Raw genomic sequence first — 118384 nt, 5'->3', positions numbered from 1 at the left:
CCATAATATTTATTCATCATTTAAATATTTGGTGCGATAATTTTCTATATGTTTGTTCTATATTTTGAAAATATTTATTGTATAATTAAAATATTTATTGTATAGATCTACTGAAAAATATTTATTCGATAATTTGAATCATGGGATAGAACACTTAGCCTATAAAGTAAGCACGATTAAACTAGACTATAGTGTAGTGGAAATAATCAGCGTCCCTTGTAAATAGTGCATATGCTTAATCCTCCTTATAAATGTATATGTAAAAATGGAAATAGATTTTAAAGTCTTCGTATAATAATGGTTTTTCATATGCCTAATAATTTAACCACGGTATGAACCTATGTGAGGATATCATGAAAGATGCATTTACATAAAAATACATGGAACATAAATCGGAATACATTTTGTATATCCCTTATATGAAACGAAAAATACCACCAAGAAGATATATTATATATAATTATATCGTCGCTTGAAAAACGTTTTGTTCTAAGTGCCATTTTGTTGTTTTTGAGAAAAAAGCATGTAAAGATTTAGAATTGCATATTTTTTTTTAATTTATTGTCGGATTTTGAAAATTTAAAATCTACTAAACGTGGTGTCGGGAGAACAACTCAATATCGTTAAAGATATGTGGATTTTAATATTTCCTTGCTTAAAAACCTAAGAAAACATTTGGAGAAAGAACAGTCTTTGTAACTTTTTTTTCAAAAATTGTTAAAAGCAAAGTGTTCAATGTGACTTAGAACATTTTGTCTTTTAAGTTGAATTGATTTATGTCACATAAAACACTATGCTTTATCTTTAAAAGTATGCCAAAAAATGTTCTAGGCTAATTATCCTTGATTTAGTAGTCTTTGTCGTAGACCATATACATCTATGACAGCAGCAAACGGCCATATTTTATCCACCGCTTCTGCGACGAATTCTCCATCTCGACCGATTCTGCAAAAGCTATGGCCATTGTGATAATACAGTTTGTAATTGCATTAATATTTATTTTTTTAAATTCCTTAGTAAGAGTTGATTACACAGTCCCGTAGCTACTGTCGAACATAGTTTATAATGTCCGCAGTCAATAGCCTGTCACTTTTCAACGTCGCTCTCGGCAATTGACGTCACCAACGTCCTTGAAAATTTCTTCTTTCTGCCTCTCCCTCATTTTTCTCTTTTTTTTTTTTTTTTTTCAATTTTCTCAATTACCCTTTTTTAATCGGTTATTTTGATAAAAACTGTGCTGTGGCTACCTTAACCTTTTCATTTTTCCATTATCCCTTTTTATGTTTTAGACAGTTTCTCGACGTACTATTGACACAATTGCTTATTGATCGAATTTCGTGACGTTCCGACGGCATAATTTTAACGTGAGTTTTTCTTTTACAAGTGACATATGAATTGTGATTGCACATATAAATGTGATATAAATGAAGTCATTTTTCTGACAACGTCAAATATGGCTCATGACGTTTCGGCGTATTTTGAAATCTAATTGTGTTAATTGTAAAAATATACGCTTCATAAAGCGCCTATTATTTTTCCAACATAGTCACTTTAAAGGAACAAATGATAATAAATGCAACATAAATGTTTAACTTATTTTATTTATGGTTGGCATAAAATTTCCGTCATGACTGGTCATTAAGTAACATAAAGTTAATAGAGTTTGAACCTTATATATAAAATAGAATACCGGTATTATAAAATAGGTTTTGCCTCGTCATCGATTGCAAAAACCTGTAATTTTATGTTAGATTTTCGCCAAAAGGGTAGCTTCCGCCAACAGCGGGCTAACATAAACCAAAATTAATGACTCAGTCATGACGATTTAATTGCACATACTGGTGTGTTTAATCTTACACCACGAGCGAAATTTAATTAACGTAGTATCGTGACCAGACAGGAGTTAATGGCACCATCGTACTCAAAAAGATTACGGGGTTTTAAGACTTTATCAACAATTCCTATTTCTAATAACATAGATACTTTTTTGTATGTCACTATTGATACGTTCCGCCAAAAAAGAACAACAGCCATATATCTATAAGAATGTCGCAAACAAACCTGAGACTAAATTAATTAAGTGCTTGGAATGATGTTGCACAATTGTAGGAAATTGATTTTTATCTAGGCTTAGAAGAAAGTTTCTTCTTCATTAGCAGTTGCTGACGAAGAAGAACCCATTTTAATCCCACCGTAATGTTCAAGCAAATATGCAGGTAGATTCAAATAATAAGATACTAAATTGTAGGCTCTATGAAATGAAATGCACAGGTCACACAAAAACTTCACATACAAGAGCAAATGTCACACAAAACGAAAAATAATGAAAAGTGACTTTATAAGGGATGAGCCAACTTACCATGCAAGGAATTGGATCACCGGAAAACCTAAATTTTAACACATGTTAACGAATTTGTTCTTCACAACGATACAAATTTATTACATCTTATTTATTTATATTTTTTACGTGAATTACCTGCAATGAAAAAGTGCAAAATTCACCCATAAATGAACGAAATTACATTATTTTATCTGGGAAAATGCAACTTTAAATGTTCAAAATTTCATATCTTTGGGTACTTTGCACCCATATATGTTCAATATTACGGAAATATAACTGAGTAAATTGCACCAATAACAGAAATAAATCTGGGTAAACTGCGCCCATAATAAAAAATATATCTGGGTAAACTGCACCCATAATTGAAATAAGTCTGGGTAAACTGCAACCATGTTCAATCTGATAGAAATATATCTGGGTATACTACACCCATAATAGAAATATATCTGGGTATACTGCACCCATATGATAATAGAAATAAATCTGGGTAAACTACACCCATAATAAAAAATATATCTTGGTAACTGCACCCATAATAAAAATATATCTGGGTAATACTGCTACCCATGTTTAATCAGATAGAAATATATATGGGTATACTACACCCATTATGAAAACTTTTTTTCCCAGGGTGATATATTAATTATTAAGTAAAGTTAAATTACTGCATTGTAATCCGTCGACGGTATCACAAATACAGTTAAATGTGGGTAAACTGCACCCATAATTATATTTATTATAGACACTGCAAACTTAAACCCAAAGGCGGACTGCCGGCCCAATATATCTTTACGGGCAATTGGCAGAATCTTTTGGTTCTCTTTATAACTTTGAAAGCAGTGTCTTCCTTAGTTAAAAACACTCTGTTATCAAATTCACATAAAATACTACTATAAACATATATTGTACAAGAATCATACGAGTTGAACGAATATTTGACGGCTATCTACCTTTTACTTAACTACATGTACAACAAGGTTACTCAAACTGGATACAAACCCTATTCTAAATGAGTTGGATTTAATATTATTAAAAACATATGCTTATAAAATTAATGCATTTTACAATAAAGCTGTGTAGGAGCACATTTGTCTCGGAACACGTAAGACCGATGCGTTCGCATTTGTCCCACGTGAGACAAATGGGACCTCAAATGTCTACAACAAAACACTCATTTGTGTGACAAATGTGCTCCGATCAATTTTTTCAAGGGAACAAAAAGCACATTTGTCTCATGTTTTATAAGGGACAAGAAAGCACATTTGTCTCATGTCATTTGTTATGAATTATTTGTCACATATTTTCCCACGGTAGATTTTGTTTTAGAATCGAGGTTCGCCGTTTTACTTCATCATAAATAGGTTTGCAAATGTTTTAATATAAAATCTTAAACCTAAAACCTACAGTGGAACTATATATACAATGTATTTTAATACCTCTAATTCAAGAAATTAAATTGGCTAAACCTGAAGCACGACATTCCTTGGTACAATGGTTAAAGTGCGATGGCACGATGGTACGATGATGAAAACGCGATGGTACGATGGAGAAAACACGATGATACGAACGTGAAACAACGATTGTATGATGGTGAAACAACAATGGTACGATGGTAAAACGTGATGGTACGATGGTGTAAACACGATGCTACGATGTTGAAAATACGTTAGTAAGATGATGAAACTGCAATGACATTATGATGAAAACGCGATATTATTTTCACCATCAAGTCAACGAATCATCGTATTTTCACCATCCTGCCATCGTTGTTTCATCATAGTACCGTGGTGTTTTCATCATCGCACCATCGCGTTTTCAAAATTGTACCCTCGTGCATAGTGGATCAGAGAGACAAAAGTTGTTGCTTATGTCCAAACGAAACAACGTAATCAGGCTATGTTTAAACGATACAATATCGTGACTCGTTTCGCATCTCGCTGGAATCTCGCCCTCGCTTTGCATCTCGTACTTCGACGTGAGACAAGAAAATCCTTCGAGGCCAAATACCGCTAAATAGTATTCCCTTTATAATCTATATAAAACGGACGTTTTTCGAAGATCTACAAAACATAGCTAGACTCATTTTAAAGAACAAATCATGAGTTATGATAAAACTGATAAAAGTAGGAGTCATGCATCTCTTAAGAAAATGTCTAGCGTCACATTTGTTAACATAAAATCACTTACATAATCTGCTATGACGTGGAAGAACCTCCAATATTAAAATTGAAATTCACTTTATCAAGTACAATTTTACCAAAATGTCAAAAAGATATCAATGATGAAATTTAAACAGAAAATAGCTTAAATTTAGACGTCTTTGGCCATGCTAAGAGAAAAAAATGGTGTCCATTACGACAAGGCCAGATGGCTCCGCGCTGGTTCCTTTACCATAGTCAAACCTTTGAGAAGCACAGACACGAAGCGATGCGCGATATTTTACCGAGAGACACGACATGAAGAGCGAAAGTTCGACAAAACATGACGTGAGGCACGATATTCTACTTTGACATCTCGTGGTACGGGATACTTCGACATTGCGAGATCTCGTGTTACAATATCGTGCATCGATTCGTGTCTCGTCGGAATTTCCCGTCTCGTCCGATTATGCGAGGCCGATATTCCATAATTATTGCATTACCCGGATTATTTTAGGGACTCATACACGTTGTAAGAGCTTTTTCAATGGCGGATCTGTAGGAAAATGGCGATATTTTATCTGACAAAAACAAAATATGTATGGGATGATTTTCTCATTTTCTTCCTGAGATCATGAAGTGGCCTCCGTGTCCGAGTGATTTCAAAAAACCACTTCCCCCTAACCGCTGTAGGTTCGACACTCCTTTGGGGCGTCTAATATTCATGCGAGGAAGCCCAAATGCGGAATATGTACTTATCCTCGTGCACACGCAATAATTATCCCTTTAGAAAGTAATAGCTATCGCTGCGCACGTAATAGTATTAGTATCGGATGGCCAAGTAATAGCTATCGCTTGCGCACGTAATAAATAAGAAAATACTATGTCCCGTTTATGCAACCGTAGATTGCTTAGACTATTTTTAAATCATTTATAAAGCTTAAAGCATCCACAATCAATAACGATAAGAAAGGACACTCTGTAAATGTGTTTGGGCTCTGGATACTGTACTGGAAGAAATTTTCATTGTGACATACAGAACAGGGATATTCTTTAAGTTAATATGTGACTCCTATGCAGAGGCAGGAAGTGTTTGATTGACCGGAAGTGACCTAAAAACGGTATTATAAATACAGAAAACACAGGACAATTGCTGATAGCCGGTATATGGACGAGCATAATTATTACCTTTTTATAATTTTATGAAAGACTGTGAGACAAATGTGCTTTGAGTGTCCTTTCTATTGCTGGTCGAACACATCTGTCTCATTTCCAATTTGTCGTAAACATGAATGTTTACGAGCACATCGGTCACACATCGTGAGACAAATGTGTTCCGAGACAAATGTGCTCCTACAAAGCTGCACGCCTCCAGATGAAATCAAAATATTTCAAGAAAATCAAACAAGAGAAAAGTACTTTGATTTATAACAACAATTAAAGATTCAAAACTTAAGTAATATCTTTATATGCAAATATGTTTTGCAGTATTTTCCACCATATTTCTACTGCGTTACTAACGCAATGAGGGTTATTTTTGCATATTTTGACCTCTTTTATTTTGCTGATTTACATGGGCTGTAAGTGCTGTATCCAACGTGAAAATTATTTTCTTTGTTCACTCGACAATATTTTACTTTTTTTAAAAAAATCAAAATTTTTATGAAAATTTACATGCTGCTTTAAATTAAATGACATGAAAATGCCTTATCGTTTGTATTGGGATATCTATTAAAGATACAGTTGTATATTGTTGTAGTTTTAGCAAGGCACCTGGTTAAGGTTTGATTTAATGATTGAGTTTGTATGAGAATTGAGACCTCATTTGTTGTCATTATTTATTACTATAAATCTGTTGGGGCTAGACTGTGTACCAGTCTGGGAGATTTTAGTTTGGTATCTCTGTCAACGGGTACCTGCATAAATTATGGACAAGAGGCCTGCAATTGTTGTGTTTAGGGAACTCAATCATTGGTTACCATCATAAATATTCCAGGAATCAGTCTGTTTGTTTCTGGTACAGTTACTTGATCAACACTTGTCGTCATAAATATAGAAGGCTTAGATTTGTCAATTAACACTAAGGTAACCTCCAAATATGGAAAGTCAAAGTATTTCATATAAATACTGAGACAAGATTTTCTGGGGGGAGTCAATATTCAAGTTTCTAGATTGAAGAGTCAAGATTTAGGATTCGAGATTGAAGTTTCAAGAATGAGATTTTAAGAGTTAGAAATAAAATTCTCAGTGACTTATCAACCATGTGTGAGGAAGAAAAACTCTGTAACTTTAAATATTAATTGTAGATTAGAAATTTAGGACACTTTCAAATAAATAAATGGTGAAATGAAATGGAAAACAGTTATTGTTTATTTTATGCAAATATGTGAAATTATGGAACTAGTAGAAATTATAAATTACGAGAGAGAAGAATTTATAACACTGGTGGCAGCGAACGGGATTTTTGGACTTTAACACGTTTAGAAAAGATTTTAAAGTGGTTATCTGAAGAGACATTTATTTGAACTGTACATTATAAAATTACTAAAATGACACCAAAGAAACAAACCGGTGCAGCTTCAATTATTGTGGAAGAACAATTTGGTGATAATGTTTTATCAAAAACTCAGTTATTACATGAAAAACTGAAAATAGCAGAAGAAGAAAACAGAAAATTAGAAGTAGCTATTAGAAAAACAGAGCAAGAAGCCATGTTACAGAGAGATAAAATTGTGAATCATTATCTACAGAGGATTAATGACATAGATGGATTATTAATTATAGTTGGTCAGTGTAAATTTTTGTCAGACTGTTAAGTAAACTGTTTTCATTGCACATATTCATAAAGATAGATTAATAGGATCATAAGACTTTAAATGAAAAATATTTCTTAAGTTATTGCTCGATTGTAATTAAATGAGGATTAATGAAAAAAGAAATTGTGGAGAAGGTTCCATTAAAATTTGTGAAAATTATAACATGGTCAAAGGTATCAGTTCAAGTAAATTCAAACATTGTTAAACCTGGTAAGGCAATAAATCTTGGAACAATTAACTCATCATTAGGCATCTCCTGCATTTCGGAAAATAAATAGCCATCAGATAAAGTGTTTATGGGAAGTGTGCTAGTATCCCATGGGGAAGTTCGAGGCAATTCAATTCCCATTAGATTAGTTAACTTTTGATAGAAATGTAAAATTGACCAAGGGGTCATTATTTGGATAAAGCGAAAATTGATGACTGCAAATTAACTAGTAAAACATATGATAATATTAAATATGATTTCACTAAATGGAGCAGTAAGTTATAAGGGTTATATCATAGATCATCAGGAAGCGGAATTTAAGTTAATGTTGTGAAGCCTTTTACGTTTGCAATTAAGTCTTTTATCAAACTCAAAGACTGTACTGTGCAACTGGGAGAGAACTTTTGGATGTTGTTACTTTTATCACTCAGTATAGACCCTACCTTTTAGAAAGAGAATTTCTTTTAAGGACATATTGTTCAAGTCTGCGATGTTAAATGTTGTTCAAGTCGCCGACAGGTCAAATGGCTCGCTGTTTAGAAGTTTTGTCACAGTTAAATTTTAGGATTGAACATAGAAGTGGGAGAAAACAAGCAAATCTTGACAGTCTCTCTAGAATGTCATGTGAACAAGAAGAGTGTAGTTGTTATGATGGAAAAACAATTTTGGAAGAATTACCTTGCAAAGGATGTGTAACCTGTATGAAGAAACATGAGTCTTGGTCAGATTTTGCCGAATTTGATAATGTTGTTCCCTTGTTCGATGAGAACATAGGTAAAGGGAAAAGTATCAAACCTGTTGTGTTAGGAGTGAAACCTCAAAATGACTGGGCATTTTGGAGTGATGTTTTCTTGTTAATGCAGCTGCAAGTTATGAGATTATTGAGTTGTTTAAGATCACTTTTCCATGGAATGAATAGGACAAGGAAGTATTTTCGATATCACATTGGTCGACTTCATTTCTGTGAAAGTCTACATTCGCATGGTCGAAGAAGTGGAAGCAATCTCAACATCAGTGAAATTAATAAAGAAGTGGTTGACAAAGACGTAAATTCCATACTAGGTGGCGAAGTTGTTTCATCAGAAAATGAAGCTCAGGCATCTAACTTGGGTTGTCTTAAGCAGTTCAACACTATTAATTATTCACCAGTTAGAATGGCAAAATTACAGAGAGCAGACCTTGATTTAGGTGTTGGGACATCATGGGTTACTGGAAGCAAACAAGTGGTTGACAAGGACGTAAATTCCATACTAGGTGGCGAAGTTGTTTCATCAGTAAATGAAGCTCAGGCATCTAACTTGGGTTGTCTTATGCAGTTCAACACTAGTTGTTATTCACCTGTCAGAATTGCAAAACTACAGAGAGCAGACCCAGATTTAGAAGTTGTTATAACATGGGTTATTGAAAACAAACGACCCTCCAGGGACAAGGTAGCTAGATATTCTCCAAATATAAGGAACTACTGGTTTAACTATGACTTGCTAGTGATGAAAGATGGAGTGCTGTTTACAAAATGTAACAGTATTCTCAACACAAGAGGGGAGGCTTTGCTTCTCATTGTTCCAAAGGTTTTACAAAAAGAGATTTTGGTATCTACACATGACTCAGTTACAGGCGCTCATTTGGGAATTACAAAAACTTTGTCAAAAATAAAATGCAAGTTTTATTGGTTTAAGCTAAGATACAGTGTTGAAATTCATATAAAGCAATGCAAGAAGTGTTCATTTCTAAAACGATCATCAAAATGCACTGTTGGTCACAGTATGGGCAGGGTTAGCACTGATAACAAGGAGAGATAATGGCCATGTGGAAATCATGCATCATGATAGTTTGAAACATTATCGTGGAAATTATATGACAAATTGGCAATCAAACATGGCAAGGATCAACAAGAATAACAATAAATTACAAATCAAAGAAACTAAGACAATGCAGAAGATGGCATCTGAATAAGATTTTCAACAAGTAATAAGAGGTAAAAGGAATAGGACTCAACACATACCATACCAGCACAGAACATAAAGATCATAAAGAATCATCATGTAAAATATCTTTCAATAAGTTTTGATTTCAAAGGAGTACATGTTGGGTATATAAGGGTACTCTGAGATTTTGCAGTCATTTCGGAGTTTTCGACTATCCAGAATTGTGTAGGTTATTAATATTGGAATAATATTAAAGTATAAAGAAAATAGTGAAAAAAAGAGGAATTTAAAACGGTGTTCTTACAAAAATATATATTGGATATAAAACGCAATCGGAATTAATTTGTGATTCGTTCAAATTGGAATATTAATTTGTTATTCATTTCGAAATTGGAATATTAATTTGTGATTCATTCTGAATTGGAATATTAACTTGTGATTCTTTTCAATTTGGAATATTAATTTGTGATTCTTTTCAATTGGAATATTATTGTGTGATTCAGGTTCAAATTGGATTTTAAAGTGTTTTATTTTCAGTTTAACAATCAGTGCCATTTTCTAATTTCAATTTTGTTATATATAGATATTAAGTTTAATATTTTGGCGCATAGGACTCTTTGGTAGAGACGACTACCAGACAATCTTATATTCAGTTTGTGCCTTTTAAGAATTCTTACACATTTGTTAAAATTTATTAAGAAATAAATAGGCACCAGGACTTTGTGTGCAAGAAATAGACAATGTGTGAAAGATTGAATTAAGATATTGTGAAATAGAAAAGAAAAGGGACAACAGAACAACTATATTATATAATTGAGTGACAAAAAAGGTTTTATTTTGATATTAAAACACGGTGTTAAAAGTTGAACAACTGTTTGAGAACTTTAATTAGTTTGTTTTGAGTATTCAATGTATAATTGTAGTCAGAAAAAAAATTGTCGTTAACAGAAGTAACATTTCTGTAGATTTAGTATTTTCTTAGAATTTCGTATTTGAATAATGCTTATTTTAGTTAATGCAGTGTTTATATGTTAATTGAGAATGTTTTATTGTTAAACTTCTCTTCATTTTGGGAGTAAGATTGGTTGAATAGTCACTAATTTTTGTTTCATTTCTATATTTTTGTTTGGTGTTGTTAACTTAATTGGGACAATTAAGCTTTTTAAGGTTGGGGGAGTGTTGTAGTTTTAGCAAGGCACCTGGTTAATGTTTGATTTAATGATTGAGTTTGTATGAGAATTGAGACCTCATTTGTTGTCATTATTTATTACTATAAATCTGTTGGGGCTAGACTGTGTATCAGTCTGGGAGATTTTAGTTTGGTAACTCTGTCAACGGGTACCTGCATAAATTATGGACAGGAGGCCTGCAATTGTTGTGTTTAGGGAACTCAATCATTGGTTATCATCATAAATATTCCAGGAATCAGTCTGTTTGTTTCTGGTACAGTTACTTGATCAACACTTGTCGTCATAAATATAGAAGTCTTAAATTTGTCAATTAACACTAAGGTAACCTCCATATATGGAGAGACTAGGTATTTCATATAAATACTGGGGCAAGATTTTCTAGGGGCATTCTAGATTGAAGGTTGAAGAATAAGATTCAAAATGCAAGAGTGAGATTGTAAGAGCTAGAGTCGGGATAGGGATTTTGAGAGTTAATTCTCAGTGACTTATCAACCATGTGTGAGGAAGAAAAACTCTGTTACTTTAAATATTAATTGTAGAGTAGAAATTTAGAACATTTTATAACAAATAAACAGTGAAATGAAATTAAGAACAGTTATTGTGTATATTTTATGTGGAATTATGGAAGTAGTAGAAATTATAAATTACAAGAGAGAACAATTTATAACAATATTATCAATACGTTTCCTTTTCTATTTTGTCGTTTAAGCTACCAATACACTCTAGATCATGTGTGTGCGGTAAAAAAACGGACATTTTGCCTATAGTTAATTAATAAATATATCATTGTAGCCAAACATGTACTTTTTAGTAAGTTGTTATAAGATGGAAACTTGGATATTGTCAGTAACGCGTGACGAAAAATAGAGAATTTCTTCAAACTGAAGGTATAAATATTTCGTAAGTAATTTGTTAATTTTTCTACGTAAGTTAACGTTGAATCTCTAGTCCCAACTAGTACTCTTCAACCTCGATATGCTTCTGTCACACAATGAATTGCTCCGTATTATAAACAAGGCTATATAGTTTTCATTAGGTAATTGAGGCAATGCAACAACGTTAGTGACGTGCGTATTGTTGCAAAAGCAGGTAGCCATTTATAAATGGGTGGCTATATTAAAACTTAACAGAACCGAAAATTAACACATCACTCAATTCCAATTTTCTGTACTATGCCGAGGGTGACGAACTAATTGATAATTAACTACTCTTTCTACTTCCGGTTGAATATCTGAAGAAATGCTTAATGGTATTACGGAGGGAAGCCTAGATGCCTATTGTGGTTAGTCGTTCATTACACGTTCATTTATTCTTCATGGATCCATATATTTTGTCTATTTGAAAAATTTTTATTTCTCAGCAGTATTAATCATACTATTATTTTTATTTCCTAACAGACATATGCATGCAACAATTCCATTTGGTACGAATTCTGAAAAGAAAATTTCTCAAGAAATGCTATTCTCCCCATTAGGCATGCCGTTAATTACCAATGATCACCTTTAATGTAAAATTCAAAACCTTAACCTAAACTTATTAACATTGAGACGACAAAACCGTTCAGCAATCGAATCCATACCATTGCATCATCATTGTTATTCTTCTTATTATTAATATCATAATTATTTTATTACTTATTTTCTCTTCTTTTTTTTTCTTTTGCATTTAGTAAGAAAACTCAAAACTGATGCTCACACTAAAGACCATGAATTTGTGCAAATTATGCTGAGGAATTCGGATGGTTTAGTTTTCGGCATCGATTTCAATCACTTAATATGTAAATACTTAAATTAAACGTCACATGTTATAATGTAAGAAAATCAAAATCCTAACCTAATAACAGAAAGTCATAGGTTTAAACTACTGCGATTTGAACGATATCTATAATTTTTTTAGAAATTATTGTTTGACGTTGAAAATGAAAATAGTGCAACCCGATCCTTTAAAATGGCAAATGTTTATTTATTCATTAATTCAAGCAATTAATGTTCCTGCAAAGGATGAATGCAGATTTAATATCCAAATAGGCATATTCCCTAGATTTTGATCTTAACCTATTAAATGACTTGTTAGGAGGAGGAGCCAAATATACAGGTCATTGCAAAAATACTGTGACGTATAGCGTAAAAATAAAGAGTTTAAACTCTTGTGCGTTGCCATGCTTTTTTAAATCGCTGTTACGTACAAGCTATTTGCGTTATCAAATTAGATATGGTATATAGTTTTCCGATTCATTGTGATATATAACAATAAGTGATAGTTTGAAAATTCTTCAATTGACAGCCCCAGTCCGGTTTATTTTTGATCATCCCTCACATGTCCTGAAGACTTTAAAATATTTTTCCATTTTTAGACATACATATATATTTATAAGGAGGATTAAGCATATGCACTATCTACATTGACATTCACAGGGACACTGATCATTCCCACTACACTATAGTCAATCAGGATGATAACGCTTTATCAGACATTCGTGCTTACTTTATAGGCGGAGCTTAATATGCTAAGTGTTCTATCCTATGATTCAAATTATCAATTAGCAACAAAAAAAGGTCTTCAAATCAATGAAATTACTTAAACCGAATTCTGATAGCGACCATATCATAATACCTTAAGATGTTGCCAATCAGGGTTATAAATGAAAAAGGGAGACAAAAGAAAAATACTTATCTATTGAGAATTGAATTTCAATTGTATCTTTCTAGAATAAGCTTTCTAGCGTCAAGATTACATTACTAGTATATAGCAGCTCAAAACCTCGATATTTAGGTTCATTAAAACAAAGATACTTTTTGTTAAATGGCAATTACAGTAAAAAAATAACTATGAGAGCGTTAAAAAGTAAAATAATACTATTTTTAATCATGATTTTAACATGAATTTACATCTTGCGACATTTAACGGCAGTGTTGCGACATTTAACGGTATGGGAAATTCTTGCGACATTTAACGTTAACATTGCGACATTTAGCGGCAAATGATTTTGGGACAATTATCGGCGGTTGCGACATTTAGCGGCAAGGGTGCGACATTTAGCGGTAAGTGCGACATTTAGCGGCGTGCGACATATAACGGCGCCACAACGTCATATACCTTTATGTATAAGTTACCTTTCTTCATGCTCTATACAAACCATTTACGGTTTAGTTTTTTTTTTTTGTATTACTTTTATGTAGAAGTCATTTAAAATAGACTATTTTTTTCCCTGATGGATTCGCTTATATCCATTAGTAAAGTAGTAAAGGATTATGCAACATAATTTTATATATGTATACAGTCTAATAGAAAAAATATGCTCGTAAACAGTTATTCAATGGGGCAGTTATACGTACAGTGGCGGATTCAGGCCCTGGCTTAAGGGCTTCACCTACCCCCAAATATACGTTCATGAGCTAGGATAGAATATATACGTGTCAGTTTCATGCAATAGTCTTCTTAGTGTACTCCCTTACCAAAACATATTATGCTGTCATCCAGTTGTTAAGCACCGGCCTAGGTACTGCGAAGGTCTTTATCTAATGACTTGGACATTAAAAAGCAAAAATTATTGGCCTTTTAACTTAATAAAGTCTCAGAGTCACTAATAGTGGCGAATAGGTATGTAACACATTTAAAATATACATGTATAATAAGGAAAGAAGGAAGTTGTTTATTTTTGTTACATGTGCATAGTCAATTACAAATGAGCCGCGTCATGACAAAACCAACATAATGCGTTTGCGACCAGCATGGATCCAGACCAGCCTGCGCGTCCGCGTGGTCTGATCAGGATCCATGCTGTTCGCTATCAGTTTCTCTACTTGTAAAGAGTTGGAAAACGAACATCATGGATCCTGATCAATCTGCGCGGACGCACAGGCTGGTCTGGATCCATGCTGGTCGCAAACCCATTATGTTGGTTTTGTCGTGACGCGGCTCAAATGTTGGGCATGTGTGGATGATTATAGATCAGACATCCCGCACACACCACCACATTCACATACATTTGTGCTTAATGATATACTATGCACATCTTTCAGTAAGATATTTTTATCACAGAAATTTATTGAAATTTCTTACTAAATATGTTTTATTTAAATAAAAACACATACACATAATGTATAGGAATCTGCTTTTCTTATTACGGGTCAAGTAAAGTTGTGCCTGTCTTTAAAAGAAACTTCCATATTTTTGTTTGTAATAACACTATACATGTATATTCATACTGCCCACTTACAGTGTAAAGGATTTAAAGCACACATATTTGTGTGAAGCTAAATTATATTTGAGGCGCGACGCGAGAAAACCGGTCTTAATGACATTTTTTTCGAAATTTGTTTTTTCACTTATTATTGTAGAGAATTTCTTTCTGAATATGACGGTGAAAACTGTTTTAAAATCAAAGGGTTAGTTATTGAGATATACTTATTTAAAGAACGTCACATGTTTGATCACTTTGTAAATAAATGACGTCGAAAAATTAAATTGACGTTTAACGTTGTTAATTGGAAAATTTTAAACGGCAATTATATTTGAATCTTAACTTCACTCCATTAGTATGTTTAAGCTGTAAAAAAGTTAGTAATGAAGTTATGTAAACTATAGACTTCCCGCTTATTGCGAGTTTTAGCGTTGCTTAGCAACGTTATAACAACTTCCATAACCGAGTCATACATGGCGCAAATAATTGTTGTTTTTTTTTCAACCGTTACCACACTATATACCTTTAATTTGGACAAAATTATTCATCATCTTTACGGGAAATTTTCAGACTATATACTGCTTGAAAAACAAATATTGCAGACCACGGTCAGAAGACACAGGTGTGTTGGTGGGTTTTTAGTATGCACGGGTGGCATACATTGAAATCAGACAATTTTTTAGGTATATACCCAAAGTAATAAATCAACAACAGTATACAAGTCTACTTATAAAAAACATAGACAGTTAAATAATAAGTTCTTTTTTTCTTTATAACAGAAACAATGGCCGTGTTTTAACAACAAACAACAACAGTTCTTGATATTTAATTTTGCATTAAGCTGTTGTAACAGTGCACTGATAATATGATTAACTGTCTTGACTGACGAACGCACGCACACTTCGCGACACTGCTGACATTCCTACGGGCGTAATAACGCTTGGACGGACACATGAACCGAACCGGAATCCGTGTTCTTTCAAGATTTGAATGTAATATTCCTCGCTTTCAGGTGTTACTTTTGCCATAACCACACCGGTGTGTTCGACTGGAACCGGAAGTGCAGGAATTTTCTATCTATAGAAAAATGATAAATGTCTGCAATGAAAAATGCAGCAAACTTATTTCCTAATATGCTTTAATAAATAAAAAAAACATTATTCTGAGCACATTTACAACTCAGAGAGTTAAAAGAATGGAAGAGCTTGGACAGTTTTTAGAGCATGACAGTAAACTTGGTCACATGACTAATTTTCTGTAAATGTAAAATAAGACCATCCGTACATATAAACCTAATTCAACCAGAAACAAATGTTAGAGAATTTATCTCTTATTAAAATGTATTAGCTGGATATATGTTGTGAATTCCGTCTGCATAATATTTTGTTCCGGAATATTTTATGCTGATCACGAAGAAGAATATACATGTGGAGACATTCTATGTAACAACAATTTCTATTAATATGTGATTACATAACCATTTCCTTATGTTTTTTTTTTTTTTTTTTTTGCTTTTTTTAATTTAAAATAATAAATAAAGTATTTAAATAATAAAGTATTTTAACAGATAACTCTTTAAGGACCATTTATACAGTATCTACATTTTCTTCAAAATATAAAGTTAATCAAAGAAGAAAATAAAGCTACTTGTAAACGATTAAAGAAACAATTAACCCTTAAATTTCATGTTTAAGATATTTTCTGAGTTACAACATTTACATTTAAATGAGATAAACATAGGTTACCTTTTACCAATAATTGGTTTGAAAAATCCCTCAAGAACGGGTTTCCATTGCCGCCATGACCGCTTGGGTAACATACCGGCTGTTTTGTTGTAGATACTTCTCTGTAACATCGGCCAGCTGTTGAAGTGTTTCTAAATCATGCCTTTAGATGTGCGAATCCCGCATCAACTTAACACAGCACATGTCTTTAAAAGAAAATTTAAATTATTTTGTAATATTGAAAAGCATTAATTACCTGCTGCGATTTTGAAGTGCTTTTTAACAATACTACAGTGTTCATATTTTGTCTTTGGGAAAACAGATAAGAGTGTCAAAATCAGTTCAGATTGCCGAGTAACTAGCAGTAAGTAAAATCTTAGTAATGAAGATTTCTTGAATCAGTACCTGGTACTTGCATATGGTACTCGATCTTTCATTCTGTCCTATCTTATTGCCCAACATAAAAAAAATAACCAACGTAACCAGTGTAACGGTTTTTATTTTGTCCTAAAATATAACGTGTACAGACTTGGTAAAATGATAGTAAAATCCCTAAAATGTTAAAGCACTGGTATTTATTTGCTTCCAAACCAAACATACTGGTGCAGCAGTACTGGTATTTGTACTGATACTATATGAGTTGACAAGTAGTGGTTGTAATATTTTAGTAGTATATCCCTAAGACTGATGTATGTCTGATTGTGTAAGATGGTAGTTTTGAGTATATATTAAACCTCTTGTCCCTTATATCATTGTAAATATTTTGCTTCAAACTGAAAAAAAATTACCTTTTGTGCGAGAAGTACGTAGTCCCGCAGTGCCGTCGTTGCTAGTGTCACATTTTTCCACTTCTGAATAATCATAGTCAGTATCTCTCGAAATATCTGTTTTGTGACTTGATAAGTGTTCTCCAAAAAAATAATCCGAGCACAGGGATTTCAGATCCTATGAATGACAAAAAATGAATAAAAAAAACGGAAAAAAAAAATTGGCATTAGTCAGGATACGAACTCGATTTGTTTGAGTGTGAGGCCACAGCACAATCCACTGAGCTATACTCTCAGCAATAATTTAGCGTGGTAATTAATCAATAAAACACAATATTAAATCTAAAAAAACGTTTTTATTCCATGATGACGTAGCATATTTTGGACATATATTATTTTATTGCTTACATGTTCTAAATGAATTATAGAAACATATTGTAAATTAATTATGAAAGAGAGTATTAATTTAACTTGCGACTGATTAGATTATTCTTAAATTAACCTTAATTTAGATCTGCCTATAAAATTATATGAGATCGATAATTGGTAAACCCCTTCAATAGACTTTGATTTAATTAAGATCAAAACAACGTAAATTTATTCTGTATATAGGCACCGATGCATGTTGCCGATTAAGTTATTCTTCTGTATTTCAAAGCATACTTAAAGTGTAGATTTTATACAGTACTGTAAACATCAGTAAATATTTATCAATTCGATGCTCTGATAAATAAACATGCATGATATATTTTTGTTGTTGTTTTTCATAAATTATACATTATACATTATAGACACTTACTTCTTACTCCTCCTCCATCATATAAACTTTCCTCTGAATTCTAACGATAATACACTTAAAAAACAATAACACACGATAAAAAGCATTTCCGTGTTTACATGTGTATACGCAATAAGAGTGACGTCATTTAAATCGCTGTAGTGCACATTTATTGTTGGTAGGGTGACAATCAGGACCTAGAAAATGATGAACCTGGACACTCATTGCAACAATTAATGTTATATACCAAAATGTTCATTAAAGTCTGTAGTATATGAAACCACCGGCATAAATTGGCAAAAATGATGGCGATCAAAGAAATCCAAGATGGCCGCCAAGATGGCCGCCATCATGGAAAAATTTCAAGAAATATTCTTTAAGCTATACTTTTATTGTAAATTTTGAAATTTAACAAATGGCATCAGCCCTTTACATCATTTTAAGGGAGCTTGTATAATTCAAAACTTATTTTGCTAGTTTTCTGAATCAAGGCAGTGTCAAATTTATGGATAAAGTGAAAAATAATAGAAGATACAGATAAAAAAATGTATAAATTAACACCAATTTCATTTAATATTTTAATGAAAAGAGATGCTTTACTATGACTTTTTTATATTCGTTTTGAATGAATCTTTATCTTATTTCAAAACCTATAAAAAACATTATGAAAGTTCAAACATGTACATGCATAGAGGAGTGTAGAAACAAGCAGTAACATTATTTGTTAACTAAGTTCTTTTACGTGTATGTTGTACATAAACATGTTTATAAAAATGTAAAATTCAGCAAAACAAAAACAAAAAACAGTTGTTCAATATGATAAAATTTAAGGGGTTTTCAATGTTATTCTCTACAGTAACTTTCTATACTTCTATGACACAGTGATTTAAAGAAAATATTGTAATTATTGTCAAACCACAGTCATTATAACACTTAGCCTTTTTTTTTTCATTTCACTATGGACAACCATCATCACGATTATCATTTGTCTCAACATTTGCCAACGATGGCAAATGGATTTGCCCTAGTAAAACCCCTTTGGAAGAACAGGCCATTATGGTACACGGCTATTCATTGCCCAAACAAACACGATCATCACTGAAAAGGTTAGAACAAGTATATACATGGTCACTCAAAAGTTCAGGTACGACTGAAGGTTGTGTCATAAGCTGTGGACTATATCCAAAGTTGATGAAGTGGAGGAATTATTGTTTTCAAAGATGAACGCCATACGAATAACTGAAGTATACAGTAAATAAAGAATACAAAAGCTATCATTTGTTGGAGGTCATTTCCTTGATATCCAGTTTTTTGCAAAGAACCCGGGATGATCAAAGAACATTGAGGGAGGTGCAATGATGTCTATACCAGAGACCAACACAGTTAAATACAGCAGTGTTAGCATTAACTGGAAGTACAAGATCTTTCCTTAGGCCAGTTAGATTTTTAAGATCATTAACAGCCTTACACATTATCTGAAAAGCCTTCCTCTTTCCTATGCTACGGAATGATGAACATGAATTTCACAACCTTTAAGATAATACACAGAAAGTATGATACTTCACTGCTGTGAAGGCAGGACACTGAAATTTTTACTGTATGTACTGGCATATTTTCTTGTCAGGTCTCTGTGCCATACCTTTTCTACCAGTTGTTCATCTAATCCTCCTGCTGTATAATTAGTGATTTTTCATCAGGACAAGAAAACTCATGACAGTTTTCAGCGAGATATCTAGTAAAGAACTTTGTAGGTGCTTTTTTGTCCCCCGCCTTTTCGTGTCCGGTCCATTAACTTTGTCATTTATCAAAGGAATTTGAAATAGTTACGAGTATGCACAAATAATTTTTATTAAATAAGACGATGTGTCATGTGAAAGAACCAGACCCCTACCTCTAGGTCAATGTCACCCTTACTCATTCAAGGTCAACATTGTCTTTTTTGAAGGTATATGTCGTGCCCGGTCCATAACTTTCTTATGTTGAAGCGGATTTTGTAAATACTTGCCACAATTATTCATAATAATGAGACGATGTGTTATGCGCAAAAAAACCCACCAACCTCCAAGGTCATTATTAGGTCAGGTCACACTTAGAGGTAAAAAATTAAGAGAGTCTGTTATATGGTATATTTTGTGTTCCCGTCCATAACTTCTTCATTGATCAAGGGATTTAAAAACATTTTGCTCTAATAGTCACAATGTAGGTGATAAGATGATTGTCATTCGTAACACCTGTGTCAGGCGCGAAACATGGGTCCCTACTCTCCCAGGTCACACTTAGAGGTCAAAGATTAGCATGGTCTGTATAGGTATATTTTGGGTCCGCATCTATAACTTCTTCATAAGTTCAAGGGATTTTAAAAAATACTTGGCACAAATAGTGACAATAATAAGACAATATGTCATACTTAATCATCTGCATCCCTACCTCCAAGCGTCAAGGTTTCACACTTAGAGGTCAAAAGCTTAGTCCTGAGATCCATACCTCAATATTTTTAAATAGCACAATTTTATGCTTCATATAAAACTTCCCTGAGGCGGGGAAAAACTTAAAAGCTGTTTTGAAAAAAAAATCATATTATAATAGTCGGTGAAATATGATTTTCTTTTTCAGAACAGCTCTAATTACGTTTTTGTTTTACATGTGACAAGAATATGCGCTGGGATTGACAACTATACAATTCTTTTTTTAATTTTTTAACGCATTTTGAGCTCAACACTTCAAAGTCTCTTGCAACAAACTGTCTCACACTAAAACTAACAATATTTTGTTTTTTAGACAATTTAGTAGGTTCCTTTCTACTTTTAATGGGAAGTTTCAACACCACTTGCAATGTTTAAAAGTTGAGAAGGTGGATAAAGATAAAGAAAATGGATCGATAATGGTGTTCACTTTCGAATACACTCAACATTCTTTTTGACTTTGTATGGAAGAAAGTGAATCTGTGTGATGTTTGTTTTGAGCAAGAATTATTGTCAGACGTGTAAGCCATGGCATACTTAGCAATTAATGGCCTTGCAAGAAAAGAAGTGAGAGAGCGCACAGTCATTCTGGGTTAGACCTATAATGCCTCAAGAGGATATCCAGTGCTTATTTTTCTTCAAGGATATACTCAAACTAAACATAATAAAAAACATCCAGTACTTAGTTTTAGCCAACAAACTTGCCATCTTAACTCAATTTGTAAATCTGTAATTCTCTAACAGCAAATAGGCCTGAATCTTGAATATATCTTTCTAATGGAAGAAACAAGAAGGGGGCCAAAAGTATTGATGTTGCATTACTGATTTGCTAGCCACTAACCCATGCATTGAAGATGCCAAATAATGTTAAATGGTAAGGAAAACCCTTTGATCATCAGTAATCTAAGACAGTTATTTAAAACTGACTCCTTACATTAAACAATTTATTCAGAACATTGATAAAAAATATTATTTCCCAAATTTAACATATTAAAGACTATATAATACGTTTTAGTGTACCCATGATTAGCCTATACTCCATTTAATAGGGGTGGGGGGGGGAGGCACAAGTACACATGCAATAAAACTGCTAAAAATATTAGAAAAGGGGGTCAAGAAATAGAAAAGAGTGGATAAACTTTACATTTCTTTTCATAAAAAATGCATTCTAAAATGATCCAAAAGAATTCATATCTTTGGAAATTAAATAAACTTTTCTTTATTTAACTGAAAAAATATTTGCCTTGAAAATACCAACGTGCGTTTTTCATATTCTATCATGTTCCACGAAAGAAAAAACCAACGTTAAATGTCGATTATAACAATGAATATCCAAAGGTGAGCTTCAATTCATATCCAAAATTTTCAATTTGGTAGGATAACATGAAATTCCTGCAGAAATTTTTATTTGTTAACCCATGCACTGCTTAAAGCAAACTTTCTTTCAAACTTCTTTTTTATCAACAAATTTTTATAAGTAAATACAAATCATGCATGTAAATTTGTTTTAAATGATATGTTTAACTTCTACATTCACTACAGTGACTTTGAATATGTGATAAATATTAAAAATGTATCCCGATAATATGCAAAATTTTAGCCATGTAAAGTTAGGAGTGAAGTTCAGTATCAAAAGCGGCCATCTTGGCCCGGCCATCTTTTGATTTCTTAATGCCTCATTTATTGGGCCAAATTTATTGCCCGGTAGGTTTAAAAAACTGCCCAAACTTTTACAACATTTTGGTATTTAAACATTGTTTGTTGCAATGATGTCCCACCTACCCTATTTTTATCAGGGACTTTTCAAGTCAATAGTCCTCTTTTCCATTGGTAGGTGTTCATTTGAAGACCCCTTTTTCTCGCGTCGTGCGTCATTTATTCTAAAAAAAAAAATTGAAGTTTACCTGTATAAGTCGTGGCCACGATTACTTATTTTTGGGAACAACGATACTATATTCGTGCCACGAGAACTTATTGTCACGGAAACCACGAGCTACTAAGCTTTTAAGTTGTGGGAACGAGATAACTAAGTCGTGGCAGACTAGATTAAAATTAAATCAATTTAGAAAATTTATTTTTTAAACTTAGAAAATTTACTGTTAAAGATTTACGCAGAACATTAATCTTTTGAAAATACAAAAAGTGTTCACTTTGAACTTTGATACATGTCTTTAGGATCAAAGGCCATAAATCAACATTAATTTTGACTGGTTATTAGCCCTTTGTCATTGGTCATTTTAGTAAACAACGGCCGTCAACATTTATACCATAACTTGAGAGGACTTAGTCCTGTTTATTTTTATTGGGGTAGGGACATTGCCCACCGGACAGTAGATTCCTATAACGATGTTTGAGGTTCACGGGCAGATAAACATGACACTTAATATAAATTCCTTGTCTGATGAATGATTTGAAAGAAATAAGCCGTAGTTTATATAACCTCAAAGAAGATCAGTAGATGACACCTAATAATTTTTTAGGCAATTTGGTCCAGAAATCAGCGTCACAAATGACGCTAAATCTTTGGACCAATCAATAACTTTTATTAAATGGCACTTTTACGGGACAGGAGAAAGTAGGGGCATCCTTGTTAGGAAAATTCATATAAATTTGTAATTTGATGGTTATTTATCTCGTTTCGCAACGACTTACCTTTTCTCGTGGCCACGACTAAACTTTTCTCGTGGCCACGACATAGTAACTTATTTTTAACCGACTTTATTTATTCTCGTGGCACGACTTAGTAACTCGTGGCCACGACTTAGTCATTCTCGTTTTCCCACTTATGACTTAAATTATCTCGTGGCCACAACATAGTATCTCGTTTCCCATGACTTAACTATCTCGTGGCCACGACTTAGTAACCCGTGGCCACGACTTAGTAATCTCGTGCGCACGAGAATAAATAAAAACACACCACATGTCACCTTTGTGCCAACCCGTAAGTTTGAGCATAGTTATATCTTAAAATTCCAATTCACTTATTGCTCATACGACTATCACACACGCTCAAAAAGAAGTGTTAACAATTTTATAAGAGGTGAGTTGCCACTTGTTTGAGGATGAGTTATTAGAGACATCTATAACATTTTTTCCACATGCTGTTCGAATCTCAAAAACACGCACTTTTCGTCTGTCGCAATCGTGTTCTCTTGTTTTTCAGTAAAGTTTCCCTTTACATGTCAGTCCCCAAATAACACTGTCTGTTTATACGCCCTGTATAAAGGGGTAACTTTGTTTTACTCACACGTGCCAAAATACGGGATCATCCGGAAAATACGGTATTACCGACAAACGACACCTGCTGTCATAATATGAACACAAATTATTGCAACTCGCATTATGCTTAACTGCCAAACTGCTTAGTGACGTACTGTCACATGCGGACTATAATATCCACTATCGTTGTCATCTTCGTTGTCGATGCGCAGTGATCATTGTATTGCATTATATTTGTAATCAGTGAATATATTGAAGCATATGAATGGCTAAGACACATCAATTCGCCAATTATTGATCAAAATTAATAATTATTGTGACATAAATGTTCGACAAATAAATGGCAGATTTATAGCAAATTAAAGGTACTGACAGAAACTTACCATGTTTACATATAGTTATATCAAGAACAAGGCAAAGAATGTTAACTTAAACACCAAACATAATACGTGTGTCTTTAATAAAAGATGCAATTAAATTTTTTTATAGCATATTAAAATTATGTGAGCTTGATGGTTTTAGTAACGGAACACATAAAGGTTGCAAATTTACATGAAAGTGCATTCAGTAATCACAAGGCATGATTGAATCAGCAAAACGCAGGTTTTTATTGTCATAAAGAAGTATAGAAAGCAAGCATTATGTAAGTCCCGGATATCATAAAGCAAGATGAAATAAATGCACTAATCTCTGTCCATAGAAAGGTTCACCTTTTGGGTAGTTATCTCAAGAACAGACCTCATCAAACTTGAGTGTTACAATTACACATTTTTTAATTCCGTTTTTATTTCTAGAGGATTCTAAACTTTGATTGTGAATATTTAGTTCTCCCATGCTGGGAATGTCCATGCTAGGTCAAAGTCATCAATTGATAATGGAAATCTTTAAAGAAAAAAAAAAAAATTTAAAAAATGGCTTATTTAATTTCCCGGGAAGAATAACATTTTTTAACACTTGTATAATTTAGCTGCCATAAAGGGAAAACAAATACCGTTTAGATTTAAGGTTTTAAAGTTTAGTTTTTTCCTCTTTATTCGAAATTTTTTTTCTTAATCCTAATAAGAAAATTTTCTTCTTTTTACCTCATTTGAAGTTCCATTTGGTTTTTAAATTTTTGTTTACTCTCCTTGTAGTATTATGTATTTCTTATTATTTCTTTTTCTTTGACCTTTACTGTGTTGATACGACGGACAAAACAACAAATAATGCTCGTATAGGTCACTTCTAAAATAATATTATGATCTATATCCTGTACAAGTTAATTACATGGGGATTAAATTACTGTAGGAGATGCTGAACTTATAATAAATACAATCAATTGTTTAAGCAGCACATACTCATTTTCATGTAAATTAAAGCAGATTCATGTCTTTCAAATATTTACGTTTACTTAACATAATTTATTGACAGGAATTGGAGTGATGTCATAAAATATGGAACATGCTGTAAGCGTTATGAGTAAAAGAACTTGCTAAATTCTTATAAAGGAAAAAATGTAGCCAAAAATCAAAGGAGGGCTGGATATAGCCGTTATAAATGAAAGGGTCCTGTGGCCGTTAAAAGAGAAATAACATGCCAATACTGTTAGAAGTTAAAAGAAATGCTTTAGTCGGAATACATGAAAAGAACATGCTTAAAAAGTCATTCATAAAAAACCTATATAGAAATAGTAAATGGAAAAGACCGTTACAGAAAGAAAGAAAAATAATGCTTGATTGAAATGAAAGGATCATTTTACAATTTTATCTAATTTTTGTCATTTAGTTAGTTGAACCTGCAATTACTTTTTTTAATTATATCGAAGTAAATCGTTCGTTGTATTTTTAAATATTTTCATTTATGCAAAAGAAATTGTCAGAACATTGTTAAACAGTTCATTTACAGCGTAGTTGTATATATACACAATATTTAAATGTTATCTTATTTGATACTATTTTCCAGAATAAAATTTTTTTTAATTTCTTCCATTTCATTCTTGGTGTTGTTCGTTTAGAATTTGTAATCTGGTAACTGATTGGGGAATAAAATTACACTTAATGAGTAAAATTTTTTGAACAATTAAGTTCATCGTTCATTTGTAATAGGTTAAATAGTTGCTTTCCCATATTATAGTCACAGTTTTTCTATTCTAGTCAAACAGGAAAAATAGCCCATGTTTTACATTTCGAATCTATGATCTTTTTATTTATATTACAAATGAAAAGTTTCGCAACATGATTTTTTTCTAACTATTGTTCATCAATATAAAGTCTTATTTTTTTACATTTTTAGGGGTTATCTTTCAACATGTTTGCATGATACAATGACTGATGCAGCATCATAACTTCTATTTACGTATATTTACTATTATTTCATAAAACACGTATTTATGTTTATTTCATAAAAACATGTATTTATGTTATGCTTTTGAATTGATGAATGTTTTATAAATAAAAAGGAAAAATAACTGAAAATTTCATAGTTAAAATTATCAAAATATGATATCACACTTTCCTATAAAATCATTTATGCCGATTGCTAAATAAAGATTGATTGATTGATTGATTGATTGATTGATTGATTGATTGTGAAAAGACCTTTTTATTTTTTCCCATATTTTTGCTTACAAATAACATAATTATAAATTCAGACATTATTCAGACCTATTTTGCTACACAGCAAAACAACCCAGAAATTGAATTGTGTAAACCATCGTTATCAAGAAGTTCAATATTACAAGAACATACCTGAAGTTCAAATAAAGTTAAAATTTCAACTTGATCGCCAAATATCGTGTATATTGGTTGCTGCTGTCTTTTGTTGTTGTTGTTTGTTTGTTGTTGTTTTTTCTTTTTTGTCAAGGGATGTAAAATTTTATCTTGCACTAAAACAAGTACTATTAGTTAACTAGTCTAGTTGATTTTCCTATTTCTAAATAACAGATCTAATGTTTGAATTGAAACAATCGCCAAACACTTTTTACAATTTCATATCAACATGTTATTATATACTACGCAAACTTTAGAAGAATGAATAATTAGCGTGAGAAATGAATATGAAAGAACAGTTGTAAAGATATCAACACGGATGTATGCGTTGGAGATCTTCATCATGTCCGTATAAGGCTATAAGATCATTATAAACACTATCTTGAAATATGTAAACGGTGGCTTGGTGGGCGTTACTGCAGATGGAATAATATGTTCGAACTTAATACATAGAAGAAAAAATGTCTTATATAAAATAAAAATTTTGGTTTGCTACAAAAGAATTTAATCAATGAAGAAATGAATTTAAAGATAATATATTTCTTTGTAGTCCTCAATGTTTGTGCCGCTTACGCAACCACCGCTGAAAAAGGTTTGTTTATATTTGTTGACACTGTTTCTAATATTTTTATTATCTCTTTTGCTTTACTTCTTTAGCTTAAGTTACAATTATAATAATAATAATAATAATAATAATAATAATAATAATAATAATAATAATAATAATAATAATTATAATAATAACAATAATAATAATAATAATAATAATAGACTATTTTTGTGCATTGGCTTAATGTTATATATGATTTTATTACGCTATTGTTGGGTTTTTATTGTTTTTTTTTTTGGTTTTTTTTTTGTTGTTTTTTTTTCAAGAAATTGTAAACAATTTACAAAATACTGATAACTTTAGGTGTTTAGGTGAAATGTACATCTGTTAAAGTAGGCATGAATAAGAAATTATGTAAAATCTAAATAAATACATAGAGTAGATATAGTTAAATATAGCTAGATTGATTTTAAGTACATTTTTCAATCACAAGTAAATGTACGAAAACAGTATATAAAGTTGATTCAAATAAATTAAAACAAACTGTAACATATCATGATACATATACATGTATATGTGATATTCATCTTTTATAGATCAGATACCGATTGAAAATTCTACAACTACAATGTGGAATGATAAAGATTGTGATGGAAACTCATCCGGTAAATGTCAGGCCTGCCCAGACGGCTATTTTGGTAACAAGTGTGAAATTAGCTGTACTAACAAATGCCTTAAATGCTTTGCTTCAACCTTCAATACAAGCAAGCCAGAATGCACATTGTGTGAGGAAGGATATTTTCTTTTCATGAACAGTTGTGTACAGTGTTCGAAAGAATGTAGATCATGTAATAATTTTGATAGTTGCATAAAATGTAAACCAGGATTTTATGGTCCGGTTTGTACTAAGTGTCATGATAGTTGCTTGGAATGTACTTCTAAAGACAGTTGTACAAAATGTAAACCAAACTTTTATGCGGTCAATAACTGCCGATGTAGTAAGAATTGTGCACTGGTTAAGGACACGAACTCTTTATGTTATGCCAACGGTACGTGTACACGCGGCTGTGTTGACGGGAAAATGGGAGAAAAGTGTTCTTTAGATTGTCCAGGTAAAGACAAGTGTTTGGCATGTGATCGAAAGGACGGTCGTTGTACAAAATGTGTGGCTGGGTTTTATAATACACTAAAATTCTGCAGTGATAAGTGCGGTCGATGTGTTCCTGACAGTAATGGAAACACTACGTGTAGTAATAATACAAATGGTTATTGTTACGGGGAATGTTCGGACGGATACTTTGGTAAAAAATGTGATGAGAACTGCAGTAAAAATTGTCGACGAAATAACGAAGATATACCAACATGCTATCAAAAGACAGGGAATTGTATGAATTGTCCACCAGGTTATTACGGGAGCTTTTGTCAATATAAGTGCAACGAAAATTGTATTGAGTCAGATGACGGCATAAACATTTGTAACGAAAACATGGGCGAATGCCAAAGCTGTAAAAGAGGATATTTTGGAACATTTTGCACATATAATTGCTCTGATAACTGTTTCGACACCTGTGATATCGTAACAGGTAAATGTCATCAATGCGAAGAGAACTTTTATGGCCATTTCTGTGAGAAAAGGTGCTTTCAAAACTGTGACACGTGTGATCAGTATACAGGTGTCTGTAATATTTGTAAGAGTAACTTTTACGGGGAAAGCTGCAACTTAACATGCCCAGGGAACTGCTCAGCAGAAAAATACAAAATGACAAACAAAACAGTATGCCAGAGGGAGACGGGCGAATGTTTAACTTGTAAAACTGGCTTTTATGGGAAAACATGCGACAAAAAGTGTCCAAAAAATTGTGCGAAATATTTTTCAGAAATAACCAGTCCAAAATGTATTAAATCAAATGGGCGATGTATAAATTGTGAAATCGGTTATTATGGAATGTTCTGTGAACGAAAATGTAGGAAAACGTGTCAACAATTAAATAATTCCGGAAAAAGGCCGTGTGTTCAAACCACCGGAAGGTGTAGCCTTGGTTGCATCAATGGATGGCACGGAGGAATGTGTCGACTCATTTGTAACGCTACATGCGAAAATCGTGCATGCGATTTATTGACTGGACAATGTTCAAAAGGATGCATCATTGGTTACGAGGGATACTTCTGTGAAAAAAGTAGGTATGAGAGGGATACTGCAGTAGAATTATGATTTTCAACGTAAGTCACATTTACTTACATGAAATATTTCAAGGAGACTGTGTAAGATCTGTTTCAATAAAATACTCCCAAGTAGTAACTGTCCGCGTCGTAAAAATGTCTAAAAATGCTTTATTTTGACTTTGATTTTTCTAGGCTTTACCTTACCCATGTCATAGTTATACATGTATACTTTAAATCATGCAGGACTTGTTTTCAGAGCAGATTTTCTTCGAACCAAACCTAACAGAGGACGCTCTTACGGTCAATGAAGGTACTGTTATTACAGATATCAACTGCAGGTCAAGATGTAATCCTGTTTGTTCCATTCAATGGACTCGAGAACAGGATGGATTAAGTGTCAGCAAGAATGGTACACTTCAGTTAGGCACGGTATCCCGAGAAACAACAGGTGTTTATACGTGTATGGTGATAGATTCATGGTTAGCTAAAACTTTCCACAAAAGCATATCTGTCTATATTAAATGTAAGTCGAACCCTTATCATTATCATGTACATGTATATGCCGATATGCTACTTTTCATACCTTATGTGACTTTTAGGGTATATACAGCCATGTTGGCATACTTATTATGATTATGGCCAATTATGCCTTAGAACTGATTTTAATTTTATTTCTCAGTCTTTTATATTTAGTGGCCTGTTACAACTTCATTGTGCCATTATCTTAACCATCTTTCGCTTCTGTTGCTTTTCGGTAATCAGTAATGTTATAGTTGTTTAGTTTTCTGTATGGAAGTCAAAATACTACTTTGTTAACATTTGCTACTTTTATAAGAAAAAATTAATCTACATTCAGAGCGACTTTTTTCAGGCGACATGCATGTGACATGCTCTAAAACCAATATTTAAACTTTAAAGACTTCAGAGAAGGAAAACTTTATTCGTTTCTGAAGTATAATTACCTAACATAAATTATAACTGGTTCTTAAATGTCACTTATTAAGTATAACTTGTTCTCTTTTCTAAAGACGGACCAGACCATCTTCACATAATTCCTCATGAAAACTATTTGACAATTACGAGAGGCGAGCAAGCTCCTTTAGTAAAATGTATGGCCGAATGCTACCCGCCGTGTAAGTTCCAGTGGACAAAGAAAAATGACAGTTCGGTGTGGATTGTAAACGATACCCTTCAGCTTGGCGTTGTTACATGGCAACACAGTGGGATATATACGTGCACAGTAACTAACACAGATAAAGAATATCCAAAGTCGTATAGTTTGAGTCTTGAAATAGAAGTAACAGGTAAGATTTGTTTGGAATAATGTTAAAAGCAAGATTGCATTAGAATACTAGACGTATTAATTACTCTTAATGAAAATAGTGACTTATTTGTACAATTTCGTACGAGCCGGTAAAAGAAAGATCCAACACATAGTAAATGAAGGTCCTTGAGTCAAGTAATCATTATTGCAGTGTCTTCGATATTTTGCCTTTTGCTTCGAAAACACTCATACGAAAAATTCAACTACCTATATTATCATTTAATATTGAAGTAGAATGGAATCATTCTTTAAATAGTGCAGCTTCTCATATATAAAATAATATCCATATTGGACAAAAAATAACAGATTCACAGTTTGTTTATTTATTAATGGGTTATGGGGAATGGTACATTTGCAGAAGCCTTTTCAATATTTTGATTATGTAGAATTGCTTTGGCCTTGATAAACGTCAAGCATAGTAAGGTTATTTCCACATTCGAGCATAGCTCATAAGTCCCCCCCCCCCCCCCCCCCCAGTCTTTTGTGAATAGGTCCGAGGTCATTTGAATTATGAATATAGTGCAGAATTATTTGTAAATATAGTCCTATATCATGTTAATATTTACCTACTAAAATAGGAAAGAATTAACTGATTATTAAAAATGCCTTGATTAATGATAAGACACCTAATTAAGAGCACTGTTGCTTTTTCTCATGTTTATAAGTCATTTACAATGTTGTAAAATGTCTACAATTTTTGAATTGTGAATTTCTTTTAAATAATAGTGAAAGAAGATACTGTTTTGGCTTTGTGCATTGGGCACTATTTCGGCACCAAAACTACGCGAAATAGAAACACTGGTCCTGCGTTATAATATTCCTGAATTTTCATTTCACTATTTATTTAAGTTTAAACATGTTAAAACTCATCATTAAAATCAGTCCTACTGATGCTTAATTTCGGGATGGGGTTGGGGGATAGGCATCTTTTTAATGTTGCATTCAAACTGTCCAAATAAAAAAATAAATGATAAATATTCAAATTATACCGAACCATACATTTCATCCTTCTTTTCAATGTACATGTTGTTATTGCTCTTTCAATAATCATGTTTTATGTTTAATATGTTCTAGTTATATATGTTTTCAGTTGACGTTTTCTGTTATCTTTTACAAAATAAAAATCAGATTGTTAGTAACCCTATTGCTAAAATGTCTTTGTTGATTTTTTTAAGGAAATGAAGGACACAAATCAAACAGCTTACGTATGTTGGTGTTAGTTATTGGTGCTTGTGCGGTAGCAGCAGCTGTTGTCATCGTAACAGTTCTTGGTGTAGCTCTGACATTGAAACGCACAACTAATAGAGGTTATTTTATGTTTTTCCAACTTCTCAGTTCTATCACACAATGACATGGTATCCAACCGTCAAAATATAAATGGCAATAGCTTTATAAGGGTTTGAAATATCAATGCCGGAAGTAGGTCGAAGAAATACCGAGTAACACGAGTAACGGTGATCGAACTGAAAATCTTATTATTTAAACACTAACCTGGTCTTTTTAGCCTTGCACAATAAAGCTATTGTGTAAGTATATAAATATCCGTAATTTCATTACTGCGTTATAAGATATATTCACCTATGAAGTTTCAAGTTTATATCTGTATATATACATGTATATATACTTTTGAAGGTGCGCTCCGAACATATAATTAAGCATAAAACAGCAAAGGAAATAACTAAAAATAAATATGAAAGGACGAGTTATCATATGTACTTCTCTCCTCTAAATGAGATCTATCCATCTATGAAGTTTCCAGCCGATACCTCAAATTCCTTTCGATGTCTGGACAATATTGAGAAATTAAATGAAACCATCACTATAAGCGATAAATACACCCCCTCCCCCGCAAATAGCTTTTATTCCTAAATCAAGAACCATTGCAAAGAGAGGTTAGCCTGGTTAAATGCAATAACACTGAAAGAGGCCTTTATGAGTATAGACCTGTAAATGGTCGGTCACTTTTGAATAACAATATTTGACAGTTTGGTCCTCAATTCTGTTTCTTGAAATATGATTACGAAACATCCATTTATAACAAAGCTATAGCCAATTAGTCAATTTCAGTAAAAGTTAAAAGAGAAGCGCTCACAGACGTCTAGACAACCATACGGCCATACTAACGGGCAACGTTAAACCATTAACAACCCCTCCCATACATCTTTTGTTATGCGGGGGGGGGGCGGTATAAAATAACAAATGGCAATAACTCCAAACTTATGAAGATTAGTGTTGTCACCCTTAATGCAATTCGTCTACCTATAGATGAAGTTACAAGATGGTATCTGTCACGCTCCGTACGAAAATGTAGGCCGCAAGGACATACTGAAGGACGGACAAAGACTGTTACTATTTGCCAGGGGATAATAAAACATAGATCTATATATATATTTTATAGGACGTTTTATATTTCAAACTGTTTATTTTTACAGATCAAGAGAGCTACGACTTAGGCGAGTATCCTTTAAGACTTCAAGACAGGCAAATTTACTTTTATATACCTTAGCATTCATTTTCTGAATCTCTAATAATTAAATAATTAGTAGTTCATCGTTTTTTTTAATTATAAACAACTTTTCGTTTAAGATCGCTCTTTATTAAACAAAACTGTCGTATTTTTGTGATTTTTGTTCGATATATCGTCGCGGATGAGCAGTGTTCATAAATTAGACGTTAGTTGATTTTGTTACGTATATGTTTATACAGTACTTTTTTAAAGGTCAGCTCAACCGTTTGTTATCATCTCTTTTCAGGGGTTCTGTGACATCAGACATGTCGGAAGAACACTTTTACCAAAACTTGAACTTACATGTATATTAAAGAAACAAACAAGAAATCTAAATCTATAACCAACTTGAGCTATAAGAGACTTCATTTTCACACTCACTTTCAATAACATAATGTTTAATTTCTGATAATGGCTACTGAATAGCCATCAATAAATATACTAGAACCTAGCTCACTTTGTTTCGTGTGTTTCACATCCTTTATTATTTTTATCAATTTGTTTATTTTGCATATCTAATCATACCGTTTTACGAAAGTTATTGTAATCAGGTTCGACCTGATTTAAAGCTGGGACTAAAAATGTAACTGTATCTTTCTGTCCCAGTTTAAAGTGAGAAACGGACAATATTTTAGATTTTCTAGGAAATCATATGCGCACACAAATGTATTGTATGTATGTATGCACCTACGTACATACATACATGCATACAAATAACATACATACAGGTGTGTGCGCATATTTCTAGAAAATGCAAGGGAAGGAAGTAGAGTAAAATGCATTTAATTAAAGCTTGTAAGAGTAGTGTATCCTGTTCTTTTGCATCTGTACTTTGTTTACTATGTTGACAAATTTATTGTTGACGAGTGCCAATAAATTACACCATTCGTAAAGCATAAAATTGAAACACCATTAATAAAGCATAAAATTGGAACACCATTCATAAAGAATAAAATTGGAACACCATTCATAAAGCATAAAATTGGAACACCATTCATAAAGTATAAAATTGAAACACCATTCATAAAGTATAAAATTGGAACACCATTCATAAAGTATAAAATTGGAACACCATTAATAAAGCATAAAATTGAAACACCATTAATAAAGCATAAAATTGGAACACCATTCATAAAGCATAAAATTGGAACACCATTCATAAAGCATAAAATTGGAACACCATTCATAAAGTATAAAATTGAAACACCATTAATAAAGCATAAAATTGGAACACCATTCATAAAGTATAAAATTGGAACACCATTCATAAAGTTTAAAATTGGAACATAGAGAAGTATTTAGAAATTTAAAACAAGATTGCATTTGAGAAAATGCTATGCCACCACATTAATACAACACTAAGTAGAAGTGTAGGAACAAATACTGTTGAAGAACGGGTCTTTTATTAACCTTGTATATTATTGTCTGGATGAGCCGGTACCAATGCAAAACCAACGTATTACTATAAACTGCTAGCATTCCCTTGCAGAAAGATAAGCAGACGACAGCCTAAATTTCATGACTACATCAAAGGACAACACAGTAAGACACTTTGTCAAAATCTAGGTCAGCTGATATCAAAGTTCACTTTACATCTTAATCTGTGCACATGGTTCAAATTTCATAGCTGTACATCAAAGGACAAGAAAGTAGGTCACATAATCAAAATCTAGGTCACTTGATATAAAAGTTCAATTTTACAACTAAAACTGTGCACATGGTCAAAATTTCATTGCTGTACATCAAAGGACAAGAAAGTAGGTCACTGTCCCTGTGGGCAAGGCAAAATTTTGACCCAAGGATTTAATTCAAAACAATCTTGATACAGGTCCACTAAACAACATTTCAAGTCAAATATCTAAGCTGTAGCTTTCTCCCATTCAGAAAACATTTGTTTTATTTTCTGTTTTTATTATGTGTTCTTAATGAAAATCACTGCCCCCAGGCAGGGCCGATTTTGACACCAGGGGAAAAATTTGAACAACTTTGGTAGAGGACCTACAGATGATATTATATAGCAAACATCAAAGCTCTATGCCTTGTACCTTCAGACAAAAATAGCTTTTATTTCATTTTTTTTTTACTATATGTACATTATGAAAATCAAGGGAACCCGGGGCGGACCCAATTTTGACCCCAGGGCTATAATTTGAACAATCTTAGTAGAGGTTCACTTCCCAAAGTCTCATGCCATAAATTTAACCTCTAGCCTTTGTCAATTCAGAGAAGAAGGTTTTTCAAGTTTTTACTTTATACATATAAGGAAAACTATCGCCTCTAGGGCAGGGCAATTTTTTCACTAGGGGCATAATTAAAACAACTTTAGTAGAGGACCCATAGATGATATTATATACCAAATATCAAAGCTCTAAGCCTTGTACCTTCAGACAAGAAGATTTTTTAATTTTTTACTATATGTACATAGTGAAAATCAACGACCCCTGGGGGTGGGGCCAATTTTGACCCCAGGATATATTTACAGGATTTTCAAGCTTTTGAGTAGGGGCGGATACAGAACATGGTTTCCTGGGGGGGGGGGGGGGCTGTCATATGGGTGGAAGATTTTGACAAAAATAATGCAACAGGCAAAATTGTGCATGTTTGAAAATAGGGCCAATATCTTGTTCATGTGACAAAAATTGTAATTTATGTGTTTTATAGCTCATCTTATGAGTGGCAATGTCCTTTCGCTTATATATGTGTATACTAATATTTTCGCAAATATTTAGATGATATGGAATTAAGGAAAATATATGTAATTGGGGTGGGCCTGGGAGGGGTGTCCCCTCCCATAGACTGAGAAAATTTTGAAATATGAGGTTGAAATTGGTGTTATTTCCTTGACTTTCTAGTGTTGTTCATGACACCTTTTGGATGGTTTTACAGGTAAGTGTTTGCAGGGTATTTCAAATAGAATTCCCCTGGTGTTTAGTACGTATTATGCATTTACAAAACAACAGCACACTAACCAATGTTTGCGCGACTGTTGATAAAAATAATTTTTAAACACTTTATCAATGTACTCCTCTGAATAATAGACGTTTTTCCAAAGTAAAGTGATATTAAAGTACTGTCTTTCAATTGTAAAAAAAATCAAACAAATATATTCAATAAGAATTTTTTCCATCAATAAATCCATTTTAGATACTAAAGAGGTCAGTACAATTTAAATTTTATTTAAAAAAAATATAACTGCAATTAAAAAGTTATTAAAAGCAAAATTTATAACCAATCAGTTCATCTGAAAAAAAATCTTAGAAAAACTTATTATTTAAAACGCAATTCATTTAGTATAATCTTGATAAAACTTGTCACCCTTTTAATTTACAAATAATAGTTTTCAATTTCTTAATAATAGGGCTTTCGCAAAAACAAAGATAGTAAAATATGGTGTGCAATATAACACATCTACAGTGTATTTGCCACTATCTGTGACTATTAATTTCATAAGACCTTTGGAAAGTAATAAAACCAATCAATTATGCAGTTTAAACATTGAAGTCATTCAAGCAAGTTGATAGATAAAGATCTCTGCCAAGCCCCCAGGCAGGAGATTAACAACTGGATGACAGCAATTAATGTTTTGATAAGGGAGTACACTACAGCAACTGATAAAAATATTTTCCAGCCAAGCTGGTAAACGTATCTTTGGGCCAAGCTGGGTGGGCTGCAGCCCTGAAGCCCGGGCCTGAATCCGCCACTGTGACAGACATCTACACCATCTACAATATCACTTATAACAAATCGGAACAAAATTTTGAACAACTCTTTTCTAGGAGTGATATAGTATGAAAATTTATTAAGTCAATAAATCAGTGATGTCTTTCAACAAATAGGAAGGTTTCTAAAGAATATAATGTTATAAGACTCGAAAAAAAATTTTTACAACGTCTGTTTTATAGAAATTTAGATTGCTTTAAAAAAAACAAGATTGCATTTGAGAAAAATGCTATGCCACCGCATGGTTCAAATTTCATAGCTGTACATCAAAGGACAAGAAAGTAGGTCACATCATCAAAATCTAGGTCAAAGTTCAATTTAACAACTAAAACTGTGCACATGGTCAAAATGTCATTGCTGTACATCAAAGGACAAGAAAGTAGGTCACTGTCCCCTTGGGCAAGGCATAATTTTGACCCCAAGGGTTTAATAACAATCTTGATACAGGTCCACCAAACAACATTTCAAATCAAATATCAAAGCTATAGCTTTCTCCCATTCAGAAAACATTTGTTTTATTTTCTGGTTTTACTACGTGTACACAATGAGAATCACTGCCCCCGGGCAGGGCCAATTTTTGACATTTAAACAACTTTGGTAGAGGACCTATAGATGATATTATATATCAAACATTTAAGCTCTATGCCTTGAACCTTCAGACAAAAATTTTTTTTTTTCACTATATGTACATAATGAAAATCAATGACCCCCGGGGCTGAATCAATTTTGACCCCAGGGCTATAATTTGGACAATCTTGCTAGAGGTTCACTACACAATGTTTCATGCAAAATATCTTATCTCTATCCTTTGTAAATTTAGAGAAGATGATTTTTTAAGTTTTAACTATATACATATAAGATAAACCTATGGCTCCCAGGGGCGGGGCTAATTTTGACACAAGAGGCAAAATTTGAACAACTTTGGTAGAGTACCTTTAGATGATGTTATTTAACAAATATTAAAGCTCTAAGCCTTGTACCTTCAGACAATAAGATTTTTTTATTTTTTACTATATGTATATATTGAAATCAATGACCCCAGGGCGGGGGCAATTTTGACCCCAGGGCTATAATTTGAACAATCTTGCTAGAGGTTTACAACACAATGTTTCATGCAAAATATCTAACCTCTAGCATTTGTCAATTGCTAGAAGATTTTTTTTTTAAGTTTTTACTATATACATATAAGGAAAACCAATGACCCCCTGGGTGGGGCCGATTTTGACCCCAGGGCTATAATTTGAACAATCTGGGTAGAGGTCTACCAGACAATGCCTTATGCAAAATATCTAAGCTCTAGGCCTTTTGGGTCTTTACAAGAAGGTGTTTTAAGTTTTTACTATATGTACATATAGCGAAAATCAATGACCCCGGGGCGGGTCCGATTTTGACCCAAGGGCTATAATTTGAACAATCTTGGTAAGGGTCTACCAGATGATGCCTTATGCAAAATATTTAAGCTCTAGGCCATTTGGGTTTAAAGTATTTTAGGTTTTTACTATCTGTACATAGTGAAAATCAATGACCCCCGGGGCGGGGCCAATTTTGACCCGAGGGCTATAATTTGAACAATCTTGTTAGAGGTCTACCAGACAATGCCTTATGCAAAATATCTAAGCTCTAGGCCTTTTGGGTCTTTACAAGAAGATTTTTAAAATTTATTCTTATAATTCCTTTTGGTTGCCATGGCAACCGGATTTCTGCATGGAATGAAATTCTTTGAACAACTTTGGAAGCCCTTCACCCAAGGAACAATCCTGCCAAGTTTGGTTGAAATTGGACTAGTGGTTTTTCACAAGAAGATTTTTTAAGTTCACTATATAATCTATATAACACACACACAAACACACACACAAACACACACACACACAGGTGAATCGCTATATGCCACCGCATCGCAGATGCTGCGGTGGCATAATTAGTTTGCAGGGTACAAATTAAGTCAAAAGAACAACTTCAAAATGCTTTTATTCATGGTAACAGATATTCTACCAACAACGTTAATTATAGAGATTCATTAAAATGTCACCACTTTCCATTCATCCTTTTTTAAACAGTCTATGCTTAATATCCTCTGTAAAAGTCAATAATACCTTATTGACCTTTATTCTGTTGGATCATATAATTTATATTAGCAGCCCAATACTGGCCACAGTCAAAGATCTGTTTGAAGTTCTTGTCCAGTTAATGAATGGGACCATTAATTGTTTTGCATTTTAAGAATGAAAACAGAGAATGATCTACTCTTACACAGATATTCTTCAGTTGTGTGATATCACCATATTTGTTGTGAATCCCTACAATGATCCAGACTGTTCACTACTATCAACTAATCCATTACTATTCTCTTTATCCTCCTGTCCATCATCTCCACTCATTACACTATCTTCTATAAGCATACTGACTCCTGATTGGCTAGTGTCCTGAGAGCTACAAGCTGATTGGCTTATGTCATTATTACTGGCAGCTGATTGGTCGATTTCACTTTGAGAAGTGATGTCACCCCCATCCACTTCATCCTCATCATCTTCATCATCATCTGCATCCATGAGAAAAATACGAACTCTTCGTCGAGATGAAAATAACTGAAACAGAATACCACAACAGTGTTTTCATGATAATCACATTATTTTCAATTTGGGATAGAAATAAAAAGGCACTTATTTGTATACAAATGAATTCATAACATTGAAGAAGCTAAAAAAAATTCTTTTGCATGAAATTACATGAAACATCTGCTACAACACTGATGTTTTTTTTTCTTTTTTTAAATTTGTTAAACATTTCTTACAACACCACATGGTTATAAAGTCAATTTTCCTTAGATAACCATAATGCTTTTATATCTGTGTTATTCAGCTGCTGCAAATTTGTGAATTATTTGAATTTATGTAAGCAGCTGGTAAAATTGGTTATGAAGACTATTGACAGTTTATATGACCAAGTATAGACAGTTCACAGCAATATAACCCATACTTATTGGCTTTGGTCATATATGCCTACAAATGTACTTTTGGGTCATATAACCTGTAAAGTTCATTGAGTGTTGGTGGCCAAACGTAACATTTCAGACTAGTTATCTAAGGATTGTTGGCCCCCTAGGTTCAAACCCTGTCAGGGGCAAGCTGTTGTTTCTGTGAGCAAGAAACTTTACACTCATTGCTAAGTACTGGTTGGTTTCAGAAACGGATTCAAGTGTGTTTCAATAAGCTTATAGATTCCAACTAAAAATAAATTAGTATAAAATAAAACTAAAATTCTTATAACTTAACAATATTAATGTATTGTATTATACAAAATATAGTTACTGTTGTCAAATATTTGAAAAACTGCAATTAAAAAGTGATTCAGATTAATTTTTAAGACCTCAATATTTTCTTAACTTAATATCTTTGCTCTTAACACTCCTAATTTTAGTCAATACATATACTGATGTCAATATATAAACATACAACAGTTGCAGCATGTCTTGTTCCACTAACAGCAAATGAATGAGCTTTCATATTCTGTAGCCAGCGATATTGTAAACTGTCTGTCTGTCCTGTAACTTCTATAACAGGTCTGTAATTTGGGAAAAAGCATTTATACAATAAATCATCATCAACATTAGATCTTTTTTATAATCTTAAATTCCTGAAATTCAATTTTAGAGTGAAATACCACACAGCAATTATGGTGTATAAATCTTTAAACAATCTAGTACTGTTATATATGAGTGAAATTTTTAGTTTCTCTCACAACAAATTACATAATTTACGCTCAATCGCTCATAAGGATCTTGTTCTGAAAAGTAAACCTCAAACTAATTATTTAAAGGATTCTTTTTCTTATTTCAGTATTGACGTTTGGAATAAATTACCCATTACTATCAAACAATGTTCGACTTAACAATCTTTCAAAAACAACTGTAAAATTTATTTTTTTAAGTTTACAGTTAGATACATGATGAAAATTGACCACTTTATATTTTAATAGTTGTAAATAATGATATCATCCTTTATTTCTCCTTTTTTTATAAATCATTACAAGTTTACATCTATAATAACTATAATAAATATGAGTGTCAGTCGGATAAATGAATGAAAATATCTAACTTTTACATTTCAGAATATAGAAAAAGATTTTTTTGTTTATACAAAAAGATTTAAATTTTGTATAAATCTACATTGTTTTTTCTTTGTTATTGTTAAAACAGAAGGTCATACTGAAAGTAAGTATACTTTCTTACAGTGTAAACTTTGTATGATACCTTCTATAAATCAAGATTTTATTATTATTATTATTATTACAAGATCATTCAGAAGATTGTCCTTTATTAAAACACCAACATACATTTTATATTGACCTTTACAATGCAAAATATTTTACAAAGACGTGTGTGATATTTCAACCCATTCCTTTTAGTAGTTTTGGAGGAACCAACTTGCAGGAAAAACTTGAAGTGTGACACTGACAATGGGGTATCCAGTAAGTATGATACCACTCCCTATCCTTTGATTAGTCTAGCATAAAATGTCTAAAAGTTAAGACATATTCTATATTAACTTACATGTCTGATCGAGTATTGACTCCAGCAATTCCTGACACTGATATAAAATATTCATCAGTGAGAAGTTCTAGAGGAAACTGCATCAAGACGGGAACATAATCCATTGTCTCCTCTGTCAGCAACACTGATAGTTGTTTATCATCGTAACATGCTACATCCAACACACTAAGGTTCCCACTACTGCAACAAACAGACAAGATGTTCTTTAAATAACAATTCTTACACAATTTTCACATTATTAAGGTCAAATAATGTGATCCAGATTTATGTTTACAATTAGAACTCAAGTGCCCCTTTCTTTACAGCAAGAACAAACATCTCAAGAGGAGCCTTCAGCCTTCTGTTAGTTAGCTGAACACACTTGATACTCTGCACTGTTGAGATATTGTAAATTACTCTTGGATGGGCATTACGTCTTTTTAAATAGACTTGTCTAGGCAATATTTTCAGAAAAGTTCATTATCAACTTTGGGGATATCATATTGGAAAATGAAAAGTTAGTTAACCAACAACATAGAGCCTCATCAAGCTGCTCATGCGGGACACTCACGTGGCTTTATACTGGTGGCAAAGACTGTTGATTTTCAGCCCAAACATCTTAAGGCTAAATGCTGATAATGCAATCAAAACCTTGCCACTTGTCTAAATCAAAATGAAACTTTTAATGTAAATATATGTTACCTGGACTGTACAGAATCAGCGCTGGCACTACTACTGTTTGGATCTGGTCTAGACAAAGATGAAAACTTTACAGATGTTAATCTCATATTTTCTGACACACTGGAAATAAAAAAACATGCTAAGTATACTTGCAAGACACCTGTTTTAGACATATATGTATGCCAATTTGATATGGTATGATACAATTTGATACAATACAATTTAATATAATATAATACTATACAATTATTGACTAGTGAGACATTGAATATGATATGGTATTCACCAGTAAATATCATATTTTTATATGACATATGCCGATGAATATCAAATCATATTCAATGAATCATTCGTCAATAACTGTTTTTATTATTATATGACCAGTCTACGGTAAAATATACAATTAAAGAGTAAAACAAACCTGTAACTGTTTGTAGGTTGAGTAAGAATATATAATTTATCACAAGGTAAATATTCTGCTGTAAAAGCTGTATATAACATTGATGGCTGACCAGCAGTGAACCTGAAATATTAAATGTATATATTTATTTATTGTTATCTCATATACATGTTTGTATTTTGTTGTGATTAGTCATGAAATTCTTTCTATGGTTATTCCCACTGTACCTCTGCTCTGGCATGTACAGAAGTTATCAGTTCCTAGCCATAGTAAAAGCAACTAGTACTGGTAAATTGTTTGATAGCCTGCCCAGGAACAATGTTGTGGCTGAACTGTGATCTGGTAAATTCAATGTGCCTTACTGTCATGATACCATGGGTAAATTACCACCACCGCCACCCTCACTATTGTTCTTATGAATGACCACCAACATCAAATTAAAAATTTAAAAAATATCAACATCTTCATACTTACTTACACAGAATTTAAAAACAAAATATCATATCAAGAAACTTACTGAGCAACTCTTGGAACAAAACTTTTTCCATTTTCCCTGAAAAATAGAATGCTAAAGTACAGAATATTTCTTGTTGGTGTTGGGTATTTCATATGGAGATTTTTTTCCACATTTAACTTTTTTTATGGATTTTACAGAAAGAATTTTTACACTTATATTATACACAATTTAAATATTATACACAATTTAAACACTTTAACATGTTCACACTACTTGAAAGGGGGTGGTAGGGAAGTGTTTGGGGCCCAAAAAAATGTGTCAAGAACTAATTTGCAGTATATCTCTTCAAGAATCTGCTTATGATTTATAGTGGTATATAGGCGACTTAGATCTATAGAAATCTAAGCCAGTGCCCCCAATCATATCTATTCTATTCATACTGGCATTATCCCATCATTAACTTAAACCAAAATCAGCCAAAGACAAGAAATCTGAGGATTGCTTGATTGTGTGGGTTCAAACCCTATAAGGGGCAAAAAATTGTTTCTTTAAGCGAAAATTTATTACTCCAATTGCTTAGTACTGGTTGCTTCAAGGTGCAGATTTGAGAGTATGTCTATAAGCTCTTCGCTTCTTACACTATCAAACTGATATAAACAAAACATGTTTGTAAAACATGTATGCCCCCTATCAGCAGCCAATTAGTCATGTGGCCTGGTTATTGTGACTGACTTTTGACCAAGTGACCAAAAAGTCAATAGGGGTTATCTATTGGTCATGACTAGTCACTGGGCTATTGTGACCGTAAAGGTTGTGTGCAGCAATTTTATGACAAAGTTATCACAAATTTTACCAAATAATACATGTATATGCATAAATTTTATGAATCATGTTGGCCACTTTAATGACAATCCAATTTCTTACATTTCAATAGACTTGAAATGTGCATACTAAAAGCATTTTAGTTTAATAAAAAATATCAACCAAGGCAACTTGAGTTGTTGAGTTATTAGTCAGATACCTTTTTACATACAAGGTCAATGTGACTATGACCTTTGACTCTTAAATCAAAGGGGGTAATATACAGTCCAAGACCAATGCACCTGTGAAGTTTGAAGGTAAAGGGCCCATGAGTTGTTGAGATATTGATCAGGAACTGTTTTTAACTCTAAGGTCAATGTGATCTTGACCTCTGACCCCTTGACCCAAAAAAATCACGGAGGTTATCTTCTGACCAAAAACAATGCATTTGTGAAGTTTAAAGGTCAATGATCTATGGGCTGTAGAGTTATTAATAGGAAAATGTTTTGACATGCAAGGTCAATGTGACCTTAACCTTTGACCACTGGACCCCAAAATCATTGACATAATGACCCAAAAATCATTAGAGGTCATCTACTTTCCATGAAAGACCTCCCTACCAAGTATGAAGACTGCATACACAAAAGTTATCAAGATATTGAGAGGAAATCATTGTAGCTTACCGACAGACATGTCAGATGGACAAGCGCCATACTATAATATAACCAATGTTATCTTTGTGTACACTTACTTTGCCTGAACTGAGAACAAAAGCAATGTTGATACACACTGCAGACTCTGTCCTACTGTCACCTTTAATATAACAAGATAATATTATATTACATACTAGTAATTGCTTACATGTAGTTTTCACAAATCTGTTGTCTGTTTTGTTCAGTTTAATACCTTAAATCATCAGAAACAGTTAACTGCATCTTTCTCTACATTTCAAATTATGCATCAATAAAGATTGGTACTTGGTTTATATAACTCTTAAAAATATTTTTTGACATCAGCTTTATCAGAAGTTTGGAATATATCATTACTAACAGAAGGTAAATAAGTCATACATTTGATCTTAATGTTAAATGTGGGATACATATTTATATCACTATAACTTACCGCCGGATTATGAAGTGTGTGATATATATCATCATTATTCACTACAGGTTTACATAGTGTGTGATACATAATTTATCATCATTTCTCACACCAGGTTTATGTAGTGTGTGATATATATCATTATAACTTACAGCAGGTTTATGTATTTATGTAGTGTGTGATATATATATATATATATATGAAATATTTTATCCTGAAGTTTTAAAGAATATCCTTCTATTAAATAATCACAGAGGCCACACCTCTGTTCGTTGCATTTTTTAACACAGGGCATTATATAAGGATATTCTTTAAAACTTCAGGATAAAATATTTCATATAAAAGAAAATATGGACTGTACTGTTGAAAATGTTTTATATGTTTTAGTTTGCAACGGCTGCAAAGAATTTTACATAGGCCAAACAGGTGACAAACTCAGAAACAGAAAAACTGTTCATGCCCAGCAGATAAGAGACCCATCAACCAGACAATTACCTTTAAGTGAGCATTTAGATAAATGCTCTAAAAAAGACCCGAAATTTTGTATTTTCCCATTTTATAAATTTCACAGTAAAAACGTTTCAGCTAGGTTATCTAAAGAACGCTATTTTATTGATGTTTTTAATCCAAAACTTAATACTATATAAATGACGTTACTATTTTTAGATTATGCGTACACATGTGTACACAAAAACGTCGTCGTTACTATGCGACGACGTCACATTTGCCCTGATGATCATAAGAGAAACCGGTTGGGCAAATAATTAAATAAGTTAACTCATGGACTGTGTTTTTTGTTTTAATTTATATGTGACTTTTTTTCCGGCACTTGTTTTCATTTTTGTATATATATATATATATATATATATCATTATGACTTACAGCAGGTTTATGAAGTGTGTGATATATATCATTATAACTTACAGCAGGTTTATGTAGTGTGTGATATATATATCATTATGACTCACTGCAGGTTTATGTAGTGTGTCATATATATCATTATAACTTACAGCAGGTTTATGTAGTGTGTGATATATATATATCAATATGACTTAACACAGGTTTATGTAGTGTGTGATATATATCATTATACCTTACAGCAGGTTTATGTAGTGTGTGATATATATCATTATACCTTACAGCAAGTTTATGTAGTGTGTGATATATATATATATATATATATATTATATATATATATATATATATATATATATCATTATGACTTACCGCAGGTTTATGTAGTGTGTTGATATATATCATTATACCTTACACCAGGTTCATGTAGTGTGTGATATATATCATTATAACTTACAGCAGGTTTATGTAGTGTGTGATATATATATATATATATATATATATATATATATATATATATATATATATATATATCATTATGACTTACCGCAGGTTTATGTAGTGTGTGATATATATCATCATTATTCACTACAGGTTTACATAGTGTGTGATACATAATTTATCATCATTTCTCACACCAGGTTTATGTAGTGTGTGATATATATCATTATAACTTACAGCAGGTTTTATGTAGTGTGATATTTATATATATCATTATGACTTACCGCAGGTTTATGTAGTGTGTGATATATATCATTATAACCTACAGCAGGTTTTATGTAGTGTGTGATATATATCATTATACCTTACAGCAAGTTTATGTAGTGTGTGATATATATATATATATATATATAATATATATATATATATATATATATATATATATATCATTATGACTTACCGCAGGTTTATGTAGTGTGTGATATATATCATTATACCTTACACCAGGTTCATGTAGTGTGTGATATATATCATTATAACTTACAGCAGGTTTATGTAGTGTGTGATATATATATATATATATATATAATATATATATATATATATATATATATATATATATATATATATATATATATATATATATCATTATGACTTACCGCAGGTTTATGTAGTGTGTGATATATATCATCATTATTCACTACAGGTTTACATAGTGTGTGATACATAATTTATCATCATTTCTCACACCAGGTTTATGTAGTGTGTGATATATATCATTGTAACTTACAGCAGGTTTATGTAGTGTGATATTTATATATATCATTATGACTTACCGCAGGTTTATGTAGTGTGTGATATATATCATTATAACCTACAGCAGGTTTATGTAGTGTGTGATATATATCATTATACCTTACAGCAGGTTTATGTAATGTGTGATATATATCATTATACCTTACAGCAGGTTTATGTAGTGTGTGATATATATCATTATAACTTACAACAGGTTTATGTAGTGTGTGATATATATCATTATACCTTACAGCAGGTTTATGTAGTGTGTGATATATATCATTATACCTTACAGCAGGTTTATGTAATGTGTGATATATATCATTATACCTTACAGCAGGTTTATGTAGTGTGTGATATATATCATTATGACTTACCGCAGGTTTATGTAGTGTGTGATATATATCATTATAACCTACAGCAGGTTTATGTAGTGTGTGATATATATCATTATACCTTACAGCAGGTTTATGTAATGTGTGATATATATCATTATACCTTACAGCAGGTTTATGTAGTGTGTGATATATATATCATTATAACTTACAGCAGGTTTATGTAGTGTGTGATATATATCATTATACCTTACAGCAGGTTTATGTAGTGTGTGATATATATCATTATACCTTACAGCAGGTTTATGTAGTGTGTGATATATATTATTATACCTTACAGCAGGTTTATGTAGTGTGTGATATATATTATTATACCTTACAGCAGGTTTATGTAGTGTGTGATATATATCATTATACCTTACAGCAGGTTTATGTAGTGTGACATGTAGTGACATGTTGTTGGTAATATATATATCCTCATTAATTACCAAAGGTTTATGTTGTGTGATCTATATCATCATAGCTCACTGCAAGTTTCTGCACATGTTCTTGGTAATATATATATCATCATAACTTACAGCAGGTTTATGTAGTGTATGATATATACCATCACTCCTTACAAAAGGTTAACATAGTGTATGATATATATCATCACTCCTTACAAAAGGTTAACATAGTGTATGATATATATCATCACTCCTTACAAAAGGTTAACATAGTGGGAGATATATATCATCATTGCTTACAGTAGGTTTATGTAAAGGGTAATATATATATCATCATCATTACTCACCACATGTTTATGAAGTGTGTGATATATATCATCATTTCTCACGCCAGGTTTATGTAAAGTGTAATATATATCATCCTTGCTCACCACATGTTTATGTAGTGTGTGATATATATCATCATTTCTCACAACAGGTTTATGTAAAGTGCAACATATATCATCATTACTCACCGCATGTTTATGTAGTGTGTGATATATATCATCATTTCTCACACCAGGTTTATGTAAAGTGTAATATATATATATCATCATTACTCACCACATGTTTATGTAGTGTGTGATATATATAATTATTTCTTACACCAGGTTTATGTAGTGCGTGATATATATATATATCATCATTACTCACCACATGTTTATGTAGTGTGTGATATATATCATTATTTCTCACACCAGGTTTATGTAAAGTGTAATATATATCATCATTACTCACCGCAGGTTTATGAAGTGTGTGATATATATCATGTTCCAGAGTTTCCTGAAGTTGTATCAAAGATTTGTTTGTCTCAACAGGGTATAAAATCTTACTATCTGGAAGTAAAACATCAATACATTTAAATGAAGAGAAGAGTTTACTGAAAAACATACATTAATATTATAATTATTAATTTATTATTATTATTACATGCATATATTTACATAACTTGTACTTCGTGGAAGAATAAATTACTAATTAAGTTTATAAACTGAAAGAGAATTGCAAATCAGTAACAGAGACAGTACTGTACCTTTGAGACTGTAATTTGCTCTACAGAACTGTATCCATGGATTATTAGATATATCTGCAGGGTAACTAAGGTTTTCCTTCTTTAAATACTGAAAGAAATACACAAATTTCATTAAATTGCACATTTGAAAAGGAAAATTCTTGTACATTTATTTTAATACAAAATTCTAGGTTGAATGTAAAATGTAAAAACTAATTAAGAAAAAATGAATATTGTACTTTTGTTCTATTCTTGCCCTAAGTTAAGGTTAAAGCTTTGCAAGGCTTTTCAATTTGGGGGTGATTTTTTCAGAATTATATAAATGATTCTGGAAAAACAGAGTGCACAAATGATCTGAAATTTTGCATATATGTCCAAACCTATATCAATTGAAATATTAATCTTGACAAATTATTGCTGGTCCTGTCATCTCAAAATGCCTCAGTGGAGTCCCTTTAACATGCAAGTTATTTGCTGAGTATCCCTATATATACATGTAGTGTACATGTATTTATCTATATTTAATTTGTTAAAGATTAATTTTCACTTTTAAGTGCCTTTGAAAGATTTTAAGCAATAATTCTATTCTTTTTAGCAAAAGTTGAGGGAATGATTATAGTAAGGGAAGGATGGGGGAACATTTGAACAGGGGTCAACTTTTATTTTCGAATAGATATCTGTATTGAGTATATAGTATAAAGTCATGACCATGAACTTACCTGACCAACTTTCTCCAGTTTAAAGCCAGATTTCTTATCTGTAGGTGAAACAGCCCTCAAATCTTCAATAGATTCTTCCTCTTCTCTCTATAAGTATACATAAATCATATATATCACAATATCAAATATCATACATGGACAATATAGTGACAAATAATTGCAAAAAGTAACCACTGAATGTAATTTATTATTACTTGTCTATATTTATAACTTCATGTAAAACCTGTACACTTTCTTAGTCAACGTTATGCAATTATTGACTAGTGTGCCATTGAATATAATGTGATATATTGACCGTGGCCATAGCAAAAGCTGTGCATACAAAAGTAATTCAAGTTTATACTCATCGATGCGGTGTAACCTTTAACTATAATAGTAAAGTAATGATATCTTAATCACGAAATATGACACAAAGAACAAAACGCAACAATTAAAATTAATTTTAATTATGTTGACTTGTAATAAACAGTCTACGATGTATGGTCATTAAATATGAGTCTTAATCTATTTTTAGACTGGGAAAATCCAATTCAGTCAGTGAATATGATACTACACCCAGTGAATATGATTTTATAAAAATTTCTGTTGACTAATGATTGGACCAATGACATTGCAGCTATATTTAGATCCTATAATAAACTTTATTATGGAACAAGGAACTTCAAATACAATCTAAGTACATGCATATTGTACAAGAATAATTGATGTAAAATCTGTACATAAATGATGAAAAGTTTAATACATACTGGAGTGAACTGGGCGAAATTATCTGTAAGGAAATCTGCTACAAAATTAACATCATGCTGGGTCATCTGAAAAATTGTAACAAATTATGATCATTTAAATACTTGTTTTTGTTTATTTCTCAATACAGTCAAACCTGGAAACAAAGGTCATCCAAACGAGAGATTAAACTTATTATGTATTTGTAGACAAGTGGTCTTTATTTGCATGATTTTCTGTTCTATTTAATTAATGTAAGGAGTTATAGAGTTGTTTTTATTTACAGGGCGATTTTTGTAATGAGATGGTCTTAAACTCATGTATAAATATTTTAGCAATTAAAAATAAAATACGAAACTTTAATTAAATTTTACTGAAAAGTACCTACATAGATACATTGTAATCAAAGTACTAAATGTATAAATATCGATTTTGACCATGTTTGTGAACAGAAATCATAAAGTAGACTACTGTAATAGTTTAGTACAGTTGCCATAAGGTCAAAATGAAGGCCAAACAACTGTCTCAAATGCTTTTTGGGCTGCCTCAAAACCTAGATAACACTCTCTGTTGTAAGTGATAAAACTAAAACTGACCACTTCTTATTGAAAACTGACTGTCTCAGAAAACTTTTACTAACAACCTAGAGTTGAAACTTGAAACATATGATACATGTTATATTGCTGTATGTCAAATAACATTAACTTACTGACCTTCTCAAATAAAATACATTGTAGTTTGATGGTCCTCTAGTTAGATATAAGCTTTCCCTACTTTTACTTCCAGTATATCACCAGTTTGTAATAATATTTCAGCTTCATATCACTCTACATTTCCTGAATATTTTTTTCAGCAAAAACTTACTTCTCCACTTTAAACAAGAGTTTTTAGAAGGACAGCATGCTCAACTATTCTCAGTGCTTGATAGTAATAAAAGAGCTTGGATAATATAGAATTTTCAAAAATATTTCTGTCAATATCCACATAAGAGTTATGGGCCTTGAACATTGACCTCCCATTAAGTGTGTAAAATGTCCAGCAGTTTTAGGTATACCAACTTACATGCAAAAACTTAACCAAGGTATGATGGTGACACTGATGCCTGAAATACGCACAATAGCTTTATTCCGCAAATAGTCAAGCTTAAAAGCTTCAAATCAACGGATGATAGCCAAAACTTGGCAAATGAGGGTTTTTTCAAAGCTATACCTGAGGTACAAACTTTTATCATTATAGCTTTACCATGCACTACCCTTCACAATAGATTAGTCAATCTGTTTCACTCAAGACTGTATTATAAGTTTATTGCTGAGAAAATCCAATATTCTAAATTCAAGAATAAGTCTATTGAATTTTTTTAATGGATGATGTAATTTCAAACATTATGTCATTAAAAAAAGTATACATATGTAATGGAAAAAAAAGACTTGAACACTTAAATGAAAAGCAAGTACAATACTTTACCATATTTTTTTCATCAATATTACCTTGTTGAAACTTCAAACAATACACTTACCTTACTTAGCTCAGGAGGTGGTTTTTCATCTGATAATCTTAAGATAACTGTAAAAAAACATGAAATGCTTAATATTGTAAAGATGAAATCCGTAATTCCATTTTATATGCTCTGCTACCCTTTAACTTGTTTCAAAAAGTGCCAATGTGCATAAAATGGAAAAGCTATTAGTTTCTTAAACTAGCTTTAATGATGTAGGATTCTGAATAAAAATAACTGTGATAAAGTAAAGACAGAAGATTTTAAAAACAAATAACACAAAATAACAGAAAGAAGTTCTCTGTCTTTTATGCCCTACCATCACAGGTCATTTGAAAAACTCCATATGCCCCTCCTAACATTAATTTTTGCAAAATAGGCATCTGTCTACAACTACCAGCAACTACAAGATAGCTGGATAATTTGTTCTCAGATTATTGACTAAATCAAAGATTCTAAAAATGTGTAAATAGAATAAGCTAACACAAGTGTAACAAGAAATATCCCCATCTAAGATAATGTTTCACCTTTGGAATTAACTTACCTACATAAAGCCATCTGAAGAAAGCTTTAAAATTCTTTATACTTCCATCAATAACCCTGAAATTGTGAAAAATTCAATAAAATAATACATGTATATTTCACATTGAGAAACATTTATGAGAAAGCATACTGCCAATTTACTAAAGGATAGCAGCAGTGGTCAACTGGTTAAGCTGTCTACCTCTCAATCAAGGGATCGAGCATTAAAGCCCTACTGGCCATGTTTCCTCATCGGACACCAGTACTGGCTAGTCCCAGTAACAAGACTTGTGAGTGGTTCAATTAACTACAAGCAAGCATAGTTAAATGTTTAAAATAAAACATTTTTAAAAGAACCATAAGGTTTAGCCAGCCGTTTGACCTAATTGAACAAGGAAGACAAAAACTAGATCTCCAACTGCTGTGGCATTTACCGTATAAGTACTTATTTCTGCAGGCTTAATATTCTGCGATTTTTGTTAAAATAAGGGGTTTTAAATTTCTGCGTTTTCTATTTCTGCGGTGTTATCATTCTCGCATTGATGAGTTTCATATCTGCGTTTTAACTAAGATATTTGTACAAAATTAACTGATAAAAAGACAACATTTCAAGATTTCATGATGTTACATTACTTCCACGACTGATAATGTGTTTCGTCGTTATCAATTAGTATCGGTATATGCACGTTAAAAACAAACAAGAAAATAACATGCAATGACAAATTTTAATACTGTAATTGTATAAATATGAAGTGTGAAAATAAACAATGGCAAAATCGCACATGGACTTAATATATTGTACAAATGCATATGTTTATAGCAGGTTTTAATGAAAATAACAAACAAGGGTAATTTTTGCATCACCTGTCAAACTATAATTATAGTTGTTTTTTAAGCTATTCACAAAAAAGACCCATCAAGCTTGGGGTGAGTGAAAATCATACAGACATGATAATTATTTATTTCAACAAAAAGAACAAGCAAAGTAATTTATTTTTAACTATTTTATTCATGACGGATACATAAAGAAGACAATCCTATCTACAAAAGCGGATAACTACACATGTTATTGTATTTATACTATCCCGGTAGTTTAAATATTTTGTCATAAACAAAAGGAAAGGCTTAATTTTCTGCGGTTTTTAAATCTGCGGTGACGTTATGAACCGCAGAAATAGCAGAAATAAAGTTCCAGCAGAAAAAAGTACTTATACGGTATTAGAATTAATAATATCAATTTACAAACTAATTTAATGTTACTGTTAAGATGAGAACAGAAATTTATATCAAAGTGTGCAAAATTTCCTTGCAAAAGAGTGGAAATAAGAATCTCTAAAGCACTTCCAAACCGGCAAATTGAAAATATTACAGGTTTGGTTTGACTGACAGTACTGGAAAGTGCAAACTACCATCCATGGCCCCCTTAGCGCAGACTTAAGCAGAAATCAACAGTTTAGTAGAAATGGTAAAAAATGTTATCAAGAAACATCCCCAGATATGTTCATTCAGCAGTTCTTATCGCACGCTCTATGAAAAGCAATGTATTGTTCCCAAGTAAAAAAATGTTTATTTATTGTTTGTTTTCAGCATATAACCTGCAACAAATACTTGAACAGGAAAGTAAAACTGAAAGTCCTTGGTATACCCCATTCCAAAGACAAAGATATGCCCGTATTTTTTTTTTTTTTGGGGGGGGGGGGGGGAACTTGCTCAATTATTTTTATAATTCTGATAATAAATTATTCTTACTGTTGAAGTTCACTAGTTTTTAGCACAAATGATCCTGCTGCCATCTCAGCCTTGTGTATACTTTTGTCATCTACACCAAGAACACCAAACTTCTCATAACATTTAGACATACCTTTTAGTTCACTTAGATGATACACTATAGCTTGACTTACACTGGAAAAAAACAATGTGAACCAATATCATGGCTATAACATTCCAATACAATATATTTTTTGACAAATATAACAAAACTTCAAAAATTTCATTGGCAAAAAAAGTTCACAGGAATAAAGTTTGATTGACAAATGAAATTTACAGGGGAAAAGTTTCAATGACAGATGAAGTTTACAGATTTCAAGTTCCATTGAAAAAAGTAAGTTTACAGGAATAAAGTTTCAATGACAAATGAAGTGTGCTTGAAAAATGAAGTTGATTACTTTCTAAGAGTTAAAGCAATATGTGTTTACATCTCCAAATAACATAATGGAAAATAAATGTGGTATCCAACATCAAACAAACCACTGTTGCTTCTACTTATTTTTCTGAATTATTTAAAAAGCATCATATACCCTTACAAACCCCCGAAATGAAATGAGCTTTAAAGGAGTCAATAGGTGTAACAAGATGTTGAATGTATCCACAGAACACTGATGTATCCACAGGACACTGATGTATCCACAGGACACTGGTGCTCTCTCATTCAAGTGTTTTGTCAGTCTATAGACAGTGTGATAGCAGAATAGCATGAGAGAACAGTTTAATTGGACTATAAGTGGGGGCATAAAAAAGTGCATTATCTGTCAGTGAATTTATTTTTGAAATATCATATTTAATATATCATTATTTGTCATATTTAATTATAATTTACGACATCATATTTTATTTTGACTTTAGATGTCATATTTTATTATCATTTCAGACATCACATTTTATTATAATTTAAGATGTCATATTTCATAATCATTTAAGATGTTGTACATTGTATTTCATTATCATTTAAAACTTTGTATTTCATTATCATTTGTGCATTATCATTTAAGACGTTGTATTATCATTTCATTATCATTTAAGACATCATATCTAATTATCATTTAAGATGTTCTACTTCATTATCATTTAAGATGTTGTATATCATTATCATTTAAGATGTTCTACTTCATTATCATTTAAGGTGTTGTATATCATTATCATTTAAGATGTTCTACTTCATTATCATTTAAGGTGTTGTATATCATTATCATTTAAGATGTTCTACTTCATTATCATTTAAGGTGTTGTATATCATTATCATTTAAGATGTTCTACTTCATTATCATTTAAGATGTTGTATATCATTATCATTTAAGATGTTCTACTTCATTATCATTTAAGATGTTGTATATCATTCTTACGTTTGTAGATGTTTCACGACAAGTTTCTGTATATTGGAGTATGACGTCTCAATTGAATGACCTAATTTCTTTAAACCCTGTAATAGAAAACATATACCTCATCAACGTCAATATCATCCTTGTAATGAAAAATATAATATCATAATATATCATAATTTTTCTAAACTTAAAATTCAGATATAAATAATATCAAAAGGGAAATAACTGTTAATATGTTGTCCAAGCCAAACTTGCCAATGATATGCACAGCTACATGTCGACTAGGAAATAATCATTATTTTAAAATTAAATCCATTTCAGGCAAGGGTATTGGAGAGATGGTGCCATCTAGTTTGCTTATATCAAAAGTTTTTCCATCAGTATTTAAGTCTATCTATGGTTACCAATTCAAATGAAGACAGCATTATACATAAGACATGTCTATAGATGCATTTTTATGTTCAGATATGATCAAACAATTGTGGTATACAAACCGTATTGTAACAAGACAAAAAATTTCTAACACTTCAAAATTAATGTTAAACAGGAGAAACTTTGGTCCTTTACTACAAAGGAAGATTGTGCTTATTATCATACCTTACCTTATCTGTAAGTTCATGAGATAGGAATGTCTTGAGTTCAGAACTGAAACAAAGAGAAAATGAGCCGCGTCACAACAAAACCAACATAATGCGTTTGCGACCAGCATGAATCCAGACCAGCCTGCGCATCCGCGCAGTCTGATCAGGATCCATGCTGTTCGCTAACATACTCTATAACAAGTAGAGAAACTGATAGCGGACAGCATGGATCCTGATTAGACTGCGCGGATCGCAAACGCATTATGTTGGTTTTGTCATGACGTGGCTAAAATATAACTTCACACCACTGATACCTGAAGATTCACATTCTACAAATTGTATGAAGATAATAAGATAATACAAAACAAGAGCTGTTAATAGGATGGCATCTTGATTAGCCAGTGACCTATTATGCTGCTATATAAGTGTGTAAAGTTTTAACCCATGTCCTTCAGTAGATACAAACTTGTAGGCAAAAAATTGAAAGCGAGGGTGACACAGAGGCCTGCATGAGTACAATAGCCCTCCCTATTCTTTGAAAAGTCAAGCTAAATTTTAAGAAAAAAATGCTCACTTTCAATAATAGTATATGACAGTTCATTAACAATTTTCTGCTCAAAGAACAATATTACCTGATGCTCCATCAATATCTTATCATCATACAATGTATATAAGAATGTAAAAATATGAAACACAAACCTGGGTGTACCAAACAATAGTAACTCTAGGAAGTCATTGCTAACTGTACCAGCCCCAGCTGCCTGAAATACAGACATTTATAAATGTTACAAGGTCGTACTTGTGTGGAAAAGTTTGTGAATCCTGAATCCTCATTTTTCTTCAATAAAATTTACACTTACCCCTGCAATATATTCAAAATGGTTAACTCACTACTACAGTTGAATTCACTGTTTGCTCAATGATCTTGAAACAGAATGACATCATTTTTGTTAATATTTGTTTTTGACACATGAGCAAATATCATGTTGCAATACAAACTAAGTAGGTAAAGTAATGTATATATATATAATCTTTATAGTCTCATCCATACATAACATTTACAACATTTCAATTACAAATTGTAAAACATAAAATCATAAAATTGCCTGTATGGTCATTTTGAGAGACTAATACATAGTTACAGGGGAGACAACTCCTCAGTCCATATTGCAAATACTTCCTATATGTACTGAAGAGTTACCTATCTGTTCATCTGAATAAATCCAAATATAACTACATGTATATGAGATTTACTTGAATACACCACTTTGTAAATATCAACAGTTAAACTTGCTAGTCTGTTACTAAAATCTAGATAAACAAATCTTATAAAACCTTGACAACTCAATACTATGACAAAATCTCCTGTTATCTGAAAGATAGATTAAAATATGGGTCTCACTTTAATCAGAGTAAACTAAAATTAATTAACCCTTTCGCTGCCAGAGGGTTATTTATTTATTGATCACCTATTTGCCAGAAGGTTTTCTAAGAAATTACTATATTATTAATTAATAGAACTATTATTATTTGTTATTACTATTATAATAATTATACATGCTAGAATAATAATAATTATTGTTTATGGTATAATTATCTATATTTTTTATTATTATTATTCTTATAATTATTATTATTATAATAATTACAATCATAATCATTATTATTACTATTATAGAAACGGCAAAAGCCGTCCATATGTTGGCAAATACGCCGAAAATAATAGGGACGGCATATGCCGTCCCTATGGCAGTAAAAGGGTTAACAAATGTACTTTAGTCTGCAATAAAAGTAAGTTAACTAAAACATAAAAAAGTTATTATAAGTTACACATAAAATAACATCAAGTAAGTAAAAGAAGAAGTATTACTAAAATTACAAATAATACTGTTATAAAAAAATTTATTTATTTAACAAATTAATTCTTTCTTTTAAAATAGCGCAACAGGTTTTGGCAGTTTCCCTTACAATATCCTTGTTGTTGAGAACAAAAATAAGTTTTTCCTGCTTATTGAGATTAACAAAGTTATTATCTATTTCCATGGATTTAGAAATTAACATCTGTCCTAGATCATGGTAGGCAAAGCATTCGAACAGAACATGAATCTCATTTTCAATTGAGAGTGTATGATAATATACAAGTATTTGTTTGACATGAACTTAACTTTTTATACTTCAAAAATGCAAGAGATTTTTCCAGAAAAAACACATTTTACAAATAAGAATTATACTTTTTACCTGTTTCTCTTCAGCAAAATTGTACAATTTTGAGTCCATCTCTAAAAGGATATCTTCCCAAGCCTCCTGCATTTGTTGAATTGTCATTTGCAAATACTGAAAATATATGATTGTACATAATTATACATAAATTCTGAAGAAAGTTAACAGCCACTATGGATCACAACTTCTGTTAAAATCAAGATATCTACATACAAATGGATCTATCACAAAAAGATCACCATTAAATTAAAATGTTCAATTTGGATTTCTCAATACATTTGTGTATTGATCAAAAGGTTATCAATTTGAAGAGAAATTAACAAAAGCCACCTTGACTGTTACGTTAAAGTTTTTGAATTTTGCTTAAATTGCTATAACTTTGTTCTTAATGGACTGATTTGATTCATAATGACAAAAACACTGAATAATTAAAGAAGTATGATCTGTATATGACCTAGATTGCCAAAGTTAAATATGAAATATATTACATTCTGTAGAAAAAAAATAATGAAATTATGTTTTCTTTGAAATATCACTCACTACCATGTCCCTTTTTGTTTGCATTATGATTAAGAAATGAGAATAAATAAGTTTTCAGAAACTAAGAGCACTGGAAAAGGCAATTTCGAACAACACCAGGACTTTAGCAATACCTCAATTTTTTATTTGAAAATGTCAACCAAATTTAAATGTGTAAAGAAAAGCCTTTTAAATGAAAATGTCTGTTACACACATTGTTTAGTGGTATAATTCTAAAATCTAAATTTCAGAGCAGCAAGCTTAATAGCTTTTTTGTTTTTTTATGACGAAAGCTAGCTCTTTTTCAGTTTATAATTCCTGCATGTCATACTTGTTTAGTAGTTTAAATGTACAAACATTACTAAGTTTGTTCTACTACCTGAATCAATGTTGCTATCTGACCATATTTCAAAGCTAGAAGATGAAGTTCTTTATCATGTGATGCCAGTAAACTTGTATCAAACTGTAAAAGAACAAGGCCTGTTGTTAGAAACAGACAAAATGGCCCCTAACCAGTAGCCTGTTGAAAACGCATAACCTTTTATTTACAACAAAGGCATGGTTACTATAAACAAGAGCTGTCGGTAGGACAGCAACGCTTGACTTTTCTTAGTGCTTGATAGTAAAAACAAAATGCTTGATACAGTTACCTCCTCCAGTTTACAGGTTGGGATGCTGATGGTGAACAAGTGTGCAAAGTTTCAAAGCCATATGTCTATGGACTTTGAAAATATTTGAGGTATTACAGAAACTTTAAGGTAAATTCTAAGTCGAAAAAGGGGCATAATTCTGTCAAAGTGCTTGATAGAGTTACCTCCTCCTGTCTACAGGTTGGGGTCATGATGGTGAACAAGTGTGCAAAGTTTCAAAGCCATATATCAATGGACTTTGAAAATATTTGAGGTATTACAACAAGAGCTGTCGGTAGGACAGCAACGCTCGACTATTCTTAGTGCTTGATAGTAAAAAAAAATGCTTGATACAATTACCTCCTCCTGTTTACAGGTTGGGGTAATGATGGTGAACAAGTGTGCAAAGTTTCAAAGCCATATGTCAATGGACTTTGAAAATATTTGAACTATTACAAAAACTTTAACGTAAATTCTTAGTCGAAAAAGGGGCATAATTCTGTCAAAATGCTTGATACAGTTACCTCCTCCTGTTTACAGGTTGGGGTCATGATGGTGAACAAGTGTGCAAAGTTTCAAAGCCATATGTCAATGGACTTTGAAAATATTTGAACTATTACAAAAACTTTAACGTAAATTCTAAGTCGAAAAAGGGGCATAATTCTGTCAAATGCTTCATAGAGTTACCTACTCCTGTCTACAGGTTAGGGTCATGATTGTGAACATTAGTGTGCAAAGTTTAAGCCATATGTCAATGGACTTTGTAAATATTTGAGGTGTTACAAAAACTTAAACGTAAATTCTAAGTCCAAAAAGGGGCATAGTTCTGTCAAAATGCTTGATACAGTTACCTCCTCCTGTCTACAGGTTAGGGTCATGATGGTGAACAAGTGTGCAGTTTCAAAGCCATATGTCAATGAACTTTGAAAATATTTGGGGTATTACAAAAACTTGAATTGTAAACTCTAAGTTGAAAAAGAGGCATAATTCTGTCAAAATGCTTGATACAGTTACCTCCTCCTGTCTACAGATTAGGGACATGATGTAGAAGAAGTGTGCATAGTTTCAAAGCCATATGTCAATGGACTTTGAAAATATTTTAGGTATTACAAAAACTTTAACACAAGTGTTTTCGCCGACGCTCGGGTGACTACAATAGCTCTACTTATTCTTATCGAATAGTCGAGCTAAAAACTTTAACGTAAATTCTAAGTCGAAAAAGGGGCATAATTCTGTCAAAATGCTTGATAGAGTTACCTCCTCCTGTTTACAGGTTGGGGTCATGATGGTGAACAAGTGTGCAAAGTTTCAAAGCCATATGTCAATGGACTTTGAAAATATTTGAACTATTACAAAAACTTTAACATAAGTGGTTACGCCGACGCCGACGCTTGGGTGACTGCAATAGCTCTACTTACTCTTATCGAATAGTCGAGCTAAAAAGAACAACTATCCATGATTTTTTTGACATCCTTGTACAACCTTCACTTTTCTGTCAACATGGAGGGCATTTCATTGTCATAATGTTCAACACATTGATTCATAGTAATTTTTAAAATCCATCCAGGAATAACAGAATTGTGGACTGGACACAAACATCAATGCACTTTATTAAAAATTCATATTATGACTCTGGATCTTTCAGTGTGACCTTGGCCTTGAGCAAAAGACCTAATTCATGTTATGACACATCGTGATAATGTTCAACACATTTATGTATAATGATTTTTAAATCTATCAAGGAATGATGAACAATGGACAAAAACAAAAGAGCATTTCCTTTGAAGTCAAAGTCTGACCTTGACCTTGACCTAGATCTTGCAAAAGACACAATGTTTCAATGTGCTACACATTTAATCTATGGCCTTGACATGGTCGGGACAGAACAGCAGAAAGTCAGATAGTTGCTGCAAAAACTCTATGCCTCGTCATTTTTCAAAGAAACATTGACCTCTATATAATTTGTTGCTGTTTGATGCAACATATTGAATAGGGCAAACTGTATATGAAAGTTACATATGTGTATAAATATTTTGCTGGTACCAATTCTGCCAGGCAAATTGCAACATTCTAGCATTGCCAGTGGAGGAAAACCTCAGGTCAAACACCAGATAAATTTCAGATAAACAATGTATATAGGCATATCTATTGAACCATTTTTCTTATGAACGTTAACTGAATAGCTAAAATTAAAGAATTTAAACAAACATGGACAAGTGATTGATGCGTCCAACTAGTAACCTTAGTATTGCCGGTCATATGGGTTAAAACCCAATCAGAGGCAAGCCATCATTTTAATAGGCAACAAATTTAACAGCTTATAGCTTTCAACACAATCAAACTAAAATTATACTGTATGACCTAATACTAAATAAGTGGTCTGTTTGTTTTTCCAAAAGATAAAATTTCATTGAATCTTGAATGTGTGGAATAACCTATCCACAAAAACCACGAAAATTAGTGCCCCACTATAAAAAATGATTTTGCAGTATACATTATACAGGAAAGACTTTCAGTAAATACATACAGTATGAAGTGTATACTCCAGATCTTCCTCATGCTCTTGCTGTAAAACAACTGCTAAACTGTTCAAATCCTCAGATAACATGGCTGACACCATCTCTATTTTCTGAAATGCAACATATAATATTTAGTATGTACAATATATGTTGGTGGATTTTTTTAATTTACCCTCCGGATCATGGCAGTAAGATGCACCAGAGTTCAGGCTCCCCATCATACCTGGGCAGGCTCTCTAGCAGCTCACAAGTACTAGTTGCCATCGTTATTGCAAAGAACTAATAACTTTTGTACATGCCAGAGCAGAGGGACAGTGCGAATGACTTGTAGAAAAGACTTCATAATCAACCACAACAAAAGTGACCAGCACCATCTGGGAATCCAACCAAGTCACCTGATTCTCAGTCCAATGCTCTACCGATTGAGCTAACTGGACAGATTAAGTATATTTGTGATCACTTATTCGATATCATTTCATTAAAACCAAAGCATAAATCCTTAAAGTAAAAGGGTATACAGCTACATCTATTGAAATATTTCTATAATTTTCTGGTCCATTCTCTAAAGAATTATAACATAGAATGACTCTGTTATTTAAACACAATATTGTATGAAACAGAATGAGATGCTTGCAAACAAAATATCATGCTGCTATTTGAGTCACGTCACGACAAAACGTAATGCGTTTGCGACCAGCATGGATCCAGACCAGCATGCGCATCCGCGCAGTCTGATCAGGATTCATGCTGTTCGTTATCAGTTTTGCTACTTGTAATAGGGTTGGTAAGCGAAAAGCATGGATCCTGATCAGACTGCGCAATGCGAAAACTGGTCTGGATCCATGCTGGTCGCAAACACATTATGTTGGTTTTGTTGTGACGCGGCTCATTTTAAGAAGAGTTGTAAGTGTTGTGCAATGAATTTGTGTATGCAGTATGTATACAAACATATTTCTTCCAAACACGATTTTTGGAAGTATTCTTTTTTAGAATTTAAACACTATTTTTTTTTTTTAATGAAACTCTTTAAAGAAATTCTATTTCAGAAACTGTAATTGTATTCTTTTTTAGAATTTAAATACTATTTTTTTTTTTAATGAAACTCTTTAAAGAAATTCTATTTCAGAAACTGTAACAGAGCACAAAAACAAAACATTTTTTTTTTCTTTTTTTGTCTACATTGAAAGATCTTCTAGTCTTAGATATTAAGCAGACAGTAATCTGTAACTCTTTAACAAAATTCTTTTTCAGAAACAGTAACAGGGCACAAAAACATAAAGCTTTCAAAAATTAAAAATAATAGCAATTTTGAGGTGTTTTCTTTTTTGTCTAGATTGAAAGATCTTCTAGTCTAAAATATTAAGCATGGTAAAAATGACATAAATGTACATAAAACATAAATGGCATATGATCAAAGCAATGCTGAGAGGGACAGAATGAAAATGGCATCACCATTGATGAGAATGAAAATAAAATGAGCAAACAGCTAAACTGAGAATATTATTCAAAATAAATTTTACCTCTGATCCTGAAATGTCCCCAACTGATATCTTGGCAATAGGAAAAACACCATATATGTATAATTGTAGCTCATGTGACTTACTGCCAATGATTAAAATATTTAACCTGAAAAAAAGAACAAATAATATTATATAGATAGAATTAAAGTGTTTTTTTATATTCTTTATACAATCTGGTTGCTTCCATTATTCAATTACTTCCTTTATTTACTTTTTTTCTTTCAGAAAAAAATCATTTCACAGTATACAACTGTTCAGTTATAAGGGGAGGCAGCCTGTTAGTTAAGTGGGTGGTGCCAAAGTAAAGTATTCTAAGGGTCCCTAGTTTTAGTTTCAGTCAGGCTGCACAAATTCCCTCTTAATTGCTGAAACCTATACAGTACTAATTTGAGTCTATTTGACTAGAAATTAATAGAACTTTTTTAGTCAAAGACATTATGCATTACGAGTTCAAAACCTGCTTTGGTTACCACAATATATCCTCATATAACACTTAGTCCCTGGAAGCAAACTTGAAAGTGGCAGAAATATGCTTTAAAGCTGCATGCCTCCAGATGAGCCAAATATGTCAAGAAAATCAAACTTCAGAAAAATGTACTAGAATTTTAAGAAAAGTAAAAAGATTCAAGATTCAAGTAATAATTTACATGTTATGTTCCATTAACGACTGATTATGCAGCATTTATCACCATATTTCTACAGCGTGACTAACAAAGTAAGGGTTATAATTCATTTTTGCAGATTGTAACCTCAATTGTATTGTAAGGGCCGCTTGCAATTCACTTCCCACTATTTTATTTTTAAATACATTTTTCAAATATTCATGAAAATAAGTATTCTATACAACCAAACTTAAAGAAATAATGTTTAAACTAAAATATACAGGTACTGTTTATGCCTAAATGGATTAACTGGGTGAAAATAAAAATCAAAGTATCACTAAAATTTGTGGTTCAAAGGTAAAAAATATCTCTTGTAAATGTAAAAGTGATACAACAGCTGTTACAGGATATTACTTCATTGCAGTATCAATTTTCATTTTGTAAATCAGAAAGTTTACTTTTAAGCACATACTCTTTCTGTCCTTTTAATTTCTTTTTATCCTCTACATTTTCTTCAATATTCCCTTTAGATAAATTTCCATAACTTTTTGTTAGTGGTTGTAGTTTTGGCAGATATAGTTCCGTGCTATCGTCTGAATATGGTTCACATGACCAAGTCCCGCCTACAGGGAGGACCTGACACACCCATGATAAACATGTGATCTCCTTTTCTAACTCTATTGTATGAAGAACTTCAGCATTTTCTATGTAGCACAGATTGACCTGTCCTGATGTGTAGCCAACAGCCAGAACTGTAAACAAAAATTGTATATTTGTAAGAACCCTTTCATTTTTCACTGAAATGTTAAAGTCTAAAATAAATGCTGATTGCTGAATAGCTCTAAATTTAAGACAGACAAAGTCAAAGGTGCATTTTACAAATTTCATAAAAACAAAAATATTTTCATTTTGTTACTACATACTACAATGGGTTTCATATCGACCCTCATTCTTATTTTGGTGTCCAGAAAGCCAAAATGAGTATTATGTACATAAAATGTCTCCAGCCTCCTTATGACGAAATCTGTTTGCATAAAATACTTTGCATTTGGATCATACAGACATCAACAGAAAATCAACAAGCAAATTCGTTTAATTTTTATCCCCCGCCGAGTACTGGTTATTATTAACACAACAACAGAAGACATAAGGCTTTATTTATATATTAATCATGGCATAAACAGAAATGTTCTTTGAACTTGATAAATATTCAGGGCAATAACAGAGCCATAACTTTGTGATAAATAGTAAAATCTGGAAATGCCAATGAGATGTATGCACACTACATAACTAATCAAGGGCCATAAATCTGAGTTATAAGTATCTGACTGGAACAAGGCGACTATATGCACATCTCCTCTTAGTATCCCATAAAGTTTCATTGAATTCCAGCCGGTAGTAGCAGAGAAGTAGCGAGGAAACAAATATTTTTCTATATGGATACTGCATAACTAATCAAGGGCCATAACTCTGAGTTAAAGTGTCTGACCCGAACAAGCCGGCAATATGCGCATCTCCTCTTGGTATTGAAGGTTCCCATAAAGTTTCGTTGAATTCCAGCCAGTAGTTGCAGAGAAGTAGTGCAGAAATGATTTTTACTGTATATGCATACTACATAACTAATCAAGGGCCATAACTCTGAGTTAAAGGGTCTGACCGGAACAAGCCGACGATATGCGGATCTCCTCTTGATATTGATGATTTCCATAAAGTTTCGTTGAATTCCAGCCAGTAGTTGCAGAGAACTACTCCGGAAACAATTTTTACTCCATATGCATATTGCATAACTAATCAAGGGCCATAACTCTGAGTAAAAGTGTCTGACCCGAACAAGCCGACGATATGCGCATCTCCTCTTGGTATTGAAGATTCCCATAAAGTTTCGTTGAATTCCAGCCAGTAGTTGCAGAGAAGTAGCGCGGAAACGATTTTTACTGCATATGCATACTGCATAACTAATCGAGGGCCATAACTCTAAGTTAAAGTGTCTGACCGGAACAAGCCTACAATATGCGCATCTCCTCTTTATATTGATGATTCCCATAAAGTTTCGTTGAATTCCAGCCAGTAGTTGCAGAGAACTACTCTGGAAAACGATTTTTACTCTACATTGTATATGCATACTACATAACTAATCAAGGGCCATAACTCTGAGTTAAAGTGTCTGTCGGAAACGAAATTCGGACGGACGGATGGACGGACGGACGGACAACGCCAAAACTATATCCCCCTCCTGATTCCATCGGCGGGGGATAACAAGCATGGCTTTAAAAAGCAATTGGAATATAACAATATATTTCCGCATTAAATAACAGATGTTTTCGTACAAATTTTATCTCATTTTTTAGTTGATTACTCTTGTGTAAAATTGTAATTTTTGAACAATATCTATCAGGTTTAAAAACTACTGTTAAAATGGTATGAAATACATAAAAATTGGAAGAATTCATTTGATGTGAAATCCTCAGGCCCCATGTTCACTAAAGTTTAAAGGATTAAGATCAGGATCAAATTTAAAAAGTCAAATATTAGCCATTGTTTATTTTTAAAGATTAAATGTTTATTATTTAACTTCATAAAATTGGACTTGAAATAGCATATTTATGAAATTTAAGAACACATTCACAGTTATTTTACAACATTATACACTTGATCCAAATATTGATCTTGATCCTAAAATTAATTTCCAATTATTTCAGAATTTGTTTTGTTATTTGTCAAACTTATCCAAAATAGGGTTGTTTCTTTGCAAATCAATTTACACTTTATATACCATTTTAATCTTAATTCTAGCAAAATGCAAACAATTTTAGTTTTAAAAAACAATGAAAATAAACTGAACATAGGGCCAGAATCTCAATCTAATAATCATTGCACAAATGACAATAGAATATATGTTCTAGAATAACCTTTCCCATCTGGTCTCCATGACATAGCTTTCACTTTAATCTCCTCACTTTGGGCTGGCAAGGACCATACCTTCTGCCACAATAATCTATGCAATACAACCTTAAAAATATACAGAGATAATATATTCACTAAACATACAATATAGATAGTACCAGTACATAGTAATCTAGTATAATTAATGACAGCCTGAGTGGGCACTATCATGTTTTTTGTGATATAATGGAGAAATAATATTAAGCACTTTCGGATCTCATAGAATTATAGTGACCTATGAGCTAGCCAGACCTTAGTTTCCCACTTTCATCTGTTATAGATCAAAAAGTCTCAAAAACACTCCATGTTTTATTTAATAAAACTAAAAAATGACCATCTGAAATTCAAAACCAACTGTCTCGGTAAAAAACTTTAATGACAACCCTGCATGAATGTTCTCTGGTATTCTTACCTCTCCCTGTACATTTGACAGTGCTACAAGATCAAACTTTGGAGACCACACCATCAATTCCACTTCCACAGCAACATGCTTTTCATCCACCTGTCTAAATGCACCTTGCTCTGGCATCATTTTAGTCTACATGAAATCAGAAATAACACATTCTGTATAATCTATTATAATCTATTATATTATACATTATATTTTCACCATAGTGGTCACAAAGTTTGGACAAGGGATAATGCATATACAGGTATATATATATGATATATGTAGCCTGTAGGTATTCAAATATGGTTTAGCATTTTACTAGCTTTCCAGTAGTGTCATGAGTCAATATTTTATATGATTTTCACACACAAAATAAGGACATTTAATATCCAGACCTTGATGTAATATTATATTATTTTGCATAATAGCCAAATCCTGGAGGTGGCATGACCACTAAACCATAATCCTACCCCACACCACTTCTCCATCTGCGCATTTTATAAAAGGGAAAAAAAATGATTGCTGAAAATAAAGTTATCAAAATATTTTATTTTTTATTTATATTTTTTATTTTTGCAACATCACAGATCACAGTTACATAAATATTAAACATAAATATAGATATATAAAATAACAGTTTGACAAATAAAAATATCACTACATAAATAAATATAAATAAATTAAATCATGGACTGTGGTATAAGTTTTGACAAAGGTTAAATTTTAATTACAAAAAATCACCGATAAGATTACGACTACAACAAGCCTGACTGCCTATAACTAATAACTAAGAGCACAAAAATTTGTTTAAAATTACTGGTATTTTATATAGTTGACTATAAAGTTAACTTAGATGTTATGATATTATAAAGTAGGATAAAAAAGTACCTGTATTTATACTGGTAAAAACATTATAATTTAATACAATGGCTTTGTTTAAAGTGATGGCTAGAAAACTTATTTCCAACTGGGTCCTATGAACCAAAAATGGAACAAGTTGAAACCAGAGACTGACTCATCTTTAATATTGAGAAAAAATAAATGGTAAAATAATATAACTTTGAAATAATGTTAGCATTTCTAAATATAGGTTTACACTAGAAATGTGTCCATAGGACACGGATGCCCCCACACGCCACTGTTCTGTCAATCTTATGACTCTAGGTCAAATATTTTTTGGACTACATGTGCCACAAGTTGAAAACTAAAAATCAACAAAGGGCCATAATTCTGTTAAATTTGGTCGCAGCAAAAATTCCTTCCTTTACTACCATCTACACATTAAGGTTGTTAATCCCTGGAAGTTTAAGCAAAATCTGCCATCCGGTTTAAGAGGAGTTGCGTTCACAAAATTTCTACATAGTATATAGTGAAAAAATCAACAAAGGGCCATAATTCTGTTAAATTTGGTCGCAGCAAAAATTCCTTCCTGTACTACCATCTACATATTAAGGTTGTTCATCCCTGTAAGTTTAAGCAAAATCTGCCATCTGGTTTAAGAGGAGTTGCGTTCACAAAATTTCTACATAGTATTGAGTGAAAAAATCAACAAAGGGCCATAATTCTGTTAAATTTGATCGCAGCGAAAATTCCTTCCTTTACTGCCATCTACACATTAAGGTTGTTCATCCCTGTAAGTTTAAGCAAAATCTGCCATCCGGTTTAAGAGGAGTTGCGTTCACAAGATTTCGGGACGTACGGACTGACGGACGGACGGACAAGTGCAACGCTATATGCTCCCACATTGTGGGGGCATAATAACAGTGTTTATAAATGAATGTAAAAAATTTGCTCACTAATTTCCGAGGCTTAACACTTACAGGCTATATTATCACAGTAAGTTTGCATATTAAAAACAGAAAATAAGATAAAATATAAATCAGGATAGGTAAATTCAACAAGTAAGAAAAAACATTACTAAATTATCATGCTATATGCCATGTAATACACATAAAATAAAGGCTTAGTTGCTTTGAATACAAAACACTAATTTCAAACTGGAGCTCTAAGCGTAAAAAAATGTCGTAGAAAAAAATATATAAGAAATTGGAATATTTACTAAAACATTATTTTCTTACAAAATAAAATTTGAAGCAAATTATATGTGCAATGTTTTACCCTCTAGTCTAGTCTGGTAGGGAAATTTCTCAGTTATGATAAGATTGGGAGACAGTAAAATCAATAAACATATACATGTAGGTATGCCGTGTCAGTAGAATTCAATGGAATGTTGCATTGGGGTAATAATTGACAAATATCTATATGAAAATATAATGTACACTGTTATCAGGTAGTGTAGTAGTTTAAACTGATAAAATCACTAATCCATATACGGATATGATAAGCCTATCTGGTCAATTGCCTATGGATTAAAGGGTTAAAATCCATAAAATTTACTTTGGAATCTGTTAATTATCTGTATTAATTACCAATGAAAGGTCATTGAATATTCAAATGTCTCAGGTCAATATTGTCAAACAATACCTATTACTTTAAAATGGTAAATAGTGACGCGCGGTAATTCATAATATATCATTTACAGATATGTATCCAATGTAAAGTTAACAGTCCGTCCAAATGTAGGTACTTGTCCGAATCTATGCTACTTTTTAAATTGTTATTTTTTTAATATGGACGGACAAAGAAACAAAACAACATCAAACGCATGAAGATGGTTAAATTTTCAAATAGCAGTGCCAATTTCTGTCATGGAATTATTTCTTGTAAGGAAGAAATGATATTAAAAAAGAAAAGTAACTTACCGCATTTGATCATGGTAGACAGGCGCTTCTTTGTGTACAATACTGCTACCCAATCATTAGCACATAATGGTTTACCGTTAACCAATCATAATTTCCGACGCATTTGACATGACACGAGCGGCGATTTAGAAAAAAAATATGCCGAAAAGAAAAAACTGTTAGAAAATACATGTATGGTAAGAAGGTTAATATCCGTTTACCAAGATTCATTAAATAGTCAGAGTTTATTATATTCAATTGAATTCCGTGCTACAGCAAATTATTCTGGCTCAAAATTCTGATTCATCATGAAGGCACTTAAAATGTTAAACTGTTAAAATTGATCGTCTATATTTCTTTGTGTGTCATTTTTTGTATTGTCAATAAATATCTTCTCATAATGTTTCTTAACTGAACTTAATAGTTGACAGCCAAGAAAAGTTCTATAACCCGCCTCACTCGGTGTCCATCCATGTCTTCAGGGACTTTCAACTGTTCAAATAGAATTTGAAAGACTCAGATGCTGATACCATTACTTATGCCATAAGTCCATGTCAAAGAGACATCAAGATAATTTTGGACGTGACAGTGAAAAAGAACTGTTGATAAATGGGTCAAACTGTTCATGCTCAATTACCGGTAGGCTTTGGTACCAAAGGCAAGAATACTAGTTATGCTTAACTAGCCATCCTTCCCAGGGTTAGAAATCCTTCCCCAGTCTGACTTGAATATCAGCAGTATCATAACATTTGAATTTTAAAGCAATACAAAGACTCGATAACAAATTGAGATTTTAATCACCGTTGTGAAATAAATCAGGAATAGAGACAAAATTTGAAAGCTTAAATAATTTACTTTGCATATAATTGTGAATGGGTACGTCGAACCTGGGGCAGAAAATTACATTTTTAGTCCCAGGTCAGATCAGTTGTGAAGGACTATATGCAGAAATTTTCCTGAATATATAACAGACTCTGATAAAAGTCCTCTTCCCAATTGAAATTTTCTTAAAATGCAGTTTTCCCAAAAAATCTGAACTCACACCAGCTCTTTTACTTCCACATTCAGCAATTTTAGTGATAATTTTCCCAAAAAATTTAACAAATCAGCAATTTTAGGGATAACTTTCCCCAAATTCAAGAGGATGAGGCCTCTTCCCAATTAAGTGAGAAAAATCACATCATTTGTTAATTTGTCTGTTATTTGGTTCTTATATAAAAACTCTGTATATATATAAACTCTTAAATAGTTAATTTCAAAATTCTAAAAATCTCTTATTGATCAGTTAGAATTATCCATATAAAATGCTTTGATCCATATTTTATAATTTAACATGAATAAAATGTTTAAAACCATGGTATTGCACATGTTGGTATAACATAATCATCACATTCAAGGGTCTCTGGGGTATTTTATAATAAATCAATCGATCTACCAAGTAACTTTTTTTTTTGAAAATTTACTCAGGTGCTGGAATATATGCCACCACACTGACCAAGAGTAATGTATTGACAGCTTCTACATATCATTCTGTATATCCATTTTTGAAAGAGGAAAATCCCCAGACCATAGATGAGAGCCAAAATTGGACCTGGGTATCTAAGCTGGTATTTTTGCACCTGCTGGTGGTTTTCAAAGACATAGATGACCTTTTGTAATCACATTGTGTTATGTGTTTTGTACTAAAACCACCCAAAGAGCCTTGAGACAAACAGGCCAGTACATCAGCCTGGCTACAGAATGATATTTCCTGATTTTTACAGTATAAACAGCCCCAGCCATTAATTTGGTCCATTTTGGGGTTTAGGGGCTTCAATATTCTATATAATATAATTGACAAAATTAAGAAAAAAGCAATTTAAAGAGCTGATTTAGGGGCATATATACATGTATATGAAGGAAAATATTATCATAACGCCAAAGTGTAAAGGATTTTGATCAGGTTACATGACAAGATATTTTTATTTTGTCTCCAAAGTGGCCAGGGGAGGTAATACATGCTTGTTAAAGTGTCTTTATTTTTGGTAAACTTTACCATAATTATATTGGAGTAGCAAATGATGACATAAGAATGCTTGGTAATTAGACTCTTGATTTGTAACCTGTCTGAACGAGTGAAAGTCAAAAACTTAAAATACTTTCATGGTTAAGACATGGTTCAAGCAGTGAACCACATAGCAGTTTCATCAGCATCTGTTCTATCTATTATATCAAATTGAAAAAAAAAATGATGTATTTAGTTTCATTAAAAGTTATTCATGTTTTGATCCTTATGTAAGGTATACATTGCTGTCATTAATCTTAACATGAATTTAAGATATATATATTTAATGATATATGTTTAACATATATGTTATCTTGCTGCTGAACTGTTTTTGATGCTACCTGTCATTAAGAGGCAGCTGTAGGCTCAAATGACTGTCTCAAATAATTTTTTGGTCGCCCCAAAACACTCTTTGTTGTATGTGATAAAACCAAAAATGACTGTATCAAATTCAAACAGACCATCTAAAAAAAAAACTCTTTAATGACAACCCTGTGCAAGTTATACAATTATTTAAGAGCCTCTAATCTCAACCATGTCTAGATGACATATATTACATTGTATTCCACTGAACATAAAGTGTCTTGATATTTCTATTAACAAGTACATGTATTTGCGTTTCGCTTAGTTAAATTTAAGTGTTAAATATTGAGGCAAACTTAAAATTTCAACTTTGATACTCAATATTAAGAGTTAAAATCCGCTATACAGAATGGAAATGTAATTCCCATTAAAGCCTGACTGGTTCTCAAGAGACAGGGATATTTTCAGTGATGCAGAAACCTGAATGTATTAACCAGTCCCATTATGTTCATGGGCTATGAAATTTGCTATAACTCATACCCCTGTGAACATTGTCGGAGTCTGAAAATCATGAAAATGAGCCTTGAAGTCATTTATTTTATGTGCATTCCAGAAGTTTATTGTTTGACTTAAAGTTTTTCTGATTGTCCAAAATGTACAAGGCCCTTATCTTCTACATTGAATTAAAAGATAGCCTGTGGAAAGATGAATATGAAATCTCCAGACTTAAGATAAAATAAGATAAGGTTCTATTTTATGTGAATTCTTTATAAACAAACTGTGCTCTCTAAAATCCATGATAGTTTCTGAGTTCAGTTTACCATGATTTCTGCAGAAGGCCCCCTCCCCGGCATATCCTGTTAAATATAAATCAAAAGACTTGTATGAGTATTTTGTAAAAAAAAAAAAGATATTACAGCTTCTGCAATATGAAAATATATGTTGAATAATTACTAAGGTAGATAATTGAGAACATATATTACTATATACTGGTAATTATTTACATGTCATTTCATCTTCAGAAGAGAGACTTTATACTTGCTTTTCCAAAGTTACTTTTTGTATAATTTATTATTTGTAATTATATCATGAAATTGAAAACAAGATAAAATTAAATTACTTAATATGAGCAATATACAGTTAAAACAGCACTTCGCCAGATTCATGCTAATTATCATGAAAATTTAAAATGAGCAAAAAAGAGTAATTTATTCAATGCAAACAGCAAAAACAAAATAACCAAAAAAAGGTCAGTATTATTATTACTATATGTAAAAATAGCATTTGAAAGTTTAATGTGTATAGTCACACACAAAAAAAAGTGATAAATACATGTGTACTGCAGAATTTGTTATAAATGGCAGATAAGATGTAACTTATTACTTAAAACTTGAAAAATCTTTTTACTCAATACTTTTCTTGAAATAGTTTGACTCATCTGGCATGCAGCTTTAAAGCTAAGTATTTTATTTCAGTATAGGTAAGTACACATCTTGACTTATATAGTCATTTGTAGGCATTAACAAAATTTAATTGGTCAAGAGTTGCACAGTTTACAAGACTGATTGGTAGAATCTGATTTTCCAAAGTAAATGTGTTACGATTCATTTGGAATACTCTAATCCTATTTGACACAAAATATTTTTAAACACCAGTTGCACAAAAGTCATGTGGTCTGTTAAATATAAATGAATTTGAACAGTATTTTAAAATGTGTGAACAATATTTAAATGGACAGTTAATTACATATGGCTAATTAATTTATAAGATATCTTTTAAGGGTATATTTTAACTTTTTCATATAGATCTGAAAAATACTTTTAAATATGCCAACCAAAAATAAACAATTTGAGTACAAAAAAGTTGCCTGTTTAAAAATTCACATTATGAGAATGCACTGTTATCTTATAAAATTTAAATCATTTTAATTTATATATTTCAGGGATTTTTTTGGTTTATTTTATATATAGCAGAGCCAGATATTCGGTCATATTCCCAATTGAAAATTATAGTATATTATTTTCCCTATTGCAAAATAAAAATATTGAATAACAAATTCTAAGATGTTTGAAAATTAAGGTTGTCTCCCCTGTTTCGTGTTTCAATATTTGAAGATGCCATCCTAAGCAGTGATTAATTACATTCATTTAATCACTGCAAAATTTAAGTCATGCATTTTTTTCCCAATTTTTAATAAAACATTGATGAAATTCCCATTTCCATGGGTGTAAGTCATGTTCCTGAAATCCTGGAAAAAGCCCTGAATTTGAACGAATTACAAAGCTAAATGTTTATACAGACCTATTGTTGATGTTATTTATTCAATAAAATGTATAAAGTTTTCATGTCTACTGCCCTAAAAAAACACAGCATGTGATAGATCTTATAGTCAGTCTTAAAGGTCAGTCATTATAAAACTTCAAATTTAAATAAGGATTCTTTTACACAAATTCAGCCATTAAAGATTAACAAACTGCCAGCATGTTCACCTTTATATGACTGCTTGTTACATACATACAAAATAGTAAAATCATGACTGATAAATTGATAATAACCAGAGCTGAATATCCAGCTGAGCTCATTGATTGATTGGTAGTGACCAGTAACTCATGCATGATAACCTGACCCCATATTGACCAGCCCCTTAGTCAGCCCCTTTTCTTGTACTGACCTTCAAAATCCATTGGCTATAAATGGGGGGCCCAGTCTTCATAATTATAGTTTTGGGAGTTTTGACTTTTATTGAGTTTGCGCATTTTTGTATCAAATTGGAAACATTAGCTGAAAGGGTTTTTGTAAAATTTTGATAGAAGTGAAAAAAAGGATAAAAAATGCTTGCTAAATTAGGCTGAAGCCATTGTTACCCTTTCATATTCAGGGTGAAATATTTGTAGATGGCCATTTTGATAGAAATTTTATGTACTTTTAAAAAGAACATAACCTTGGATGTATTTATTTAACCTTCCCACCTCATATCAATAAACATTGTTCCCTTAAAATTGTTAAAAGAAGCTTTGTTAAATGTATGCTATTCAGCTTTTATTATTATCATTTATGGTTAATTATCCACTTAAAGAACCATTAGATACACGAAAAAGAAATGCAAATGACAACATGTGTTTTATGCTAATTTGCAGCATTGATAAATGGCATATTGTATGCTACTTATATTTTCAAAATTTGTGTGCAAGATTTTTGTTGTTTTTTTAAGCACATTATATATAGAATTTACACAAACTGCTGGCCAGAAGTGAACAGACTGCTATAGATTGAAATCCCAACAAGGACTTTGGATTCTGTAACGGTAGAAAGCTATCCGGTTAGCTTACAGAACGTCAGTGGTTCTACTCGGGTGCTCGTTAGTGCCTGAAATAATGCACAGAAGGCAATCTGAGGTCTTCTGTCACCAGAAAACTGGAAAGTTACTTCAATGACCTATACTGTGTTTGTGAAACATAAAAACCCAACCAGACAAACAGCAATATGTTCTGAACATCATTCAGGCTAATTAATTCCTAAATTGACCCATTGTACATGGCAATATTTCTTTCTAAAGCATCCCGCTTTACCTAGTGGAAGAACCTGAAATAAAACCGATTCAAATCTGTCACATGTTGTGCTATAACCTAATGATAGGTATTTTAACTGTTAAAACAGGTGTTTATGTTTGTCTGAATCAGTTATTTATACCATATAAATGAAAAAGAAAAAAATATAACTATCTGAAATCTGAATTTTGTACAAATTACTTGAACACTGTGTTCATATATTTGTCATTATACTTTACACCCTTAATTATCTCAATTTAATATTAGGGCTGAATCTTCCCCAAAACCTAACAGGTATTTGTTGGTTTCAGTTCTTGATCAAATGACTTCTGAAATATTTGTTTTCAGTATTAAATTGGTCAGCAGAGGTAGTTTTTTCTTGTTTTCCACCTGTCATCTTATCATGGTTTGATAGTTTCTTGTGGTGACCTTTAATCTACCATATGTTACTATCAGTTTGTATCTCCTTAACCTTCCTGAAAGATTTTGTGCTGGTCTATATATTGTAAGTTTGATGCATTTTAAATTATACCCTACCTTCAATGGCCAGAGTTTAATGAAGGGGTATAGAAAATACATGCATCTATTTAATACAAGTGTCCGTGGTTCTGTTTTCAATTGTGAATTCAGTTGAAATGATGTACTTTGACTTGCCAACAATTTTGTTAAACTGTGACAGCTGCATGTAAATATGGTCGTTTTTCGTTGATGTTGGACTCGCAATTGATAAATGCAATCGGACAGTTTAATTTATATGATTATCAGTTCAAGTGATTGACTAGGTGGATGTACAAAGTATAAAAACTTTTCTTGAGAGTATTTGAAACCACCTGAAGATCCTACCAACTGTCCGTAATTCAAACTTAAATGAACTACCCATAGTTCAGTGTATAAATTATTTATGCAGCACGGATGCTATTTGAATAACCTGCACCTAAAGGCTTTCAATATAAATGAATAATTTGACTTTGTGGTAAGGGAAATATTTGGAAAAGTATTAAGTTCATACAGTAAACTCTGTTTGTTCCCCGATATTCAGAGGACCGCCAAATTTAAATCATTATATCCAAATATCATTAATTAGAGGCAAGCGGTTTGAAAACAAGACCTTCAGGCAACAGCATTGTTTATAGTGATGTATCATTTAAAGCAATATTGTTATAGATGAAGATTACTGTATAGCATTATTTGGTAATGGATATGATGGACAATTAACAGTCAAATAAAATTTCAATTACAGGTATTATGCAATAGTAATTGAGTATTAGTTTGTGTACTTTTCATACTTTTTTTACGAATATTTTGTCATTTCGCTTTAAAGAAACAAAATGTTTGAAATTGACCTTTACATTCTTACATTATAAATTATAATAAACTTAATTGCAACTTTCAAATTGTACATTTCCCCCCTGTTTGATATTTGCAGATTTGTTCAAAATGAAGAGAAAAAATAAATTCATACCATGTCATTATAATAAATTATCTTATTATTTATATAACTTTTCAAAATATACTGTTATTAATTTTAATATGTTAAGCAGTCAAAGAAATCTGTGGTATTTTGTAGTTTTTTTGGGTTTTTTTCTTGTTTTCTTTTTTCCTTTTTAGTTTTTTTCCCTTTAAAATTATATTTTAAGAAGTAGTTTTAATAGCAGTGAACTATTTATTTCAGTGAAAAAGTTTTGTTATCTGATCAGAGCTTTTATAACTTGTGAAATACAGTGCCATGAGTGGCGGTCATAAACTCTCTCCACCTGTCAGAAACTGTTTATTAAATTGGTCATCAGGAGTGTCATACGATACAAGTAATAGCTTCAAGTGTCTTAAAAACTGGTCAACCTGTCCCCTAAATTTTCCTGTAATTTTCATGAAATATGATGATCATGCTCACTTTGTTGACCCCTAACACTCCTATGTTAACTTCACTTTTCATTGTAATAATTACAAAAATATCGCAGTCCTTTTACCTGCAATGACACCAATGGAATGATTTTCATGGGAAAGGAAGTCGTTTTTATAAGTTTTCGAAACACTTTCTAAAGAGCTGTCTACTTTTAAACAGCATTTAAGACTATTATCCATGACGTTTTGTAAGGAGTTTTACAAATGGTCATTTTGATGTTTTATCTCCCGTCGCCTCTTTACACTTAAATTTGTCTCCAAAGTACTGAATGTTATTGTTATTTAATGTTTGTAAAAGGGTTTCATGTGTAAAAAGAAACTGTGTTTCATTTCAAACAATTTTTAATTATATTATTTGCTTTAATTATATAGCCTGTCAGGAACCCGGAAAATCGCAAATCAGACCTTGACATATTACAGTCCGGGTATTTGTTAGTTCTTAGATTGCTGGATCTTAATTCCAACCGACACAATGTATAATAATTAAACTTTCTAATAACTTTTTTATATAAAATCAAAAACTTTTAAAACATTAATTTTGTTCTACTATTTTACTTGATTGTGTGATCACCATATGGCTGAATGGTCCTAAATGTGCTTATATTTTGTACAAGTTAATTATAAATAGTAGTATTCATTAGATTCTTGGATATTTTGCCTCCTCGGACATTTGCCCCCATATTTTGCTGCAGCGGACATTTACGCCTTCATAATTTTTATGTTTTGAAAAGGTAGACATTTACCCTCAGAAAGAATTTGGAGGGAAAACAGTAATTTTCCCCCTGTTTTAGAAAATTTAATGGGCAGAAAATTGCTATTTATTTGCAGATTTGTTCCATTTTCTTAAGAGGTGTCACTACTGTTTTCTTTATACTTGTACAAATGTTCCACCAAGTAGCTTAAAGTTTTTTTAACATTTTTCTTTTCAGTTCTGACTGTTTGAAATCTGATGAGTTACACATGTGTTACTTTTTAATCATAAAGAAAAGAAGTACTTCTGGTTCCTCAGGTTATATTTTAAGCATTGTCATGCACTGAGTTGATTTATGTTTTAATATTTTAGCATGGAAATTAACTCTATAAATTAAATCAGTGAAAGCCAGCTGTTATGTTCTAAACGTTTGATATGGCTCTTTTCTTCTCAAAATAATAATACAGAAAAGAGGTGGCAAGATTTTAATCTTAAATTTAATTTATTATGTGAGTTGCTTCAAGAAGTTGATACATTTTAAATGAGGTTATTTTAAGACTTTCTTTCTTTCTTTCTTAATTTCTATCTTTCTATTTTCATTTACTTGTATTTTAGTCCAACTTGGTTAAACAGGGTATTTTCATCCTATCACTTTTTTTCACCAAGTTTAAAAAAAAGTCCTTACGGCATTCTTAAAAAAAACTGTTTAAACTTATATATTTATTTAGCTGATTGCTGACCAAGATCTTACAACTTATATTAATCATTTTCGAGTCCCTTTCCTGAAACTAACCAGAACTGGTACATGGTCGTGACCCGAATAGCGCTCGAACCCATGATCCCTGGGTTGAAAGGTAGAAACTTTAAGCACTACAGTCACAGCTCCCCTAACTTTTTGAATATGAATATTCTTGGTTCAAAGATTGTTCAAATTTCACTCATAAAACAAGGTAAATGTTTACAGATTTAGAAATCATGGAAGATTTGTTGATTGATTCTCAGGAGAGAGTTTATGGGCTGTTGTTGAGGGATGTTCTTGTCTGTATGTCAGTGTAGAAAGATAACATAACATCCCAGTAGTATCATTACTGGCATTAACATCACACCACGCCAACTTGTTAACCATCACAACATATTATATGAAATTGTTAACAGGACTGAAATTGTGCCCTGTCCTTTCATCATCTACAAGACAGGAACAGTCCTCCCGAGCCTCTCTTTCATATTTGCCAATGCCATAATTATTTTCATAAAATAGATCTTTTTGGTCAATTGATTCTTTTCAAAGAAAATAGAGGACAGTCTTTTTGGCTTAGTTGTTGCTTAAAACGGGTTCCTTTAGGTCCATTTTCTAAGAAACTATTAATGCTATTCACTTTTGACTTAAAATATGGTACATGAGTTATTTATCATAAAATGGCATCATTTCAAAAGGGGAGATAATCATAAAAATTATAACTTGCAAAGTTATGCTCCTTATTCAATTTAATTTTTTTGTCCTGGTTAATATTTTACATAGAACTATCAGAGTTATTTACTTTAAACTTGCTTGGTATACATGTTCACTGTCAAAATATAACATCATTTTAGAAAGACAGATAATCCTAAAATTCTTTTTAACAAAGTTTATGAAAGTTTTGCCTAGATTTGGATTTTATTTAAGTTATTTTTATAATTTTTTTTAATTTCTCAATATTCTGTTCAATGCGTTTCTAAAGGGTATATTATTTATAACCTTATAATTTATTTTCGCTCTGGCTTACTTTGAATTTCTTAGTTTACCTTATTGTTAATGTAGATTTCTCAAAAACTATCAAAGATATTCCCTTTAAAGTAAGAAGGCATTAAATTTTGATAAAATAGGATGATATTCCAAATAATGGCATTATAGTGCTAATTTTTTACATTAGACACAATCAGTAAATACTAAAAGAAAAATTAAGATATTTTAGAATGAACTTTAGTTTAACAAAATGTCAAAAGCTTTCAAGAAGTTTATGAAAATGAGGTGAATTGATCATGATTGTGTTTTATGACTTTCATTTTTTATGTAAAATTATTTACAACTTAAACTAATGCAATGTTTTTTTTCTTTATTTTATTTTTTTCCTTTTAAATTATGCTGTTTATTTATTATCATAATTGCAATGATAATAAAGGTATATAGATTTTTTTCTTGTTACAATGTGAGAAATTTCACACCTTTCCTTAAGGTGTTTTCATAGCCCCCTTTTAATCCCTGGCCATAAAACAATAAATACTCTGTTATGAACAGATAAAGTCCAATTTAGTCTTGGTCCACCCTTTTGAAGTATATTAGGTCCTTCCTCTGCCAGGATGTCCCCCTAATAAATACCCAGTTTTACCTATATTTTATTACCTGAAATAAACACACAAGAATTTTAATCCTTTTGATTTTTTTAAAGTTCAAAGTTGGAATTTTTTATGTGACTTGTAATAAAAAGTATATACATCCACATTCCATTCATTTTAATGGTTGCAGCCAATCAGATGATTCATTTGGAATCTGAATCATTAATAAAAACCCAGGTTCTTCTGGTGTCAATTCATTCATTTTGTAATGTGCATATAATTAACGACAGTGTTCTAATTTTGACATCTTTCCACTTCTATTATAATCAGGATTGGCTTTTAGTGATACATGTGTTTCTTATAATAAACAGAATAGAAGACAAAGTAGCTCCTTGGTTAATTCTGACAGATTTTTGTTTGTGTTTGAATATAAAGTTTGTGTTTGAAAAATAGTGTAAGAAGATTAACTAAAACTTGGGATTGTTATTTGCATGTAAAATGTTTTTGATTTAGACAAAACTATAGTTAGAAGTGAAAGTTAAAGTTTAGGTATTTAGACATTTTCCCTAACATCAGTTTTGTGATTATATTTGTGACTGCTATTTGATGTTATAAAGACTATATATAATTTGAAGAAAATCATCATGGTGTTGAGTTGTCCAAGCGCAGAAATTATGAGGATTTTCCTTCACTACGAAAGACGACGTAAGTTCCTTAAATGTTTTATTAAAACTACATGCCTCCAGATGATGAAACTAAAAATATATCATGACTTTTGGGAAAGAATTTATATTTACAATAACATAATAATTTAAATGTAATATATACAATAAATTTTGCTATTCTGTCACTTTATTTGAAAAAAATATAGTTACATGTATAATATATAAATAGTTTCTGTTCATGCGTAAGAAATAAATTTTTACCATTTGAAACTGATTAATATTTTTATTGTCAGATCTTTGCCTGGAACATGTTATGAACTATAAACTTCTTAATTTTACATAAGAAAGTTAATTCATACTGTATGTTTTGGAGAGGAAGTTGTTTCACTGATTATATAAAGACTTTAATTTATATAGATCTATCTAATTATAAATAATTATTGGTAGCAATTGTTAATTAAAGTTTTGTTTTATGATGTGAAATGTTACAAAATCTGATTAAAAAATTAATGGGATTATCTATCCATACATTGGTTTCCGCGCTTGAGAACTGGCTCCGGCACACTTGCATGGTTAGATTAGAGGATTAAGATTTGAATTATCTAGTTACTCAGAGAGACATTCAGGAACATTGAAAAGTTTTGAGTTGTACTTGTATAAGTTGTAAGATTATCCCACTTTGTTTAATGTTAATCAGTTAAATCCTACTTACTTACATCAGGGATTTATCACCAGTTTTCAGATTAAAGTAAATTAATCTCTGGTTACCATGGTAATTTGTAATGTATACATGGTAAAGTTTGAATGTTAGTTACAAACATAAGGATTAAATAATTTAAATGACTCCTGTCTTGTTTTGTCATGTGCAAGCTTGAAATCAAAATTTAAAATAAAATTTAGAAACATACACTATGTTGGTCTAAGTCTGGTTACTGTAGTTTGGATATACTGAATATGAAGAGAGTGTGATATTTTTGTTCAATATTCAAAATGTATGGATTTAAGTGTGGGCATATTGTTTCTAGGATACTAAATTATAACATTAAAAAAGGTATATTTCTAAGGAACCCTTTACAATTAATAAATGATGATATAATTACAAAAGAAGTAAGGACTTTAAGTGTTTATTTCTTTTGTATGCATATAATTGCAAAAGAAATAAACACCTAAAGTCCTTATCTATAGAATTTATTAGTTATAGCAAAGAGCTTTATATTTAATTTAATAATAAAAGTCTCTGGTAGAAATCGTGGATAAGGTGACTAAAATCATCAATAAGGAGATAATCTATTGATACTATGAACCTTTAAATGATGCAAATTGTCAAAGATTTCTTTTGAATGATGTTTCATTGATATAAAGCAGATGTTTACCTACAGGAGTGTATATTGCATATGAAGTTTTGATTGTGTTGTGTAATGTGTCAATCTTTTTAAAGAGGGCAGTTGATAGTGTCAGGTATCCAGCTGTTCCAATCTTTAAAACTTTTATAACCCTCTCCCTGCATGGTCATGTCCATTCCTCTTCAAGATCCTTATCATCAGTTATCTGTTCTGACTTCTGGTCTTGTAACAGCTTTCCTGTCATATTCTGGCCAAGACTCTCTAGAAAATCAGTTATATATTGGTTTTTAAAAGGCGATAAATTTGCCTATTATGCCAATGGTTAGACCTCTTGTGTTTGATGATAGGTATTTAGGTCGATTAGACCAAAAGTTGGAATAAAGTAATAAATTCTTTTAAATATTAAACTGTTTTTTGGTATTTTTAAAAATGACTTACTCGGACCTATTTAATCCCCAAGAAATGCCTTTGGTAGAAAATGAGAAATAGGTAATTAAATAATATTGCAAAAAATAATTGCCAATAGTTTTTTCTGTATTTAGATTCTTATACTGAGATTGTGTAACATTTTCACAATTATTATTTTTATTCAATGAGGGTGTCATCCAAATTTATCATGATATGAAAACGTACAGGTGTTCTGTCATTAAATCTTCATCTTGTTATCTGAAGTATTATCAGTCTCACCATTTTCAAATTTGAAGGGTAATGATCCTAACATTTTGTATCTGTGGTTACTGGTTATACAGAATTATAATCACCATGTTACATAACACTGGCACTCATTAGAATGTGATCATTCACTGTCCATGTAGCCTGTCAGAGTCTTCACATGTGTCCCAGATAAGCCTTTTAACTCTTAGTGTAATCAGAGCTCTATACAGCCCTGAGAGAGCTGTTAGTAGCACGTCTCAAGACTTCAAGTTAAATCAGTAAGAAGAAAACAAATAAACTCAGTGGTTAGGTTTATGTACTCTGGGCTGAGAGCTAGGCTTTGGGCTGTGAGTTATAGTATCTCCTGTTATCCATATTAATATTTTGGCCTAAAGATAGCACATGGCTCCATTACTTTGTTTATAGAATATTTCATTGCCTTGCCCCTGTTTTGTTATACTTTTGTGGATCCCAGCCAGGGTCCCGGTTCCACAAAATGTAAGTTTGATGAAAAACCCTGATATATTTGATTTAATTTCTGAAATGAATTCATGCTAATTAACATTAACCATACACTTTCGTTATTTTACCAGTCATCAACTGCAATAATAAAAGCATCTTTCCAGTTTCCTTTGACTATTTTAAGTTAAATATTGCAATTATTTATTACTGCCCCTGATCAATGCTTATAAGTTTTTTTGTATTTAATTAAGACAGCTGTTTGTAATTGTTAAAAAGAGAGCCTGGCTGCTCTTTGTTGATCTTGGATATGTAAACAATATATTGCCTATAGACTATTTCGACTATGATATCAGTGTATGATAGCAATCTTTAGTAAAGGTGTTGATGGGTTTTAATTAAAACAATAGATGGTCATCATTGTGATAAGTGCTATCATATTGTACATCTCTTTCATCTAGTTAGTATTAATTATATAATACAATACAACTGGTGCTTCTTGCTGATTGTTGATAAGTACCAGTATTGTTCTTATTTATCTACTAAGATGGGTTTAATTATTATAATATCTTTTGAAGATTGCTAGATAATAATATTTTATAATAGGAAATAGGGTATATTTAATATATAAAAAAACATATTTTCTTAAATTAGAAAAGGCCGATTTTGATTATTACAGACAAATGTACTTATAATTCTAATGAATTTGATAGTTCATTGCTCAAATCTGGTTACAGTGTTTTATTTTTTTTTTAAATTAGCAGTTTACTATTACCAAGATTACTAATTAAGAAGTCACAGATGGTGTTTCATGTTTTTGTTTCTTTTAATGTTTTGTAGTTTTATGGTTCATCAGATTTCTCGCACTTTTCAAGACTATATAAAAATAACCAGCTGCTGTTCTTATTCCCTTTCCTTGATGATTCTAGAGCATATCATTTACATTAATGACTTCTTTTACTTTTTTAATTGGAATTTGACTGGGTTAAAGGGCATAACATTGGTGATCTTTTCATACCAATCTGAAGGGGAAATTAGCATATTTAAGTGAGGTGGTAGCAAACAAAACAATACAAATCAAGAGCAGAAATTTCAGTAGAAGAAAAAGTGTCAGAGCCATCTCAAGATACAAATCTAAAGGACAAAATTTAAGGCTCTGAATTTTCACACAAGAAAAAGATTGATATTAAAAACTGGCAATATATGGGCGGAGTATTTCAGGGTCATATTTTGGATTGTTTTTCGGATAACACAATAACCCATTATCAATAACTCTTTATCCATCAAAACAATAAATTATAGCTTCAGTTTGACACAAAGTTCAGAATCTTGAAACATTTATCAATGACCTTTCCTGTCAAATTATGCAACTTTGTGTCAATATGTCTGAACAACTGATGTTAAATTCAGGGACATTGATTGCCCTAGGTTTTGAAGGGACAATATTTTGTTTTGGGACAGGTTTTTGTCAGGTCAATATTTATACCTTATCAGTCTTTTTTGTCATTGATGAATTCTTTATAATCATCACCTTCTGTATCACTTCTTGTGGATTTGAAAATGTTAAATTGTTTTGGAGGGGAAAAAAGAAATGTTGAACATACCAGGAAATTTTGACATTTTTATCATTCATTTTAAATTTGCTTTAGTGGATGCCAGTTATTTTCAATTTTTGGTTGATTTTTTTAGGTGGGGATAGAAATTTGTCAATGATGTTATTTTAAGAATTAAATTCCAGTCAATCTGATTAATATATCAGATGGGTATTGTTTATTTTGAGAAATAAAAGTCATGAACTTTGTCAAATTGTTGTACAAAACAAATATATAATACATAAAAAAATAATATAAAAAAAAATAAATAAGATGCTGATGCCTAATTTCAGTAGAAAATTTTGGTAGAAAATATTAGGTATTAAAAGTTTTGATTATAAATTTGTGGTGAAAGATTTTTAAATTTAACAGCTGGGTTTTATTAATGTACAGGCACTCAAGTTCTTGAAATAAATTCTGCCATTTAATGGTTTTGAGGTTTAAATCAAGGTGCTAGCATCTCTGTAAAACTTTCTAAATGGCAGCTAAAAGGGGCCAAAATTGATCCTTGAGGGGGAGGAAGAGTGCAGAAAATTATCATAAAAATGGCAATAAACTTCTAAAAGGGAAATCATAAACATTTTAAATGATAGTCCTATTATATGAGGTGTCAAGTTGTTATGAAAACTGAATTATCTCAAGGCTACAACAAGTTCAGATAAAGTTGTGTTGCAATAAACTAGACTAAAGATAGTAGCCAAATTAATTCATTCTGTGAGAGACAATAAAATTATAAAACTGGACATTTTAATTACTACACATGTAGTTGCTGGACACATTTAAATGGTTACCTGAAACAATAAAAAAAATGCAAGTGACATTTTAATGTTTCTATGGGTGCTTTTTATTACCTGAGAAAACATTTATAAATGGAGAAAAAGTTAGAACATATTAGATTGTGGCTAGGATGGACATTCTTTCTTTTGTTATTGTCAATTTTCTTGCTTTGATGTAGAGTGAAATTACCATTATGATAGTCTTGAGGTCCATGCATGGTGAAACAAATGAATTTAGTTTATAAAGACAAATCACAGCTTACAGAGACAATGTCCTAAAGTTTATGTCTGAATCTTTATTTTGCTTGTTGGTAGCAACAGTTTTACTTATCCTTTAAAGGTGACATTAGTGCAGACCAATATTGATTCATTCGGACTTAAAAACCCAAAGATAAAAAAATTGCTAGAATATGTTATAGAATGACTGCATGTAATACAGTTGTTTATCCAAAATATTACATTATTTTTAAAACACCAAACTATGGTTTACAGTCTGTTTAACATATTAAAGATTAATGAAAAAAATATGTAATAAAAGCAATCTTACAGTCATACAGAAATGATATATCCTCTGAGAATCACTGTAAAGACTACAGATGCCTTCCTGCCTGAAAGCAATATTATACTCTGATATATTGACTGACTAATCCAGTTACCTCTCTGGCGTGGGTTCGATCCCCGGGAGATGCTTTGGTAGTTTAGCGCGGAGGAAGGTAGTCTATAGCCCCTGCGAGAATTCCATGAATAATTCATGAACTGTTCATGAACATATTCATGGACAAGTTCATGAATGTGCATGAACAACAAATGAGACTTTTTTTCGTTCACGGACAATTCATGAATCAAGATATTCATGAACATGTTCATGAATATATGTTCGTTAACATTCATGAATATATCGATTCATGAATTGTCCATGAAAGAAAAAAGTCTCATTTGTTGTTCATGCACATTCATGAACTTGTTCAAATGCACATTCATGAAATTGTTCATGAATATGTTCATGAACAATTCAAAAACTTCTCCCAGGGGTCATAATAATAATTTTTTAGTACAAATACAAAACACAAAAGCCCATTACACAGGTAATGAAACTTGTTAAACACTGTGCTCATTGATTCCCTATGTACAAATTGAATTGTCATTAGAATTCACGACTTGCCAGTTTGCTCTTCAATTTATTTCTTTGACACAATTGCTTTGATGTAGAGTGAAATTACCTTCATTATGATAGTCTTGAGGTCCATTTTTAAGCATGGTGAAACAAATGAATTTAGTTTATAAAGACAATCACAGCTTACAGAGACAATGTCCTAAAGTTTATGTCTGAATCTTTATTTTGCTTGTTGGTAGCAACAGTTTTACTTATCCTTTAAAGGTGACATTAGTGCAGACCAAATATTGATTCATTCGGGACTTAAAAACCCAAAGATAAAAAAATTGCTAGAATATGTTATAGAATGACTGCATGTAATACAGTTGTTTATCCAAAATATTACATTATTTTTAAAACACACCAAACTATGGTTTACAGTCTGTTTAACATATTAAAGATTAATGAAAAAATATGTAATAAAAGCAATCTTACAGTCATACAGAAATGATATATCCTCTGAGAATCACTGTAAAGACTACAGATGCCTTCCTGCCCGAAAGCAATATTATACTCTGATATATTGACTGACTAATCCAGTTACCTCTCTGGCGTGGGTTCAATCCCTGGGAGATGCTTTGGTAGTTAAGTGCGGAGGAAGGTAGTCTAGTACTGGTGTATCTCTCCAGGAATGATGGTTAGGATAATACCCGCCTATATGACTGAAATACTGTTGGAAAAAGGTGTAAAATGAAACAAACAAACAAATAAGACTGACTTTATGAGTCATATATTGTAAGAAAATATTTTGGTAATGTAAAACACGAGCTTATCCAAGGGGTTAAATGCACTTTGCACCATGATCCCCTTTATAAGTCCCTACTTAAGTATGAAGCCTTTGCTTAAGTATGAAGCATTCTTATTGCTTTAATTAATTTACTTTCAATCATCTATAAATTACAAAAATCATGGATTCCCCATAAACTTTGCATAATTGTGGGTATAATCAGTTTTTTGGGTCCCTTCACTTGCATTGCTTTCATGACTGTGTTGTCGACTTTTGTTTGTTGTTTGTGTTTTTTGTTGTTGTATTTTTTTTTAAATGTAAGACTAAGTGCTTTTTCCATGCACACTGACCACCCCATCACTGTTTGTACACTGTAAAAAATACAATATTTGGAAAACATCACAAACTATAATATAAATATTACTTAATTGAGTATTAGTTTTTGCATCTTATGTAAAAGATAGAAATGCAACTATTGTTACAGTCTAGACAAGCTTCACTGTTTTTCTACCTTGAAGAGGGTCCTTCAGGCACTTTGCTGGAATTTTATTTACATAAAACTATAATTGGTGTTTATACACACCTCAATTCCTATATATTAAATAAATATAAGGAAAATGAAAGCTGTAAACTCTTGTAAAAACTAAAACATGGCTGTTTTATGGCTGTAAATTGGCCTATTGTAGTTTATTGTTTATTTTTCCCCAATGATTGTATCCTGAAAGCCTTGGGATATTTGTATTGTATCTCACTATATTTCTCTAACAACCACCCCATAATTTCCTATTATAATTGACTATTGGCTTTTACCAGATAAGGATCAGATAAAGGGGCCTGTTTAAGATCTAGTCTGCCTATCTACTGTACTATAAACCCCATGGGACTATATTTGAACATACACTTCATGAACCATTGAACAAGGGGCTTTTTTCCCTGGGATTGTAGATTTTAAATGGTTTTGATTAAAAAGTCTGATAACCTTTTTTCTAACTGTACCATCAGTTCCCTCAGGGGTTTGTCCAGTCAAGCAAGTAATTTATTTTGTATGCTGGTATTGGAAAAAGATCAGGGGCCCTGGAGCTAGGGCTGGAGTTATTTATTGTAGATTGAGGCACACTTCAGTATCATAGTACATTTGAAAGTTGTTGGAGAAGGTTTAAGAAGCAAACATTATTATTTAGTTCTCACATACTCTAGAGAGTTGGCTTGATTAAAGTAAATGAATTGGACAATTATTTGTAACACTCGGATGTTTAAAGTGGAAAATTAAAATAATTTAGTGACGTGAGAAGTTTATTTGAACTTAGTAGTTTTATTCTATCAAAGAGACTGTTGCAATAAAATATTCGGCAGTTGGAAGGATTTAAAAGGATTTTTTTTTCAGAAGGTCAAAAAAGTGTGCACTGAATGACTGATTTAACATCAGATTTTGGATTAAATTAAACATTATACCACGTGTTAAATATTGAAGAAAATAAGGGGTTCTAAAACTCTTTGTGCAAAAAAAAACTGAAATGAAAGTTTTTAAATTTGTTATAAAACAGAATACTTTAAACTTTCAATATTTTAATCAAAATGGTGGTATGGAGTGCTGAAGAATCTTTCTCAATAAGTTGGATTACTGGTGGGTTACTTTCAATATTTCATTTATATTATAAGGTAATATTATTTGTATGTGTGAATATTGTGTGCATTTTCAAGAAATGGAATAATAGTACACATTGCTACTAGTAGACTGAAATGAAATTGCATTAAGCTTGATTTTTTGGGCGGTTGTTTTTTGTCACCTTTCAAATTTTGCATATGCAGTTGTTGCAGCTGGTCTTTTGATGGTAATATAACACAAAAACTAATGGTAATATAACCCGAAAAACATGTCAAATATGAAGTGCTTTAGCCTTAGATGGCTACAAAATTGCTAGGCTGATGAATAAATTCCTTCTTTTCTTTGTCCTTAAATCTTTTCATTCATCTGTGGAGTTTTACCATTTATAATGTTAAAGATGGTTTCTAATTAAAATAGGATTATTGAACACAGAAGCTGGTATCATGTGTGATGTGTCATCTGGGAAAGATGAAAAAAATTTGTACTGGTTAGGGATTCAAGCATGTTAAATATAAATTTGTTAAAATTCTTTAGTTAGTCGAAACTTAGCTTAACAGATTTACACAAACTTCATTCAGTATAATTATTATACATATATATCTACAGTGTATTATACATTTCGAAGGAAAAGTTAAGCTCGGTTGGTGCATACAGAATAACAAAAACTATATACTTTTTTTTTTTCTTTTAAAGATCATAATTATTCTAGTATTTAATATAAATTGTTTGTATTTTGATAATTATTCACATGCTGGGAGACTAAATCAAGGCTTACATTTTTTTGTTTAAATTTATTTCCTCATTTTTCCCTTAAATGTCTGGTTTGTGGATTTTTCTTTTTTCATTGAATATGTAATTGCCATCATTATTTTAAGAGAGGATTTTTTTTATCATTTATAGAAACCTTAATGATAGGTATCGCATACCTGTTAATGATAGATAGTTTAGGAAAAATACAATTTATTTTCCCCATCTCCCCTATAATTATTTTAGTCTCTCATGAATAGACTTAAAAACTATTAAAAACAGTTCAAATTTCATGACAGATACCCAGACCCTTTACAAATCATTTATATCGATCCTCTGCTAAGTCTAATCTAGATGCTTATCTGTCATTTTTATGGCAGATACAGTTTTTATGATATTTTCTTGCAGTGTTCTCATGTTTATTTTGTATAAAAATGGAAATGAGAGGGCAATAAAAGAATAAAAACAGGAAATTTAAAGTCAACAAGATCTGCTTTGAAGTAAGGTCAAATCCTGTACATTTCACAGAAGAAAAAGGCAATCTGATTACGATTCCTGAAAATGATCCCCTTCAGTATTTGTTTGATGTGAATTGGAAGAAATTTCAAGGCCTGATTTAGCGATAAAAACTTAATGTAGCATGCTGTGAGAAAGAGCATGCTGGGCCCATGTCTGAACTCTTCAATAAAGGAAATCTTAGAACATTTGCAAAAATGGTCAATTTGAACTATGATTTTAATTTTGAAGGGCCCGTTTGGAAGGATATTATGCTTCGTGGTCATAATGTCTCAATTTTCTGGCCGGTAATTTATGGGCGATCTTTTGCAAAGGGGCAAAGATTATCCACTAATCATTTTCTCAAAATATGCTGAGCTCTTGAAAAGGTCTTTGTTGCTTGAGGAATTTCTACAGGAATTTAATGATGATGGATTTAAATTAGAAATTCTTAAAGCTAACCCTTAAATGAATGTTGACCTCATATTGCTGACAAGTGGTAATGGTGGCAATCTCTTTTCTTTGGAGTCGCTGATAGATTTAAGTTTGAAAAATCATTGCCTACTGGTTTATTTCTTTACATCAGTGTTAAGAAGGCAGAAACTTTTGTAAGGTTCCCAAGTCGTTGAGTGAATATTATGAACTTGAATTAAAAGATGAAAGAAGTAATAATGCATTATAGTGAAGAAAACTTAATAGTAAAAAAGAAATTCCAGAGAAAATTAAATAAAAAAACTTTTAAATTGAGATTAGATGAATTTGTTACCAAAATAGATGACTTTTCTCTTCTTCTATTTTAAGCACTTAAATTTAATTTGTCAAAGGAACTTGAGCTTTTGAATTCAGATTAAAGGACAACTTTGATAATTAATTGGCAGCCAGAGGTCATTGCTGTATTTGGTGGTCAGTTATTCTGGTCTTGTTTGGGTGTAGAGGTCTCATTATATCACAGACAATTTAAGTTTGGGCACTTGCTGTGTGGGTTAAGTGGCATGGGCTTTGTCTTGGAAATTGGTATTGTTACACATCTGCAATACTCCAGAGAATTCAACTACCCTATGGCCTTATAGACAGCTGCATGCTTTAAGTGTCTGCAGTTGTTTAATTGAATCAAGCTCTTCATTTATCTGCACAAGTATGGGACTTAGTAAATCTTCCGAAGCAAAGTGTTGAATATCACAATTAAATTGATTTTTTGGTTTCAATTAGATAATTAATTGTTCACTATTGTGAAAATATGTGAGTAAATGCTTACTTTTGCTGGTAACCTCATGTAATAAAAGTGTGTTTTTTTATTCTTAATGATTACAAAAAAAGGTATCAATAATTTGCAAAGGTTCTCAGTGACAGGAAGTGTGATCAGTAGACAAATTAATAGGGAGTCTGGATGAAATTAGTCACTTGATCCCCTTTATTTCCTTTATCAGTGTGTGAAATCCCCTGTCAGGTTACTTGCTGAGTCTGGCACCTAGCACCCCTAATGGAAACAGTGTCACTGGTATTTGGAACACCTTGCTGGATATGGACCCCAACAGGGATGAAATAAATCCCACTTTAAGTAACAAAAGGTTTTCACAGATTAAAAAGTCAGAGGGGTGGACTTATTGTATGGACTGACCTGTCTTATTTGTAAACCATTATCTCTGTTCATCCTCTTATAGTGATGAGTTTTAAACCATCTCTGAAAGGTTTCTTTACACCTTGTGATAACACCAAACACCTGTTTTTTGAAATTTGCATAAGGATTTTTACAGCTTTATTGTTATTGCAGAAGAAAAAATAAACTTTTAGATAGCTGTAATCCGCCATTCTTTGACACTTGCCATTTAAAGAATTTAAATGTATAGAATTTTAATTTTAATTATGCTTCAATTTAAGTTATATTTTTTAATCCCTTGATATTTATTTATCTTCACTCAGGATTTACACATGATTAAATTAATTGATAACTTGTGAAATTTGAAAATTTTAAATGTATTTCTTTCCCCATGACAACAAGTTGTAGGGTCATATATTTCACAGTTGTAAATTTTGATTGAAAATACTTTGTCACTGTTATCTTAGATCTGTATCATTGTCTGGAAAATTTGCCTTAACTTTTCAACAATTTAGATTTTTATTAGATAAAGAAATGATTCCCTTAGCAAAGTCTTTCCTGTCCATGTTTTGTCCCTTGACCATATTTTTGAATGGGCCTTCAGGGTTGAATTAGGACCATAAAGATTTTTATCAAATGATGGGCAAAGAGTTAAGGGGTGTTTTTGCATTGACAGTTGATTTAGAAGCTGAATGTCCAGCAGGTGTTAGGGCTGATTGTCTCCCAGAACAATTGTCCCTCACCCTGACCAGTAGTTAGTACACTGTTCAAAACAAATTGTTTTTCAAGGAGTCTTTTGAAAAATAAATATTCCCTTAAAAACTGAATAAATTTTTCTCCTGGACGAATAAATTTGAAAATTTGACACCCATACAAAAAACATGTTTATTTAATGAGGTGATTATACTAAATTTTCGAAATTTGAGTGATTGCATATTAGGTTTACGCATACTAGTAATTTGGTACTCCTTTGAATGCAAAATCATAAAAGTATGACTCTTATCATACCATCATCGATTTTAAAGTGGGGAAAAAATAGTGTTTTCAGATTTATAAAGCAAAGCATGACTGTTTCTGGTTTGGATATTTGTTGCAAATGAGACCTTACCACCAGGCAACATCTCTTTGTTGTATAATAACTGTCAGGTGGACTTTTAAGTGAAATAAACCCCCAGAAATTTTGTCAGTCCATTAGCAGTATAGGGAGATATTGATCACACTTTGTTTCCAGTGAGAGTAACACCAATTACCTGTAATTTCACAGCCACCTTAATTGCTCTTTTGTGCAACTTCTCACCTGTCAGTTTATAAAAACTTTATTTAAAATTACCTGCAAATGTAAATGTGTTGGCTGTTGTTTTTTTCCAAATGCAAAATATTTTTGTTTTTTAATTAATTCTTTTAAGTGTCAAGATTATTTTTTTTCAAATGCAAAATTTAAAAATTAAACAGTTCTTAAGTGATACATTATTGTAATCTTTTGATTTTTGTATTGCAATTAAATTAAATAAAGTAAAATTATAATTCTTAACTGTAGCTTTAATATGACCTTATAACCTAAAGTAGAAAAATAATTCTTATTCATGTTTAATTTTGTTATTTATTTAAACAATTTGATAATTGATTTAAAAAAATACAGATTTATAGGTTAATAATTATCAATTCAATTTTTTCAATTCAAATTTTATTGCATTTTCGACAAAACTTTGCCTTTGGCAATACATACAAAACATACATAAATCACTTGAAATATGACATACATTCAATACATTCAATACAAATACACAATGTTCACATAAAATGCAGAAACATATCAAATTTACAATTCTTGCATTGTTTCTAAAACACTAGATCTTAATGCGAATGCTTTATCTAAAAATTTACATAGTTGCAATATTCTACTTTTATTTCCTGATGACATAATAGAATAGAACTTATTTAAAGTTGGAAAAGATACATGTTTTATAAAAGATTTTCTCAGTTCTGAATATAAGGGACAACATAATTTAAATGACAAAAGTTAGGGGTATTTTGATTCAACATTTTTATAGGCTAATGTCCAGCAGTGTTAGGCTATTTCTCAAACAATTGTCCCATGACATAGTTTACCTGTTACATGTTTTTTCAAGGATCCTTGAAAATAAATCCTTAAAAACTGAATAATTGTTTTTACGTAAATTGAATTTACAAAAAAACATGTCTGATATTAATGAGGTGTTATATATTTTCAATTGAGTGATTGGCATATTATTCGCATACAGTAATTGGTCCCTATGAATTGTAAAAATTGATCTTATATCTCTGCTTTAAATAAAAAATATTTATTCAAAATTTTATATAGCAAAATACTGTTTCGGGAAATTGTTCAAATGAGACCGTTCACCAGGCATTTTTTTCATAATAACATTCGGTACTTTAATAAAAAACTGAAATTTGCGTCCTGCTTAGGAGATATTGACACATTTTTTCCAGATGGTAAACCTTTCCTGTAATTCAACAGACCTAATGGAAACTTTACCTTAGTTTATAAAACAAAATTTGGCAGTAATGTGTCTTTTTTCACCAAATTTTTTAATTAATTCTTACTTGTCAGTTTTTATTTTTCAGCAATTTAAAATTAAACGGCCAAATTTGACCCGTTAATTAACATTTATATATTCTTTCTAAGATAAGTATAATTTTGATTTTTGTATGAATTTAATTATAAAAGTAAAATTGGATAATTTAACTTGATCTGTAGGCTTTCACATTGACCTAATACCTTGTAAGAAAAATTTCACTCATGAATTTTCAAATTTATTTGTTAAAATCAATTATATTATTATTATCAATATATAATTCATGAAAATGCAACATTCTGTAATTCATGCAGAATAACAAAATTATGATGAAGCATTTAAGTTATATTGACCATAAATTAGTTGTAACAAAAGAAATAATTAATGTTGTGAATTGCCATAAAATTACCCAGATGTCTAGCCAGTGTCCCTTCTATTGTCTCACACTTAACTAGAAATAAATGTTGATAATTGCTACCTGAGACCAGACAGACAGACAGACACACTTACAGACTGTACATTGTATATATCATTAATTGGCACTATTGTTCTGTTCACTTTGCTTAATTGATTCTATTGTTTGAAATTAATTGACAATTTAAGATAAGTGTGTCCTGTGTGAAATTTATTGTTTACTGAATATATATAAACTTCATCCAAACTTTTCTCAGTACTACATCAGTTTCATACTCTCAACTGTGTCATAGATTCAAGGTTCAAATAATAATAATAATAAGGAGTAACTGTGATTAATTTTGAGTGTTTGAGTGAAAGCTGACAAACTTTGATGCGATTTTATTGTTTAACAATCTTAATTTGAGTAAAATCTATTGAGTGACAATTAAAAACTTGAGTGTAACAATTGTTGTTTGGCATATTGTGCAAAAATTTGTTAGTTTAAATATCTGAATATTTGTGTAAATCTTCATAATGGTTTGTACACCAAATAAAACAAGCAATACTAGTGTTGGATTATCAAAATTTACTAAAATGAAGGAGAAATATTCTACCAAGAAACTGTGTACTTTGACTGTTAATTTGAAGTCACTTTCCATCTGTAAGTTTACCTCTTTTTTTAAAAAAAAAATAATTTTGTGAAATATATTTTTTTTTTTCGTTTTTCAAAATTATGGATATTTTAATAAACAAGAGCATCATATTCTTAAAATTCAAAATAATTCAATTATTCTAAAAAAAAATACCCACTTAAATACATTTCATCTTCCTGCTGTATGACTTTACAATATTATCATTATATCACAAAGGGTAACATTTTTTTGTTCAATCGATATCAAAGGAAAAATTCCCAGTGATGTGATCATTGCACAATGCGTTTATACCCACATAGAGTTGTTAATACTCAGTTGGCTTCCACACTTACCAAAGGAAAACTGTTTCTTTTTTCTGAACTCTTATCTACCCAACTTTAGCACCCAAATCAGTATTCTTTTGTTGTTTCTAATTAGGCAACAATATGAATCATATTGTACAATAAGATGAAATAGGGAATTAATTAAAAGTTGTGTATGAGCAATCAGCAGGGGGTTACTTCCCCTTTTATGCACCTATCATAGAATGTGTGAACAATTTGACAGTTTGTAGGATCAGGGGTTATATGACTTTAATTAAAATGGTTAACAGCCATTGGGTAACTGTGATAAATGAAGAAACCATGTGACCTGTCATATGACCTGTCAGTTGCTTGGATGACATGAATTGTGATCAAGACTGTAAAATTACCAGAGTAGACAGTTGTGTAGTATAGATGTGAAATTTTGTTGGAATATATTTGAATTACAATATGAAAAAGAAATAATGGATTTAAGCATACTTTCTATATATACAATCAGATGTATTACCAGAGGTTTGTCAAATTTCTGAACAGAATTTTTACAGAATTTTGTTATATACAATATATTTATATATAAAAAAGCAGAAATAAAATTTTAAGGAAAAGGGGTTCAGCAGATTCTTAATTAAATGTAAAAAATATGGTATGGTATGAAAATAAAAATCTGCTCACAGCAGAGCTCGATTCAGTTACACATATAAAAAAAATAACAATAATATGTCATATACTTAATTTAATGGCTTTTACATGTTTACTAACTTGTATTTTTTATTTGTTTTATAGCCAATGACATGTCTGCGTCGGATGTTCGTCGTGGCCAGACGGAAGCAGAAAAGAATGTGAACCGATTACGTAACTGTATGCCAGAAAAGTTGATGACATTCTGTAAGATGCATCTCTCGTTCCTTCTAGAACTAGACGGTAGTAAGTTGGAGGACATGTTCATGGACTCAACAGCCGTTGATTGTAACGCCAACAAAAAGAAAGCCACTACACCATTCTCTACGAAGAAAAAAGGTAAAAATAATATACGATTCATATGTTTTCTATGTTTCTATGATGGCAATGTGTCAACTGAAATATACTGTATATACTATAAAAGCATTTGGAATATTTTGGTGTTTGACCAGACTTGCTCTGTTTATTCTTGATTTAGAGATAGTTGCTGCAGGGGTATCTCCTGTATTACACAGAGTGCCTGGTAAATAGATAGACAATAGCTGTGCAAATATTGCTAAGTGATAAAGGGATAGTGATATCTGTCAGATTGGACTAGAAACTTTAATCTTGTTATCCCTGTTATATAACTGTAATGGATGTAGCAGAAATATCCCTTTCTGTTATCCTTGGATTTTATCTGCCCAGGATTGTACAGGGATCTCTTCAAATGTGACAGTTTAATTCCCTCTCATGATTAGACCCTTTTGTTTCAAGAGTTATATTAACACCTTTGCCTAGGAAAAGTAGGGAGATAGTGTAAAAGTGCTATGGTTACCTCATAGATGGGCTTGTTACTGCTTCAACCTTATCTTAAACAAATATTGACCTATATTGTGATTCAAGGTTTCATCTAAATGCAAAATAAACAAATCGAACAGTCTCTAAGAGGAAAAGAAAATATCCTCTCTGATAATGTTATCTCATTATACATTTTATTACACATGAAAACGCCAATTAAACTTTGTCCAACATAAACAGCAAACAAACTTTTATGGAGGTAAACCAATGAAACTGGTAATTTTATGACCCAGGTGTTCCTGTACCTTAGATTGTAATGGTCAAGGATTGTCCATTCTTTTCTAATTAATGGACATTGGGTAAATATTTTAAAAATTTTAATCTGCTGATTATTTGATAATTTTTCAATCGTATAGTGTTCTTTGCCCTCCCGTCAAAGGGATATAGTACCCTTATTAAAAGCTGATGTTTCCCAACAAATCAGACGGTGTTTTAAAAAAAAATTTTTTCCTTATTTGAAAAATAAATTTTTTATAACAAAATTAAGCAAAGGATTTTTCACCCTTTCAAAAAATTTTCCAAAATTCTTTTTCCCTCGATTCTGCTTTGCATGAAATAAAAAACTGGAAGGGCCCATGAAATTTTACCAAAAAGCTAAAAATCCCAAAAACTTTTAAATGGTTAAAACACAATAATAAAATTTAAAAAATTTTTCTTAATTTAAATGAAAATTATTATTAAATTTTTAAATGATTTATTTTTCTATGTTAGATTTGAAGACTGAGGGTTTGTTCCGTAAGACCGGTAATGTTACACGACAACGTCTTCTGAAAGAGTGGATTTACCAAGGTGCCGAGTTGAACCTGAACGATGGTACGTTCTCACCACACGACGTAGCCACAGTACTAAAACAACTTCTTGCTGAACTTCCAGAACCACTTCTTACACAGAAACACTACGAGGCTCATCAACAGATAGTTGGTAAGTCAAGAAATAATCTTTTCATATCAACTTTCATAATCATTATTGCAGCTATATTTTGATCTCTTTATTAAGTACATTAAAGAAAGAAGAGAGAATGGTATAAAATGATGGTGCTAAAAAAATTAAAGTAAGGAAAGGTAAAAAAAAAGTGTGCTGGAATAAATACGAAAAAATGAAAACGTTGAAATGGTATATATGGATCAGTGCCTGCAAGCAAGTGTAATATGACCATAAACAATGAAATTTTAGTGCATAACTTTACATTAATTTAATATTTTCTATATTTATCTATGTGTATATATTTATATCAGTGTTTCTATTTTTAGACATGTGTAGTCACTGTCAGCTAGAGAAGGAGAAGATTCGAGCCAGTGAGAAGCAGATGAAAGCCTTACAGTTGTTGATGTTGTTATTACCACGAGAAAATGCCATCCTTCTAGAATGTTTACTTGACTTACTCCACAAGGCAGCCAACGTCCCAGATAACAAGATGTCCGCCGGTTCCCTCGGTGTTGTCTTTGCTCCTAGTCTACTATGTCCTAGAAAGGTAAATTTCTAAACTTTTTAATTTGATTAACTGATTAGTTTGCCTGTTGGAAACAGATTCTGTAACAATATGCAAAGAAATCATATCAAAATAAGAAATCAACATATCATTGCCAGTTTGGTTTTTTAAATATGTTTTTTTTCCACAACACTCTTTCAAATGATTTTTTTTCACCAATATTACCTAAGGAATTGAATATTTCATAAGGAGTCTTTCATTGTTTTCTCAGTATCAGATTTGTAACGAAAATATTTGTGTTCAAGTTTTGTATACTTAATTATGTGTTTTGTAAATGCCACTGAAGAAGGCTGATAGCTACGGCAAATTCAAATAAGCATTTTAATTAAATATTTTTGTACATATTTATAGCTTACACCAGAAGAGATGCACTCGGTATCCCCAGTGTTAGGCAAGGCTATAGCTGGTATGATCGAGAAAGCCCCGACCTTGTTTGCCGTCCCGAAAGAACTTGGTGAAGATGTAGCGAACTTTTGGCGTGAGATGGAAGACCCTAATGTTGATGTTTTCACATGTGATAAAGAAGCTGTTGATGACCGTGCCAACATTCAGAAAGCTAAGGTAAATATATCATCACATTGTATCAGTCAATAAACAATTTTATAACTAATATATAATGTGGTAACAATATCTTTTCTACTATCTGATTCATAATAACAATATTTAGTTTCATATAAAAATTTTAGTGTTCAAAGAAAGAAAAAGTTGAAAATTTTATGCAATTTTAATCTTTTCAACTACGTTAGTCATAGTAGCAAGATATAGTTAATGAAATTTGAGGTTCAAAGAAGAAAAATAGATTAAAAATTTCATGCGAACCAATGGTGCTTAAGAATAATTTGTGTTCAAAAGTACATTAATCAGTTATAAAATTCATAAAAATATTGAATAAATGCATTGAAAAATAATATATAAATATAAATGTACTTTATGAGTATTGTTCTTTCCAATTTTCAGTATGGTAGCTCTAGTGCTGTGAATACTGTCCTTACGTTTGCCGAGAGAAAATCCCCAGAAGAATTTGACTCCGCCCAAGATACCCAGGTTGCCCTCGCCCAACTTTATGCCCACGTCCAAGCCATGCCCGAGTCAGCTAAGAAGAAGAAACTCTTGAAACAGTTCAACCGAGCCGGTAATGTTCAAACTACTAGTACGAAGAAGGGAAAACACTCCAGAAGCCGAACTTTCGGGGAATCTCTTAAGGTAAGTAGAATGATAAAATCATTTTAAGATTCATGATGTCTGTAAACAGAACCATAAAATCTTTAATAATAAGTTTTTGGTTTTTACTAGTAATGTTTAAGCTTATATAAAATAAACTTCTTAAGTAATATAAGACTGACAGGCTCTTCAAATAAAGAATTGAATTCTTATCATATTCGATAATGAAACCTATTTTCAGTATCTTTTACTTTTTCTGTTTGCATTTTTACAATTGTTTTATTATTTTGTCTTGTAGAAACACTTTCCAATCCTGTCAAGAACTAAGTCACGAGATTTGTGCGAATCTGAAGATGCTGATCTGACTTGGGGTGTTACAAAACCAATTATGATAGACGATAGTGTGGCCAACATTACCTACATGAAGACCCCAGATAACAGATATACTCCCACTCTGGTAAGCATCTCTAAATTATCTTATTACTGATTATTCTTAATATTACACTAGTTAAATGAAATTACTGTACCATGTCTTGCCAGCCTTTACAATTAAATGTCGACTATGTTTTGAGAAAACAAGCACCTGCTACTCCCGATCACTCTACCTTTCTTTGGAGCCTTAATATTTAAACCTTTTAAGGAGTAGACCCGTTTATATAATGTGAGTAAGTGCAAAGTGTATTCAATAAAAGTAAAAATATATAATACTGTGATACTAGATGCCTGTATGATCCATTAGTTTCTTGAAACATATTCTACAAAAAAAGTTTTGTTACACTGATGGGGAAAAAAGCACAAATAATTTTTATCAATAATTTACCACATATTGTGTAGACTTGCCCCCTCAGTTTTAAAATTTTACTTTAACAGAGACACAGCCCAACCCTGTTCCCAATTATATCCGACCTTTTGGGTCCCTTTCGCCCTTTTTTAAGGTTTGAACCAAAAAAAACCCCGCCCCCAGAAAAGAAAAAACCATCGACCAAGGAAAGGTAAAGGGAAATTTCCCCAAAATTCCCCCTTTTTTGGATCTTATCCCGAAACCTTTTCCGCCCCTCAAACCCTAAAAAGACTCTTTTTTCCCCTCCACTCCACCCAAACCCCCCAACGTCCTTTTTGCAAATTGGTTTCCCCCCAATCCCCCCAGCCCCAAGTTGCCCCAAAGGGGGGCCAACTAAACAAAAAAAAGCTACCCCATGACCCCCCCGATCACGCTTCCCCAATGCTAGTTTTTTCCCAGTCACCAAAACAGATTCTTACACAGAGTTTGTTTTGAAAAGGAAAGGGAAATTACATATCCCATTTTAAAAAATTTACAAAATTTGGTTAAAGGGGGAATTTATTAAAAAAGTATTTTTAAGGGGAAATTTTTTGAATAGAAAATTAAATAAAAATTTTACAAAAAACCCCGGCCCCCAAAACTTGTGTTCCGTTTGGGGATTAAATACTTAAAAAAATTTTAAAGAACACTTTTAAATTGTGTTAACATTTTGTTAACTTGTGAAAAAACAAGTCATTTTAAAGGACATGGGGTTTTCTTTTTCTTTGCCCAAAGTGTTGTTTAAAAGTGAAAATTTAATTTAATAAAATAATTGTGTCAAATTTAAAAGATAGTGACTTTTTACCTGTTTAAATGTGTTTGACAAATATATCTCTATTTTGAGATGTTTTTTTAAATTTCCCATGCCCGGGAAAGAAATGGTCAGGGGAGGGCCAAAAGGGGCTTGTTGAAGTTTGTTATATTGTTCGATTTAAAAAGTTTTTTTTGGTTTTTCTTGTGTTTATAGTTACTTCTTCAAGGGTCTAACCCTTTTTTAAATTCTGTTAACCCAAAAATTCCAAAATCTGGGCCCAAGTCCCCCGGTTTTAACCCAAAAGGGGGGAACAAAATTTTGGGTTTATTTTAATTGCCAGTGTAAATTTTTTCATATGTTTTCAAAATGTTAGTTTTTTCTCTTTCCCACTTTTCCTGGTAATTTCTTTCTCTTTTTTTGTATTTTTGGGTGTATGTCCCAATTGTACATCTTTTAAATTTTCTAAATGTAATTTTCCCCCCAACCTTTTAAAAAATTAAAAAAAAATTTTTAATGTATCTAAATTTTTTTTGGGGGAATTTTTTGCGGGCCATAAATTTAATTTGAATAAAAAAAAGAAAATTTGCGGGGAATTTTTGGCCTTTCAATTTAAAAAGGGGGTTTTTTTTAAAGTTCTTTTTTAAAAAATTTTGTTAAAAATTTTTTTTTAACTTTTTTCTGTTTAAAAAGGGCATTTTAACGGGAGTGTTTTCTAGTTGTAGGGTTTTTTTTCCAATTATTTTTTAAATTCGTTTTTTAAAAATTTACCCCGGTTTAAAGTTTTTCAATGTTAAAAGAAAATGAAAATAAAATTGTAAAATTTTCCCCAAAAAATTAAATAAAAGATTATTATTTAATGAAATAATTAAAAAATCTAAAATAAAAAAAACATTTTTTTTTTATTTTTTCTCCTTTTTTCAAAGTGCAGTCAGTACTGGTTTGTTATAGGAGAACCAAATTCTGTTACATGTATACTGGTATGTCACATCAATAATCAATCTTATATATACCTAATACTAGCATATCAAAAAACCTGAATACTGGTATGACACATCAATATCCCACCAATATTTCTGATGTCACATATTCCCAATACTGCATTAATACCAATACTGGTATATCACATTAATACTTCATTATCATACTGGTATAATTATTGCGATTAATATTTGACTCGTGCATATTTAATACTTTGAATGAATACATAATACTGGTATGCCTCACCAAAACTTAATACTAGTATATCGTTCATGTTAAATTCTTGTTGCAACGCCCAACATAAATGTATACACTAAAAGCAAACACAAGTCACATCAAAACCAAATATTGGTATATCGTTACTTAATTAAATAAGTTCTCAGTGTTTTTTGCTCACCTTGCACAAAGTGCAGGTGAGCTTTTAGGATGGCCAACCAAATGGCGTCCGTCGTCTGTCGTCCGTCCACATTTTAAATATTCTAAGGACATCTTCTATGATACCGCAAGGCCAATGTTAATGAAACTTGGCAGGAATACTCTTTGTATGAAGCTCTATCAAGATTGTTCAAAGAATTCCATTTCATGCAGAACTCTGGTTGCCATGGCAACCGAAAGAAAAATCTTTAAATATCTTCTTTTAAAGAACCGTAAGAGCTAGAGCTTAGATATTTGGCATGAAACATCTTCTAATGAGTGTCTACCAAGTTTGTTCAAATAAAAGCCCTAGGGTCAAAATTGGCCCCGCCCGAGGGGGTCATTGATTTTCCCTATATGCATATAGTAAAAACTTAAAAAATCTTCTTTTAAAGAACCCAAAGAGCTAGAGCTAAGATATTTAGGCATGAAACATCTTCTAGTGAGTGTCTACCAAGTTTGTTCAAATAAAAGCCCTGGGGTCAAAATTGGCCCCGCGCCAGGGGTCATTGATTTTCCCTATATGCATATAGTAAAAACTTAAAAAAATCTTCTTTTAAAGAACTGTAAAAGCTAGAGCTTAGATATTTGGCATGAAACATCTTCTAGTGAATGTCTACCAAGTTTGTTCAAATAAAAGCCCTGGGGTCAAAATTGGTCCCGCCCCAGGGGGTCATTGATTTTCCCTATATGCATATAGTAAAAACTTAAAAAATCTTCTTTTAAAGAACCCAAAGAGCTAGAGCTAAGATATTTAGCATGAAACATCTTCTAATGAGTGTCTACCAAGTTTGTTCAAATAAAAGCCCTGAGGTCAAAATTGGCCCTGCCCAGGGGGTCATAGATTTTCCCTATATGCATATAGTAAAAACTTAAAAAATCTTCTTTTAAAGAACCCAAAGAGCTAGAGCTAAGATATTTGACATGAAATATCTTCTAAGTGAGTGTCTACCAAGTTTGTTCAAATAAAAGCCCTGGGGTCAAAATTGGCCCCGCCCCGGGGGGTCATTGATTTTCCCTATATGCATATAGTAAAAACTTAAAAAATCTTCTTTTAAAGAACCGTAAGAGCTAGAGCTTAAGATATTTGGCATGAAACATCTTCTAGTGAATGTCTACCAAGTTTGTTCAAATAAAAGCCCTGGGGTCAAAATTGGCCCCGTCCCAGGGGGTCATAGATTTTCCCTATATGCATATAGTAAAAACTTAAAAAAATCTTCTTTTAAAGAACCCAAAGAGCTAGAGCTAAGATATTTAGCATGAAACATCTTCTAATAAGTGTCTACCCAAGTTTGTTCAAATAAAAGCCCTGGGGTCAAAATTGGCCCCGCCCCAGGGGGTCATTGATTTTCCCTATATGCATATAGTAAAAACTTAAAAAATCTTCTTTTAAAGAACTCAAAGAGCTAGAGCTAAGATATTTAGCATGAAACATGTTCTAATGGGTGTCTACCAAGTATGTTCAAATAAAAGCCCTGGGGTCAAAAACTGGCCCTGCCCGGGGGTCATTGATTTTCCTTATATGTGTATAGCAAAAACTTAAAAATCTTCTTTGAAAAAACCCAAAATAGCTTGAGTTTAGATATTATACATGAAAACATCTTTAAGTAAATATCTACAAAGTTTGTTCAAATAAAAGCCCGGGGGTCAAAACTGGCCCAGCCCAGGGGTGTCATTGTTTTTAACTATATGTGTATAGTAAAAACTTAAAAATCTTCTTTTAAAAAACCCAATGAGCTAGAACTTAGATGTTTAGCATGAAACATCTTCTTATGGGTGTCTACCAAGTCTGTTCAAATAAAAGCCCTTTGGTAAAAATTGGCCCGGGGGGGGGGGGGGGGTTGGGCTATATACAGGTGAGCGACCTCAGGGCCATCATGGCCCTCTTGTTTATTATAACCGAATGTTTTCAAACGACTCAGTTTCGATATAGGCAAAAAATATTATATATAAAAGCTGACTTATGCACGATCATCTAGTTAAAGAAAAATGGAAAAAATATAAAAAGTATAAAACAAAAAACAAAAGATTTTTTTTCATAGATGTCCTCTCAAACGTTCATGTGTGGTTGTACTTATCTTGAAGTTATAGTTTATGTTTCAAATTTACCGCCGTCGAGTACTAGGGAGAAAAAACACCGGGACAGTATTTGTCAGACCAAACTATATAATGATATTCGCATTATACATCAAAATTACATACTCTCAAATGTAAATAAATGTAGCGTAATGATAGTACTTTAAGGGCTGGAATGTTATGCGGTAACGCACATTATTCAGTTATATAACCCGAGGCATCATACATTAAATATTGATACATTCTTTAGTTTATTTTGTTACATACAAAAACGTCGCATATAACAATTATATGGTCATAACAAAACTTTATTTACATACCAAAGAGTGGGCACTATCTGGTATCATTTGAATACCCACGTATACATTCATTTGTCTCATGAGATCGCCAATCAGATTTTGAAAATAGCGATATAATATAATACGAAATGATGTTTTAGCCATTCATCTAGTAATATTTATATGAAAGAAATTCGGATGATTAAACCACGGACTTTCATTGACAATAATAAAAGCAAAAGTCCGTGATTCAACAAATGCAAGAAAAGCATTATTAGTCCCCTACCGGTTTACCGGAGGGGACTTTAGGTTTATCCTCCGTCCGTCCGTCTGTCCGTCCGTCCGTCAGTCCGTCCGTCCATAAAAACTGGATCCCGCGATAACGCAAAAACTACTGAAAATATATTTATGAAACTTGATATATGGATAGATGGCAGTATGGAGATTATGCACGTATTTTTCTTTTCTTCCTATGTTGAAAATTCTGGTTGCTATGGCAACAAATAGAATGAAAATATGGCAAATTTTACACATAACCTGGATCCCGCGATAACGCAAAAACTACTGAAAATATTTTTATGAAACTTGATATATAGATAGATGGCATTATGGAGATTATGCACGTATTTTTTTCCTATGCTGAAAATTCTGGTTGCTATGGCAACAAATAGACTGAAAATATGGCAAATTTTACACATAACCTGGATCTAGTGATAACTCAAAAAGTACTGAAAATATTTTCATGAAACTTGACATATGGGTAGATGGCAGTCTGGAAATTATGCACATCCTTTTCTTATCTTCCTATGTCGAAAATTCTGGTTGCTATGGCAACAAATAGACTGAATTTCAAGATTTCTGATTCTAGTTTTTAAGTTTTTTCACTATAAGTTCTTTATTTCTTAAGGTATTTTCTTGAAACCTTAAATATAAGTTGCTAGTCATCAACCACATCATATGTGACAAGGTTTACAACTCTAGCACAAAATTTATCAGAATTACCTCCCTTGAACTTAAAATTTTCATGAAAAAAATATTGCTTTTATAATAACTTCTTTTTTTCTGAATGTATCTACTTCAAACTTCATATATATGTTTCTTATTATCACTCAACATTTGTGAGAAAGTTCAATACTCTAGCAAGACTATTTCCAGAATTATGCCCCTTTTGAACTTAGACTTTCTTTCGAGAAATTGGTAATTTTTACTCCAACTTCTTCAATCATGATAGGATTTTCTTCAAACTCTCACATCATAATTATATGACAAGGTTTATAAATCTAGCATCCATATTTCCAGAATTATCTCCTCCTTAAACTTTTAATTTTTCTTATTCGTTTTTTAACTTTCATTTACTTCAAATCCAAAATAAACATTCATTATTCATACCTTTATAACTAATTGTTCTTTGATATATGACATCTTCATTTCAAGAGTTATCTCCTTTTTAAAAATTTTGCTTTTAAAAATGTTATATTTTGATAACAGGGATGTTTAAAAAAATAACTTTAGAGTGTCCTTCAGTCCGTCTGTACATAAACACTGTTTCCTGTGATCACTTTTAAAGAACTTTTTCAACAAATTTACTTAAAATAGAAACATAAGTGAATGGCCAATGGCCCTTCAGAATTTTGCTGGGGTTCTTACCGGTAGGGGACTTATGGATTGCTTGCAATACTATGATAATTGATTGTTAAGACAGCGAAAGCTTCAGAAACTGTGCTTCGAAATGCAGTATACGTAAGTAAAAAATAAGCATGTTACTCTCAACGATCACAAACAAGTCTGTTACCTTGCTACAAGTAAACAAGTGAAAACCGTATATGTCAAATTATTGAAAAGTAATGCTTGATAACGAAACGCCGAACTATGATCTAAACAAACAAAAAAAGATAAATTTCGAAACACATAAAAATCGAAATAAGCGGGGTCCGGATTAACGAGTATCACAGAGTTCTTTAAACAGTCACCGTCTCAAAATTTAACTCAAAATATATTCCATCTGTACATTAATAGTAGAAATTATCATTGATATCGCCCACTTGTATCTTAACGTATATGAAGAATCCAGACTGTTGCTTTTGAATTAAAAGGCAAATTAGATTCTATCAGGTAAATTATCTCGCAGTCTTTTTACTGAATCAATACCACGTATGATATCAGCAGCCTTTTCCGCAACCATAATTGTAGGTGCGTTAGTGTTTCCAGCTATAGTTTGAGGGAAAACTGAAGCATCTACAACTCTGAGACCATTTATTCCTTTTACACGCAATTTTGAGTCTAATACAGTAGTTTTGTCGACGTCAGATCCCATTTTGCACGTGCAGCACGGATGATACATAGTTATCGCTAGATGGCGTACCATGCATTCCCAATATTCATCTGTTCTAAATTCATGGTGAGCACAAAATGACATTTTCATGTCTTCGATATTTATCCCAAGTTTTTTCATTGTCTCAGTTTCTAGAAACTTTTCCCAAATACGAATTCCAGCAATAAAATCCTTCACATCACTCTTATCAACAAAATACTGCGGATCAATTAACGGGTGATCAAATGGATCAGTTGTGTTAAGTCTAATGGTCCCTCTACTTCGCGGATGTGTAGCAATAAGAACTGTTGTGAATCCCTCAGTACTATATTTAGCTAATTCATACTCGTCCTTTATTGCATCTTTAAAGTTATTATTAGAAATTGGAATCAGTGCACTGACGAATAAGGTTTGTATATCAGGGTACGACAGTCCAAGTTTTTTCTCATCTGTGGTGAAGAAAGCAGACCCATCTGTCCAACCCATTGAAAGAGGACCAGTTCCAAATAATTTGTATTGCAGATGTGTTTTTAAACTTGACAAAACTTGCGGTGATAAACTTATTGATTCATTTATTTTACTAAATAGATAAATAGATAGGTGATCTTGTAGATTTTCACCAACCGGCAAATCAGCATGGACGGGGATATTATGGTCTTGTAGATGTTCTTTAGGACCTATGCCCGAAAGCATCAATAATTGTGGAGAGTTGATTGCACCAGCTGATAGAAGCACCTCAAGTTTTGCTTTAACAAACTCCTTTTTTCCATTTCGGATATAATATACCCCAGTTGCTTTCTTATTTTTGATATCCACTTTTGTAACAAAAGTATTGATCACGATATCTAAATTTTGACGCTTTTCAAAGCTTCCTAGAAAAGCCACTGCAGATGAATCCCTAACACCCTTTCTTACATTCAGTTGAGCTTTACTAAAGCCTTCCTGGGTTTCCGCATTATTATCAGTGATGTTATACCCAAGCTCCTTGCCGGCTTCTAGATATATATCTGCTATAGGTGTTACACTACCGCCAGAAACGGCCATTGGACCTCCCGTATTGTGGTATCTTGATAACTTCAATTCTTCGATTTGGATATCCTCTGATTTTAAAAAGTACGGAAGGACCTCCTTGTAACTCCAACCACTACAGCCGCGCCTTTCCCATTCATCGTAATCAAAACGACTGCCACGAATATAATTCATAGCATTTATAGCACCAGATCCGCCTAGAACTCTTCCACGTGGCCAATAACCCTGGTGATATTTAAGTCCGATACAAGAATGTGCCTGGGGTTCGGTAAAATAAGACCAATCAATTTCTGTCCTTTGCAGAATTGGCCAATGTAAAGGTGAATGGATGTTGGAATTTTCGTCATAGAAACCGCCAGCTTCCAACAAAAGAACAGACTTGGACCTATCTTCAGACAATCTCGAAGCCAGTACGGAACCTGCCGATCCCCCGCCCACAATGACGTAATCATATTCGTCATTGATATTATCAGAGAGAATTATACGTTGCTTGGAGAATTTGTTCGAATCTCTAAAGAAATATAGATACAATATGGCTAGAATAAGCGCAGTTCCAGCAGACTTTATGAAATCCATTTTAATGCTGTGATGACTGAAATGATAAAAAATGACCAAAAATATAACTAAAATCGACGTTGTTGTATAACATCAATAAACACAGTTATAAACATTTATAATGCCAAAGAATGAAAAGGGATGACAATAAATTAAAAATATGAATGATCAAGACATAAAATCCATAGTTAAAATTATTGCTTACTGTAGATATTTCCGTTTTAATAAACACTTAACTTTTTCAACTTAAAAAAACTACAATGCTACCCTAGCTCGTTATGTATGTCAAGGTAAAGATAACATTAGGTTACTAATCATGTTTATGAATTATTTTGTACTATTAAAAATAGAGCATCATTTGACCTATATATGTTTTTATAAAACCATTTAAGTTGTGACTTGGTTTATTAATCATGTGTTCCACATTTTTTAGATTTATGGAATAATTAGTGATATGTCTGTTTATCAAATAAGTATTGCCTTCTACATTTATATAAAATACTTTTAATCTATAATGGTTTATTTTCAACTGCCTTAGTACTGTGAAATAGTCCCCTGTACCTTTGTGTCTTGTTCTTCGAGAACATGCGAACGGTGCTAGGGTGGCGAAATATGTTTAGCTTTTCATTCTCATTATCAGACTCAACCCTCGTCTTTTTAATTTCGCTCTTGTTTTATTGCTTCCCATTTATCTCTCCTCTTTGAGAGTATTATACTTTAGATCAAAGTGTCAAACATACATAGTTTGGTTTGCTACTTTTATATACACATATATCTAAATATAATTAAAAAGACAAGAATGACACGCTATTTTTAAGTATTTTCAAAAGCAGCAATCTTTTTTCATCACAGCAGAAACGGGCTTACCTCCCTTACGGTTATTTTCAACCAACTCTATAACTTACATAAATCACAGCAACCATTTACAAGCTGTACATTTTTTAAACATCAATATATACACAAACATGTACTTAACATAATTATAATGTTTATCAAATGTAAGATTTTAAATTTTAAATCTTGCATTAGTTGTCCACTTAGAGCTATTACATTTTGATGTGTACGCTTTTAAGCAGTTTTTCAATTTTGAAATTCTCTGCTATTAGATATGCGAATGGTGGTCGGTCGGGCTGGTTTCCGGTTGATAGCTAGAGATAGCAACGAGATATTGTGATGTAGCAAGGTTATGTGACGACTTCGCTAAGGTGGCTTTAGAGCCTTCGAGATTCAAGGTCAAGGCCACTGTTACTAAAAATATAATTTTATTTCCGGTTTGAAAACCTGGCTTCATGGCATTGCGGTGTTCCTTGTATTTATTTCCTGTTATGTTATTGCATTGAATAGGCTTAACTTGTGTAGAGAACTTTATTCTGTAAAATCTTTAAGCGCATTGCATCGAAAATTGTATATATGTACAACATCGCGTAGAAATGTTCTTAACAATTAGTTTCAACATTAATCTTTATGCATTGGAAAGACAAGCAAGGTCGTGCAATCATCGGAGTAATTCTGACAACTTTATTACACAGTTATTTCTCTTTGATAATTCTACAACATTGTACTTGGGAGACATTTATATTTGATATAAGGTGGTCGGTCATACCAATTGATATTGAAATGAAAATAAAATAGATATAATATATACTTTTTCTGTACATTATAGTCATGCACACTTTGATGACTTTAAAAAAGAAAAGTTTACAACACCTAAAGAAACAACATTCGTAGACTAGTATTTTGTTATTTTCTCATTTACTTCATGCATGAATCGATCAACAAATACTCCATTTCATTATACTGTATAATAATTGATTTAGTTCCAATTAATGATATAATTTACTCGCTTATAATATAAAGACTATTTTACTATAGGTTACATATCATACCCACATTAATTTTATTTGATCCGTACTAAAGTTCGTGTTTGTTTTTTTAATTAAATATAGTTAAATATGCTTTTCTATTTTCTAATAAATACATCAAAGTCACTGACTTGATATTGAAAGAAAATATTATACGCACATTTGTAAATGTATTGAAAGCTATGAAACGAAATGTTCAGTTTTTATACAAGAAAGAACCTACCATTCTTTGAAAATAAATAACAGCGATTTTTAGTAATATCTACACATCTATCCCCTGACATTGATTTAACATAATGATACATTTGAAATACAAATTAAAAAATCAAAGGTTGTCTAATCATTTAACATATTATCTGTCACAATTTAATCTAATAAATGTCAAAATGAATTTCTTGAATTGAAAGGCAAAATGTAAGATACAATTTCCATTATTTTTTTTAGAACTTATCATATGTTAACAGACGGGTTGTTAGACGATACATATTAGTTTTTTACCCTTTGAACCAGTCTTCTGTTTAAGTAATTTGAGCCGTGTCACGACAAAACCAACATAATGGGTTTGCGACCAGCATGGATCCAGACCAGCCTGCGCATCTGCGCAGTCTGATCAGAATCCATGCTGTTTGCTATCAGTTTCTCTACTTGTTATAGGGTTTGTAAGCGAACAGCATAGATCCTGATCAGACTGCGCGGATGCGCAGGCTGGTTTGGATCCATGCTGGTCGCAAACCCATTATGTTGGTTTTGTCATGACGCGGCTCATTTGTGTTGATATATTAGTGTACAAAGTTTTTTGTAAAATCTTTGTAGCAGATTTTTTTTATTAGGTATATGTGCATACAATGAAATTTGAATTTATATATATTATGAAAATGTTGTATCCATTTATCACAATGTTAGGTGCCCACTTATTGTTTCAAAAATGATTACATGTATATATTTTACTCTAGCTGATTCCAACCACCAACAGGAACTATATGGTGACGATTGGTGCTAAGTCGTATTTTCTGTACAAAAATGCAAATGCGGCATGGCATAAATCAGCCACCATATGGATTTGAAATGTATGCCTAGTGTCAGATCTGTTAATATCAACATTCATTCGTTCATGGCCATGCAGAATGTTTTTAACACCACACCTGCCATAACTCAGAAGTTAATTACGACATGACTGTCTTTCAGGAATAAATAAAAAAACATGATGCATACGATGCTGTTTTGTTTTATATAAATCTTATAAGTCTGTGCATCTATTATAAAAGGATCTAAATACCAGAAAGTATACGGACAAATAAAAAATCCCCATTACTATTATTATTATTATTATTATTATTATTATTATTATTATTATTATTATTATTATTATTATTATTATTATTATTATTATTATTATTATTATTATTATTATTATTATTATTATTATTATTATTATTATTATCATTATCATCATTATTATTATTATTATTATTATTATTATTATTATTATTATTATTATTATTATTATTATTATTATTATTATCATTATCATTATTATTATTATTATTATTATTATTATTATTATTATTATTATTATTATTATTATTATTATTATTATTATTATTATTATTATTATTATTATTATTATTATTATTATTATTATTATTATCATTATCATTATCATTATCATTATTATTATTATTATTATTATTATTATTATTATTATTATTATTATTATTATTATTATTATTATTATTATTATTATTATTATTATTATTATTATTATTATTATTATTTATCATTATCATTATTATTATTATTATTATTATTATTATTATTATTATTATTATTATTATTATTATTATTATTATTATTATTATTATTATTATTATTATTATCATTATATTATTATTATTATTATTATTATTATTATTATTATTATTATTATTATTATTATTATTATTATTATTATTATTATCATTATCATTATTATTATTATTATTATTATTATTATTATTATTATTATTATTATTATTATTATTATTATTATTATTATTATTATTATTATTATTATTATTATTATTATTATTATTATTATTATTATTATTATTATTATTATTATTATTATATTATTATTATTATTATTATTATTTTTATTATTATTATTATTATTATTATTATTATTATATTATGATCATCATTATTATTATTATTATGATTATTATTATTATTATTATTATTATTATTATTATTATTATTATTATTATTATTATTATTATTATTATTATTATTAGGAGATTTAACATAAGAATATTGAGAATTTGACAAACGTGTAGAATTTATCAAGAAATGATGAGTTTTTATAATTGTTGCAAGATAACTGCAGGATAAGTGTTTTAGAAGGTGAACAATGTATGAAATGTTTTTTTCTGACAAAGTTTATGATGCCCCCCCAATGATAATTTGATGTTAACGTTCGTGTATGTGGTTTTGTTTGCCATAAGTACTTCTTGATTTTGTAAATGGCCAAAAGGAAAATTTTTTGCTTATTGGCAATAAACTAAAATTGAAACAATATTCTGCTGAATCGCCATCTATTTGGCACCGGCGGTTTGTAATTGAATTTGTTTTATTTGACGCCACAGATATTTTGTTTTGAAATAAAGGGACTGCAAAATAACTTCACAAAGTTTGTTTACCATTTGATGTACAATTTTTCAGAATAATATTTTTTTATTGCGCAAAATGCCCCCAAAAATATGAAAAGTTTAGTAACCCTTTTCACTCAAATTCCCCTTAAATATCAGTATTCAATTCAAATATGAGTACATTTCTTTTTTATCATTAGCAGATGATTCCATTTTTGATGTTTCATTTGATTTTTGTAAGAATTTCAAATTTTATGCTTTTAGGCTTTTTTTTTTTATCTCAGTGGAGCTCCTTTAAATGAAATCATGATTAAAATAAAAGTAGAACTTTCTACTTTTTTCTAATTTACTATAGAGATTCCTCATGGTATATATCTCCCAGGCATTATTTAAACGATGAAAGATGTAGGTATTACAGTAGTGTTTCAAGTCGAAGTGTGCTACACTGTATTGTTCTAAGATATATCATTTTATACACAACATGAACGTGCACTTCTGGTGGAAACATAGATTTTATTCCTTAACTAATTGCTCGTGCCATCCTTTTACTAAAACATATTATTTCCAACATTTCGTTTGGGTGAGAGCGGGCGGCTAGGGTTGTATACTTATTTGGATTATTCTAGTCTTTAGGGCTTTAGGGACGAAGGTCAACACTTGCAGATGTACATTAATAATATAGTAAATAAATCACAGTTAACAAAAAGATTTTTTTTGCTCATTAATACACTAGTGTTTTGTGCTGTCATGCATATCATTTCTTTTATCTACTTTGTCAGGAAAAGTTTAAAGACATCAGGTGCAAAATTCTAATATGATTACAATGATTAATATTCTTATGTAGATTTATCCTCAACAACTGTTGCAATTTGTTACTGGCAATTTTGTGAGTAAAGAATGTTCATTTGTAGGGCATTTCAATAACAATTAGAAAAGCAAACAACTTTTTTGCATCGGTGATTCACTTTAAATATAGGTATATTTAGAAAATGTTAATCAGACTTTAAGTTTTTCTGCCCTTTTCTTGAAAATCCATTCTTTATCACACGTTATCATAAGGTCTAAATTAAAGCAAATGTATAATTGCTCAAACAGATTGATGTCAAATTAAAGGTTGTCCATTGAGGTACACCTATATACCAGTCATACGTGTATGTGTAGATTGGAACCAAAAATCTTCATCTCAATTTCTCTCAATTCATTATTTTCTCAATGTATTTGATTGTATTTATATATAAATAAATTAAAATAATCACTCATTGTTATAATGTGAAGCTGTAGAAACGAAAGCAACATTATGGTTTTCTGCGCAAATCACAAAATAAGTGATTGTGGTATAAAGAATCTTAAACAACCAATGTTGTCGTGACTTATATTACAGAGGGATAAGTAGTCTAAAAATAGGAAATTTCCAATTCTGACCCAAATCCCTTGCGCGAGATTCATTGGTCCTTGGAGTTGATCGATTTCCACCATCTTGTTTTACGTTTACGTTAGCAAATGTGTTACTGAGAATAATTGCCATCTTCTAAATATTTATTGCTTTTTTAAAAAACATTTTTGCAATTTCTTTTTGTTACTTTGTGGATTACCATAACAAATTTTCGATAACATGGCGCTTACATAACTGTTAACTGTTTCTTGTGCCAAACATGGTCTCGGAAAATCTCGAAAAAATGTGTAATTGCGGGATAATGAATCCTTGAAATATGGCGTCAAAGGTTTTATAGCTCTGTAGTAAAAATGGGAACAAAACCTTCGAACGTATGTATTTTACACAATTACTTCCCAGGTTTTTGCATCACATTTTAAAATGATATATTGTGTGGCATTCTTGTGCTAACATCTGGAAAAGCCTATGCAAGCTTTTTATAACTATTTGTGTGTGTATATAAAACATTTACATCTTTTTGTTGTTTGTTTATTCTCTTTTGAACTCGAACAAAAGTAATAGGTAACTTGCGTAAAATGTGCATGATTTTTTTAATTGTTATAATTAACAAATAACACTGGAAGTATAGCATTAAATAAATTCTGGGCAATGTCTGTTTGTACGGAGCCCCTAAGGTGACATTCTCGACACTTTTACCCCGGCATTTAATTCGCTTTTACGAAATATTAATTCGTAATTACGAAATATCAATTCGTTTTTACGAAATATTTATTCGTTTTTACGAAATATTATTTCGTAATTACGAAATATTAATTCGTAAAAACGAAATGTTATTTCGTAATTACGAAATATTAATTCGTTTTTACGAAATATTAATTCGAATTTACGAAATATTAATTCGTTTTTACGAAATGTTATTTCGTAATTACGAAATATTATTTCGTAATTACGAAATATTATTTCGTTATTACGAAATATTAATTCGTAAAAACGAAATGTTATTTCGTAATTACGAAATTTTAATTCGTTTTTACGAAATCTTATTTAAGGTCATTTTGAGCTTGATAATGAGCCTATTAATCTCACAAATGGGTCATTTACATGCCTTTATCAACTTTGCGATTATATGCCGAATGGTTCTCAAGTCATTATATTTAAGTGAACAGGGTTTTTGAGTGAGAAGTCATTCTCTATCCAAAATGGTCTTTTTCCCCATTGTCAAATACATGTTCCTATCAGCAATGTTTTAATGTTTGAGGCAATCTTTTACGACATGTATCTTTAAAACAGAAACATGCTATATTATTCCGTTCTTTTATCATATACATAAGTAAAACTAATTGGACAAGGAGGGGGTTGGTCCAGATTTCACTAATCTAATCAATTTAAAATGAATATTTCCTCACAATTTAGTATTAGAAATGTCCGTGTTTGGATTTGAAGCACAGGACCCCCATTTTAAGTAAATTTTCCTAGCGCGTGTCTATCACGGCTGTGGCTCAACGCTATTGACATGCGAATATTTTAATTTATGTACAATAGTGTAAAGTTAAAAAACTTGGGGAGAACAAAAATCACTATTTATATTGCATGTACATGCCTTATATTAAGTCAGGAACTTAGTTTTGAGGCCTTATTTATAAATATTACCAAAACTCTTTGAAACGCTAGAAAAAATTTAATTCGTTTTTACGAAATATTATTTCGTATTTACGAATTATTATTTCGTAATTACGAAATAACATTTCGTTTTTACGAATTAATATTTCGTAATTACGAAATAATATTTCGTAATTACGAAATAATATTTCGTAAAAACGAATTAATATTTCGTAATAACGAATTAATATTTCGTAATTACGAAATAATATTTCGTAATTACGAATTAATATTTCGTAAAAACGAATTAATATTTCGTAAAAACGAAATAGTATTTCGTAATTACGAATTAATATTTCGTAAAAACGAATTAATATTTCGTAAAAACGAATTAATATTTCGTATTTACGAATTAATATTTCGTAAAAACGAATTATTATTTCGTAATTACGAATTATTATTTCGTAAAAACGAATTAAATTCTGGGGAAAAAAGTGTGGAAAATGTCACCTTAGGGGCTCCGTATGTTTGCAATGCAGGTATAAACATAAATTTGATGCTTGAAGTATCTTCTCGTTTAAAAGTATAACCAAAATTCAAACTGTTCTGATTAGTTTACAAAGCAAGGTTATATAATGAAGATGATTGGTTTACAATGGGCAAATATTCCATTAGTATTTCAAATATTGATAAAAGCATTATATCGTTTGGATATTCTTATAAATATTTGAACATTTGAACATTTATATGATGAAAAATAATAGTTTATTTCAGAACAATTTATTATCTGCTATATTTATTTTTTATCAGATCATGTATCTCACATTTACCGACAACATCGATCTATATTTCTTTCGTGATTTATTGTCGTGTATTACACTAAATACTATCAATATAATTATCTATGATATAACAGACTTTCCATTCAATACTAATGCGCTTTAAGTAAACTGGAGTGTCCGTCCCTTTTTTACGACTCGATGTAACTATTAGCCTAAAAGTGTCGTGTACAGGCACAATAATGAAGGAGCATGACAATGCCACATTTCTTTTTCTTTATACGAATGTATTAAACAATGGATACAATTACCTTTTAAAAATATTTGAAATTGTTTGTTAAGT

The 118384-nt window shown here is 31.4% G+C and overlaps 4 protein-coding genes across 4 annotated transcripts; 2 read left to right on the top strand and 2 right to left on the bottom strand.

The window, feature by feature from the left end:
• Positions 1–27648: 27648 nt before the first annotated feature.
• On the top strand, positions 27649–32030 carry LOC132732820 (cell death abnormality protein 1-like). The gene is made up of 4 exons (XM_060719333.1): positions 27649–29225; positions 29468–29734; positions 30240–30515; positions 31711–32030. Exons 1-4 carry the CDS (start codon positions 27677–27679, stop codon positions 31884–31886), a joined length of 2268 nt encoding a protein of 755 aa, XP_060575316.1. The 5' UTR covers positions 27649–27676; the 3' UTR covers positions 31887–32030.
• A 6680-nt stretch (positions 32031–38710) lies between these two features.
• On the bottom strand, positions 38711–70048 carry LOC132732823 (anaphase-promoting complex subunit 4-like). The gene is made up of 25 exons (XM_060719337.1): positions 69896–70048; positions 67155–67280; positions 66709–66808; positions 64272–64551; positions 63198–63303; positions 61686–61787; positions 58909–58992; positions 58029–58124; positions 56490–56551; positions 55812–55854; positions 55231–55307; positions 53861–54013; positions 52134–52189; positions 51611–51657; positions 50118–50183; positions 49372–49458; positions 48674–48761; positions 48379–48476; positions 44380–44441; positions 42888–42923; positions 42392–42493; positions 41992–42090; positions 41311–41490; positions 40214–40322; positions 38711–39346 (listed from the first exon to the last, which is right to left on the bottom strand). Exons 2-25 carry the CDS (start codon positions 67272–67274, stop codon positions 39059–39061), a joined length of 2541 nt encoding a protein of 846 aa, XP_060575320.1. The 5' UTR covers positions 67275–67280; positions 69896–70048; the 3' UTR covers positions 38711–39058.
• A 12189-nt stretch (positions 70049–82237) lies between these two features.
• LOC132732811 (rho GTPase-activating protein 19-like) lies at positions 82238–101053 on the top strand. The gene is made up of 7 exons (XM_060719319.1): positions 82238–82391; positions 97182–97484; positions 98628–98837; positions 99167–99387; positions 99757–99966; positions 100363–100608; positions 100865–101053. The coding sequence occupies exons 1-7, from the start codon at positions 82331–82333 to the stop codon at positions 101051–101053; spliced, it is 1440 nt and encodes a 479-aa protein (XP_060575302.1). The 5' UTR covers positions 82238–82330.
• A 5991-nt stretch (positions 101054–107044) lies between these two features.
• On the bottom strand, positions 107045–109812 carry LOC132732821 (glucose dehydrogenase [FAD, quinone]-like). The gene has a single exon (XM_060719335.1). It carries the CDS (start codon positions 109800–109802, stop codon positions 107985–107987), a length of 1818 nt encoding a protein of 605 aa, XP_060575318.1. The 5' UTR covers positions 109803–109812; the 3' UTR covers positions 107045–107984.
• Between the last annotated feature and the right edge of the window lie 8572 nt (positions 109813–118384).

This window comes from Ruditapes philippinarum, unplaced genomic scaffold (assembly GCF_026571515.1).
Source record: "Ruditapes philippinarum isolate M1 unplaced genomic scaffold, ASM2657151v2 ctg3851_1_1_1_1, whole genome shotgun sequence".
NCBI lineage: Eukaryota > Metazoa > Mollusca > Bivalvia > Venerida > Veneridae > Ruditapes > Ruditapes philippinarum.
The sequence above is the reverse complement of the archived record's forward strand: the minus strand, read 5'-3'. Positions and strand labels throughout refer to the sequence as shown.

What these genes read in the sequence shown, in the direction of transcription:
- LOC132732820 (XM_060719333.1), top strand. Translation starts at nt 27,677, where the DNA reads ATGTGGAATGATAAAGATTGTGATGGAAACTCATCCGGTAAATGTCAG. An exon ending in GGGATACTTCTGTGAAAAAA is followed by an intron (nt 29,226 to 29,467) that starts GTAGGTATGAGA and finishes ACTTGTTTTCAG; the next exon opens with AGCAGATTTTCTTCGAACCA. An exon ending in TCTTGAAATAGAAGTAACAG is followed by an intron (nt 30,516 to 31,710) that starts GTAAGATTTGTT and finishes GATTTTTTTAAG; the next exon opens with GAAATGAAGGACACAAATCA.
- LOC132732821 (XM_060719335.1), bottom strand. Translation starts at nt 109,802, where the DNA reads ATGGATTTCATAAAGTCTGCTGGAACTGCGCTTATTCTAGCCATATTG.
- LOC132732823 (XM_060719337.1), bottom strand. Translation starts at nt 67,274, where the DNA reads ATGATGCCAGAGCAAGGTGCATTTAGACAGGTGGATGAAAAGCATGTT. An exon ending in AGATAGCAACATTGATTCAG is followed by an intron (nt 58,125 to 58,908) that starts GTAGTAGAACAA and finishes ATATATTTTCAG; the next exon opens with TATTTGCAAATGACAATTCA. An exon ending in CTATTGTTTGGTACACCCAG is followed by an intron (nt 55,855 to 56,489) that starts GTTTGTGTTTCA and finishes TCTTTGTTTCAG; the next exon opens with TTCTGAACTCAAGACATTCC.
- LOC132732811 (XM_060719319.1), top strand. Translation starts at nt 82,331, where the DNA reads ATGTATGGATTTAAGTGTGGGCATATTGTTTCTAGGATACTAAATTAT. An exon ending in TGTGTCAACTGAAATATACT is followed by an intron (nt 97,485 to 98,627) that starts GTATATACTATA and finishes TTTCTATGTTAG; the next exon opens with ATTTGAAGACTGAGGGTTTG. An exon ending in CTTTCGGGGAATCTCTTAAG is followed by an intron (nt 100,609 to 100,864) that starts GTAAGTAGAATG and finishes TTTGTCTTGTAG; the next exon opens with AAACACTTTCCAATCCTGTC.